Source organism: Phyllobates terribilis, unplaced genomic scaffold (assembly GCF_046119375.1).
Source record: "Phyllobates terribilis strain yellow unplaced genomic scaffold, ASM4611937v1 Scaffold_5__5_contigs__length_657084704, whole genome shotgun sequence".
NCBI lineage: Eukaryota > Metazoa > Chordata > Amphibia > Anura > Dendrobatidae > Phyllobates > Phyllobates terribilis.
Genome location: NW_027362765.1, coordinates 33,555,664 through 33,663,329, shown reverse-complemented (window position 1 = coordinate 33,663,329; position 107,666 = coordinate 33,555,664). Strand labels below are relative to the sequence as shown.

The window sequence follows — 107,666 nt, the reverse complement described above, 5'->3', positions numbered from 1 at the left end:
CAAAGAGGCCTGCAAACTGTATTTTAAACTTCGTCCCTACTCCTCCGGAAATGAGGAACAACGGGTTGGAATTGTGATGACTCTACTGCAGGGATTTCCTCAATCGTGGGTGTTTTCTTTACTGCAGGATTCAGTTTGTCTCCAATCTGTTGAGAGTTTTTTAGGGCTCTTGCCCTCATCTATGATGACCCTGACCGAGTCACCTTGGCTGAGTCTAGGCTACGTCGCCTTCAGCAGGGGAATCGGTCAGTGGAGACGTACAGTTCTGAATTCCGTAGATGGGCAACGGATTCTAAATGGAATGACTCAGCCCTTAGAAGCCAATTTTGTGAAGGTCTTTCTGAAAGGTTGAAAGATGCCTTGGCAGTATATGAAACCACTCAGTCCTTGGAGGCTGCCATGTTTTTGGCCATACGTCTTGATAGATGCCTTCGGGAAAGATGGGTTACACCTCCTTCTCCAGGGCCTTCTTGTCGGGGTTATGTACCTTTGCCGGGGGAGCGGTCTGGCGGTGAACCTTAGATGCTATGGGTTCATCTCTCAGAAGGAATTCTTCAAACAGGAAAAGGGAGACAAAGACGGAGGAATTTACGTTCAGAAGAAACCCCTAACGAGGAAAGACGAATCCTCCATAATTCTGCCATCTCCATAAAGTCCCAAAACATCATGTGGAGTGAAAATCAAAAGTAAGTTTATTACAGGTGACAACAATGGATAACAAAACAATGCCAAAAAATTATAAATACACTAAAAACAGGGGCGCATGTCCGGGAAATATGTAAAAATCATGAAGGGAACAACCAATCTCACAAAAAATAAATGCCAAGATATAAACGTCACATATGCAAAAAAATAATAAAATAAAATGAAGTATACATATGTATCGTGTGCCAAAACCATGCAAATGGAGCAAGAAAAATGAATACTAAAATTGTGTAATAGATGATATATAATACATGATAAATGCTGCTGCAATTGAATATATACAAATAAATATAAATTATATAGATATGAGTCCATCAATGTATATATAGAAGTATATAAATGTTAATAATACACACACAAATAGAGTCTCACGCAGGGTAGATGCAATAGAGAAGTATGTAAAGTGCTAGTGCATATATACTTTCCAAAATGTGCAAAAACGCAGTATGTGCAGAAAAGGCTTAGTGGAAGCCAAATGCAGCAGCAAAATTAGTCAAATAATCATTATGGTAAAGCAGACTCCAAAACAACATAGGCTCAAAGGATAATCTTTAGGTACTAGACCACATCATTGGCATGTGACATAGATAATGGTAAGGACTTACAATCAAAAGGCTCCCTATCCCGGGCTGCGTCCACCCCGAGGCGCGTTTCGGCAAGCGCCTTCATCAGAGGGTGGAAGCATCAGGCAGGCCGGAAGTATAAGCAGAAAGAAAGAGTCAATCAGAGAGTGGGGGTGTATTGTTGCGGACCAATCGCAGAGGAGGGGGCGTGGTGTGACACAAAGCAGGCTCCAGTGTGTAGAGTAAAAGTATGCATAGATTTACTTTTCTACAACCTGTATACCCATAGTAGAGGTCTGATAGGGGATGACAGATTCCTTTTAATGTTCACATCCAGTGCGTACAACAATATAAATATCTAGGGAATGAAGTCAGTAGATTCCCATTAGACTTTGAGGACTTGAACCTACAACGGTTGTTACAAAAGCTTAAGCAATAAATCATTACATGGAAGAAATTATGTTTATCTGTAGTAGGAAGGCTGAAGCTGATAAAAATGCTACTGATGCCACAGTTACTGCACATAGGACATAATGCACCTATTTGGCTCCCAGTTAATCGTCTTCACCATATAAATGTGTAATTCAGAGATCTGACTTGGAACAGAGGTCACCAGCGACAAAGTATTAGCGTTACAAAGGACTGGCACTGACAAACCTGTAACTCTATTACCTTGTTGCAAAAGCCAACCTTTAAAAGGTGCCTTCCATGGAGATAAGGGATTCTACTGGACAAAACTTCATAAACTATGAAGCTGACATCTATAGCACTGTATCTAATCCTGACAGTATCTGCTATTCACTGTGATGGTGAAGCTGCTATATTGTGTTCCCCCTCCCTTCTGGGACGTTACATCACAGATTAATGGGCGTAGCCTGCTCCTGGATTCTAGTAACTGCCAGACCCTTGATAACATCTCCTACTATTTAGTCGAGATCAGGGGGTGTGGACAGCCTCTGACCAGCTACAGTCATTCGTCTCTGCTCTGGTTGCCCTCTCATTCCTCATGGGGAGAAATTTAACCTCCCTCATAAATGTTTTTGTCCATATATTCAGGTCCGACACCTTTGATGCACAAAACAGGGTTTTATGGAGTAAAGTTATTACAACTGTATAATCATAACCTGCAGGTTTGGTCGGAGGCACCAAGGTCTCTTTTATTAGGGTATGTAGGAGAACTGACATGGGACACACACGGTAAAACTGCGGTAGTACGTTTATTGTTTATGGCACATAAATTGATAACATCTAGATGGATTCAGACGAACCCTCCTACAAAATGTGATTAACGAAGTCATTGCTACAGGACGGTATCAGAAAGTGATTTATTCTACAAGAAACATTAGAAACAAAATGAGAGAATCTGGGCATTGTGGCTTGATACTCCGCGCCTGGCCTCCAGTGTGTTAGTAAGCCCGTTTGAGAATAATAGAAACTGCTAACTATGAGGACCTTGTCTGATCTTTATGTCCTTGTATAAAGAACTGTGGAGATAGCGTTATTCTCTGTATAAAATATGTGATGTTGCTGTAGCCCTAATATTTCTGTAGAGAGGTCTCTGAATAGATAAGCTGACCCCAGCATTATGGATTAAGAAAAGGAAGATGGAAAGAGTGAGACATTTTATTTTAATTGGAATTGATCACACTAGAAGTTCCATCAAAGTCCAACATGTAAATTGTAATTTGTAATATGAACATGTTTATTATTGTGGTATAGAAAGATGAATGACGTCTGCTCACACATGGAGATTGTTGGGTATTTGTTGGGAGGGAAGGGGTTTTAATACTCTTGTCCACATAGTGAATATATAAATATAGAACTGTGAAATGTTCAGTGCACATGGAATATTGCATTTAATTTCCTTTTTAGATAACAGTAAGTAACTGCATATGTTTTAATTCAAATTAAAGTTCTAACGTTCCTTCTCATTTACTTATTTGTCATTAAGTTGACTCTCTGTTATGTGTTGTCTTGTACAATTTATAAAAAATAAAAGGTTTCTCCCTGTGTGAATTTTCCTTTGTGGTCAACAAAATGTGATTTTTGAGTAAAATATTTCCCTCCTTCTAGGTATTAGAATGACTTCTTCCTTTGTGAGTTATTTGATGTTTAGTAAGACTCCTTTTATTGGTAAAATATTTCTCACATTCTGAACATGAAAATGGCTTTTCCCCTGTGTGAGTTCTCTGATGTGTAACAAGATTTGTTTTATATGCAAAACATTTCCCACATTCTGAACATGCAAATGGCTTCTCCCCTGTGTGAGTTCTGTGATGTGTTACAAGATTTGTTTTATATGCAAAACATTTCCCACATTCTGAACATGAAAATGGCTTCTCCCCTGTGTGAAATGTCTGATGTGCAACAAAGTGTGTTTTCTTTGCAAAACATTTACCACATTCTGAACATGAAAATGGCTTCTCCCCTGTGTGAGTTCTCCGATGTGTAACAAGATGCGATTTATCTACAAAACGTTTCTCACATTCTGAACAGGAAAATGGCTTCTCCCCTGTGTGTGTTATCCGATGTCTAAAAAGGTGTGAGTTATCTATAAAACATTTCCCACATTCTGAACATGAAAATGGTTTTTCCCCTGTGTGAGTTTTGTGATGTCTAAAAAGGTTTGATTTATATATAAAACACTTCCCACATTCTGAACATGAATATGGCTTCTCCCCTGCGTAAATTCTTTTTTGTCTAACATGCTCTAATTTCTGGTTAAAATATTTCCCACACTCTGAAGAAAATCTTTTCTCCTCTATGTGAATATTTGGATGTGTAACAAAACACGTTTTGAGGGAAAAACTTTTTTCATATTCTAAACTTGAAAATGATTTGTTTGCATTCAGAGCAGTTAGATCTTTAACGTCTCTTTTGTGACTTATATTTTTCTTAATAGTCTGTGATGAATAAGAAGGTAGGACCTGTTTAAAAGGATCAGATGAAAGATCTTTGCAGTGAAAGGATGACGGCGTTTCTGGAATAGTGGCATAGATGTCAGTTGTATCTTGATTGATATCAAGGTCATCTGATTTAAAAACGGAAGTTGCCAACTGTCCCTCTGATCTCCTGGTAAAGTCATCTGCAAAGAATAAAGATCATTTTTATATAAATTATGATGAATTATATCTTTATAACATTTCTAAAATACGTAAAGAAATTTCAAGTTACATAGCAAAATTCAATTTTTTACTAAGACAAAAACAGTTAAAAATCTAACAGTAGACCTTGAAAAGCAACATGGCTTCCAAAAACCAATCCAACAAAATTTTTTGTTCCCAAACCCAAATGTTCCCCTTACTCCTGAGCCTTATAGTGTGCTCAAAAACTGTTAGCGACCACATGTTTAACATTCCCGTAATGGGAAGAACCCACTTCATCATTTACTGTGTGCATGTCTCCAGAAACACAAGCTGGCCGACACTTATTGGGTACTAAAATGGCAAATTTGCCATTTTCATTCTTCAACATCCACTGTGTGCTAATTTCCAGAGAATACCTGTGGAGTGAAAATAGTCACTACTCCTAAAGATGAATTCACTGAGGGAAATTGAGTCAATTTTACGCTATCTATTGATTTTCTACTGTTTTTTTCTGGCACCTCAGGTGATCTGCAAATGGTGCCCCCAATTATTCCAGCAAGATCTGCAATTTCAGAGCCAAATTACGCTCCTCTCCTTCTGAGCCCTTCCATGTGCACAAACAGTATGATATTGTCCAATTTAGGAGAAGGATCCCACAATATATTTTGCACCATTTTGTTCTATTTCCCCTTGTAAAATTGAAAACATTCAGGCTACATCAACATTTATTGTGATACACCTAAAGGGTTAAATTTCCTAAATGTGTTTTTTGATACTATGAGGAGTGCAACTTTCTGAAATATAGGCCCTCCCAGTGACTCCAAAAGAGATTTGGTCCCCAAAAAATAGGTAAATTGCCTTGAACATATGATAATTTTGTTGTTGAAGCCTTTTAAAGTCTTAAACAAAATAAAAAGATATTTGAAAACTGCTGTCAACATAAAGTAGAAATACACTGTGTGCCGAATTATTAGGCAAATGAGTATTTTGATCACATGATACTTTTTATACATGTTGTCCTACTCCAAGCTGCATAGGCTTGAGAGCCAACTACCAATTAAGTAAATCTGGTGATGTGCATCTCTGTAATGAGGAGGGGTGTTGACTAATGACATCAACACCCTATATAATGTGTGCTTAATTATTAGGCAACTTCCTTTCCTTTGGCAAAATGGGTCAGAAGAGAGATTTGACGGTCTCTGAAAAGTCCAAAATTCTGAGATGTCTTGCAGAGGGAGGCAGCAGTCTTGAAATTTCCAAACTTTTGAAGCGTGATCACCGAACAATCAAGCGTTTCATGGCAAATAGCCAACAGGGTTCGCAAGAAGTGTGTTGGCCAAAAAAGGCGCAAAATAACTCCATGAATTGAGGAAAATCAAGCGTGAAGCTGCCAAGATGCCATTCACCACCAGTTTTGCCATATTTCAGAGCTGCAACGTTACTGGAGTATCAAAAAGCACAAGGTGTGCGATACTCAGGGACATGGTCAAGGTAAGGTAAGGAAGGCTGAAAAACGACCACATTTGAACAAGAAACATAAGATAAAACGTCAAGAATGGGCCAAGAAATATCTTAAGACTGATTTTTCAAAGGTTTTATGGACTGATGAAATGAGAGTGACTCTTGATGGGCCAGATGGATGGACCAGAGACTGGATCAGTAAAGGGCAGAGAGCTCCACTCCGACTCAGACGCCAGCAAGATGGAGGTGGGGTACTGGTATGGGCTGGTATCATCAAAGATGAACTTGTGGGCCCTTTTCAGGTTGAGGATGGAGTTAAGCCTGCCTAATAATTCTGCACACAGTGTACAATAAGTGCTGTACTGTATTAAATACTTTGTGTGGTATTACTATTTGTTTTAATGGCATACAAAATCAATGTTTGAACTTTCTAATTATTCTAAATATTTGTCAAATTTCACATTTTTCCATAAATAAACTCAAAACAAATTAACCTAAAATTACCATTAATGAAAAGTACAATGCGTCACGGAAAAAACAACAATCTCAGAATCGTTGGAGCAGGTTAAGCATTTTAAAGTTATTACTATGTAAAGTGACCAGTCAGATGTGAAATATGGGGCCTGGTTAGGAACAAAACTGGCTGTGGCAGAAAGTTATTCAATGAGAGGAACTTGAGCAATAACTACTGTAAACATAAACTGTGACATCTCTGGATAATTTTGTGACATGGTAGCTCTCATGTCGTAGGGGACAATATTTTCTGTCAGATGAGTTTCATTAAGAAATATTAGACATTTAGAGAGAATTTTTCAACGAAGTGCACTAAACCGAAGTTACACTCATTTATGATGGACCACTGGAGCTTCTATAAGTCCTGACTAGAAAGGTAGAAAAAGTATTTCTTTCAGGAGAGATTACACAGTAACTTTCATTCCCTAGTATCGAAATCGCCATGAAATTCATGACATGGAGATATTAGAGTCATCAATCACACACAGAGATACACATGACATAGACGTAACGTTTTTTCATGTAGTTTATCATAAACTGCTTTGAAGTTAGACGGTTCTTTATTCACAGAAACTGAAAAGTCAGAATAGAGGGAAACTCTGCTGTTATTGTACAGAAATTCACATTTGGTGAAGAGTAAAAATTATTAAATTTAAAATATTCCACTAATAAGGGGGAATTTTTATTTTCTGGCCTCATGGATTCAACAATGACTTAAGTACAAGTTCTTACATAAATGATCAAAATAATGGGGACAGTTTTGAGTGGAGGAGCATGCAGTGGTCTATCTGCAAAATGGTGACCTATAATTGTGGTATGACTGGACAAGACCGCAAATAAAGCAATGTCAGCAAGTGACTGAGAAGAATCTCTGACCTCTCTGCATTTAGTGGTTACTACTCACCTGGATAGTCATATGTAGGAATCTCCTCTTTACACCACTCATCACCCCTTACATATGTCTCTGTAGTATTAATATGGGTCAGATCTTTACCCTGAAACAAATATTGTAAATGTCACAGACACATGGAGAAGTCACATCTATGATCAGCTCTAATTCTGCCATCTCCATAGTTCTCATTACACAAGTATAACACATATAATACTGGTGGATAAAACAAGACTGAACACAAGACCTTCACAGCCGTCTACACATCAAAGGGGAGATCTCATGACACCTTCTCTCCATCTACCTGATGATCCTCAGGAACATTGGGATTTTCTTGTTTACAGTCCTGTGGAAGAAGAGGACGGAGACATCTCTCTGGTGTTGTCCCGTTATTGGATAGAACTGGAGGAAACACATACAGGAACTGAATTCATTCTTTACATACAGATAATTATAGTCCATGTGTATTTATTCCTATTACCTGGTGATGTGAGGGGCTGTGAAACGTCCATCATGACGTCCTTGTACAGATCTTTGTGTACTTCTAAATACTTCCACTCCTCCATGGAGAAATAGACAGTGACATCCTGACATCTTATAGGAACCTGAAACATACAATGATAGAGTAGTGTTGAGCGAGTATGTTCTGTTCCGAGTATGCTCTAGCCGAGCACCGAGTAGTTACAGCTGCTCGGTGATATGGTTGAATCGCTCCCGTGTGCATGATTTGCAACTGTTTGACAGTTTTATTACATGTGAGGAATGTGTAAGAAATAGACATTCCTCCCATGTAATAAAACTGTCAAACAGTCGCAAATCATGCACACGGAAGCGATTCAACCATATCACCGAGCAGCTGTAAATACTCGGAGCTCGGCCCGAGCATACTCGGCGAAAGGGTTAACAGAACATACTCGCTCAACACTATGATAGAGTGATTCCTGCGATCCCTTCATAGCGTTACTGTATAAAGTCCCAGCAGTGTCACCTCTCCAGTCAGCAGCTCAATCATCTTGGAGGTGAGTTCTAGGATCTTCTGGTCATTGATATCCTCATGTATCAGGGGTTGAGGTGGAGGCCCCATGATTGGGCTCATGGTTCTTTGACATCCCTCAGTCACAGGGGCCTGACAGAGCGCCCTAGAGGTCTTCTTCACTACTGTGTAATCCTGGTTATAGAGAGACACATTAATAAATCTCACTACAGAGATTTCCAGAGTCCTCACCTCTCCAGTTCTGTCCATCTGTTATTCCCATACACAAGAATGATGTAATGTGATGTCATCAGAATCTCTTACCTCTCCAGTAAGCCGGAAGAGGATCTCTAGGGTGAGGTGTAATATCTTCTCTGCTATTTTATCCTTATCCATATCCATCTTTAATGGTTAAATCAGGAAAATTCTCTTATATAGAAGATCTCTTTTGAGGGGATCCGATATTGTAGGAACCTAAAATGGGAGAAGATGATCCAATGTAATATCATGAACAATCCTGTGTAATAATACAATTATTGGAGATAATAAGGGGAAACATATCAGGAGATAGAACGTGTAGATATTGTATTTTCTCTTGCCTCACATGGACTGGAAAATAAGTTGAATTGCTCACTAAGACATCTCCTCCATGCTCCCAATCACTGACTATGTTGGCCACGACTTCGGCAACTGATTGCCTGTAGGAATCGCAAGTTCTTTGGGACTGAGCAGCAATTAGAGACTGCCAGGGGACCCAAGCAACGGTGGTATTTTTATTATTTTAGAACATTCTGTTTAAATAAACTCATAAGGCTCCCTTTCACATTAAACTAAAGTTGTCTGGAACTGCAGATGATGTCAGGTGAGAGAAGGATCTGGAATTTGAATTTCAGAAGCTGATCTGTTTGTTCTCCCTGGAGATAAGCCTCTGCTAGATGAGTCTGCCAACAACTCTCTCAGAGGCTATGTGCCCACAATGCAGAAATGCTCAGGATTTTTTCCTGAGCGTTTCTGCATCTCCCAGGCAGAAAAAAACGCATGCGGATTGTACATGCATTTTCCTGCCAGGGACATGCGGAAATGAAGCGTTCTTCACGTGCATTTCCGCATGCGGGTGTCAATCGCTTTCCAAGGGATTTTAGCATCACTTGGAAAGTGCTTGACAACTCGGTCACACTATATAAATCCATGCAACCGACATGGATTTATATAGTGTGACCTGAGAGAATGTCAAAAAATAAAAAATAAACCTATACTTACCCTTCGATGGCCCCCGAGTCTTGCTGCGCTCCTGTGCTGGCTGCCGTCAGATCGCGGTACGCTGTACTGAAGGACCTTCCGTCACATGATTGTGACGTCACCGCAGGTCCTTCAGTCCTGCGCGATCTATCGGCAAGCACAGGGAAGGAGTCCGGGGGCCGTCGGAAGGTGAATATAATCTTTATTTTTCATTTTATTCTTTTTTTACAGCTTTTAATGGTACCTGGGTGTGGAGGAGAGTCTCCTGTCCTCCACACCCGGGTACCATCCGCACATTAGAACGCGCCAATTATGCAAGTACAGATGCAGTCTTGCGGAATTGGCGCGTTCTAATGCAAGTCAATGGCGGCGAAAACGCAGCACTTCCGCAAAATAATTGGTAGTGCTGCGTTTTTTTCCGCAATGATAACCCGCTGGGGAAATTTCCGCAGCATGTGCACAGCACATGCGGATTATCATTGGGGGACATGGCAGGTCTTCTACCATGCGTTTTTTAAGCGTTCCTGCAGCGTTTTTGCCGCTGCGGAAACACTTAAAAAACGCATCGTGGCCACACAGCCATAGAGACCAGAGGAAAGCCTGGCAGAGTATTATGTCTGTGTGTTTGGGAGAGTCGGGAGAGACAGCTGTCAGCATGATCATTTAGCCAACACTTATCTCATGTGCTGGGGCCATGAATATTACATTTGCAGGCAGGGATAATACACCGCACTACAGTAGTACAGTGCATCACCGGAGCAATCAGAGGCTTGTATGTTGTATGATCGCACTAATGCACTTAAATTAAAAAAGCTTTTAAGTGAAAAATAAAGATCACAGTTTTAGCAAGAGAGAAAGAGAAAATTCTCCATTATTGATGAAGACAAAGAGAAAACATCTTCTATAGATCTGAGGTAACTGAAAACGAGCATCCATTATTTTCTTTGAGGCATAAAGAAAGAAATAGAGAGATGGAGCCCCTCATACATCTATAGCACCTGCGAACTGTCCCAGATTCATAATTTCCAGCCTTGGGAAACTAATCTAGGAGGTCGCTGGTATGAGCCGGGGTCATCTATATCTGCATCAAGAATGGGTTTAAGGAGTAGTTATTAGCCAGTGTGGTGGGTGATAACATATTGTGGGGGGCAACTTGTAGTATCATAATGTGTATGGGGGGAAATGTTGGTACTGTGGGTACCTTATACTGTGTGTTGGAGGATGGCGGTACTGTGGGTACATTATACCCTGTGTGGGGGATGAAGTGGCGGTACTGTGGGAACAGTATACTGTGTGTGAAGAGACGGAAGTACTGTGGGTACCTTATACTGTGTGCCGGGGGATGGCGATACTGTGGGAACATTATACTGTGTGGGGGGGTGGCAGTACTGTGGGAACATTATACTGTGTGTGGGTGGATGGTGGTACTGAGGGAACATTATACTGTGTGTGGTGGGATGGCAGTACTGTAGGATCATTATACTGTGTGTGGGGGGGATGACGGTACAATGGGAACATTATACTGTGTGTGGTGGGATGGTGGTACTGTGGGAACATTATACTGTGTGTGGTGGGATGGCGGTACTGTGGGAACATTATACTGTGTGTGGGGGGGTGGTGGTACTGTGGGAACATTACTGTGTGTGGGGGATGGTGGTACTGTGGGAACATTACTGTGTGTGGGGGATGGTGGTACTGTGGGAACATTATACTGTGTGAGGGGTGATGGTGGTACTGTGGGAACATTATACTGTGTGTGGGGGGGATGGCGGTACTGTAGGAACATTATACTGTGTGTGGGAGGATGGCGGTACTGTAGGAACATTATACTGTATGTGGGGAGATGGCACTGTGTGTGGGGGGATGACAGTAGTGTGAGAACATTATACTGTGTGTGGGGGGATGGCGGTACTGTAGGAACATTATACTGTGTGTGGGGGGATGGCGGTACTGTAGCAACTAGCAAAAGAGGGAAGGAGGGACAATACAGGCACCAAGCATGCTAAATGATCAATTGTGGAAACAATATCATGAAAAAGATATAGAAATTTTATTATTATTAGGACACTGAACATCACCATTTAAAAACAGGAGGGATCTTCAGTCTATACTATATAAGAACTGGTCAATCCTTCTGTCAGAACCAAAATTACAACATCTTATATCAACAAAACCGTCACTCACCGCAAGGAGGGCGAGAAGTCTCAAGGGCAATTTGGTCAGAAGCCATTTTGAACGGCCAACATTAAAATTAAACAGAGGCACAGTATTTAAAGGATCTCATGCTTGTGGAAGCTGTACTGTATGCTCATTTATGCTATCTACTTATATTTTTGTGAACCCAATGGACAAACAGGAATTTCATTTGAGGAATTTTATTGTCGGACTAAAAATGTCATCTATGCCTTAGTCTGTCCATGTTCTCTTGTTTATATTGACCAGACATCACAAGAATTACATAAACGTATACAACGAATATTGCTTTGGCAGACATTCATCTTAAAGCACAAAAGCAAATTTCTACTGTGGCCATGCATTATTTACAACGTCATCATTGAAAAACTGCCGGGACCATGGTTTACGGCCTGGATCGACTCTCCCCCAATATTCGGGGTGGTGATTCAACACCAGCTCTACTACGTCTTGAATCCAGATGGATTTACATGATGAACTGTGTGTCCCCTAAAGGGATCAACGAGGATTTGTTGTTTACTGTTTTTTTTGTTTATAAAAGATAGGGTACTATCATTAAATCAGTACTGATTACACTTTGGTGGGGATATCATAGAATCATAGAATGGTAGAGTTGGAAGGGACCTCCTGGGTCATCTGGACCAACCCCCTGCTCAAAGCAGGATTCACTAAATCATCTCAGACAGATGTCTGTCCAGCCTCTGTTTGAAGACGTCCATTGAAGGAGAACTCACCACCTCTTGTGGCAGCCTGTTCCACTCATTGATCAACCTAACTGTCAAAAAGTTTTTTCTAAAATCTAATGTGTGACTCCTCACATTCAGTTTCATCCCATTGCTTCTAGTCTTTCCTTGTGCAAATGAGAACAAAGATGATCCTTCTACAATGTGACAGCCCTTGAGATAATTGTAGACAGCTATTAATTCTCCTCTCAGTCTTCTTTTTTGCAAGCTAAACATTCCCAAATCCTGTAACCGTTCCTCATAGGACATGGTTTGCAGACCGGTCACCATTCAGGACGCTCTTCTCTGAACTTGCTCCAGTTTGTCAATGTCTTTTCTAAAATGTGGTGCCCAAAACTGGACACAGTATTCCAGATGAGGTCTGACCAAAGAGGAGTAAAGTGCGATAATGACTTCACATGATCTAGACTGTATGCTTCTGTTAATACATCCCAGAATTGTATTTGCCTTTTTTGCTGCTGAATCACACTGTTGACTCATGTTCAGTCTATGATATATTAGTATACCTAAGTCTATTTCACATGTACTGTTGCTTAGCTCTATTCCTCCCATTCTGTATATGCTTTTTTCATTTTTATTGCCCAGATGTAGTACTTTGCATTTTTCCCTGTTAAAAACCATTCTGTTAGTTGCTGCCCACTGCTCCAGTTTATTTAGGTCTTTTTGAAGCCTCTCTCTCTCTTCTCTAGTGTTAGCTATCCCTCATAGCTTTGTGTCACAGGAAATGTAATCAGTTTACCCTCAATTCCTTCATCTAAATCATTGATAAAGATGTTGAACAATACAGGTCCCAGGACAGAGCCCTGTGGTACCCCACTTAAGACATTCACCCAACTGGATGTGAAGCCATTTACGACCACTCTTTGAGTCCAATCACTAAGCCAGTTATGAATCCACCTAACAGTTGCCTTGTCCATTCCATACTTGGTAATTTTTTCAATAAGGATGGTGTGAGATACTTTGTCAAATGCTTTGCTGAAGTCAAGATATACTATATCTACAGCATTTCCCTGATCCACCCAGTCAGTGATTCTGTCATAGAAGGAAATTAAGTTAGTCTGACATGACTTGTTAGTTACAAACCCATGCGGACTCTGGTTAATCACGTTATTCTTATCCAGGTACTTACATACATGTTGTTTAATAATTTTTTCAAAGATCTTTCCTGGTATAGAAGTCAGACTCACCGGCCTATAGTTCCCTGTATCCACCTTCTTCCCCTTTTTGAAGATACAGTAGGAACAACATTTGCTCTTCTCCAGTCTTCTGGGACTTCTCCTGTTCTCCAAGAATTTTCAAAGATTATGGAGAGTGATTCTAAAATTTCTTCTACGATCTCCTTCAGTACTCTGGGGTGTAATTCATCTGGACCTGGAGACTTGAACTCATTTATGTTAGCTAAATATTCCCTCACAATCTCTCTGTTTACAGATAACCTGGATTCTTCTATTCCTTTAATAGGACAGTGAAGATCAGTTGATGTCACATTTTCTTTCTGAGAGAAAACCGATGCAACATAGGAATTAAAAAGTTCTGCCTTCTCAACATCCTTTCTTACCATTTCACCATTTTCATCCTGTAAAAATCCTATAGCATCTTTGACTTTTTTTTTACTTTTGACATACCCCCAAAATCCATTTTTATTGCTTTTGACATCTCTTACAAGCCTTAATTCATTGTCAGCTTTAGCTAACCTGATACGTGCCCTGCAGGTTCTGCAGACTGCATTATAATCTTCTTTAGATATGCCTCCCTCTTTCCATTTGATAAACATTTTTTTCTTTCTTTCTTTTTAGCATGTGCTTAAGTTCTGTGTTCATCCATCCTGGTTTCCTTAAATGCTTCCCATTCTTCCTACTTTTCGGGATTGTTAACGATTGTGCTTTGAGAATCTCATTTTTAAAAATTTCTCATCCTTCCTGGACATTTTTGTCCTTAAGTACATCCAGCCATTGGATCCCTCCTATTCTCTTTTTGAGTCGGTTAAAATCTGCCTTTCTGAAATCTAACCTTGAAGTTTGAATCTTCACATGTCTTCCTCCTCTAGGTATCCAAAATTCTATAATAGCATGATCGCTGCCTCCTAGGGTCCCAGACACTTTTACCCCCTCAACCATTTTCTCCTTGTTTACAAGAATTTAGATCAAAAGTAGCAGATCCCCTTGTTTTTCCCAAGGAAGATAAAGTTGTCAGCAAGAGAGGATAAGAATTTGCTTGACCTGTTAGTTTTACTTGAGAGAGATTCCCAACAAATGTCTGGAGAGTTGAAATCTCCCATGACCACTACGTCATATTTTTTGGAGAACTTGGTCATTTGATACATAAAGAGTTCATCCATATCTTCAGTTTGCCCAGGTGGCCTGTAGTAAATGCCTACAATGGTGTCCTTTCCGTTGTTCTCTCCTTGTATTCTTACCCAAACAGTTTCCACAGAACTCCCAGTCTCTGAAGCTTCAATCTTTGCGTAGATATAAGCTTTTCTAACATACAAAGATACACCTCCTCCTCGTTTATCAAGTCTGTTTCTTGCAAATAAGTTGTATCCTTTTAGCCTTGTATTCCAATTATGTGTATCATCCCACCAAGTTTCAGCGATTCCAATGACATCATATTTATTTTCCTGCGTTAGTAGTTCCAATTCTCCTTGTTTGTTGCCCATGCTTTGTGCATTTGTATAAAAACATTTTAGTTTGTGATTGGTTTCTCTTCCTCCCATATTTTTAATATTTAGATTTTTTGTCTTTGTTCTTTCTTTCCACTTCCAATAGCAGAGATCCCAATAGTATTTGTCAGCGGTATAGCTTTTTCTGGCCTTTTGCTTCCCTTCCCACATTGTTCTAGTTTAAAGCTCTCCTGATGAGTGTAGCAAGGCGACTTCCAACTACATGTTTTCCAGTCTTCGTAAGGTGCACCCCATCTCTAGCAAGTAGTCCATCATATAGGTAATTCATTCCGTAATCCAGAAATCCAAATCCTTGTTGACGGCACCATCGACGTAGCCAGTTGTCCACCTGTAGAATCTTATTCCACCTCATTGTTCCATGGACATCCACTGGGAGGATGGATGAGAAGACCACCTGCGCTCCCAATTCTTTCACTTTCTTGCCTAAGTTTTCAAAGTCACTACAGATGGTTTCCAGGTCCTTTCTTGCGATGTCATTTGTCCCCACATGTATTAGCAGGAATGGGTAGTGATCTGTAGGTCTGAAGAGTCTTGATATCCTGTCAGACACATCTTTAATTTTTGCACCTGGAAGACAGCACATTTCTCTTGAAGATATGTCTGGCCTGCAGATAGCGGCCTCTGTTCCTCTCAACAGGGAAATCCCCCATGACCACCACTCTTCGTTTTTTCTTCACAACATTTTTCTTTCTCCATCCAGGAGGATTCTGAGGGCTTACAAGGTTATTCATTGTGGGCAAAGTCTTATCTTGCAGTATTTCTTCGTGGTTCTCCTGTGTGAGAGCCAGGTCCTGTTTCCTGTATATACTTTGTAGATGTCTGAGCCAAATGGTATACTAATTAACTACTTGCATGTATCATTACATTTAGTGACACTTTCTGTCCTCTATGACCTATTTGGGAGATATGAGTCATCAGTGTATATCTGTTTATCTGATAACAATAATTAAATTTCTTTGTAAGGTGCCGCCTGCTTCTGACACCCAGTGCTGTATCTGCTGTTGTCCTGTGATGCAGGCCTTTCTCCCTCTTCCTTTTTATGTCACCTCGGGTGTTTGTACCTGTGCCTCTATGATGTCATCTGGGCCCCTCCGGCAGACACCCTGATCTCCTCTCTGTGGTGTCATTCTCTGCCCTATTTTCCTGCTGCACATCGTTACAGATTGTCTAGACCCGCCCCCGTAGCTCGTCACTTCCCCAGCTATGTGTTCCACTCTGACAAGCACACTAACTGAAGGGGGAGTTCCCTCCTCCATCTATTTCTACTTCCGGTATGTGTACTTTATTCCGGCGGTGCGTTCCAATGTGGAACGCACGCCGTCTGCCTACACACAATCAGACCTTCTTTAATGTGCTGCAGCTTATTTCAAATGAGGCCATGGTGGGCAGTGTGCAATTGTGGATCCCGGAACTTGACTTGAGGACTCACATATTCCGTAGTGAGTTTATCATCAGGGGGTATTATCTTCGTTTGGACTCTGGTCCAGTACAGGTATTCATGGACTCTCTCTTTGACTAATGGGTGTATGTGCTTTCTGGAGTATATATTTCAAACGTTTGGGTTACTGACTCTATACCCCTGATGAAGCCATAATTGGAAGGCGTAACGCGTAGGTTTTGTATATCTGACATCTCCTTTATTTTTCTGTGGATGCATATTGTTGGTACTCTTAGATTCCTTCTTATCTTGGGACCTTTCTCTTTTTTATTTCTTACTATATACTTACCTATCAGGTATCCCAATTTCTTGGGGACCATACATTGGATAATAAGATATACAGTGGTCCTGGAAGGTGTAGGTAAATCATGTTATTATACAAATACCAGATATATTACATTATTTATCATATCTGCTAAATATTCCCCACATATTAATTGTTTGTTATCAAATATTATATTGGATTGATATGTCAATTTTTGTAAGGGGATCTCTCTGTCCATAGGTCTCTTTTTTTGTCTTGCATGGTTTTTAATCATGTTTTTAAATGGTGGTGTTCAGTGTCCTAATAATAATAAAATTTCTATATCTTTTTCATGATATTGTTTCCACAATTGATCATTTAGCATGCTTGATGCCTGTATTGTCCCTCCTTACCTCTTTTGCTAGCTCAATATTTACATAGGGACCTTGGCACAAGCGTGTATTTAGATAATTGTAGTGCTGGCTCAGATACTATTTATCCACTGGAACTGTCGGAACATTATACTGTGTGTGGTGGGAACACAGTACTGTGGGAACATTATACTGTGTGTGGGGGATGGCGGTACTGTAGGAACATTATACTGTGTGTGGGGAGATGGCAGTACTGTGAGAACATTATACTGTGGGAACATTATACTGTGTGTGGGGGGATGGTGGTACTGTGGGAACATTATACTGTGTGTGGGGGGATGGCGGTACTGTGGGAACATTATACTGTGTGTTTGGGGGGATGGCGGTACTATAGGAACATTATTGAGCGTGGGGGGGATGGCGGTACTGTAGGAACATTATACTGTTTGTGAGGGGATAGCAGTACTGTGGGAACATTATACTGTGTGTTTGGGGGGATGGCGGTACTATAGGAACATTATTGAGTGTGGGGGGGATGGCGGTACTGTAGGAACATTATACTGTGTGTGGGGGGGGTGGCAGTACTGTGGGAACATTATACTGTGTGTTTGGGGGGATGGCGATACTATAGGAACATTATACTGTGTGGGGGGGTGGCGGTACTGTGGGAACATTATACTGTGTGTGGGGGGATGGCAGTAGTGTGGTAACAATATTCGCTGTTTTATACAAAAATCTGCTGAGTTTAACTGTCCAAGTGGTGCAGATGTGAAGTCGCGTTTTAAATGTGTTTTCTATAGTACAGAAAAGTTTTGATTCTGCACATAAAAAAAGTAACAGCATTTTTTTACATGCTTTTTTTTAGGCTCCACATAGAAAACAAGAGAAAAAAACACCAAAACCGTAGGGTTCAGCAGTGTCCTTGGACGCACAGCGGGCGCCGTTTTTGTTAAATTAGTTTTGTTACAATACACATATAAAGAGATATATATATACACACACACACATTTAAGAGGTAGAAGGGGAAGAAAGGAAAAGCACCTGTAAAAACAGGTGGAGAGACAGGAATATAGATAATACCATCTTCTAAATAATGTAAAATACTGTTTGTTGAATTCTAACAGTTCTCATGAAATCACATCCACTTTGTTCAAACAGTTGAACACAGCAAAATTTTTGTGCACAAAAAGCAGCAGAAAATATGCAGCATTTACGCTACATGTGAACAAGGTCTAAGTGTCCAAGCAAAGTGGACATGATCCCATGAAATCTCCACCGCTGTGGTCTAAATACGCTGCTGAACTCTGCGGTTTTGGTGCATTTTTCTCTGTATAGACTTCTTCTGAAAAAAATGTAGGAAGGGGCACTTTCATGTGCATCATACTTTATGGGTGCAATGACAGGGGAATCTAGGGTTTCAGTAGTTTTTTTTTTTTTGTGGGGAGGGGATAGCACAATGAAAACTTTTGCCATGGGACCCCATTATTTCTATAAAGTGGCAACAGAAAAAAAAACCAAAATAGTCTCCGTAGTGAAGGGGTTAATGCAGCCCGCACCCAGTAATGGGGGAACTCCACATACCTGCACCTGCAGAGCCGCCACCACATATATGGCTGTTCTGTGCACACAGGACCTGTGATGAGGTCACAGGAGGGGAGGAGTCAGGGGTCACATGATCAGGGGCCTCAGTGGATGCAGGACTCTGCTGTGCTGGTTGTCATGGTGCTGGATGAGGTGAAGGTTATGTGTGGGGTCAGGAGGGGTTTACAGTGTGGATGTAGCAGAGCCGCGCGTGTACGAGGTGTACGCAGCGGAGCCGCGAGTGTACGAGGTGTACGGAGCAGAGCCGCGTGTGTACGAGGTGTACGGAGCGGAGCCGGGTGTGTACGAGGTGTACGGAGCGGAGCCGGGTGTGTATGAGGTGTACGGAGCGGAGCCGCGTGTACGAGGTGTACGGAGCAGAGCCGTGTGTGTATGAGGTGTACGGAGCGGAGCCGCGTGTACGAGGTGTACGGAGCAGAGCCGTGTGTGTATGAGGTGTACGGAGCGGAGCCGCGTGTGTACGAGGTGTACAGAGCGGAGCCGCATGTGTACGAGGTGTACGGAGCAGAGCCGCGTGTGTACGAGGTGTGCGGAGCGGAGCCACGTGTGTACGAGGCGTACGGAGCGGAGCCATGTGTGTACGAGGCGTACGGAGCGGAGCCGCGTGTACGAGGTGTACGGAGCGGAGCCGCGTGTTTACGAGGTGTACAGAGCGGAGCCGCGTGGGAACGAGGTGTACGGAGCAGAGCCGCGCGTGTACGAGGTGTACGGAGCGGAGCCGCGCGTGTACGAGGTGTACGGAGCGGAGCCGCGCGTGTACGAGGTGTACGGAGCGGAGCCGCGCGTGTACGAGGTGTACGGAGCGGAGCCGCGCGTGTACGAGGTGTACGGAGCGGAGCCGCGCGTGTACGAGGTGTACGGAGCGGAGCCGCGCGTGTACGAGGTGTACGGAGCGGAGCCGCGCGTGTAAGAGGCTTACGGAGCAGAGCCGCGCGTGTAAGAGGCTTACGGAGCAGAGCCGCGCGTGTAAGAGGCTTACGGAGCAGAGCCGCGCGTGTAAGAGGCTTACGGAGCAGAGCCGCGCGTGTAAGAGGCTTACGGAGCAGAGCCGCGCGTGTAAGAGGCTTACGGAGCGGAGCCGCGCGTGTAAGAGGCTTACGGAGCGGAGCCGCGCGTGTAAGAGGCTTACGGAGCGGAGCCGCGCGTGTAAGAGGCTTACGGAGCGGAGCCGCGCGTATAAGAGGCTTACGGAGCGGAGCCGCGCGTGTAAGAGGCTTACGGAGCGGAGCCGCGCGTGTAAGAGGCTTACGGAGCGGAGCCGCGCGTGTAAGAGGCTTACGGAGCGGAGCCGCGCGTGTAAGAGGCTTACGGAGCGGAGCCGCGCGTGTAAGAGGCTTACGGAGCGGAGCCGCGCGTGTAAGAGGCTTACGGAGCGGAGCCGCGCGTGTAAGAGGCTTACGGAGCGGAGCCGCGCGTGTAAGAGGCTTGCGGAGCCGCGCGTGTAAGAGGCTTACGGAGCGGAGCCGCGCGTGTAAGAGGCTTACGGAGCGGAGCCACGCGTGTAAGAGGCTTACGGAGCGGAGCCACGCGTGTAAGAGGCTTACGGAGCGGAGCCGCGCGTGTAAGAGGCTTACGGAGCGGAGCCGCGCGTGTAAGAGGCGTACGGAGCGGAGCCGCGCGTGTAATAGGCGTACCGTGCGGAGCGTAGCCGTGTGTGTGTGAGGCGTGCGGAGCTGCGTGTGCGAAGCGTATGGATTGGTCCCGCGCGTGTACGAGGCGTATGCAGCGGTGCCGCGCGTATACGAGGCTTACGGAGCAGAGCCACGCGTGTACGAGGCTTACGGAGCGGAGCCACGCGTGTAAGAGGCTTACGGAGCGGAGCCACGCGTGTAAGAGGCTTACGCAGCGGAGCCACGCGTGTAAGAGGCTTACGGAGCGGAGCCACGCGTGTGAAAGAGGCTTACGGAGCGGAGCAGCGCGTGTACGAGGCTTACGGAGCGGAGCCACGCGTGTAAGAGGCTTACGAAGAGGAGCCGCGCGTGTAAGAGGCGTACGGAGCGGAGCCGCGCGTGTAATAGGCGTACCGTGCGGAGCCACGTGTGTGCGAGGCGTGCGGAGCTGCGTGTGCGAAGCGTATGGATTGGTCCCGCGCGTGTACGAGGCATATGCAGCGGTGCCGCGCGTATACGAGGCTTACGGAGCAGAGCCACGCGTGTACGAGGCTTACGGAGCAGAGCCACGCGTGTAAGAGGCTTACGCAGCGGAGCCACGCGTGTAAGAGGCTTACGCAGCGGAGCCACGCGTGTAAGAGGCTTACGGAGCGGAGCCGCGCGTGTAAGAGGCTTACGGAACGGAGCCGCGCGTGTAAGAGGCTTACGGAGCGGAGCCGCGCGTGTAAGAGGCTTACGGAGCGGAGCCGCGCGTGTAAGAGGCTTACGGAGCGGAGCCGCGCGTGTAAGAGGCTTACGGAGCGGAGCCACGCGTGTAAGAGGCTTACGGAGCGGAGCCACGCGTGTAAGAGGCTTACGGAGCGGAGCCACGCGTGTAAGAGGCTTACGGAGCGGAGCCGCGCGTGTAAGAGGCTTACGAAGAGGAGCCGCGCGTGTAAGAGGCGTACGGAGCGGAGCCGCGCGTGTAATAGGCGTACCGTGCGGAGCGGAGCCGTGTGTGTGAGAGGCGTGCGGAGCTGCGTGTGCGAAGCGTATGGATTGGTCCCGCGCGTGTACGAGGCGTATGCAGCGGTGCCGCGCGTATACGAGGCTTACGGAGCAAGGCCACGCGTGTATGAGGCTTACGGAGCAGAGCCACGCGTGTAAGAGGCTTACGGAGCGGAGCCACGCGTGTAAGAGGCTTACGCAGCGGAGCCACGCGTGTAAGAGGCTTACGGAGCGGAGCCACGCGTGTAAGAGGCTTACGGAGCGGAGCCACGCGTGTGAAAGAGGCTTACGGAGCGGAGCAGCGCGTGTACGAGGCTTACGGAGCGGAGCCAGGCGTGTAAGAGGCTAACGAAGAGGAGCCGCGCGTGTAAGAGGCGTACGGAGCGGAGCCGCGCGTGTAATAGGCGTACCGTGCGGAGCCACGTGTGTGCGAGGCGTGCGGAGCGTAGCCGTGTGTGTGTGAGGCGTGCGGAGCTGCGTGTGCGAAGCGTATGGATTGGTCCCGCGCGTGTACGAGGCGTATGCAGCGGTGCCGCGCGTGTACGAGGCTTACGGAGCAGAGCCACGCATGTACGAGGCTTACGGAGCAGAGCCACGCGTGTAAGAGGCTTACGGAGCGGAGCCACGCGTGTAAGAGGCTTACGCAGCGGAGCCACGCGTGTAAGAGGCTTACGGAGCGGAGCCACGCGTGTGAAAGAGGCTTACGGAGCGGAGCAGCGCGTGTACGAGGCTTACGGAGCGGAGCCACGCGTGTAAGAGGCTTACGGAGCGGAGCCACGCGTGTAAGAGGCTTACCGAGCGGAGCCGCGCGTGTACGAGGCTTACCGAGCGGAGCCGCGCGTGTAGAATCATAGAATGGTAGAGTTGGAAGGGACCTCCTGGGTCATCTGGTCCAACCCCCTGCTCAAAGCAGGATTCACTAGATCATCTCAGACAGATGTCTGTCCAGCCTCTGTTTGAAGACGTCCATTGAAGGGGAACTCACCACCTCTCGTGGCAGCCTGTTCCACTCATTAATCACCCTAACTGTCAAAAAGTTTTTTCTAATATCTAATCTGTGTCTCCTCCCATTTAGTTTCATCCCATTGCTTCTAGTCTTTCCTTGTGCAAATGAGAATAAAGATGATCCTTCTACAATGTGACAGCCCTTGACATATTTGTAGACAGCTATTAAGTCTCCTCTCAGTCTTCTTTTTTGCAAGCTAAACATTCCCAAATCCTGCAACCGTTCCTCATAGGACATGGTTTGCAGACCAGTCACCATTCTGGTCGCTCTTCTCTGAACTTGCTCCAGTTTGTCTATGTCTTTTTTAAAATGTGGTGCCCAAAACTGTACACAGTATTCCAGATGAGGTCTGACCAAAGAGGAGTAAAGACCGATAATGACTTCACGTGATCTAGACTGTATGCTTCTGTTAATACATCCCAGAATTGTATTTGCCTTTTTTGCTGCTGCATCACACTGTTGACTCATGTTCAGTCTATGATCTATTAGTATACCTAAGTCTTTTTCACATGTACTGTTGCTTAGCTCTATTCCTCCCATTCTGTATATGCTTTTTTCATTTTTATTGCCCAGATGTAGTACTTTGCATTTTTCCCTGTTAAAAACCATTCTGTTGGTTGCTGCCCACTTCTCCAGTTTATTTAGGTCTTTTTGAATCCTCTCTCTCTCTTCTCTAGTATTAGCTATCCCTCCTAGCTTTGTGTCATCAGCAAATTTAATCAGTTTACCCTCAATTCCTTCATCTAAATCATTGATAAAGATGTTGAACAATACAGGTCCCAGGACGGAGCCCTGTGGTACCCCACTTGAGACATTCATCCAGCTGGATGTGAAGCCATTTACAACCACCCTTTGAGTCCGATCACTAAGCCAGTTATGAATCCACCTAACAGTTGCCTGGTCCATTGCATACTTGGTCATTTTTTCAATAAGGATGATGTGAGATACTTTGTCAAATGCTTTGCTGAAGTCAAGATATACTATATCTACAGCATTTCCCTGATCCACCCAGTCAGTGATTCTGTCATAGAAGGAAATTAAGTTAGTCTGACATGACTTGTTAGTTACAAACCCATGCTGACTCTGGTTAATCACTTCATTCTTATCCATGTACTTACATACATGTTGTTTAATAATTTGTTCAAAGATCTTTCCTGGTATAGAAGTCAGACTCACCGGCCTATAGTTCCCTGGGTCCACCTTCTTCCCCTTTTTGAAGATAGGAACAACATTTGCTCTTCTCCAGTCTTCTGGGACTTCTCCTGTTCTCCAAGAATTTTCAAAGATTATGGAGAGTGGTTCTAAAATTTCTTCTACAATCTCCTTCAGTACTCTGGGGTGTAATTCATCTGGACCTGGAGACTTGAACTCATTTATGTTAGCTAAATATTCCCTCACAATCTTTCTGTTTACTGATAACTTGGATTCCTCTATTCCTTTAAAAGGACAGTGAAGATCAGTTGATGTTACATTTTCTTTCTGAGAGAAAACAGATGCAAAATAGGAATTAAAAAGTTCGGCCTTCTCAACATCCTCTCTTACCATTTCTCCATTTTCATCCTGTAAAAATCCTATAGCATCTTTGACTTTTCTTTTACTTTTGACATACCCCCAAAATCCTTTTTTATTGCTTTTGACATCTCTTGCAAGCCTTAATTCATTGTCAGCTTTAGCTAACCTGATACGTGCCCTGCAGGATCTGCAGACTGCATTATAATCTTCTTTAGATATGCCTCCCTCTTTCCATTTAATAAACATTTCTTTCTTTCTTTTTAGCATGTGCTTAAGTTCTGTGTTCATCCATCCTGGTTTCCTTAAATGCTTCCCATTCTTCCTACTTTTCGGGATTGTTAACGATTGTGCTTTGAGAATCTCATTTTTAAAAATTTCCCATCCTTCCTGGACATTTTTGTCCTTAAGGACATCCAGCCATTGGATCCCTCCTATTCTCTTTCTGAGTCTCTTAAAATCTGCCTTTCTAAAATATAACCTTGAAGTTTGAGTCTTCACATGTCTTCCTCCTCTAGTTATCCAAAATTCTATAATAGCATGATCGCTGCCTCCTAGGGTCCCAGCCACCTTTACCTCCTCAACCATTTCCTCCCTGTTTATAAGGATTAGATCCAAAGTAGCAGATCCCCTTGTTTTCTCCCCTACCTTTTGGAAGATAAAGTTGTCAGCAAGAGAGGATAAGAATTTGCTTGACCTGTTAGTTTTACTTGAGAGAGATTCCCAACAAATGTCTGGATAGTTGAAATCTCCCATGACCACTACGTCATATTTTTTGGAGAACTTGGTCATTTGATACATAAAGAGTTCATCCATATCTTCAGCTTGCCCAGGTGGCCTGTAGTAAATGCCTACAATGGTGTCCTTTCCGTTGTTCTCTCCTTGTATTCTTACCCAAACAGTTTCCACAGAACTCCCAGTCTCTGAAGCTTCAATCTCTGTGCAGATATACGCTTTTCTAACATACAATGCAACACCTCCTCCTCGTTTATCAAGTCTGTTTCTTGCAAATAAGTTGTATCCTTTTAGCCTTTTATTCCAATCATGTGTATCGTCCCACCAAGTTTCAGTGATTCCAATGACATCATATTCCTTTTCCTGCATTAGTAGTTCCAATTCTCCTTGTTTGTTGCCCATGCTTTGTGCATTTGTATAAAAACATTTTAGTTTGTGATTGGTTTCTCTTCCTCCCATATTTTTATTATTTAGATTTTTTTGTCTTTGTTCTTCTTTTCCACTTCCAGTAGCAGAGATCTCAATAGTATTTGTCAGCTGTATGGCTTTTTCTGGCCTTTTGCTTCCCTTCCCACATTGTTCTAGTTTAAAGCTCTTCTGATGAGTGTAGCAAGGCGACTTCCAAATACATGTTTTCCAGTCTTCGTAAGGTGCACCCCATCTCTAGCAAGTAGTCCATCGTATAGGTAATTCATTCCGTGATCCAGAAATCCAAATCCTTGTTGACGGCACCATCGACGTAGCCAGTTGTTCACCTGTAGAATCTTATTCCACCTCATTGTTCCATGGCCATCCACTGGGAGGATGGATGAGAAGACCACCTGCGCTCCCAATTCTTTCACTTTCTTGCCTAAGTCTTCAAAGTCACTGCAGATGGTTTCCAGGTCCTTTCTTGCGGTGTCATTTGTCCCCACATGTATTAGCAGGAATGGGTAGTGATCTGTAGGTCTGAAGAGTCTTGATATCCTGTCAGACACATCTTTAATTTTTGCTCCTGGAAGACAGCACATTTCTCTTGAGGTTATGTCTGGTCTGCAGATAGCGGCCTCTGTTCCTCTTAACAGGGAATCCCCCATGACCACCACTCTCCGTTTTTTCTTCACAACATTCTTCTTTCTCCATCCAGGAGGATTCTGAGGGCTTACAAGGTTATTAATTGCTGGCAAAGTCTTATCTTGCTGTATTTCTTCATGGTTCTCCTGTGTGAGAGCCTGGTACTGGTTCCTGAGCAGTATGGGTGCTGACTGCCTCTCGATCCTCGTGCTTCTGTGGGTCACATGCTTCCATTCCTGTTTCGTCAGGTGCAGTTCGAATTTCTTCTCTTTCTGAATCATGAAGAGATAATTCTGCTCTGTCTAAGAACTCTTCACCTTCCTTAATGATTTTCAAGGTAGTTAAGTGTACGAGGCTTACGGAGCGGAGCCACGCGTGTAAGAGGCTTACGGAGCAGAGCCACGCGGGTAAGAGGCTTACGGAGCAGAGCCACGCGGGTAAGAGGCTTACGGAGCGGAGCCACGCGTGTAAGAGGCTTACAGAGCGGAGCCACGCGTGTAAGAGGCTTACGGAGCGGAGCCACGCGTGTAAGAGGCTTACGGAGCGGAGCCACGCGTGTAAGAGGCTTACGGAGCGGAGTCACGCGTGTAAGAGGCTTACGGAGCGGAGCCACGCGTGCAAGAGGCATACAGAGCGGAGCCACGCGCGCAAGAGGCTTACGGAGCGGAGCCACGCGTGCAAGAGGCTTACGGAGCGGAGCCACGCGTGTAAGAGGCGAGCGGAGCCGCGCGTGTAAGAGGCTTACGGAGCGGAGCCACGCGTGTAAGAAGCTTACGGAGCAGAGCCGCACGTGTAAGAGGCTTACGGAGCGGAGCCGCGCGTGTAAGAGGCTTACGGAGCGGAGCCGCGCGTGTAAGAGGCTTACGGAGCGGAGCCGCGCGTGTAAGAAGCGTACGGAGCGGAGCCGCATGTGTAATAGGCGTACCGTGTGGAGCCACGTGTGTGCGAGGCGTGCGGAGCCGCGTGTGTACGAAGCATGTGCGAAGCGTATGGATTGGTGCCGCGCGTGTACGAGGCGTATGCTGCGGTGCCGCGCGTGTACGAGGCTTACGGAGCAGAGCCACACGTGTAAGAGGCGAGCGGAGCCACGCGTGTAAGAGGCGAGCGGAGCGGAGCCACGCGTGTAAGAGGCTTACGGAGCGGAGCCACGCGTGTAAGAGGCTTACGGAGCGGAGCCGCGCGTGTAAGAGGCGAACGGAGCGGAGCTGCGCGTGTAAGAGGCGAACGGAGCGGAGCCGCGCGTGTAAGAGGCGAGCGGAGTCACGCGTGTAAGAGGCTTATGTAGCGGAGCCACGCGTGTAAGAGGCTTACGGAGCGGGGCCACGCATGTAAGAGGCTTACGGAGCGGAGCCACGCGTGTAAGAGGCTTACGGAGCGGAGCCACGCGTGTAAGAGGCTTACGGAGCGGAGCCACGCGTGTAAGAGGCTTACGGAGCGGAGCCGCGCGTGTAAGAGGCGAGCGGAGCCGCGCGTGTACGAGGCGTACGGAGTGGAGCCGCGCGTGTAAGAGGCGTACGGAGCGGAGCCACGCTTGTACGAGGCTTACGGAGCAGAGCCACGCGTGTACGAGGCTTACGGAGCAGAGCCACGCGTGTACGAGGCTTACGGAGCAGAGCCACGCGTGTACGAGGCTTACGGAGCAGAGCCACGCGTGTACGAGGCTTACGGAGCAGAGCCACGCGTGTACGAGGCTTACGGAGCAGAGCCACGCGTGTACGAGGCTTACGGAGCAGAGCCACGCGTGTACGAGGCTTACGGAGCAGAGCCACGCGTGTAAGAGGCGTGCGGAGCCGCGCGTGTAATAGGCGTACCGTGCGGAGCCACGTGTGTGCGAGGCATGCGGAGCGTAGCGGTGTGTGTCTGAGGCGTGCGGAGCCGCGTGTGTACGAACCGTGTGCGAAGCGTATGGATTGGTGCCGCGCGTGTACGAGGCTTACGGAGCGGAGCCGAGCCACGTGTGTAAGAGGCTTACGGAGCGGAGCCACGCGTGTAAGAGGCTTACGGAGCGGAGCCACGCGTGTAAGAGGCTTACGGAGCGGAGCCGCGCGTGTAAGAGGCTTACGGAGCGGAGCCACGCGTGTAAGAGGCTTACGGAGCGGAGCCACGCGTGTAAGAGGCTTACGGAGCGGAGGCGCGCGTGTAAGAGGCTTACGGAGCGGAGCCGCGCGTGTAAGAGGCTTACGGAGCGGAGCCGCGCGTGTAAGAGGCTTACGGAGCGGAGCCGCGCGTGTAAGAGGCTTACGGAGCGGAGCCGCGCGTGTAAGAGGCTTACGGAGCGGAGCCGCGCGTGTAAGAGGCTTACGGAGCGGCGCCACGCGTGTAAGAGGCTTACGTAGCGGAGCCACCCGTGTAAGAGGCTTACGGAGCGGAGCCGCGTGTGTAAGAGGCTTACGGAGCGGAGCCGCGCGTGTAAGAGGCTTACGGAGCGGAGCCGCGCGTGTAAGAGGCTTACGGAGCGGAGCCGCGCGTGTAAGAGGCTTACGGAGCGGAGCCGCGCGTGTAAGAGGCTTACGGAGCGGAGCCGCGCGTGTAAGAGGCGTACCGTGCGGAGTCACGTGTGTGCGAGGCATGCGAAGCGTAGCCGTGTGTGTGTGAGGCGTGCGGAGCCGCGTGTGTACGAAGCGTGTGCGAAGCGTATGGATTGGTGCCGCGCGTGTACGAGGCGTATGCAGCGGTGCCGCGCATGTACAAGGCTTACGGAGCAGAGCCACGCGTGTAAGAGGCTTACGGAGCAGAGCCACGCGTGTAAGAGGCTTACGGAGCGGAGCCACGCGTGTAAGAGGCTTACGGAGCGGAGCCACGCGTGTAAGAGGCTTACGGAGCGGAGCCACGCGTGTAAGAGGCTTACGGAGCGGAGCCACGCGTGTAAGAGGCTTACGGAGCGGAGCCGCGCGTGTAAGAGGCTTACGGAGCGGAGCCACGCGTGTAAGAGGCTTACGGAGCGGAGCCACGCGTGTAAGAGGCTTACGGAGCGGAGCCGCGCGTGTAAGAGGCTTACGGAGCGGAGCCGCGCGTGTAAGAGGCTTACGGAGCGGAGCCGCGCGTGTAATAGGCGTACCGTGCGGAGCCACGTATGTGCGAGGCGTGCGGAGCATAGCCGTGTGTGTGTGAGGCGTGCGGAGCCGCGCGTGTAAGAGGCTTACGGAGCGGAGCCGCGCGTGTAAGAGGCTTACGGAGCGGAGCCGCGCGTGTAAGAGGCTTACGGAGCGGAGCCGCGCGTGTAAGAGGCGTACCGTGCGGAGTCACGTGTGTGCGAGGCATGCGAAGCGTAGCCGTGTGTGTGTGAGGCGTGCGGAGCCGCGTGTGTACGAAGCGTGTGCGAAGCGTATGGATTGGTGCCGCGCGTGGACGAGGCGTACGGAGCGGAGCAGCGTGTGTACGAGGCGTACGGAGCGGAGCCGTGCGTGTATGAGGCGTGCGGAGCCGCGCTTGTACGAGGCGTAAGGAGCGGAGCCGCGCGTGTACGAGGCGTAAGGAGCGGAGCCGCGCGTGTACGAGGCGTAAGGAGCGGAGCCGCGCGTGTACGAGGCGTAAGGAGCCGCGCGTGTAAGAGGCTTACGGAGCCGCGCGTGTAAGAGGCTTACGGAGCAGAGCGTGTAAGAGGCTTACGGAGCAGAGCGTGTAAGAGTCTTACGGAGCAGAGCCACGCGTGTAAGAGGCTTACGGAGCAGAGCCACGCGTGTAAGAGGCTTACGGAGAAGAGCCACGCGTATAAGAGGCTTACGGAGAAGAGCCACGCGTGTAAGAGGCTTACGGAGAAGAGCCACGCGTGTAAGAGGCTTACGGAGAAGAGCCACGCGTGTAAGAGGCTTACGGAGAAGAGCCGCGCGTGTACGAGGCTTACGGAGAAGAGCCGCGCGTGTACGAGGCTTACGGAGAAGAGCCGCGCGTGTACGAGGCTTACGGAGCGGAGCCGCGCGTGTAAGAGGCTTACGGAGCGGAGCCGCGCGTGTAAGAGGCTTACGGAGCGGAGCCGCGCGTGTAAGAGGCTTACGGAGAGGAGCCGCGCGTGTAAGAGGCTTACGGAGAGGAGCCGCGCGTGTAAGAGGCTTACGGAGAGGAGCCGCGCGTGTAAGAGGCTTACGGAGAGGAGCCGCGCGTGTAAGAGGCTTACGGAGAGGAGCCGCGCGTGTAAGAGGCTTACGGAGAGGAGCCGCGCGTGTAAGAGGCTTACGGAGAGGAGCCGCGCGTGTAAGAGGCTTACGGAGAGGAGCCGCGCGTGTAAGAGGCTTACGGAGAGGAGCCGCGCGTGTAAGAGGCTTACGGAGCGGAGCCGCGCGTGTAAGAGGCTTACGGAGCGGAGCCGCGCGTGTACGAGGCGTAAGGAGCGGAGCCGCGCGTGTACGAGGCGTACGGAGGCGCGCGTGTAAGAGGCTTACGGAGCCACGCGTGTAAGAGGCTTACGGAGCCACGCGTGTAAGAGGCTTACGGAGCCACGCGTGTAAGAGGCTTACGGAGCCACGCGTGTAAGAGGCTTACGGAGCCACGCGTGTAAGAGGCTTACGGAGCGGAGCCGCGCGTGTAAGAGGCGTACGGAGCGGAGCCGCGCGTGCAAGAGGCGTACGGAGCGGAGCCGCGCGTGTAAGAGGCGTACGGAGCGGAGCCGCGCGTGTACGAGGCTTACGGAGCGGAGCCGCGCGTGTACGAGGCGAGCGGAGCCGCGCGTTTACGAGGCGTACGGAGCGGAGCAGCATGTGTATGAGGCGTACGGAGCAAAGCCGTGCGTGTACGAGGCGTACGGAGCGGAGCCGCGCTTATACGAGGCGTAAGGAGTGGAGCCACGTGTGTACGAGGCGTACGGAGCCACGCGTGTAAGAGGCTTACGGAGCAGAGCCACGCGTGTAAGAGGCTTACGGAGCAGAGCCACGCGTGTAAGAGGCTTACGGAGCAGAGCCACGCGTGTAAGAGGCTTACGGAGCAGAGCCACGCGTGTAAGAGGCTTACGGAGCAGAGCCACGCGTGTAAGAGGCTTACGGAGCAGAGCCACGCGTGTAAGAGGCGTACGGAGCAGAGCCACGCGTGTACGAGGCGTACGGAGCAGAGCCACGCGTGTACGAGGCGTACGGAGCGGAGCAGCGCGTGTACGAGGCGTACGGAGCGGAGCCGCGCGTGTATGAGGCGTACCGTGCGGAGCCACGTTTGTGCGAGGCGTGCGGAGCATAGCCGTGTGTGTGTGAGGCGTGCGGAGCCGCGTGTGTACGAAGCGTGTGCGAAGCGTATGGATTGGTGCCGCGCGTGTACGAGGCGTATGCAGCGGTGCCGCGCGTGTACGAAGCTTACGGAGCGGAGCCATGCGTGTAAGAGGCTTACGGAGCGGAGCCGCGCGTTTAAGAGGCTTACGGAGCGGAGCCGCGCGTGTAAGAGGCTTACGGAGCGGAGCCGCGCGTGTAAGAGGCTTACGGAGCGGAGCCGCGCGTGTAAGAGGCTTACGGAGCGGAGCCGCGCGTGTAAGAGGCTTACGGAGCGGAGCCGCGCGTGTAAGAGGCTTACGGAGCGGAGCCGCGCGTGTAAGAGGCTTACGGAGCGGAGCCGCGCGTGTAAGAGGCTTACGGAGCGGAGCCGCACGTGTAAGAGGCTTACGGAGCGGAGCCGCGCGTGTAAGAGGCTTACGGAGCGGAGCCACGCGTGTAAGAGGCTTACGGAGCGGAGCCGCGCGTGTAAGAGGATTACGGAGCGGAGCCGCGCGTGTAAGAGGCTTACGGAGCGGAGCCGCGCGTGTAAGAGGCTTACGGAGCGGAGCCGCGCGTGTAAAAGGCTTACGGAGCGGAGCCGCGCGTGTAAGAGGCTTACGGAGCGGAGCCGCGCGTGTAAGAGGCTTACGGAGCGGAGCCGCGCGTGTAAGAGGCTTACGGAGCGGAGCCGCGCGTGTAAGAGGCTTACGGAGCGGAGCCGCGCGTGTAAGAGGCTTACGGAGCGGAGCCGCGTGTGTAAGAGGCTTACGGAGCGGAGCCGCGCGTGTAATAGGCGTACCGTGCGGAGCCACGTGTGCGCGAGGCGTGCGGAGCATAGCCGTGTGTGTGTGAGGCGTGCGGAGCCGCGTGTGTACGAAGCGTGTGCGAAGCGTATGGATTGGTGCCGCGCGTGTACGAGGCGTATGCAGCGGTGTCGCGCGTGTACGAAGCTTACGGAGCGGAGCCATGCGTGTAAGAGGCTTACGGAGCGGAGCCATGCGTGTAAGAGGCTTACGGAGCGGAGCCACGCGTGGAAGAGGCTTACGGAGCGGAGCCGCGCGTGGAAGAGGCTTACGGAGCGGAGCCGCGCGTGGAAGAGGCTTACGGAGCGGAGCCGCGCGTGGAAGAGGCTTACGGAGCGGAGCCGCGCGTGTAAGAGGCTTACGGAGCGGAGCCGCGCGTGTAAGAGGATTACGGAGCGGAGCCGCGCGTGTAAGAGGCATACCGTGTGGAGCCACGTGTGTGCGAGGCGTGCGGAGCGTAGCCGTGTGTGAGGCGTGCGGAGCCGCGCGTGTAAGAGGCTTACGGAGCGGTGCCGCGCGTGTACGAGGCTTATGGAGCGGTGCCGCGCTTGTACGAGGCGTATGGAGCGGAGCCGCGCGTGTACGAGGTTTATGGAGCGGAGCCGGCCGTGTGCGAGACATATGGAGCGGAGCCATGCGTGTACGAGGCTTATTGAGCTGAACCGTGTGTGTACGACTTGTACAGAGCCGTGTGTACATTATTGTGTCACCTCCTTGTCACACCCAGTTTCCCCCTTACAGCCCCATTCCTCTGCCTTGAGCTCAGTCCCGGGGGTCCGGCGCTCTCTCTCTTATAGATTTGGGGCATCTGATAGACTCCATACTAAATAAGGAAGGAGTCACTGACTGTCGTGGCCCCTCCCCGGGCCGTGGCGATTGGTGACCTCCCCTTCGCTGCCCCTTACTGACCAGTGATCCTGAAGTTCCCGGAAGGGTCCAATAGAGCGGAAGGGACGGCTGCTACAAGCCGTCCCATGGATACATAAACACTGGGACATCCCACCTTCCCCCCTTTCTTTGTTGGTCCCGAAGCCGAACGTCGATATGGACAATCCTGGATCGGGTCAGATTGTTGAGGCCCTCCAGGCTGGGTTTGCACAGGGGGTCGAGCGCTGGTTACAGGCCCTAATGTATGGGCTCAGCGCTCATCCCCCTGGCCCCAGCTTTAAATCCCCGGATCACCCTGCCCCAGGCCCTCAACCTCTCATGGGACTATCTTGCTCTCCAGACCCAGTCCACTCTCCCCTTGGGCCCACTCACCCACTCCAGCAGGAGGAATTACCCACAGTTCGCCGATTCCCACACCTGGGACTTGGGGCTTCATTGCTGCCGCGGCCTGGCCCTGTCCCCCGTTCTTGCCCGGCCAATGTAGCCACACAGCAGCAGAGGTCTCAGGTGGCTGCGCGCCCTGGCGCTGGGGAGCTGGCGGCTGTTTTAAAGCGTCGTGCGCGTGCTGGCGTGGGGAGTGTGCGGCCGCGTCGGTCCGGCGGGCGCATGCCGGCAGGGGTGCTCAGCTGAGGCGGTGCGACGGGTGCTGGCCGGCGAGGTGCTGGGGGGTTTTGCGCAGCGGTCACGCGCAGGAACTGGGGAGCCGGCGCGCGACTCCTCTGGCTCGGATATGCTTCCTGGGGGAGGCGTGGCTAGAGAGCCGGAAGCACATCACATGACCCGGCAGGCCGCGCCCCCCAGTTCAGGATGCTGCGGGGCAGAGGAGGATGCTGCGGGGCAGAGGAGGAACCTGCTCCTCATGCGGCGGCGGGCCCTGTGCCTCACTCACAGCGGGCGCAGGGCTCCGCTGCACTAATACCTGAAGATGTGCTGTCTGCAGGGTCGGCGGCGGGCGCAGAGCAGATTCAGGGCTCCTGCCCGCCGCCGGCTCTGGGGACAGCACAGAGCCCATTGTTACCCACCCCCAAGACCACTCCTGTCCCACATCCCGCCGAGGAGCGTCCTGGAGAGCGGAGGTACAGCCGGCACTCCCGCCCTCCAGAGCGCTTTAGGCACAGCACCCCGCAGCCTCACAGAAGAAGCTGCCGTCCATATATTACTCAGTCCCCGCCCCCTCAACACACAGCAGGGGCTGTGGCAGAGCAGAGTTCCAGACAGGAATCCTCTGCTGGGGGCTGTGCTCTGCCTCCCCCCCAAACACCTCTAATAAAAATAACAGAAAAAGTTCCCAAAACAGAACACATGACATTACACAACCAGGGGACATAGCGGCCCCTGTTATCACCGCAGCCCATCTATCGCCCATTCCCGGTATCAATAATAATAATCTTTATTTTTATATAGCGCTAACATATTCCGCAGTGCTTTACATACATTATCGTTGCTGTCCCCATTGAGGCTCACAATCTAGATTCCTTATCAGTATGTCTTTGGAGTGTGGAAGGAAACCGGAGAACCTGGAGGAAACCCACGCAAACACAGGGAGAACATACAAACTCCTTGCAGATGTTGTCCTTGGTGGCATTTGAACCCAGGACCCCAGCGCTGCAAGGCTGCAGTGCTAACCACTGCGCCACCGTGCCGCCCCAGTGATACCCCCAATACCCCCCTGATGGACACTACACGCAGCTTAAATGCTTCAGCGCCCATCCTCGTCTCCTCCATGTATCCCTATAATAGCGCAGTGACGCACACGCTTGACACCGCTATAGCATCGCAGCGCCCATTTGATCATTTATCAGTTAATGTTCCCCGGACGCCCTCCAGCTGGCCACAAATAGCACCGACATGTCCCGGCGGGACGCTTGTAAATGGCGCAGAACCCCCCATACACCCTCAGGCACAGAGAGACTCCAGGCGTACTCGCTCCAGGCGAACTCGCTGTAGTTCGTCCTCCGACAGATCTACACCATCGAACACAAGTCACCGGCAAAGGAAGCGGTCTTATCAAACAAAGCAGAGATTGGCATCCCACAGGAGGGGTCGCAGGTCAAGGTCCTCAAGGTGGCGCTCACCATCCTCCATTTCAGAGATGTCGAGCGCATCGTCGAGCCCCAATAGCCGCCTGCACCGATCCCGTCCTCCGGGGGACAGAAATAGTACAATGGCACCCTCCAGAGCAGCTTACAGCCTGCACGATGCATCGATTTCACGCAGGTCTACGAGCAGAGGCATGCCGCTCACCCCGCTCGAGTCTGGTGCCGGAGTTCCTCCACACATCGGAGACCCTCCTCCAGCCGAAGGAATTGGTGAGTGCAATATGATGATAACTGAAATGGGAAATAGTAACACCAACTTAATAGCGGCCCTTAAGGCCCTGGTCGAACAACTCTCCATGCCACCAGTTGCAATACATAATTCTACGAAAACAACTCCACCATTAGCCAGCATACACAAGGACGCATTCTTTTGCGGGATAAGCCCACTAGGTTCACACATAGACGAGGAAACAAGAATTAAAATTTGGAATAATGACTACATTGACATTTGGTCACTAGTATCCATGGACCAACATACTACAGACAAAGAGAGAATGATAGCCGACAGTCCATTCGACAGAAACAGGCAAAAGGTCACAAAGACAATGAGTAACTGGTTACAGGCGTTTTCTGTGCTAGGTTGTATAATGGGCCAAAAGCATCCAGAACGCTGCTCGGAACTATTCATATACCAGGATACGGTGTATAACTTGTACAAAGCACACGGCGGTTCAGCATGGTGGCGCTACGACGAAGAGTTCCGGAGGCGGTTGGCTCTGCAACCACAGCTGGGCTGGGGGGTAAAAGCTACAGACGTATGGTTGCGACTAATGCTGTCACAGAAACACCATCCCTTTCCAACAATGGCTACTGGACAACCGGCAACAGCAGGCCAAAATTCAGTGGTCGTACGTAGACCAGGGGCCTGCTGGCAGTACAACGAGGGACATTGTCGCTTTTACGCCTTATGCAGATACAAGCATGAATGCTCAGCCTGTGGAGCAGCCCACCCTGCAGCGAGATGTTCTCGCCCCGCAAGCAAATTATCAATTAAACTCCCACAGTCAGAATCCAAGGACCCCAGTGAGCGTAAACGCGATGGGCCCCTGGCTAGACCAATATCCTAAGAAAGACGCAGCGGGGCAGTTACGTTTTGGTTTCACATACGTTTTTTTCATTCCCTTCAAACTTAATAAATCGTCCACCTTTGCAAATAACCTTAAATCTGCAAGAGAGCACCCCGAAATACTTAAGAAAAAAATACTAAAAGAAGTAGCCCTAGGCAGAGTAGCGGGCCCCTTCCCAACACAACCATTCAGTAACCTAAGAGTTTCCCCTCTGGGAATAATCCCCAAAAAAGAGCCAGGCTCATTCCGTCTAATCCATCATTTATCTTACCCGAAAGGAGAGTCTGTGAATGACGGTATTTCATCTGAAGACGCCTCAGTCTCCTACGTGTCATTCGACAGAGCAGTAATGTTAGTACGCGACGCGGGGCCCGGAGCGCTGCTCGCTAAATCAGATATAGAATCCGCCTTTCGCCTACTTCTGGTACACCCAGACTGCTACCACCTGTTGGGATGCCAAGTGGACAATGAATACTTCTACAACACTTGCCTCCCAATGGGTTGTTCTATATCCTGTTACTACTTTGAGCTATTCAGTGCTTTCCTAGAATGGGTGCTGAGGTACGAAACCGGCAGTAGGTCCGTCACACATTACCTAGATGACTTCCTATTCGTCGGACCCAAAAATTCAAATCAATGCCAATCATTACTCAACGAATTCACAAACATCTCGCGACGGTTTGGAGTCCCATTATGCCCAACAAAAACCATAGGCCCCACAACAAAGCTGTCGTTCTTAGGCATCGAAATCGACACCGCAGCAAGGTTGTTCCGCCTCCCAACGGAAAAAAATACAAAAAAGCACTACACCTCATTGAGGGATTTTGCGCAGCACGAAAAGTAACACTACAACAGATGCAAGTGTTACATGGTCTCCTCGTGTTTGCAAGCTGGGTGATGCCAGTCGGAAGGGTGTTTTCTCGTCACTTATCCCTCGCAACAAAACGTGCATTAAAACCAAGTCATAGAATCATTATCACCAGGCAGCTTCAGGCGGACTTAGAGGTGTGGAAAACCTTCTTACAATCATTCAACGGGCACACGCTATTTATGTCAGAGGAGCAGTCCAACATTGAATTAAGATTATTCACTGCGGCGGCAGAATCAGGCGGATATGCAGCGATACTAGATAACCAATGGTGCACAGGCTTATGGCCTCCGTATTGGTCTGAACAAGGGTTGACAAATAACCACACACTACTCGAACTCTTCTCAATAATGGTAGCAATAGAAATACGGAGCACCCACCTGGCGAACAAAAATATACGCTTCATAACAAGAAACACTAGCCTAGCGCACTGCATTAATAAGATGGCATCATCGTCTCTCCCAGTGCTAAGCCTACTACGCCGGCTAGCATTCCTGTGCCTAACACACAATATATGGGTCCGCGCGAGGCACGATGCTGAGGGGTCTAATGCTGCTGCTAACGCTTTATCACAATTCAATTGGCAGGTTTTCAGAGAGCTCCTCCCCAACGCACATCCGTCGGGCACCACTTGCCCCCAATCCCTCTGGGATATAGTGGCGAACAGCTGATGCCATTAATAAGAGCGTCAGTCGCCCCGTCGACGTGGCAAGCTTACGGTAAGGCATGGGAAGAGTGGACATGACTAGTAGCAGGCAGACGGGTTGACCAATGTGAACAAGCCAGGTTACAAGTCACCATAGAATTTCTTCACCAGCTAAGGATGAGGGGCATATCAGGGGCGTCAGCGCAGAGGTGGCTGACTGGAGTGGCATTTCACTTCCAACTACTGAATTGGGGAGATGTGACAAAGAGATTCATTATTACGCAAGCCTTAAAAGGATGGAAAAGGGCTCAGCCAAGTCAGGAGTGCAGACGTCCCGTGTCACTAAAACTGCTGTCACAAATCATATCCCTAACACCAGTAACATGCCACTCACAATTTGAAGCAACACTACTGTCTACTGCATTTGCTATCGCCTTCTTTGGGGTGCTACGCATAAGCAAATTAGTCCCTCAATCCAAAATCATCACCAGTGGAGGCTTATTACACCAGTACGTAGTCATAGCCAATAATGCAATACGCCTACGCATACGCAAATCCAAAACGGACCCAGCCGGCAGAGGCACTTGGGTGCTTTTACAACCCACTAACAGTACACTGTGTCCGGTAACAATAGTAAAAACATATACAGCCATCAGGCCACAAAGTAATTTCTTCCTATCACACATTGACGGAACTCCATTATCTAGATACCAGTTCCAATCTATATTTAATAAATGCCTAACATCAGCAGGGTACCACCCCAAAGATTACGGGACACACTCATTCCGCATAGGCGCAGCCACGGAAGCAGCCAGAGCAGGACTGTCAGAGACTGAAGTGCAGAGGATAGGGAGATGGCGATCCGCGTGTTTCACCAGATACATAAGACCGGACTTGTTATCCTAACGTTGTTTGTTTCTTTTACAGGTGACACAAAGCCAACAGTGTGGGTAATAGGCCACTCGTACATATACTGGGCAGAAAAAAGGGCGAAAGTCCGCCCGAGCGGGAGGAATATGGGGTTTCATAACACATATTTCAACTGGAGAGGTATTAGAGGTCTACGATGGCCACAGGTGCTAATGGAGGTGATCGAGATAGGGAGAGAAGCGACAGGTCCGGTCATATTAGTGATACACGCCGGGGGAAACGACCTCGGTTATTACAAGAGCGCAGAACTAATGGCAATAACGAAGCTAGACACTGAGCGCTTCAAATCATTTTTTAGAAAACTAACGATAGTATGGTCGGAGATGGTGCCGAGAGCGGTATGGCGAGGTGCGCGAGACATAACGGACAAGGCGGCTAATAAATATTCGGATGGCAAAATTTGTAAAAGAAATAGGTGGTGTAGTGATACGACATCGAGAGCTGGAAGGAGATAGAGCAGGCCTCATATGGCCCGATGGGGGTCACCTAACCGATATTGGACTGGACATATTCCTGTCAGGACTCCAGGACGGAGTGAAACAAGCGTTAATGATGATGGGTGGGGGTCTGAGTCCTGCCTACGAGTACGCAGGATCCTCCGTGGCCTGGAAATAGAAAGGACATGTTGAACAGTTACACTTGTTGGCCAACTTGCCGGTGTGGAGACACGGCATGCTGCAACAAGCGGAATTATTGTGGAATAAAATGCCTTTCTAATGGAATGAGTGTAAAGAGTTAATAAAGCTGTGACCGAGCCTCACCCATCCAGTTGTAAGAGTTACATTATTGTATTGTTAAAGGGGGGAGAGCGGTAGGGGGGCTGAGCGTTGGGGTTTGGTTTGGGGTCCTCACAGTCTTGGTAGAAGTCTCTCTTTCTTACTTTATTATAGTCTCTGCTGTGCTGGTTGTCATGGTGCTGGATGAGGTGAAGTTTATGTGTGGGGTCAGGAGGGGTTTACAGTGTGGATGTAGCAGAGCCGCGTGTGTACGAGGTGTACGGAGCGGAGCCGCGTGTGTGTACGAGGCGTACGGAGCGGAGCCGCGCGTGTACGAGGCGTACGGAGCGGAGCCACGCGTGTAGGGAGCAGAGCCGCGCGTGTACAAGGCGTAGGGAGCGGAGCCGTGCATGTACGAGGTGTACTGAGCGGAGCCGCACGTTTACGAGGCGTATGGAGCGGAGCCGCGCGTGTGCGAGGCGTACGGAGCTGAACCGTGTGTGTACGACTTGTACGGAGCCGTGTGTACATTATTGTGTCACCTCCTTGTCACACCCAGTTTCCCCCTTACAGCCCCATACCTCTGCCTTGAGCTCAGTCCCGGGGGTCCGGCACTCTCTCTCTTACAGATTTGGGGCATCTTGGTAGAAGTCTCTTTCTTACTTACACAGACTCTTGGTCACGGTTACAGCATTATTTGCTCTGCACTACGGGCACAATTACCCCGCGCCGCCTTTTCTACACAGTGTGGAATGTAACCTTTGATTTCTCTGCTTGGAGACAAATAGACCCCACACAGGAGGTGATTATGACCAGTCACCGGACGTCTACTATATGGGGCATTAGATTTTTGAATGTCCTCTTATTTTTTTAGGATGTTAGAAGGATTATAAGTTTTGAATGAAATTACCAAAGAGTTAATAAAGCTGTGACCGAGCCTCACCCATCCAGTTGTAAGAGTTACATTATTGTATTGTTAAAGGGGGGAGAGCGGTAGGGGGGCTGAGCCCCTCTGAAATTTCCAAAATGGATCTGTCTTTTTGTGACCAGTTCATCTTTGATGTGGCAATGTTTTAATTTTTTTTTTTAAATATTAACTTTTTTTTTTTAATAATTAATGATCTGAAAAATAATTTGAAAAGGGTTGATTTTTTTCCACTTTTAAACACTAGGAGGAGCAGCTGCTGAAGTTTTCCTAGTGTACGCCTAGATTTCTACAACTGAGTTCATAGCTCAGTGGTTAATGCACTGGCTTGTAAACAGAGTTTTGGGTTCTAGTCCCATCAGCAAACAGTGACTTTTTATTATTATTATTTCAGTTGTCAAAGTCACTTGTAAAAATCAGTTCTCAGACAGGGTAATTAGCCTCAAACTGACATCATTCTGATGTATGATTTTGATATCTGATCATATCCTAAAATGGACACTGTAGTGCAGAGACATTTTGTTGGTGACTGCAAAGTGACGCTGACATGTGGAAAATGTCACCGAGGGCGACTGTTAGTTGGTGCTGCTCGCTGTATCACATGCTAGGATTAGATATATGATCTTTATCATGCATTGGGATTAGATACAGGGCTCAGTGTAGTGTATCACACATGAAAGGATTCGGTACACTGCTCTGCTTGCTGTATCACACATGATTGGCATTAGATACGTGGCACTGTGGGCTGTATCACACATGATGGGATTAGATACATGACTCTGCTATGTCAGTGTAAGCCTCTTTCAGATGTCTGTAACGCAGAAACGTTTAAATGAAGCTTACACTGACATAGCAGAGCTCAGTCAGTGCTCAGAGCACAGCAGTGTGATGATTACACTGATGTTTTCGGACCACTGCGGTGGCAGTGATCTGCAGCCTGACATTGTACTACTAATCCCAGGCTACCGAGGTGTTCTCACTGCTGGAAGAAGTCACTTGTGCAGTCCTGGTCTCACTGATCAGAGCAGCGCTGACTTCTCCAGCGGTGAGAACAGCACGGCAGCTTGGCAGTAGCACAATGTAAGTGTCACATGAGGACAGAGAGATGCCTGTGTGCAATGCAAAGGGAGAGGTGGGAAAACAGGAAAAGGGGAGCTCTGATGACAGGAAGAGGGAGAAGATGGTGACCCCTAAACACTCACCTATTGCTGTATCCTGCACTCCCTATTACCTTAGACGAGTTCTCCCCCCATGCGCCGTCACGTGCCTAAGTCCTGGCTGACCCTGTGCTCAGCCCTGTATAGTGTAAAGAACTGTAAGGTGCTAGTCTTACTACTACAATAAGACAACACCGGGGAAGAGACAAACGGGAAAACCACAATAACAAATGGAACTCCACAGGTATCACAAGGCACACAGCAGTTTCTCCAGAGCAGTAAGGCACAGGATAGAAACTCTATAGCTGGCATAGGAGGAAGCTATGACAGGTTTAAATAAGGAAAGGGGAGTATTCCCAATAAGCTGCAGCTGACACAGGAGCCAATGGAAAACTCAGCTGAATATAAACAAGGAATTCTTAACCCCTTTCATACAACAAGAAACCAAAAACCTGTTTAAATCATGAATGGCCACGCAGATACCAAAGAGGACCTGTGATCAGCTAACCTCTTTGATCTTCTAATCCCAGACCCACCACAGGGTCCAGCAGGGTGTAGCACATTCATGACAGTCAGGCTGCTGATCCCCACCCTGATTCTCACCACATCTGCTGTCACGCTGAGCACTGTGACTGGTAATGGAGAAATTGTAGCTCGCAGCTGTGAACTACAAATAAATGGCTTCTGGCTCCGCCCAAGATGGCATGCCCAGGTCACAGCTGGAGGCAGCCACAGTGTCGGAGATGCGGTCAGACACGAACCACAGTCTCCTGTGCCCAGAGGCTGCAGTATTTGCGGTGCATAGGTGTCGTGCTCAGACACTTACACACCAGAAAATAAAAAACGGCCGCCTCCATTATCTGCAGAAAAAATTACATAAAAAATGTGAAAACAGTACATTTAATTTTGTATTAAAAATAATTGATTATATAATCAATAATTATTAATATAAAAATCACAGGATATTCCCTTTTAAGAGGTTGTCAGGTGCCTCTCCCACTGTAGAGGTGAGCAGCTCCAATAACGTTACAACCCCACACACATGCACGATGGTCAGGTAGTTATTTGGTATTGATGGCACATAGGTTTATGTATGAGCAGTGTGTAGGGGGGTCCGATGTTGAGTGGTAAATTTTAGTGGAAACGATAAAGGCTAGCACTTAACAAAATGGAAAGGCACGGTGCTAGTGAAGGGAGCCAGTGGTTCCGTCAGTAATAAAACATAAAAATCACTGCACACGTAGAGAGGTATGGTATGCTTTAAGTGAAACTTTATTTGAAGGGTGATGCTTGAGGCGACTAGTGGTAGTCACCTCAAGCATCACGCTTCAAATAAAGTTTCACCTAAAGTTTACCATACCTCTCTACGTGTGCAGTGATTTTTATGTTTTATTTATGAGTGGTAAATTTTGACAGTGTTAATAGAAGATTGAGGTCAGAGAGCGGGAGGGAAGAATTAGTAAAATCATTATCTGATCAGAGCTGGTAGAAGTACAGGACCAGTGTATTCCCGTCTTCATGAGCTGTAGAGTTAGTAGCTGTGAAAGGCCGAGAGAGGAGGTTAGAGATAAGATGAGTAGCAGATGGGGAGTGCAGATTAACAGTGGGGATGGTAAAGTCTTCGTGGTCTGCTATATAAGGTCCCATGAGCTCAGTAATAGGTATTTGTGATTTCCATTGTGTGCACAGCTGTTCTTTATTGTGATTGATGGTATGGTATAGACTTGGGTTGTCCCTGACCACTTTCTTCACTCTTCTCTCTGCCCTAACTCTCTGCCTATTTGACCATGTTTTCCATCTCCTGATTTGTTACTCTGACCTGCTGTTTTCTGACTGACTCGGCAGCGGTTGCTCACAGACACTGCACTGTAGCTCTGTACTCCATCCGTGGCATCCCAGAGGTTCCGCTATCCAAGTAGGCCTCGTATTAGAACATTTCCTTTCCTCAATTCTACAAACAACTTAAATGATTAATCTTGTTCCTCCATCCACCCCTCATGTTCAGCCTACTACAAAGCAGCGCAACAAAAGAAATAGTCAGAACTGATGCCCAAAAATGTATTAACTCCTCAGTTACATCTGCCACTCAGCATGTTGGGTGCTGGCTGATAAATAATAAAAAAGTGGAAAACATCTTTAACTAGTTTGATGCAGCAATCAGTAGAAACCATGTTGGAGTAACTACAAGTGATGAGCGAGCGTGTATTGCTAACCCTTTCGGCGAGCATGCTCGGGTGCTCTCTGAGTAACAAACAGGCAATCCCTGCATGTATCAGAGCTGTCTAACAGATGTGACACATTCACCCGCGGCGACACTAACATAGATGCCGGCACGCTGCAAATATTCGGCGAGCACCCGAACGTGCTCGCCAAAAGGGTTAACAATACACGCTCGCTCATCACTGGTAACTACAGTTTATTTTTCTTCTTTTCATAAATGAATAATACAAGCAAAGAAACTTTGTATTAGATCTTATCACAGAAAACTGAATTTTTTATCAGTCCTCGTGACACTGTCCACATGTCAGTATTACCTTGCAGTCAGCAACAAACTGAAGCTGTATTGTGATCCTAAACTTTATCCTCCAGGACAGTCCTCCCACACAGCATGAGGTCCCTCACATTCATCCACACAATAGGATGGCCCCCACACAGTGTGATGGCCCTACATAGAGTATAATGGCCCCTCACATTGCCCCCTAAACAGTATAATGGCCCTGACATAGGCGTCAAAATAGTATAATTGATCCCCACAAAGCCCTTCAAACAGTATAATTGACTGCCACCAGGCACCCCGTCATGGGTCCCATAGCAGCTTTGTGGTTTGCCACTATTACTGTTACTCCACAGACTGCAGTTAGACATGATGCTGAACACAAGAGTGAATTCATGGGGATGGTCTATAAGATTTCTGGAATTTATAAAATGCCGCTAGCTGAATATGGGGAAAATTATACTCTGTTAGTATGGGCAACTGGGAAAGGGATATTGGGCCCATTAGTGACAACCAATGGACAAGCATACTTGAGGCAATCAAATCTATATCCCTACTGGAACATTGCAGCCGGTCATAACTATAAATCATCCATAGGGGATATATGAACCCTGTGTTTCTCCACAAGGTCGGCATACGTACAGAGGCCAAAGGTCTGAAGAGCTTAGCGGAACCTGATGATCTTATACACATGCTGCGGGATTATAAATAGTTTTTGGAGTAAAGTTATTACAATTGTATAATCATAATAAGAAGGTTTAGTCAGAGACACCAAGGTATTTTATTACGGTTTTTAGAACTGACACTGGACACACAGTAAAACTGCGGTAGGACATTTATTGTTTCTTGCATATAAATTGAGAACATTTAGATGGATTCAGATGAACCCTCCTACAAAACGTGATAACAAATTCATTACTACAGGACTGTATGAGAAAATGATTTATTCTAAAAGAGCCAAAAATGAGAGAGTCTGGGCACCATGTCTGGATACTCCGGGCCTGGCCTCCAGAGTGTTAGTACTAGACGGGGTCTTTGTCCCTGGAGCTTCCAGACTCGGTATAATGAGACTCACTGATCTTGTTCATATAGAGAGTGTTTGAGTAAAATAGAAACTGCCTAAATATGAGGACCTTATCTGATCTATATGTCCTTGTACAAAGAACAATGGAGATAGCCCTATTCTTCTGTATAAAATATGTGCTGTTGCTGTAGCCCGAATATTTCTATACAGGAGTCTTTGTATAGATAATCTTATCCCAGTATTACAAATTGAGATAATTGAGATGGAGAGCAGGAGACATTTTAATTTACTTCAAATGGATCACACCAGACGTTCCAACAAAGAAGGAATGGATCATATTTGTTCCCTTGTCAAAGCCACCAGCAAAACGTGCGTCTGGAATCAGCTCCTGGTGTGAAGTCTGTACATACATGATGTATACTTATCTATGTTTACTTTTCATCTATTCATTTATTTGATTATGCATTGTTTCTTCTGGCAGTTTAGCACCGTTTGCTTATTATATTAATATCAATCAGGAATAGCACTATGCTTTTTATATCCATATTTATTTCCTGTGACCCCCTGGTGCAATAGTACTGAGCCACTATTAACATGCACTTTATAATTGTACATATATGAAATTGACATTTTGGATTTAGTATATAACATAATACCTCCACCAATGATGTTTATCATGTTTTAACAAATGGTTGTACATTATCCCCCTTTGTTGTTGTTGTATTTGGTTTTAAATATATTGATTCAATAAAGGCTTCTATTTTTTGGAATTTTATGGTTATGTATCTTATAGGTTTATATATGATAAATATTCAGTGCAGATGAAATATTGCATTTAATTTGCTTTTTAGATAACAGATGTATATAAGTAACTGCATATGTTTTAATTCAAAATGTAAGTTGGTTTTTTTTCTGTAAATATATTTATTAAAATTTTGTCAAAGATAAGATACAACAATCAGGAAAAATAATCAAGAAAAATAGTATACATATGAATACATATGAATTAACATTCAGGTATAATGCAACTTTATGAAGAAACAATCAAACTTGTAATCCAAGATATCTCAGATTGGACTCATCTTGCCCAAACACCACTTAGTAAATTTTAAACTAAACATTCTTAAATGGTGTAGGAAAAGGACAGTGAAGAGGAGATAAAGTCAGGTAAAGAGAAAGGAAAGGAAATAGAGACAAAAAGATTGGAAGTGGGGAAAAGGGGGGAGGGACTAAACCATCCTCGGTCCCAATTACCTTATATGGAGGTTATGAGGACTCACTTAACCAGTCCCGAAACTCTAAGCTCACCTTGAATGTCTTCCAAAGGAACCATGTTTGGCCCTGAACAGTCACAGAGTCGCTGTCTTGAGCCATCATCGACTCCATGCGGCCCAATCTATCCATTTCGGACACCCACTCAGCCGCAGATGGAACCCTCACCGCTCTCCAGTATTGGGGGATAATTGTTCTGGCCGCCACTAAGCAGAACCTCAGAATTCCTTTCTTTATGGTTGTTATAGACCCAGGAATCAATGAAAGGAGGGCAATTTGAGGGGATGGTTCACAGTGGACACCAGTCATCAAGCGAAAGGCATTAAAAACCGCACCCCAAAATGGACGCAGAAGCCTACAAGACCACCATATATGAACCATAGACCCTTCCTCATTGTTGCATCTCCAGCATGTATTCGGGATTGCAGGATTGAATTTATGGAGAAGCACAGGACACCTATACCAACGTGTTAAAATTTTATAATTTTTCTCTTGTGATCTGCAAGAGACAGAGATCTTGTGTGTAAGGGTAAAGATCTTCAAGCAATCAGCTTCAGAGAGGGTAGTCTGCAAGTCTCTCTCCCATGCTGTAATAAAGCTAGGGGTGTCAATAGATACTGTTTCCAGGATCAAATTATAAAGCAAGGAGACTGTGGGTAGGGCCCTCAGTAGACAGCATCATGTCCCCTAACTCCCCCACATCGGAGAGCCCAGAGAGCCTGTCCTCCACCTGTCCCAATCTCACCCGGTCATCAGACCTCCAACATAAAAACGTAGCCCTATCCACCGCTGGGGGGAAATCAATGTTGTCGAAGAGGGGGCTCAGTCTGCACGGTGTATTACTGAGTTTCAGTTTCCCCCGATTTCTATCCCAAAATCTCAGCACTATCTGCGTAAGTGGTGGAAAGTCTGAGATCGAGGGCCTAGAATTGGCACCACACCATGGTGCCCAATATAGAGAGCCAGGGGAGAGGAGTATTTCTATAGTCACCCACTGTTTGTGCAAGTCATTGTATCTCCAATCAACCAATCTAGACAAGAGAATAGCTTGATAGTATCGTTTGAAATTAGGGAGACCTGTGCCCCCCTGTGTCTTGGATCTAGTCAAAACCGAGAGCCTAATTCGGGGTCTACGAGCGCCCCAAACAAAACTACTGATAGCAGATTGTAAACGATTAAAGAAATAATCAGGTATTGCTATTGGGGCAGTTTGAAAAAGATAAAGGAAACGAGGGAGAATATCCATTTTAATAACGTTTATACGGCCGAACCATGAAAGCTAAGGTCTACTGTATTTTTTAAGATCCAAAAACGTTTTGTGTAAAAGTGGGACATAGTTCAATAAAAACAGGTCTATCCCATCTCTGGGGATCCAAACTCCCAGGTACTTTATTGCTTTATCCTCCCATTTAAATGGGAAGGAAGTTTGAAGTCTCCGAAATAAATCGTCAGGGAGAGATATATTTAGGGCCTCTGTCTTGGAATAGTTAACTTTAAAATTAGATAGTTCTCCAAACCGTTGGAACTCTCTCATCAGCACTGGGAAGGCAATGGTCGGATTAGTGATGTACATCAAAAGGTCATCTGCATAGATTTGACAATTTGAAATGATTCTGACCAACATTGACGCCTTTGATATCTGATGCGTTCCTCAGTGCTACCGCCAGATGCTCCATTGCAATGATGTAGAGTAAGGGAGAAAGAGGGCACCCCTGTCTTGTGCCATTAGCTATATGAAAAGGGGATGAGAAAATAGCATTAACTTTAAGTCTGGCTGTGGGACCCCGATATAGTGCCATAATCCTACCCAGCATGTCCGGACCCAACCCAAGTTGTGTCAAGGCAGACCTCAGAAAGCTCCACCCCAAGCGATCAAATGCCTTTTCTGCGTCAATAGATAATAGACATGCTGGGATCTTATGTTTATGCATATGGGAGGTAAGGAGCAATGTTTTTATAGTATTATCTCTAGCCTCTCTGCGGTATACAAAACCTGCCTGATCTCCATGAATAGAGCTAGGAAGTAGTGAGCTTAGTCTGTTTGCAATTGCTTTGGCATATACTTTTACATCTACATTAATTAGGGAGATAGGTCAATAATTTGCGCATACCAAGGGGTCCTTTCCTGGTTTGGGAATAACGACAATCGTGGCAGCTAAGGTTTGAGGGGCAAAATGGCAATTCTCAGAGATGGAATTGAAGAGCTTCGTCATAAATGATATTAAATTTGGTGCAAATAATTTATAAAAATTAGCCGGGAATCCATCCGGGCCGGGGCTTTTGCCATTTGCCAAAGACTTGACCGTATCCAGTACCTCCTGTTCCGAGAACGGGGTCTCAAGGGCCACCACTTCCTCAGATGGCAGAGGCGGAATCGGAGTGAAATTTACATAATCATCGACTCTTTCCTGGAAGTCGGACACGGCCATGTCTGCCAAAGGTCCCCTAAGGTTGTAAAGGGAGTTGTAATAATCCCTAAATGAGTCTGCAATCTCCAGAGGGGAATGAAGAGATTTACCTGATTTAGATTTAATGATGGGTATATATGTAGTAGGAATTCGAGGATGTAAAAATCGTGCTAAAGCTCTACCAGGTTTGTCTGAGTATTCATATAGATATCTACGGAAGCGGTCTCTCTGTCTCGCTGCTGCTGTATCTAACAATGAGCTCAAGTCAGTTCTAGCTTTCAACAGATTAATCATGACCTGTGGATTTTGTGATCCAACTCTAAAGACTGAATATGCGTCAGCAGATTAGTAATGGCAGAAGCCCTATCCTTCTTCAATCATGCCCCTTGTTGGATGAGTACTCCCCGTATGACTCCCTTTAGGGCCTCCCACTGAAATGGCAAAGCTGTGGGGTCATCTTTATGATTATTGGAGAAATCTGAGATGGCTGTCCTGATTGCCTCTTGGCAAGTGGGATCTTTAAGAAGCCCCGGGTGCAAGGACCAAGTCCACTCGCTCAATGAGAGTTCTAGTAATGTCAAGGAGAGTAAAACCGAGGCATGGTCTGACCAAATCATTGGGTCAATTTTTTGTCAACAGGTGAAACGAGAACAGTCTGTGACTAATTAAAAAATAATCTGTTCTGCAATATGAATCATGTACCGTGGAGAAAAAAGTATAGTCACGTGTGGAGGGGTGGGTCAGTCTCCAAACATCGACCAATCTAGATTCCGTTAGTTTAGCTCTCAGGCTCTCCAACTGGGAAGCGGGGATGGCCGACCTACCCGTAGATGAGTCCAGGACCCGATCCAGCGTGAAATTGAGGTCTCCTCCGACTATTACTGCACCCTCGGCGAATGCAGCAAGGTCGCTTAAGTATGCTTTACAAGTTCTAATCTGAACCTGGTTAGGGAGATAAAAGTTAGCGATGGTAAATACATCTCTGATAATTTTAATCTTTAGGAACAAATACCTTCCTTGCGTATCAGGTTTAGAGGCAAGTACTTGAGCCTGTAGCGACTTGTGTAGGGCAATACTGACCCCTTTAGATTTTGAGTCTGGGTTGCTGCTATGGAACCAATGTGAATAATATTTATGGTTGAGCGATGGTATCCGATCTCACCTAAAGTGTGTCTCCTGAAGAAGTAATATATGAACCCGTTTCTTATGCATATGGTAAAGTACCTGTGAGGTTTTTTCTGGGGTATTAAATCCTCTAATGTTCAGAGAAGAAAGTTTCAAAGTGGACATTGTGAATTAATACAAGAATCAGTGATGGGACCGAGTGGTGGTATGAGGGAAAGAGGTATTGGGTGTAGAAGAGTAAGCCCTTAAGAAAGAAGAAATGGAAGAAAAATCAGTAGGAAGATTAGAAAGGGCAGAATATGAATAAAAGGTTCAGACGGAGAAAGAAATTCCGTCTTATTAGACCACAGGTAGCTACCCCTATGGACTAAGATTAAACAGAGAAATCTCTGTAAGTAGTGTCAAAGACACACCCTAATTTGGGAGGTGACTGTACCCTAAAACACGAGCAATCAGCCAGGCCCCCACAGCAAATTAATTATACATTGTTAATTAATTTATGCAACTAAACAAATCCAGTGCCCCTGAATTATCCAAATTCCCTTTAACACTACATAAAACCAGAGGCAACTCAAAATGTAAGTTCTAACTTGCTTTCTCGTTTACTTATTTGTCATTACTTTGACTCTCGTGTGTTTTCTTGTACATTTTGTAAAAAAATACAAGTTTTTTTCCTGTGTGAGTTTTCCTTTGTGGTCAACAAAATATGATTTCCAAGTAAAGCATTTCCCATATTCTAGGTAGGAGAATGGTTTCGCCCTTTGTGAGATATTTGATGTTTAGTAAGACTTATTTTGTTGGTAAAATATTTCCCACATTCTGAACATGAAAATGGTTTCTCTCCTGTGTGGCTTCTCTGATGTGTAACCAAATTTGATTTCTTTGCAAAACATTTCCCACATTCTGAACATGAAAATGGTTTCTCCCCTGTGTGAGTTATCTGATGAGTAGCAAGACGTGATTTATATGCAAAATATTTACCACATTCTGAACATGAATATGGCTTATTCTCCAAGTGACTTCTCTGATGTGAAACAAGATACGATTTGTCTGCAAACCATTTTCCACATTCTGAACATGAAAATGGCTTCTCCCCTGTGTGAGTTATCTGATGTGTAACAAGATTTGATTTATCTGCAAAACATTTTTCGCATTGTGAACATGCAAATGGCTTCTCCCCTGTGTGAGTTATCTGATGTCTAACAAGATTTGATTTATCTGCAAAACATTTCTCACATTCTGAACATGAAAATGGCTTCTCCCCTGTGTGAGTTCTCTGATGTCTAACAAGATTTGAGTTATATGCAAAACATTTCCCACATTCTGAACATGAATATGGCTTCTCCCCTGCGTGAACTCTTTTTTGTCTAACATTCTCTAATTTCTGGTTAAAATATTTTCCACACTCTGAAGGAGAAAATCTTTTCTCCTCCATGTGAATTTTTGGATGTGTAACAAAAGATGTTTTAATGGAAAAACTTTTTTCATATTTTAAACTTGAAAACGGCTTGCTTGCTGTCAGAGCACTTTGATATTTAACACCTCTTTTGTGACTTTTATTTTTCTTAATAGTCTGTGATGAATCAGAAGATAGGACCTGTTTAAAAGGATCAAATGATAGATCTTTGCTGTGAACGGATGATGGTATATCTGGAATGGTGGCATAGATGTCAGTTGTATCTTGATTGATATTAAGGTTATCCGATTTAAAAACTGAAGATGCCAATTGTCCCTCTGATCTCATCGTACAGTCATCTGCCAGGAATAAAGATTATTTTTAAATATATTATGAATATATTATGATGAATTATATTTTTATAACATTTCTAAAAAAAAAAGTGCAAGTTATGTAGCAAAATTAAATTGTTTACTAAGACAAAAACAGTTAAAAATCTAACAGTAGACTTTGAAAAGCAACATGGCTTCCATAAACCAATCCAGCAAAATCTGTATTCCCAAAGCCAAATGTCCCCCTCGTTCATGAGCCTTATAGTGGGCCCAAAAACCGTTACTGTCCACATGGTTAGCATTTCAGTCGGGAAGAACCCACTTAAACATTTACAGTGTGCATTTAGACCTACAGATGACTGCCCATTCCTGCTAATACATGAGTGGCCAAATGACAAAAAAGTGAAAGAACTGGGAGCGCAGGTGGTCTTCTCATCCATCCTCCCGGTGGATGGCCATGGAACAAAGAGGTGGAACAAAATTCTACAGGTAAACAACTGTCTTCATCGATGGTGTTGTCAGCAAGGATTTGGATTTCTGGATAACGGAGTGAATTACCTATACGATAGACTACTTCCTAGAGATGGGCTGAACCTTACCAAGACTGGAAAACACATATTTAGAAGCCACCTTGCTACACTCATCAGGAGAGCTTTAAACTAGAACATTGTGGGAAGGGAAGCAATAAGCCAGAGAAAGCCATACAGTGAACAAATACCATTGAGAGCTCTGCTATTAGAAGTTGAAAGGAAGAACAAAGACAAAAAAATCAGAATAATAAAAATATTGGAGATCACAAACTAAGATGTTTCTATACAAATGCACATAGCATGGGCAAAAAACAAGGATAATTGGAGCTGCTAATGCAGGAAAAGAAATATGATGTCATTGGCATCACTGAAACTTGGTGGGACGATACACATGATTGGAATACAAGGCTAGAAGGATGCAACTTATTTGCAAGAAACAGACTAAATAAACAGGGAGGAAGTGTTGCATTGTATGTTAGAAAAGCGTATATCTCCACAGAGATTGAAGATTCAGGCTATGTGCCCACGTAGCGTTTATGCGCCGTTTTTACGGCCGCGAAAACGCTTGTAAAACAGTCTGCCATGCAAAGCAATGTGAATTCGGATGTGCTGTGCACATGATGCGCTAATTTGCACGCCGAATTCGCATTGCGTTGCAAAACGCAGCATGACCATTTCTACTGCGATTACGCTGCAAATTCGCGGCCATTGAGGAACATTGAAACGCAGCAAACCCGCAGGTGTATGTGGATTTGCTGCGTTTCAATTAAATTCAATGGCCGCGAATTTGCAGTGTAATCGCGGTGCGTATGGTACCCGGGATGAAGAGGAGACTACAACTCTTCATCCCGGCTACCACGTGGTTAAAAAAAGAAATAAAAAAGTTAAAAATAAACAAAACTTGTATATTTACCTCTCCGGCGGTCCCCGGTCTGCTCCCGGCCACATCCTCTCTCTTCGTCATCCCGCAGTGTACTGTCAGGACCTGCGGTTACGTCATTTAGTCACCTGATGGTCATGCGACCGCTGACGTAGGCGGTCAGGTGATGGTCGCGTGACCATCAGCTGACTAAATGACGTCACCGCAGGTCCTGACAGTACAATGCGGGACGCTGAAGAGAGAAGACGCGGCCGGGAGCAGACTGGAGGAGACCAGAGAGCAGACCGGGGGCCGCTGGAGAGGTGAATATACAGTTTTTTGTTTTTTTTTTAAAGTTTTAATTCTTTTTTTTTTACTATAGATGCTGCATTTAAAACATCTAAGTTGTTCACACATTATACAGTTATATGAAAAAGTTTGGGCACCCCTATTAATCTTAAGCTTAATGTTTTATAAAAATTGGTGTTTTTGCAACAGCTATTTCAGTTTTATATATGTAATAACTGTTGGACACAGTAATGTTTCTGCCTTGAAATGAGGTTTATTGTACTAACAGAAAATGTGCAATCTGCATTCAAACAAAATTTGACACGTGCATAAGTATGGGCACCTCACCAGAAAAGTGACATTAATATTTAGTAGATCCTCCTTTTGCAAAAATAACAGCCTCTAGTCGCTTCCTGTAGCTTTTAATGAGTTCCTGGATCCTGGATGAAGGTATTTTTGACCATTCCTCTTTACAAAACAATTCCAGTTCAGTTAAGTTTGATGGTCGCCGAGCATGGACAGCCCTCTTCAAATGATCCCACAGATGTTCAATGATATTCAGGTCTGGGGACTGAGATGGCCATTCCAGAACTTTGTAATTGTTCCTCTGCATGAATGCCTGAGTAGATTTGGAGCGGTGTTTTGGATCATTGTCTTGCTGAAAGATCCATCCCCTGCGTAACTTCAACTTTGTCACTGATTCTTGAACATTATTGTCAAGAATCTGCTGATACTGAGTGGAATCCATGCGTCCCTCAACTTTAACAAGATTCCCGGTGCCGGCATTGGCCACACAGCCCCAAAGCATGATGGAACCTCCACCAAATTTTACTGTGGGTAGCAAGTGTTTTTCTTGGAATGCTGTGTTTTTTTTCCGCCATGCATAATGCCTTTTTGTATGACCAAACAACTCAATCTTGGTTTCATCAGTCCACAGGACCTTCTTCCAAAAAGAAATTGGCTTCTCCAAATGTGCTTTTGCATACCTCAGCCGACTCTGTTTGTGGCGTGCTTGCAGAAACGGCTTCTTTCGCATCACTCTCCCATACAGCTTCTCCTTGTGCAAAGTGCATTGTATAGTTGACCGATGCACAGGGACACCATCTGCAGCAAGTTGATGCTGCAGCTCTCTGGAGGTGGTCTGAGGATTGTCCTTGACTGATCTCACCATTCTTCTTCTCTGCCTTTCTGATGTTTTTCTTGGCCTGCCAAGAACTGTCCCTGTGTTCTTCCATTTCCTTACTATGTTCCTCACAGTGGAAATTGACAGGTTAAATCTCTGAGACAGCTTTTTGTATCCTTCCCCTGAACAGCTATGTTGAATAATCTTTGTTTTCAGATCATTTGACAGTTGTTTTGAGGAGCCCATGATGCCACTCTTCAGAGGAGATTCAAACAGGAGAACAACTTGCAAGTGGCCACTTTAAGTAGCTTTTCTCATGATTGCATACACCTGGCTATGAAGTTCAAAGCTCAATGAGGTTACAAAACCAAAAAAAGTGCTTTAATAAGTCAGTAAAAAGTAGGTAGGAGTATTTAAAACAAGAAAATGATAAGGGTGCCCATACTTATGCACCTGTCAAATTTTGTTTGAATGCAGATTGCACATTTTCTGTTAGTACAATAAACCTCATTTCAAGGCAGAAACATTACTGTGTCCAACAGTTATTACATATATCAAACTGAAATAGCTGTTGCAAAAACACCAATTTTTATAAAACATTAAGCTTAAGATTAATAGGGGTGCCCAAACTTTTTCATATAACTGTAAATCCATGCCGGTTGCATGGATTTATATTGTGTGATCAACTTGTCAAGCACTTTTCCAAGTGATGCTCAAAATCGCTTGGAAAAGTGCTTGAAAAAACGCATGAGAAAACGCATAAAAAAACGCTTCTCTCTGGCAGAAAAAACGCATGTAAATCTGCATGCGTTTTTTTCTGCCAGAGAGAGGCAAAAACGCTCTGCATCAAATCTGCTACGTGGGCACATAGCTTCAGAGACTGTGAGTTCTGTGGAAACTGGGTAAGAATACAAGGAGAAAACAACGGAAAGAACACCATTGTAAGTGTTTACTATAGGCTACCTGGGCAAGCTGATTATATGGATGAACTCTTTATGCAGCAGATGGCAGAAGTTGTCGAAAAAATATGACGTAGTGATCATGGGAGATTTAAACTATCCAGACATTTGTTGGGAATCTCAAGCAAAAGTAACAGGTCCAGCAAATTCTTATCCTCTTTTGCTGACAACTTTATCTTCCAAAAGGTAGGGGAGAAAACAAGGGGATCTGCTACCTCGGATCTAATCCTCATAAACAGGGAGGAAATGGTTGAGGAGGTAAGGGTGGCTGGGACCTTAGGAGGCAGCGTTCATGCTATCATAGAATTTTGGATAACTAGAGGAGGAAGACCTGTGAAGAGTCAGACTTCAAGGTTAGATTTCAGAAAGGCATTTTAAAGGGGTTGTCCAGTACTATTCATAATAGCCCAATATATTTTTATGTTGAAAAGAAGTTTATTTGTAATTACCTTGCATTTCTGTTACTGCCTATGAGCGGCGCTATCGCTGGGCGCTCACAGGCATCACGTGTCCCCCCGCTGATGTCAAGTGAGGTGTGACATCAGTGACGGGGTCCCTGCAGTGGATGGTGGGCTGTGGTCGGGGTTACCCCGCGCGTCACGTGATGCCTGTGAGCGGCTCTATCACTGGCCGCAGTGAAAGCAATGCAAGGTAATTACAAATAAACTTCTTTTCAACATAAAAATACATTGGGCCATTATGAATAGTACTGGACATCCCCTTTAAGGGACTCAGAAAGAGGATAGGAGGGATTCAATGGCTGGATATCCTTAAGGACAAAAATGTCCAGGAAGTGGGAAAAAATTATGCTGAGAAGACCGAACTTTTAAATTCCTATTTTGCATCAGTTTTCTCTCAGAAAGTAAATGTAACATCAACTGATCTTCACTGCTTTATTGAAGGAATAGAAGAATCCACACTATCTTTAAACAGAGAGATATTGAGGGAATACTTAGCTAACATAAATTAATTCAAGTCTTCAGGTCCAGATTAATTACATCCTAGGGTACTGAAGGAGATCGTAGAAGAAATTTTAGAACCACTCTCCATAATCTTTGAAAATTCTTGGAAAACAGGAGAAGTCCCAGAAGACTTGAGAAGAGCAAATGTTGTCCCTATCTTCAAAAAGGGGAAGAAGGTGGACCCAGGGAACTATGGGCCTGTGAGCATTACTTCTATACGAGGAAAGATCTTTGAACAAATTATTAAACAACTGGGCCCTGTGTTGTTCAACATCTTTATCAATGATTTAGATGAAGGTATTGAGGGTAAAGTGATTAAATTTGACGATGACACACTAGGAGGGATAGTTAATACTAGAAGAGAGAGAGAGGATTCAAAAAGATCTAAACAAACTGCAACAGTGGGCAGCAACTGACTAAATGGTTTTTAACAGGGAGAAATGCAAAGTCCTACATCTGAACAATGAAAAAAGCATATACAGAATGGGAGGAATAGAGCTAAACAACAGCACATGTGAAAAAGACTTGGGTATACTAATAGATCACAGACTGAAAATGAGTCAACAGTGTGATGTAGTAGCAAAAAAAGGCAAACACAGTTCTGGGTTAACAGAAGCATACAGTCTAGATCACGTGAAGTAATTATCGCCCTCTGCTCCTCTTTGGTCAGACCTCACCTGGAATACTGTGTCCAGTTCTGGGCACCACATTTTAAAAAAGACATGAAGAAACTGGAGCAAGTTCAGATAAGAGCGACCAGAATGTTTGCAGATCGGTCACCAATGTTCTATGAGGAACGAGTAGAGGATTTGGGAATGTTTAACTTGCAAAAGAGAAGACTGGGAGGAGACTTAATAGCTGTGTATTTAAATCATATAAAGACCTTAATCTAAAAAATAACCTTTATTAACAAATCCTAAAAAGGTCATAATACTTCACTCAAGTATCTTTATCAATGATTTAGATGAAGGTATTGAGGGTAAAGTGATTAAATTTGACGATGACACACTAGGAGGGATAGTTAATACTAGAAGAGAGAGAGAGGATTCAAAAAGATCTAAACAAACTGCAACAGTGGGCAGCAACTGACTAAATGGTTTTTAACAGGGAGAAATGCAAAGTCCTACATCTGAACAATGAAAAAAGCATATACAGAATGGGAGGAATAGAGCTAAACAACAGCACATGTGAAAAAGACTTGGGTATACTAATAGATCACAGACTGAAAATTTTAGGATTTGTTAATGAAGGTTATTTTTTAGATTAAGGTCTTTATATGATTTAAATAATTTTTGTGACCTTATAGATACTGTATTTACTTCAAAATTCTTAATAGCTGCCTACAAATATCTCAAGGGCTGTCACATTGTAGAGGGATCAGCTTTATTCTCATTTGCACAAAGAAAGACTAGAAGCAATGGGATGGAAATGAATAGAAAAAGATACAGATTAGATATAAATTGACACTGAGAATGATTAATAAGTGGAACAGGCTGCCAGGAGAGGTGGTGAGTTCTACTTCAATGGAAGTCTTCAGAGACTGGACAGACATCTGTAGGAGATGATATAGTGAATCCTGCTTTGAGCAGGGGGTTGGACCAGATGACCCTGGAGGTCCCTTCCAACTCTACCTTTCTATGTTTCTATGTCTCCAGAAGCACAAGCTGGGCACCACTTATTGGGTACTAAAAATGCATATTTGCAACTGTCATTCTCCAGCATCCACTGAGTGCTAGTTTCCTGAGAATATCTGTGGAGTCAAAATAGTCACTACTCCTAAAGATGAATTCATTTTATGCGGTTTTCTACTGTTCTGGCACCTTGGTGATGTGTAGATGGTGCTCGCAACTATTCCCGCAAAATCTGCATTCCCATTTCCTTCTAAGCCCTGCCATGTGCCCAAACAGTATGATATTGTCCAATTTAGGAGAAGTTGCAAAATACATTGTGGGGTCCATTTTTTTTCTATTTCCCCTTGTAAAATTGAAAACCTACATTTATTGTGATACAACTAAAGGGTTACATTTCCTGAATGTGGTTTTTGATACTATGAGGAATTACATTTTCTAAAATATATGCCCTTCAATTAACTTCAAAAGTGATTTGGCTCTCAAAAAAATTGGTTTTATAAAAAAAAATTTTTATCATATGATGATTGGTTGTTTAAGCCTTTTAAAGTCCTAAAAATATAAAACGATGTTTGAAAAATGCTGTCTACATAAAGTAGAAATACAATAAGTGCTATTTATTAAATATTTTGTGTGGTATTACTATTTGGTTTAATGGAATACAAAATCAATGTTTGAGCTTTCTTTTTCTTCTAAATATTTGGCAAATTTCATATTTTTCCATAAATAAACTAAAAAAAAATAACCTAAAATTACCACTAATGAAAAGTACAATGTGTCACAGAAAAAAACAACAATCTCACAATCACTTGGATCAGGTTAAGGTTATAATTATTACTACTATTACATTACTACTACTTTATTACTACATAAAGTGAAACGCGTCGCATGTGAAATATGGGGCCTGGTTAGGAACAAAACTGGCTGTGGCAGAAAACGATTAAATGAGAGGATCTTCTGCAGTAACTACTGTAGACAAAAAGGAGAGATCGTGAAGTAATTTTCATTCTTTAGGATCGAAAACATCATGAAATGGAGTCATTAAATTCATCAACCACACACAGAGACATATCATGACCTAGGTGTAATGTTTTTTCATGTAGTTTATCGTGAACTTCTTTGAAGTTATACGGATCTTTTCTCACAGAAACTGAAAAGTCAGAATAGAGGGAAACTCTGCTGTTACTGTACAGAAATTCACATTTGGCGAAGAGTAAAAATTATTAAATTTAAACTACTCCACTAATAAGGGGGGATATTTATTTTCTGGCCTCATAGATTCAACAATGGATGACTCAAGTACAAGTTCTTATATAAATGTTCAAACCAATGGGGACAGTTTTGGGTGGAGGAGCATGCAGTGGTCTAGCGGCAGAATGGTGACCTTTAATTGTGATATGACCAGACAACACCACCGAAAAAGCAGTGTCAGCCAGTGACTGAGAAGAATCTGTGACCTCTGTACATTTAGTGGTTACTTCTCACCTGGGTAGTCATATGTAGGAATCTCCTCTTTATACCGCTCATCACCCCTCACATATGTCTCTGTAGTATTAATATGGGTCAGATCTTTACCCTGAAACAAACATTGTAAAAGTTACAGACAGACAGAGAAGTCACATCTATGATCAACTCTAATTCTGCCATCTCCACCGCTCTCATTAAACAAGTATAAAACATATAATACTGGTGGAGTAAACAAGACTGAACACAAGACCTTCACAGCCGTCTACACATCATAGCGGAGATCTCATAACACCTTCTCTCCATCTACCTGATGATCCTGAGGAACATTGGGATTTTCTTGTTTACATTCCTGTGGAAGAAGAGGTTGGGGACATCTCTCTGGTGTTGTCCTCTTGCTGGATAGAACTGAAGGAAACACATACAGGGTCTGAATTCATTCTTTACATAAGATAATTATAGGCCGTGTGAATTTAGTCCTGTCTATTACCTGGTGATGTGAGGGGCTGGGGAACCTCCATCATGATGTCCTTGTACAGATCTTTGTGTCCTTCTAAATACTCCCACTCCTCCATGGAGAAATAGATGGTGAGATCCTGACACCTTATAGGAACCTGACAGATACAATGATACCATCATCCCCCCGATCCCTTGATAGTAACACCATTACTGTATAATGTCCCAGTATTCCCAGCAGTGTCACCTCTCCAGTCAAGAACTCAATCATCTTGTAAGTTAGTTCTAGGATCTTCTGGTCATTGATGTCCTCATGTAGCTGGGGGTGAGGTGGAGGCCCAGTGATTGGGCTCAGCGGTCTTCCCCTTGCCTCAGACATAGGAGCCTGACAGCACTCACTAGCGGTCTTCTTCACTGCTGTGTAACCCTGGTTATGGAGAGACACAATAAATCTCACTACAGACATTTCCAGAGTCCTCACCTCTCCAGTTCTGTCCGTCTGTTATTCCCATAGATAAGAATGATGTAATGTGATGTCATCAGAATCTCTCACCTCTCCAGTAATGTGAAAGAGGATCTCTAGGGTGAGGTCTAATATCTTCTCCGCCATTTTGTCCCTATCCATATCCATCTTTGATGGTTAAATCAGGAAAATTCTCTTATATAGAAGAGCTCCTTTGAAAGGATCCGATATTGTTGGAACCTAAATGGTTAGAAGATGATCTGAGGCAACATCATCAAGAATCCTGTGTAATAATACAATTATTGGAGATAATAAGGGGTAACATATCAGGAAATAGAACATGTAGCTGTTGTATTCTCTCTTGTCTCACATGGACTGGAAAATAAGTTGAATTGCTGACTAAAACCTGACTAAAACATGTCCTCTTGCTCCCAATCACTGGCTATGTTGGCCATGACCTTGGCAACTAATTGGCTGTAGGAATCGTGAGTTCTTTGGGACTTAGCAGGAGTTAGAGACTGACAGGAACCTAAGCAGCGGTGGTATTTTTATTACTTTACAATATTCTGTTTAAGTAAACTCTTAAGGCTCCCATACACATTAGACTAAAGTCAGCAGGAACTGCAGATGAATCAGGTGAGAGAAGGATCTGGCATTTGAATTTCAGAAGCTGATCACTTTGTTCTGAATGGAGTGCCAACAAGTCTCTCATAGAGACCACAAGAAAGTCCGGCCGACTAGAACGGTTGTGTGTATGGGGGAGTCAGGAGAGACAGCTGTCAGTATGATCGTTTGGCCAACAGTTATCTCATGTGGGGCTATTAGTATTACACTGACAGAAGGGATAATACACCGCACTACAGTAATGCATCGGAGCAATCAGAGGCTTGTATGTTGTATGATCGCACTAATGAGAAATGTTTAATAAAGTCTAAAAAAGGTTTTAATTGAAAAACAAAAGATCACAGTTTTAGCAAGAAAGAGAACATTCTCCATTATTGATGAAGACATAGAGAAGACATCTTCAATATATTTCAGATAACTGAAAAAGCAGAATTTAATATTTTATTTGAGGCAGAAAGAAAGCCAGAGATAGAGCCCCTCATACATCTATAGCTCCTGCCAACTGTCCCAGATCCATCATTTCCAGCCTTGGGAAACTGATCCAGAAGGTCGCTGGTATGTGCCAGGTTCATCAGTATCTGCATCAAGAATGGGGATTTATTTATTAGCCGATGTTGTGGGTGGTACCATATTGTGGGGGGCAACTTGTATTTTAAAGGGGGTAAGGTCGGTACTGTGGAAACATAATACTATGTGTGGGGAGAAATGTTGGTGCGGAGGTTATAAAGGGGCACTGTACTGTGTGAAAAATAAGAAAAGGCTGCAGCAATGGCCTAAGGCAGTGGGGAGGAAGCTGGCATGACGGGGGTGTGGCATAGGTGGGAACAGGTCTTGGGGGTGGGGTCAGGTGGGGGCCGCTTATAAGGCTGGTACAACACAAATTCTTACCTGTACCATGATGTCGGCAGAACAGCTGCTGGAGGCCCTAAGGACGGCGGCCATGGAGCATCCACCTGGCTGGCTAGAGGATCAAGTGGCCCAAATCGCCGGCTGCGGACCTGGATCACCGTCCCCGCAAGTGAGGTGCCCCCATCGCACGAGGCCGCCGGTAAGGCTGTCCCCCAACTGGGCCCCGAAACCCAGACGTCGGCGGAGGAGCCCCTCCAGAGAGCCCGTGGGATCCTCTGCTAGCTCCTGTGCCCGATCTCAGCCAGACCCCCCCATCTCCCGCCAGCCCCCGTACACCCAGAGACCCTCTAACACCACCCCCTCCCACCAAATCCAAGTCCCAAAGTAGCGCCGGGAGAAATCTGTCGGCGCGGCCTGTTTTCCAGGCCTCTGTCTACGCCCACCGATAGTATGGAGGACCAGCGCAGTTCAACAGTATCGGGCCGCGGCGGCGAGGTGCTGGATGGGCGACCGGGAATGCCTGGACAAGAGGAGAGGTATTCCCCATTGAGCGGCGACTCCGCAGTGGCAGTGAGATGCCAGCGACGCCGCGATCAGGAGGACCTGCGGTCACGTGGCCAAGAGGACCTGCGGTCACGTGACAGCGGAGAGGAGCAGATACTGTTGCGGCCCGGTAAGGCAACCAGGGCCAGGGAGGAAGACCTGCTTTCGCATGACCAGGAGGACCTGCGGTCACGTGAACGCTGGGATGCCCACAACTTTCAGAGGCTTGAGGACTGGGATGCAGTCAGCTGTGTGCAAGGGAGCAGACCCCTCCATCCACCCCCCGCAGTTTTCTACAGCCCCCTCCCACACTCCTTTACCCTCGGGTGTCAAGCACAGTCGGGTGACCCCCTCCCCGTCACCCCTACCTGCTAGTCTCACCTAATTTTTCGTAGCTTCCCCCCCCTGCCTGCCGGTCTCACGCAGGCCCTCGTAGCCCCATCCCCTTTGCCTGCCAATCTCATGCAGGTTCTGGTAGCCCGCTCCTCGTCATCCCCCCTGCCCACCACCGCTCCCCTAGAGTTTCCCTGCGACCACGGTGGAATATGCCTTCTCATGAGGAGCACCAGGATGGCCTACAGCGGGCGAACGGGACGGACGGCTGGATGCGGGATTTCCGGTGAGTATTACACTATGTCATGTCCGTTTCCCCACATATTGACGTCACAGAGCGTAGTTCACAGTCAGAGGTCGGGCGAGTTAGAGCGAGTGGCAAGGGGAGGGAATCCAGCGGGGACCACCTCAGAAATAGTATCCCCACAAGAAGAGTCGGGTATCCAGAACATGCTTACAGTTCTAAAAAATTGCGTAGCCACGCTGGAGGCCCAAAAACAACCGCCGGCTCCAGTGTCAGCCTGGGTCCCATTGGGGGGCGTGGTGGTGAGGAGAGAAGGAGTAGGGCAGGGGGACCCACAGACACAAGTGGCAAGTCCCGGGCCTGTGTCAGAGCAGACCACAAAGGAAAAAGGGGATAAGATTCACCTGGATTATAGGGCGCAGGGCGAGGTATAAATCTGCTACGAGGGTCCCCTGGGGGCCCACTTAAAGGAGGTAAAAGAACAAATTTGGAAGGATGAGTATGTCTAAATATTTTCACTCCTGCCGTAAGAGAAGTTTAACCCAGACAAGAATAAGAATGACGATAATAAAAAAGAGGACGAGAAAAAGCGGAGGTGGCGATTAATCCCACAAACCTTCACCAGTTGGTTGCAGGCATTCTCTATCTTAGAAAGCGTCATAGGGGAGAAAGCACCTGAGAACTGTTTGGCGAGATTTACAAGCATGCTCGGGCGAACACCTAGTATCTTCAGCATGCTCGGTTTTATGTTTGAATTATGTTTGAATCACTCCCATGAGCATGATTTGCGACTGTTTGACAGCTTTAATACATGGAATGTCTGTTTCTTAGGTATTCCTCACATGTATTAAAGCTGTCAAACAGTCACAAATCATGCACATGGAGTGAGTGAAACATAACACTCGAGCACACTGAAGATACTCGGTGTTCGTCGGAGCATGTCTGCTGAAAGGGTTAACAGAACATACTCGCTCATCACTAATGACGAACAATTTCGTCAAAGAAAGGCAGTTAGACCATCAATCAGATGGGACCAAAAAGATATAGGGCTGTGGTTGAGGTCGAGGTTCGGGCACCCCTTTCCAGGCGGGGCCGGCTCATTCAGCCATGGAAGCAGGGGAAGAGAAAAGGGACAGGCGGGACAAGCAAGCGGGCAGAGGTCAGGTTTATGCTGGCAGTTCAATGAGAGCCAGTGCAAATTCGGTGCGGACTGTAAATACAAGCACGCCTGCTCTTTCTGTAATGGGTCCTCACATGGTGCGGATAGATGTTTTAAGAAAGGAAGAGGTGGGGCCACTCACGGCAATTCCCAAAGGAGTGACGCCGGTGAAACTAGCAAAAATGCTTCTCTTTCTAAATAGATTCCCAGATAGGGAAATAGAGGAGCTGCTGGTGGCAGGCTTTGAGGTGGGTTTCAAGATCCCTTCCGCCTTTGTCGAGGTTCCCCATTACCAATAAAAACTTGAAATCGGCCTGCCAGTATCTGGCAGTAGTCACGGAAAAGTTAAGAAAGGAGGTGGCATTGGGCAGAATGGCGGGACCATGCAGGGAGTTACCATTAGAAAACCTAGTGGTGTCTCCACTGGGGGTCGTACCCAAAAAAGAACCAATAAATTTAGATTAATCCACCATCTGTCGTATCCAAGGGGTAATTCAGTGAACGACGGCATCGCGGCAGAGTTAAGCTCTGTGGTTTATACCTCCTTGGACTAAGAGGTCAGGTGGGTCAGAAAATTGGGAAAAGGTAAGTTGATGGCCAACGCGGACTTTTAAGGTGTGCTCAGGTTACTGTCGGTGCACCCTGATAGCGTCCGACTGTGGGGTTGCTTTTGGAGGGAGCATACTTCATAGATCGATGCCTGCCCATGGGCTGTTCCATTTCTTGCTCCTTGTTCGAGGCGTTCAGTAGCTTCCTGGAATGGGTCATACGAGACGTGTCTGGGGGGGTGCGCCAATCATTCATTACCTAGATGATATTTTTGTGCTTCGGCCCAAAGAACTCACCACAATGTGAGTCTACATTGTACACCATGAAATGGGTAGCGGAGCTATTCAGAGTCCCCCTGGCACCGGGGAAAACCAAGGGCCTGGCCGTGCAAATTTGTTTCCTGTGGACCGTTATCGACTCAGAGAAGTGGGAACTCCGGTTACCAGAGGAGTAGGTGGTGGCATTAAGGGTCGAAGTGGCAAGGGCTAGGCGACTTAAAAAGATGACGCTGAGGGAGACACAATCGTTGCTAGGCAAGCTGAATTTTGCATGCAGGGTGATGCGCAAGGTATAGGTAATGCTTTGTCCGAAGATGATCAGGTAGGCTTGCTGCTCCTATGGTTAAGCGAAGGAGCTAGGGAGGGTTGGTCAGTTTCCAAAGTAAATCGATTAATCGTGGGTCTGGGATTCGGCTTTAGGACAAGGGGGGTTAGAGATTAGACAAAGAACCCTCTAGTAAAGCAGGCAGTTAAAGGGTTTCGTTGAGGGTGGGCATAGAGGGATGGGAGGTGCCCGGTGTCGATTAAGCTTCTGGAACATTTGGGGAAGGAACTGGTAGGAATCTGCAGCTCGGAATATGAGATAAAGCTCTTCCGGTTAGCTTTTTCCTGAGCTTTTTTCGGGGCACTAAGGGTTAGTGAGCGGATAGCCCCATCCAAGAAAAAAGGTGGGGGAGGGCTAACAATGGACGTGTGGGCAGCAAAGAAAGGTATGGAATTTTGGTTAAGGTACTCGAAAAGACCAGCTGGGAAGAGAGAGGAAGGTACGGTTGGGAGCAGTGTGGGGGTCAAAGATGTGTCTTTTAAAAACCTTTGAGAATTTCAGAGGGTATGTGGGGAATTTGTGTGGGCCACTGTTGCGTCACGAAGATGGAACATTTTTATCGCAATACCAATTCACGATCATTTTTATAAAATGTCTGATCAAAGTGGGGTTGGATCCGCTCAGTTTTGCCCCTCACTCCTTCAGGAGAGGAGCCACTACAGAAGCTGCGGCTTGTGGTCTGAAAGCGAAAACGCATAGGGAGGTGGGAATCAAAATGTTTTTTATCATACGTGATGCGGTAGTTAACCTGTGAGAAATGTGTGTGTTCTATCCATATATGGTCTTCTGCTTAGGTTCCCCTCTACTGGTTTGGATAATGGGCCACTCCTACATCCACTGGGGCGTGTCACGGGCAGACGTGAGATGAGATGGAAGGCAATTCGGCACCTCAAGGGACAAAGCCACCATACGCTGGCTAGGTTTTAGAGGGATGGGGTGGAACAAGGTACTGCAGGAGGTGAACAAATTTGTTCGTCTAGATCTCTTCCCAGACATACTGCTGTTACAAGTAGGGGGCAACGACTTAGGAGTTCGGCCATGTAGGGAACTAATTAAAGACGTTAGGCACGATTTCTCATGGCTTTTGCCATCTTTTCCGGGGATGGTGACAGTCTGGTCAGAGATTGTTCCCCGCAAGAGGTGGTGAAACACCAGGTCAGTAGAGAGCCTGAATAGAGCATGGAGGAAGGTGAACAGGGCAGTTTCGAAATTTGTTTCCACAAACAGCAGAGTATCAATTAGACATTTTGGCTTGGAAAATGGCTTGGATGATTTTTGATTGAGTGACGGAGTTCATTTAAACAATGACGGAATTAACGTATGGTCATCAGCCCTGTGTAGGACCATCAACCCGGTGATTTTTATGAGAGGAAGGGGGGTCTCGAGTACTTAAGGTGTCAAGTACTCTCGTGGTGGCGTGCTTAGGGTCCTTGAAGTTGGTTATAAATTGGTATGGGAGTGTCCACGGGACATGGATCCCTCGGTTATATGTGTGGTATTTGGGTCTGGTGATTTGTGGGACTCACGGGAAAGGAATGTCAAGTCCCTGGTGTGGCGGTTTGAAACCGCTTTTGAACCCCCCTGTTTCGAGGGGTTCGTGGTGCTCCCGAACTTGAGGTGCGCGGCTAGGAGTAAGTGGAGTTGTGTCATTGGGATCACCAGACCCTTCTTAGCTTCAAGGACCTCAACGCGTCTTTATGTATATATAAACATACAACACGTTTTTATTATTGCGGTAATAAAAGGCCACTGTGACCAATTACATCCAAGCCATGGTGTCTGTCGTTTTTGGGGGATAGAGTTAAGATGGGGCGGGGGCCAATCCACCTTGAATTGACAATACCAACTGTGAAGACACCGGGTCTTCCGTGGGCGTAATGCTACTCAGACAACAGAGGGTGTGGGTAAAACAGCATGTCAATACTTTATTGAACCACAAAGCAGACAATAAACACACAAAACAGTCCCCAAGATGGTACAACATTACACAGTCTCACGCTTCCTTCTCCGCCCGCCTGGGATAGAACAGCTGTGACTTTGGAGACTTCCAGGACCAACTACCTCAACCAGTGGCCCCCCGCTTCTGGTGGGCCCCCCAAAGAGAGGAGGTAGCGGCAAGCTTAGGAAGCTAGCAGTCCATCGAGGTACAAGGCCAGGAGACCCAAGGGTCCCACCCTGGCCTCTCTGAGAGTTTCCATAGGGCCAGGTGACTTCTTCATCCTCTCCTGGTTTCCCCAAAAGTATGCATGGTCTCTCTGATGGTTAATGGAGCAGATCCAAATCTTTCCAGTCAGGGCCGGTACCCTTAGACTAGAATCATGTAGAATACAAATCTGTGTCTTTTTAGATGCCATGCAATCCATCTACTTTCCTGAAGGATGTTTCCCATTGTCCTTCTGAACCTCTGTCCCAAGACTGACTCTAACAGAAGCATATCTCCTTTTTAAATAAACATACACAGGTCATGGGGTTTTTGGAGGGCACCCTCAAATGGCTCAGTTATCATTGTTTTAGATAATCCATTTGCATAGTTGGTATCACAGGGGCTATTGAAAATAAACTGTCATTAGCATAGTAAACACGATTGTTTCCAAACGAATAGAATTCAGCATTCAGGATTATACAACTATACAAATAATTGTCTGTCCACAGCCAAAGAGATACACATATGTTTACAAGTCAATTTAAACACAATAGTGTACTTCTCTTGGCTTAACAAATCTAATCGTCTGGCTTATTATGATTTAACTCTGTATTGTCACACCAACGTCATGTGTTCTCTTACTCCCTGTCTTTTATAGTTGGGTGGTATGTATCTATCAGAGGAAAAGGCACTAAATGTTATGATTCTTAGAAAGTGGCAACAAAAAAACACCAAAACAGTCTCAGAGCAGAAGGGGTTAATGCCTGCCCAGTAATGGGGGATCTTCACATACCTCCACCTGCAGAGCCGCCACCACATATATGGCTGTTCTGTGCGCACAGGACCTGTGATGATGTCACAGGAGGGGAGGAGTCAGGGGTCACATGATCAGGGGCCTCAGTGGATGCAGGACTCTGCTGTGCTGGTTGTCATGGTGCTGGATGAGGTGAAGTTTATGTGTGGGGTCAGGAGGGGTTTACAGTGTGGATGTAGCAGAGCCGCGCGTGTACGAGGCGTACGGAGCAGAGCCGCGTGTGTACGAGGTGTACGGAGCGGGGCCGCGCGTGTACGAGGTGTACGGAGCGGAGCCGCGTGTGTACGAGGCGTACGAAGCGGAGCCGCGCGTGTACGAGGCGTACGGAGCGGAGCCGCGCATGTACGAGGCGTACGGAGCGGAGCCGCGCGTGTACGAGGCGTACGGAGCGGAGCCGCGCGTGTACGAGGCGTACGGAGCGGAGCCGCGCGTGTACGAGGTGTACGGAGCAGAGCCGCGCGTGTACGAGGTGTACGGAGCGGAGCCGCGCACGTACGGAGCGTAGCCGCGCCTGTACGAGGCGTACGGAGCGTAGCCGCGCGTGTACGAGGCGTACGGAGCGTAGCCGCGCGTGTACGAGGCGTACGGAGCGTAGCCGCGCGTGTACGAGGCGTACGGAGCGTAGCCGCGCGTGTACGAGGCGTACGGAGCGTAGCCGCGCGTGTACGAGGCGTACGGAGCGTAGCCGCGCGTGTACGAGGCGTACGGAGCGGAGCCGTGTGTGTACGAGGTGTACAGAGTGGAGCCGTGCGCGTGTACGAGGTGTACAGAGTGGAGCCGTGCGCGTGAACGAGGTGTACGGAGCGGAGCCGCGTGTGTACGAGGTGTACGGAGTGGAGCTGCATGCGCATGAGGTGTACAGAGCGGAGCCGCGTGTGTACAATGTGTACGGAGTGGAGCCGCGTGTTTACGAGGTGTACGGAGCGGAGCTGCGTATCTACGAGGTGTGCGGAGCGGAGCTGCGTGTCTACGAGGTGTACGGAGCGGAGCCGTATGTGTACAATGTGTACGGAGCGGAGCCGCATGTCTACGAGGTGTACGGAGTGGAGCCGCGTGTGTACAAGGTGTACGGAGCGGAGCCGCATTAGTATGAGATGTACGGAGCAGAGCCGCGTGTGTACAAGGTGTACGGAGCAGAGCTGCATTAGTACGAGATGTACGGAGCGGAGCCGCGTGTGTACAAAGTGTACGGAGCGGAGCCACGTGTCTACGAGATGTACGGAGCGGAGCCGCGTGTCTACGAGGTGTACGGAGCGGAGCCGCATGTCTACGAGGTGTACGGAGCGGAGTCGCGTGTGTACAATGTGTACGGAGCGGAGCCGCATGTCTACGAGGTGTACGGAGCGGAGCCGCGTGTCTACGAGGTGTACGGAGCGGAGCTGCATGTCTACGAGGTGTACGGAGCGGAGCCGTGTGTGTACAAGGTGTACGGAGTGGAGCCGCTTGTCTACGAGGTGTACGGAGTGAAGCCGCGTGTGTACAAGGTGTGCGGAGCGGAGCCACATTAGTATGAGATGTACGGAGCAGAGCCGCGTGTGTACAAGGTGTACGGAGCGGAGCTGCATTAGTACGAGATGTACGGAGCGGAGCCGCGTGTGTACGAAGTGTAAGGAGCGGAGCCGCGTGTCTACGAGGTGTACGGAGCGGAGCCGCGTGTCTGCGAGGTGTACGGAGCGGAGCCGTGTGTGTACAATGTGTACGGAGCGGAGCCGCATGTCTACGAGGTGTACGGAGCGGAGCCGCATGTCTACGAGGTGTACGGAGCGGAGCCGTGTGTGTACAATGTGTACGGAGCGGAGCCGCATTAGTACGAGATGTACGGAGCAGAGCCGCGTGTGTACAAGGTGTACGGAGCGGAGCTGCCTTAGTACGAGATGTACGGAGCGGAGCCGTGTGTGTACGGAGCAGAGCCGCTTGTCTACGAGGTGTACGGAGCGGAGCCGCATGTCTACGAGGTGTACGGAGCGGAGCCGCGTGTCTACGAGGTGTACGGAGCGGAGCCGCGTGTCTACGAGGTGTACGGAGCGGAGCCGCGTGTCTACGAGGTGTACGGAGCGGAGTCGCATTAGTACGAGGTGTACGGAGCGGAGCCGCTTGTCTACAAGGTGTACGGAGCGGAGCTGCATTAGTACGAGATGTACGGAGCGGAGCCTCGTGTGTACGAGGTGTACGGAGCGGAGCCGCGTGTGTACAAGGTGTACAGAGCGGAGCCGCGTGTGTACAAGGTGTACGGAGCGGAGCCGTTTGTGTACAACGTGTACCGGGCGGAGTTATGTGTGTACAGGGCGGAGCTATGTGTGTTAGACCTGTATCGGGTGAAGCCGTGTGTGTTAGAAGTGTGCGGAGCGGAGCCGTGTATGTGTACGACGTGTACGGAGCGGAGCCACATTAGTATGAGATGTACGGAGCGGAGCCGCGTGTGTACAGGGTGTACGGAGCGGAGCTGCATTAGTACGAGCTGTACGGAGCGGAGCCGCGTGTGTGCGAAGTGTACGGAGCGGAGCCGCGTGTCTACGAGGTGTACGGAGCGGAGCCGCGTGTCTGCAAGGTGTACGGAGCGGAGCCGCGTGTCTACGACGTGTACGGAGCGGAGCCGCGTGTCTGCGAGGTGTACGGAGCGGAGCCGTGTGTGTACAATGTGTACGGAGCGGAGCCGCGTGTCTACGAGGTGTACGGAGCGGAGCCGCGTGTCTACGAGGTGTACGGAGCGGAGCTGCGTGTGTACGAGGTGTACGGAGCGGAGTCGCATTAGTACGAGGTGTACGGAGTGGAGCCGCTTGTGTACAAGGTGTACGGAGCGGAGCTGCATTAGTACGAGACGTACGGAGCGGAGCCTCGTGTGTACGAGGTGTACGGAGCGGAGCCGCGTGTGTACAAGGTGTACAGAGCGGAGCCGCGTGTGTACAAGGTGTACGGAGCGGAGCCGTTTGTGTACAACGTGTACCGGGCGAAGTTATGTGTGTACAGGGCGGAGCCATGTGTGTTAGACCTGTACCGGGTGGAGCCGTGTGTGTTAGAAGTGTGCAGAGCGGAGCCGTGTATGTGTAGGACGTGTACCGGACGGAGCCGTGTGTTTTAGAAGTGTGTGGAGCCATGCCTGTTTGTGATGTTGTACGAGGTATAAGGAGCGGAGCCGTGTGTGTACTAGGTGTACGGAGCGGAGCCATGTGAGTACAACTTGTACGGAGCGGAGCCGTGTGTGTACGACTTTTACGGAGTGGAGCCGTGTGTGTACGACGTGTAAGGAGATGAGCCATGTGTGTACGGGATGGAGGCATGTGTGTACACCGTGTACTGGGCGGAGCCGTGTGTGTGTTAGAAGTGTGCGGAGCTGTGCCTTTTTGTGATGTTTACAGAGCGGAAATGTGTCCAATGTGTAGAGAGCAGAGATGTGTTCTGCTCCCAACTTTTGAAGAACAGAAAGAGGGACAAATTATATGGCGCTAAGCGGCAAATTGTGGTCATGCTAATAGCCACACCCCAATACATGCCTATTTAGTATTTCTTTCTAACCTGGCAGAGGAGAGGTCAGAGAGCTGGTTGCAGTGAGGGACATACAGCAAATGCCCGAGACTGCATGGCGCGCTGTAGACCCAAATCCGGGACTGTTCGTTGTATCAGTTAGGACTAGAGATGAGGGGATCGATTCACGAGACTCTGGTCCTGCGTCCAGGTCAGTGGTACATGCGGCTGGACGGAAGGCCGCAAATCTCTTACCTTCCAGTGTCCCCGACGCGGCTTTTGATTAGCCAAAGCTGGGGCAGCATCAATTGTGCATCCTGCTCATCTCTAATCGGGGTTTATGGATTTGTATTTTTGTTCATTCACAGTCGGAGCAGCCAGAACTTTCTCATCTTTATGTAGCCTCACTGTGACTAAACAGCTTCTAATCTTAATCAGCCAGACATCTAGATTTGTTAAGCCAAGAGAAATACACTATTGTGTTTGTATTGACTTGTGAATGTATGTGTTTTTCTGTGGCTGGTCAAGAAGGACATACTACACTCCTGTGAAAAATTAAAGCATCAATATTTCCAAATTAATTTTGAACTGGAAACAATGGTCGGATTGAAATTAAATTTTGTATGGCTATAGGCTAGACCTTGAATTTCATGATACGGAAATTGTTATGATGCTTTCAATTCAATTATAGGGGCTGCAACCCTCTAAACACCCCAAATTGGAAAGCGGTTTGAACAATTCCAAAGAAGTTGACTCTTTTCTGAAACTGTCAAATGGATTGGTTTGAAAATCTCATCAGTGATTGTCGATTGCCTATCATTTGTGATCATGTCAAGTTCAACCGCCTACGATAAAAACTACCCCTGCAGGGGCATGGCCAGCTATGGATCTGTGAAGACACACACACCAGAGCTCCTCCACATCAGTTGTGAAAAGATCTGATTAACCGACTCTACAAGGCATCGAAAAAGCCAAAAAGGGCAGGAGTACTGTCTCTGCATCACCAACAGCCATTGTGCAGGGAAATATCCAAGCTTATCTCCTGCCCAGCAGCTTATCAGCACCTGTAATAGCTACCACAACAACAGAGACCTGGACACAAGGTAATATGCAATCAATTCCTGCCTCCCCCTCCCAAATGCTTGCTTTGGAGACTCACTCCAGCCTCAGTATGAACTCTGCTGAAGATCCTGGCTTCTGCAGGGTAATCACTACTGCAGTTACATCTCCTACAAGTACACGTTATGTCCAAGATGGAGCTGGCCTCCTGTGTGGAGTCAGAGACAGACAGGCACAGAGGGGGCAGGGCACAGGAGGGAGTGAATGCAGACCAGCCACTACACAGAGATACAGTGGAAAGTGAAAGTGGAGTTTGTGCATCTGAAACAGAACAGGATCTGGCAGCTCCTTGCAGAAGATTAATTAACCCTATCCCTCCTGATAACATACCTCCACAGAGGGCCCTTTTGAGTCAACTATCCACACAGGGAAATACAGCTGGCTTACAAAAAGCATTTAATCACAGCTCCCTGTGTGCTCAGGATCATATATTAACCCCTTTGGAGCCTGCTCAGAATCTCATGGATCTTTCTTCAACTTCTAAGAACACAAACCGAACAATCCATGGTTGATGACACTAAATATCCTACCTCCACTGAACCCTCAATTGCACCACAACCAGCACCATCATGGGCCGCGAGCTCACGACCAGTGACTTTGGCTGACATTCAAACACTTTTGCAATCTTTCCCAACTAAAGAGGATATGACCTCATTTGCAAAATACATCGTAGAGGAGTGCAAACAGGAATTCGCAAAACTGCAATCTGATGTGGTTACCCTGACAACCAGAGTGGACACCATAGCACAGAACATGACTATTACCTCTGCCACTATCACAGCGCTCCAGGATACAATACACGTCCAATCTACCCATATCATCAACCTCCAATCTCACCTGGACGACTTGGAGAACCGCGGAAGACGAAACAATCTACGCATCAGGGGCTTGCCGGAATCGGTGGTTACTGCGGACTTACCCTCCACTCTTAATCACATATTCAATAAAATACTGGGGGCCCCCCCTTCCTCCGTGATAGAGCTAGACAGAGCTCACAAGGCATTACGCCCTATGGACTTAGACCCCAATAAACCAAGAGATGTCATCTGTCGAGTCCACTACTACAAAGCTAAGGAGGAGATCCTGCTCAAATCCAGGGACATCTCTGCAACAATGTACAAAGGCAAGCGGTTGATGATCCTCCCTGACTTGTCTAGGCGGACATTATCAATGAGAACAGCTTTGAAACCACTCACAGACGCACTCAGGGAACGGGATATTCCCTACCATTGGGGTTTCCCGTTCTCCCTTCAAGTTAGACACAATGGACGCTCGGCCAGACTACTCACCCCGGGAGACCTGCCGGAGTTTTTAAAACAACTCAATCTCCCACAAATATCAATCCCACAGTGGTTCCAGTTTTTCACACTGTCTTCGGCTTTAGAGGACGTGGGCGGGACAGAGAGGCTTCATCTTCTATTAATCTCCCCCAGAGAGTCACCAAGCTCTCCCAGCGACCACCGCAGACGCCCAGAAAAAGACCCTGAACCTGGAGGCCCATGTTTAGTGGCATACTCCATTTGAACTGCCTGTTAGTCTTAAGATAGCCTAACGTCTTCTCCTAAAAGGAGTCAGGAGGGAAAAATGGGTAGCTCCACTGGGGAGCACATACAAATATCTGACCAAATGCATAGGTCTTAATGCCTTAACCTTGCTAGCACCTATCAACATAATATTCACCTAGATTTGTTGACCCCACTGTAACCTCGTGGGAGTTTAATGGTTTTGCCTTTCAGTAAGTTTCAGTAATGTTTTTCATAGTCGGTTGGTGGTTAATCTTTTTTCCTGCAACGCAATTCACAAAAGGAGTGTTAGTGTTCACGATGCTTAGCTGTCACTTTCCCCCTGAAGGGACACCGCCAGGCGATCGGGTACCCCCATACGCTTGGTTCTACTTAAAATGGTTACTTATACCCCGAACAGTAGTTCTTTACTTACTGTTTCTTTTGTTATGTTTGTTTCACCCTATTGTCTTTTTCCCACAGTTGCTTCAAATGTCCATCGATGCTTGCAATCATCTCACTCTGAGGGGAGCGGACCGCCGAGAGATTCAACCCAATGGCGACACTTAAGTATGCCTCCTTCAATGTGAAGGGGTTTAACATCCAGGAAAAAAGGGCCCAAATTCTTAGATTACTTCACAAAAAAAGGTACAGATCGCGTGCTTACAGGAAACACACTTTAAAGAACATCATACCCCTACCCCTAAAAACAAATATTATACCCACTGGCACCTGTGTAATAACACCCAATCTAAGAGTAAGGGAGTTGCTATCCTCATTCACAAAAGCCTGACACACGAGTTTGTCGAATGCATTAAAGATCCAAATGCAAGGTATATGCTCCTAATTTTAAAAATTGAAGGCAGACTTTTCACAATCATCAATGCTTATACCCCTAACCAGGGTCAAACTCAGTTCATTCTCTACCTAATAGACAAAGCCATTCCCATTGTCCAGGGTACAGTCATTCTGTGTGGAGACCTCAATTTAACACTAGATCCTACATTAGATAATTCAACAGGAAAAGCATCTCTATCTTATTCAGCTATAAAAAAAGTAAAGAGGACATTTCTCCAACTACAGCTCTGTGACGTTTTGCGCCTCACACAACCGACTGTCAAAGATTATACCTTTTATTCCAACCCCCATGATTCTTACAGCAGAATTGACTATATCCTGGTGCAACACCGAGCCCTATCTTGGCAGCCGGAGACGGAGATAGGGACTATGCTTTGGTCTGACCATGCTCCCATATTCTGTTCTCTCGTTATTCCCAATCTACCCAAGCTTTCAAGGTCATGGAAACTAAACAAATCCTTGTTACTGGACCCTTTGTGCACCCAGGATGTAACCAACACAATATCAAACTTTGAGGAAGACCACAAATTTGACGTATCTTCCCCCACAATCAAATGGGAGGCACTGAAATGCGTTCTTAGGGGTCTATTTATTAAACATGGCTCCCGATTGAAGCGAGAGAGGGCACATAACCTCAATATCGCTCTGCGTAAAGTAGAAACCCTTGAGGTAGCCCACAAACATGCCCTCTCCACAGCAACACTCCGAGACCTATTAGCAGCCAGACAGGAAGCCAAAAAACTATTAGACTTGGGATATAGACGCTATCTCCAGGTCTGTAGCAGTAAGTTCTATGAACATAGCAATAAATGTGGACGCATGCTAGCGACAGCTCTAAAATCCCAACAAGCCCAAAATCACATCTCAAAAATAAAAGACAACTCGGGTCAAATGCTAAACAAAACGGAAGATATTACAACTGAATTCCATAAATATTATACTCAACTATACAATCTCGATGGTATACCAAACAACACATCCCCTGTTAATACTTCCTTGATTGGGACAGACACGCCTGAGACACAAGCACAGAACCCTTTAAAAATGTCTCCCGCCACATCTCTAGGTGAACCCTTAACAGAGTCCGAATTGCAGTTAGCTACCCAGTCGTTAGCGAGTGGAAAAAGTCCAGGCCCAGATGGATATACAGTCAAATTCTATAAAACATTCCTTCCCCTCCTTTCACCTCTCCTGCTGGGAGGATCTAATCACGCATCCTGCACAAACCCCTTCCCTCCCCAAACTACAGAGGCACATATCCCTGTTCTCCCAAAAAAGGGTGGGGACCCACACTTATGTTCTAGCTATAGACCAATCTCTCTGCTGAACGTGGATCTGAAGATCTACTCGAAAATATTGGCGAACAGGCTGCAACCTTTCTTAACTGCACACATACACTTGGATCAGGTGGGATTCCTCCCTGGGCGGGAAGCTCGGGACAACACTTTAAAGACAATTGACATTATTCATCATGCCCAATCAAGAGGTATCCCTCTACTGATACTCTCGTTGGATGCTGAGAAAGCAGTCGATAGAGTCTCCTGGCATGCCATATATTACTCTCTTAAAAAGCTTGGGGTAGGGGACCCTTTTATAGCCAAAATCGTGGCCCTGTATCGCAATCCGTCAGCTAGGCTGAAGATAAATGGAACATTATCATCACTTTTCATAATAACCAATGGGACAAGACAGGGATGTCCTCTGTCCCCTCTCTTATACATCCTAGTGATGGAGCACCTGCTCTCATCAATCCGCGATAACCCCAATATTAGGGGGATTGAGGTGGGAGGCACCAAGTACAAGTGCTCTGCATTTGCTGATGATGTCCTGCTATATATCACTCAACCACATATATCCACCCCTGCTGTTATGGCTGAAATAGATCACTTTGGTACATGGTCAAATTTTAAAATCAATGCAGCGAAATCTGAGGCCCTCGGTGTTTCCCTCCCCAAATCCATACAGGATTCCATGCAGTCCAACTTTCCCTTTGCCTGGCCCTCACAGGGTATCAAATACTTAGGAATTCGTACTCAAAGACCTCTCCCATCTATTTTATCTTAATTTTGGGCCCTTTATTGAACAACTCCATAGAGATCTTACTTCTTGGACGGTGAAGGATTTTTCCTGGTTCGGCAGAATAAATATACTAAAAATGAACGTCATACCTAAACTCTTATACCTCTTCCAAACCATTCCCGTGGTAATTCCCTCAAATTTTTGGAAAAGACTGCGCAGTAGCTTTTGCAGATTTATCTGGGCAAGTGGGCGTCCACGCATTCGGGGAGACATTCTGATCAGACACAAACAAAAGGGGGGCCTTAGCTTTCCGGATTGTAGAAGGCATTACATGGCAGCAGTACACGCTAGAAACCTGGACTTCTTCCATCATTCGGAGGGGAAATTATGGGTCAAAATAGCTCAATCCATTTGTCCTAAAGCTGTTAACACTCTCCCATGGTGCGCCCATTTAACTGTCCCCTCTCTTAGCCTCATGTCATATAGTACTTATGCCACTGCTTTGGCTTTGAGATCCCATAAAAAAAGCTTATCCTTAATCGACCCCCAGGGCCCCTTGCTCCCGATTTCAGATAATCCGGATTTCCCACCAGGACTATCTGCAAATAGATTTCTCGATTCAAACAAATCCCATCCGATATTCTTTTCTCATGTCATCTCCAATACTTCGCTGCTCCCCCTCAATGACTTGTTACAGGGAAGAGCCACTTCCCCGAAGGCTAATTTTGAATATAGTCAGTTACAACACTTCTATTCAACTGTGAAGAAGCGCATACATCTTCATAGAGATCTCACAAACTTTGAAAAATTGTGCCTATCATTGTCACCCCCTACACACTCCATCTCCCTACTGTATAATCTCCTCATTGCCCAGGTAACTGACAATAGGCCAGGATTCTGCGGTGCATGGGAAGGGTAACTAGGGAAGTCCTTCTCTGACTCACAATGGGATAAATGTTTTTTCCTAACACATAAAACCTCAATAGGGTCCAAAGCTCAGGAAACCTCCTTCAAAATTATCTCTAGATGGTACCGGGTACCAGCAGTCCTTCATAGATGGTACCCAGTGGTCTCAGACAGATGTTGGAGATGTGGGGAGGGGGAAGGGACAATGTCACACATATGGTGGGGGTGCCCTATAATAAGTGCATTTTGGGCAAAGGTGGTTCCCATGATTGAGAAAATAACTGGTTTGACTATCCCTAATACGCCAGAAGCCCTCCTTTTATCAATGTTACCACTAAGTAAACGTAGCTATAAAAGGTCATCAATAGGCTACCTAATACAGGCGGCTAAGAATGTCATTCCACGACATTGAAAAAGCAGAGACCCACCCACTGTGGAGGAATGGTTTGCGGAGATTTCTCTCCTTAATAGGATGGAGCATCTGATTGCCATCTCACCGGCTGATGTTGATAGATACTGTGTGATTTGGAGGGATTGGATGGATTTCCAAAACTCTGATGCCTACCATCTAGCCCCCAACTAAAGTTATCCGGGATGTCGTCACAACAGTGATCATAATCACACTCTATTGATTGGTGGTCTGCCGTGGTCCGCTCCCTCTCTCTCTATCTTTCATATGGAAAAATACATGCTTGATCTGGATATTGATGGAAAACCCTCCCTGTACCCCCCAATGTACTGTAGTTATGCATAGATTTATAGTTACGCTACCCCTTTTACTATGTATATTGTATTTTCTTGTACTTTTTCAACACAAAAATAAAAAACTTGAATTTGAAAAACAAAAAATACCCCTCCGATGCACCCCTAAACTCAAACCCTCCCCAAAGGGTTGAAAATGGGGCGATAATGATAACCTTGGTTGAATCAATATGCTTTCAAAGGCTCCCAAAATTGTCAGGAAGCTTGTCAAGAAATCGTAATGTTTATCCCCCTTTTCAGGGGTTTTGCATATGTATTTCTTAGAATTTACGCCATAGAACATCATGTTATGCAAAGAGGCAAACATTATGTTCATCTCCTCACATCTACTGATCATTCTAACCAATCTGCATCATCAGATTACCTGTCAAAAGCCACCAAGGGGAAAAAACACCCTTAACAACCCCCCTCATAAAAGTGGGGGGTTGGGGTATTTTAGACACAGTCAGCATGGATTGTGGTGTGTAATGCTGTAGTAAGGCATGTTCCACATTTTTGTGGCACTACTGGCACCCCCAACCCTCATTTTGGGGGGGGAAACACAAAAAGGACGCCAAATTTCAACCCCATTAAATGACTTTGGATTGGAGGGAAAATTTTGAAACTTGAGTCAAAAGGTGGTGTAAGCCTCCTCTCCCTCCTCCCAAAACTCCATTACTGTGCGAAAGAAGAAACCACGCCTTTCAACTCTTTTTCATGTCGGCACTTGTGTTTCTGATGAACTTGTGATTTTAACCATTGTTTCAGGTGTCTGTTGGGTTTTTGTTTTTCCTTACAGCTACACCTTAAGGCTATGTGCACACTGTGTGTTTTTGATGTGTTTTTTCCTCACGGAAATGCACCAAAAACGCTAGGTAATATCTGACTGCTTTCCATATTGTATCTATCTGTCTCTCCTGGTAGGAACCTATCTGAAATCCCGCCCTGCATATCTGACTGCTTTCCATATTGTATCTATCTGTCTCCCCTGGTATGAACTTATCTGAAAACCCGCCCTACATATCTGACTGCTTTCCATATTGTATCTATCTGTCTCTCCTAGTATCTCTTCTGAACCCATCTCCAAATTTTCACACCTCAATCCTTTGATCCCAATACATACTGATCCCTATCTGTCTATTTCCTGAAAGCATTTAGCCTCTGGCTCCTAAATACTTCCTCCCCACCACCTCCACACTGTGTTTTGTGTCCAGTCTCTCTGCGCCTCCTCCCTCCTGCCTTCTGCTCACACCTGGTTTAATCCATGTTCTGTTAAGAGCTTCATATATCCAGAGACTCAGGTCTGGCTAAGACCGGTCTGGCTCTGAAGGGTTGCTCTTAAGGCTATGTGCCCACGATGCAGAAATGCTCAGGATTTTTCCTGAGCGTTTCTGCATCTCCCTGGCAGAAAAAAACGCATGCAGATTGTACATGCATTTTCCTGCCAGGGACATGCGGAAATGAAGCGTTCTTCACTGGCATTTCCGCATGCGGGTTGACAAGCGCTTTCCAAGCGATTTTAGCATCACTTGGAAAGTGCTTGTGACAACTAGGTCACACTATATAAATCCATGCAAACGGCATGGATTTATATAGTGTGACCTGAGAGAATGGTTAAAAATAAACCTGTACTTACCTTCCGATGGCCCCCGAGACTTGATGCGCTCCTGTGCTGGCTGCCGGCAGATCGCGGTACGCTGTACTGAAAGACCTGCCATCACATGACTGTGACGTCAGCGCAGGTCCTTCAGTCCTGCGCAATCTGTCGGCAAGCACAGGGAAGGAGTCCGGGGGCCATCGGAAGGTGAATATAATCTTTATTTTTTATTTTATTCTTTTTTTTATGGTACCTGGGTGTGGAGGAGAGTCTCCTGTCCTCCACACCCGGGTACCATCCGCAGATTAGAACGCGCCAATTACGCAAGTACAGATGCAGTCTTGCGGAATTGGCGCGTTCTATTGCAAGTCAATGGCGGCAAAAACGCAGCACTTCCGCAAAATTAATGGACATGCTGCAGATTTTTTAGCGCAGCATAAACGCTGCTGAAAAATCCGCAGCATGGGCTTTGAAAGTGCGGAATTGCATTGGAGACCATGGGGGAAGGTTTACCAAGCGTTTCCCAAGCGTTTACGCTTCAGAAATTCCGCAGCGTAAACGCTTGAAAAACGCATCGTGGGCACCCAGCCTAAGGGTCTAATCAGAAATATGTCAGATATGGGCCAGAAGGTACGAAAAGCTATTTACTAATTGTACTTTGTTTCTCTTTCTCATTCACACTTAAACCTTCACTATGCTTACATATGCCCTTACTGTGTTTGCACCACTAATCCTCACTCTCCTTAGAATCAGAGAATGGTAGAGTTGGAAGGGACCTCCTGGGTCATCTGGTCCAACCCCCTGCTCAAAGCAGGATTCACTAAATCATCTCAGACAGATGTCTGTCCAGCCTCTGTTTGAAGGCGTCCATTAAAGGGGAACTCACCAACTCTCGTGGCAGCCTGTTCCACTCATTGATCACCCCAAGGCTATATGCCCACGATGCAGAAATGCTCAGGACTTTTTCCTGAGCGTTTCTGCATCTCCCTGGCAGAAAAAAACGCATGCGGATTGTACATGCGTTTTCCTGCCAGGGACATGCGGAAGTGAAGCGTTCTTCACATGCATTTCTGCATGCGGGTTCTCAAGCGTTTTCCAAGCGATTTTAGCATCACTTGGAAAGTGCTTGTCAACTTGGTCACACTATATAAATCCATGCAAACGGCATGGATTTATATACTGTGACCGAAAGAATGGTAAAAAATAAATATATACTTACCCTCTGATGGCCCCCGCAGTCTTGCTTCCCTCCGTTCTCCCTTGCCGGCAGCGGTACACTGAAGGACCTGCCGACGTCAGCGTCGTGTGACCAGTCACATGACTATGATGTCAGCGCAGGTCCTTCAGTCCATCGCAAACTGCCGGCATGCGAGGAGGAGCGCACCGCGGGCCGCCAGAAGGTAAGTATATATTTATTTTTTATTTTATTCTTTTTTTTTCACAGGTTCTATGGTACCCGGGTCTGGAGGAGAGTCTCCTCTCCTCTAGACCTGGGTAACATCTGCACATTAGAACGCATGGACTGCGCATCTACATATACAGTGATGCGTAATCCAAGCGTTCTAATTCAAGTCAATGGCGGCGAAAACGCAGCACTTCCGCAAAATAATTGGTAGTGCTGCGTTTTTTTCCGCAATGATAATCCGCAGCGGAAATTTCCGCAGCATGTGCACAGCACATGCGAATTATCATTGGGGAACATGGCAGGCCTTCTACCATGCGTTTTTTAAGTGTTTCTGCAGCGTTTTTGCCGCTGCGGAAACGCTTAAAAAACGCATCGTGGGCACACAGCCTAACTGTCAAAAAGTTTTTTCTAATATCTAATTTGTGTCTCCTCCCATTCAGTTTCATCCCATTGCTTCTAGTCTTTCCTTGTGCAAATGAGAATAAAGATGATCCTTCTACAATTTGGCAGCCCTTGAGATATTTGTAGACAGCTATTAATTCTCCTCTCAGTCTTCTTTTTTGCAAGCTAAACATTCCCAAATCCTGTAACCGTTCCTCATAGGACATGGTTTGCAGACCGATCACCATTCTGGTCACTCTTCTCTGAACTTGCTCCAGTTTGTCTATGTCTTTTTTAAAATGTGGTGCCCAAAACTGGACACAGTATTCCAGATGAGGTCTGACCAAAGACAAGTAAAGTGCGATAATGACTTCACGTGATCTAGACTGTATGCTTCTGTTAACACATCCCAGAATTGCCTTTTTTTGCTGCTGCATCACACTTTTGACTCATGTTCAGTCTGTGATCTATTAGAATACCTAAGTCTTTTTCACATGTACTGTTGCTTAGCTCTATTCCTCCCATTCTGTATATGCTTTTTTCATTTTTATTGCCCAGATGTAGTACTTTGCATTTTTCCCTGTTAAAAACCATTCTGTTGGTTGCTGCCCACTGCTCCAGTTTATTTAGGTCTTTTTGAATCCTCTCTCTCTCTTCTCTAGTATTAGCTATCCCTCCTAGCTTTGTGTCATCAGCAAATTTAATCAGTTTACCCTCAATTCCTTCATCTAAATCATTGATAAAGATGTTGAACAATACAGGTCCCAGCACAGAGCCCTGTGGTACCCCACTTGAGACATTCATCCAATGGATGTGAAGCCATTTACGACCACTCTTTGAGTCCGATCACTAAGCCAGTTATGAATCCACCTAACAGTTGCCTTGTCCATTCCATACTTGGTCATTTTTTCAATAAGGATGGTGTGAGATACTTTGTCAAATGCTTTGCTGAAGTCAAGATATACTATATCTACAGCATTTCCCTGATCCACCCAGTCAGTGATTCTGTCATAGAAGGAAATTAAGTTAGTCTCACGTGACTTGTTAGTTACAAACCCATGCTGACTCTGGTTAATCACTTCATTCTAATCCAGGTACTTACATACATGTTTAATAATTTGTTCAAAGATCTTTCCTGGTATAGAAGTCAGACTCACCGGCCTTTGGTCCCCCTGGTCCACCTTCTTCCCCTTTTTGAAGATAGGAACAACATTTGCTCTTTTCCAGTCTTCTGGGACTTCTCCTGTTCTCCAAGAATTTTCAAAGATTATGGAGAGTGGTTCTAAAATTTCTTCTACGATCTCCTTCAGTACTCTGGGGTGTAATTCATCTGGACCTGGAGACTTGAACTCATTTATGTTAGCTAAATATTGCCTCACAATCTCTCTGTTTACAGATAACTTGGATTTTTCTATTCCTTTAATAGGACAGTGAAGATCAGTTGATGTTACATTTTCTTTCTGAGAGAAAACAGATGCAAAATAGGAATTAAAAATTCGGCCTTCTCAACATCCTTTCTTACCATTTCACCATTTTCATCCTGTAAAAATCCTATAGCATCTTTGACTTTTCTTTTACTTTTGACATACCCCCAAAATCCTTATTTATTGCTTTTGACATCTCTTTCAAGCCTTAATTCATTGTCAGCTTTAGCTAATCTGATATGTGCCCTGCAGGTTCTGCAGACTGCATTATAATCTTCTTTAGATATGCCTCCCTCTTTCCATTTGATAAACATTTCTTTCTTTCTTTTTAGCATGTGTTTAAGTTCTGTGTTTATCCATCCTGGTTTCCTTAAATCGCATTCTTCCTACTTTTTAGGATTGTTAACGATTGTGCTTTGAGAATCTCATTTTTAAAAATTTCCCATCCTTCCTGGACATTTTTCTCCTTAAGGACATCCAGCCATTGGATCCCTCCTATTCTCTTTCTAAGTCGCTTAAAATCTGCCTTTCTGAAATCTAACCTTGAAGTTTGAGTCTTCACATGTCTTCCTCCTCTAGTTATCCAAAATTCTATAATAGCATGATCGCTGCCTCCTAGGGTTCCAGCCACTTTTACCTCCTCAACCACTTCCTCCCTGTTTATAAGGATTAGATCCAAAATAGCAGATCCCCTTGTTTTCTCCCCTACCTTTTGGAAGATAAAGTTGTCAGCAAGAGAGGATAAGAATTTGCTTGACCTGTTAGCATTACTTGAGAGAGATTCCCAATAAATGTCTGGATAGTTGATAGATGTGTCTGCTGCTAGAACTCTGTGTGGCATTGACCTGGTCTCTAATCTGAGCTGCTGTTAACCTGCGATTTCTGAGGCTGGTGACTCGGATAAACTTATCCTCAGAAGCAGAAGTGACTCTTGGTCTTCCTTTCCTGGGGCGGTCCTCATGTGAGCCACTTTCTTTGTAGCGCTTGATGGTTTTTGCAACTGCACTTGGGGACACATTCAAAGTTTGCCCAATTTTTCAGACTGACTGACTGACCTTCATTTCTTAAAGTAATGATGGCCACTCGTTTTTCTTTACTTAGCTGCTTTTTTCTTGCCATAATACAAATTCTAACAGTCTATTCAGTAGGACTATCAGCTGTGTATCCACCTGACTTCTGCACAACACAACTGATGGTCCCAACCCCATTTATAAGGCAAGAAATCCCACTTATTAAACCTGACAGGGCACACCTGTGAAGTGAAAACCATTTCCGGTGACTACCTTTTGAATCTCATCAAGAGAATGCCAAGAGTGTGCAAAGCAGTCATCAAAGCAAAATGTGGCTACGTTGAAGAACCTAGAATATAAGACATATTTTCAGTTGTTTCACACTTTTTTGTTAATTCCACGTGTGTTAATTAATAGTTTTGACGCCTTTAGTGTGAATGTACAATTTTCATAGTCATGAAAATACAGAAAAATCTTTAAATGAGGTGTGTCCAAACTTTTGGTCTGTACTGTGCATGTGTAATATATATATATATATATATATATATATATATATATATATATATATATACACACATATGTATGTATATATATACTGCTCAAAAAAATAAAGGGAACACTTAAACAGAATATAACTCCAAGTAAATCAAACTTCTGTGAAATCAAACTGTCCACTTAGGAAGCAACACTGATTGACAATTAATTTCACATGCTGTTGTGCAAATGGAATAGACAATAGATGGAAATTATTGGCAATTATTAAGACACACTCAATAAAGGAGTGGTTCTGCAGGTGAGGACCACAGACCATATCTCAGTACCAATGCTTTCTGGCTGATGTTTTGGTCACTTTTGAATGTTGGTTGTGCTTTCACACTCATGGTAGCATGAGACGGACTCTACAACCCACAGAAGTTGTATATATATATGTGTGTATATATATATATATATATATATATATATATATACACATATATACACACGTGGTCAAAATTGTTGGTACTCCTCGTTTAATGAAAGAAAAAACGACAGTGGTCACAGAAATAACTTGAATCTGACAAAAGTAATAATAAATTAAAAATCTATGAAAATGAACAAAAGAAAGTCAGATAATACTTTTCAACCCTGCTTCCACAGAATTTAAAAAAAAAAAATTAACTCATGAAATAGGCCTGGACAGAAATGATGGTACCCCTGAAAATAATGTGACAAAAGAGACATGTTAAATCAAGTTGTGTCCACTAATTAGCATCACAGGTGTCAACAATCTTGTAATCAGTCAGTGGGTCTGTGTAATGCACACGCCCGGGCTGAGCGGCATGTGCGTGTGATTCCACTGGACCGTGCCGGAGAGTGAATGCCTGGAGGGGCGTAACTAGGTATTCACCCGATCCGACCAGGGTCGCACGACGGCATACAACGCCAGTGCACCAAGGAGGAACCGAGCAGAGGGACCAGGTGCTACTCCAGGACAGACCCCGGACACGGCTGTTGACCCACACAGGGGAATACAGGAACAGACTGGTTAGGCTGGCACACAGACTGGTGGGAATAGGCAGGCACGACTGGTATGCAGGCAGGCGGGTATGCAGGCAGGGGGGTACAGGCAAGCACGGCTAGAGTGCAGACAGGGAGGCACTAGCAGGTAGGAACACAGGCAGGATAGGACCCAGTACACTCTGGGACTCAGGAACAGAACCACAGATGTGGCGGACAAACACAGCAGAGTGAGGTCGCCCAGAGAGGTGAGCGAGAGCAGGGCAGGACGAGGCCGCCCGGAGCGGTGAGCAAGAGTAGAGCAGGAAGAGGCCACCTGGAGCAGTGAGCAAGAGTAGAGCAGGACAAGGCCGCCTGGTGCGGTGAGCAAGAGTAGAGCAGGACAAGGCCGCCTGGAGCAGTGAGCAAAGGCAGAGCAGGCTAGAACCGCCGGAGCGGTGAGCAAAGGCAGAGCAGGCTAGAACCGCCAGAGCGGTGAGCAAAGGCAGAGCAGGCTAGAACCGCCGGAGCGGTGAGCAAAGGCAGAGCAGGCTAGAACCGCCGGAGCGGTGAGCAAAGGCAGAGCAGGCTAGAACCGCCGGAGCGGTGAGCAAAGGCAGAGCAGGCTAGAACCGCCGGAGCGGTGAGCAAAGGCAGAGCAGGCTAGAACCGCCGGAGCGGTGAGCAAAGGCAGAGCAGGCTAGAACCGCCGGAGCGGTGAGCAAAGGCCGAGCAGGCTAGAACCGCCGGAGCGGTGAGCAAAGGCAGAGCAGGAGGGACAGGGCTCTGTTCACACGGAACAGACAGGAAGGGAAAGGCAGAACCAGATACCCACAGGGTACTTGCAGTGAAGTAGCGAGTGGACCACAAACTCACAAACGGGAGTACAGTGACAACGAGCAGGAGTTAGGTACGAGTTCAGACTCTGCAGAAAAAGGAAAGGTACGGGCATAGAGAAACACGGGAAACAGGCTAGAAGCGTATACAGACAAGAACAGACACAGTAGCAAGATACAGGAGCGGGTCTAGGTAGCAGCCCCTAGAAGGCGGGAGGAACAGGCTAGGAGCGTGTTCAGACAGGACAAACAAGATACAGGAGCGGGTCTAGGTAATCGGCCCCTAGAAGGCAGGAGGAACAGGCTAGGAGCGTGTTCAGACAGGACAGACTAGATACAGGAGCGGGTCTAGGAATGCCGCCCCTAGAGGGCGGGAGGAACAGGCTAGGAGCGTGTTCAGACAGGCCTGGAAAAGCAGCCTCCAGGATAGGCAGACAAGAGAACACAGAAGGGACCTGGCACATTCAGAGTGCAAGAGCACACTAAATGAAACACAATGCTCAGGCAGGGATTGATTGGAGCAGCTGGGTTAAATACCAGGTGACAGACAGCAATAGGCTGAGGACGCACAAGGGGTGTGCCTGCAGCAGGTACAAAAAGCAGGAAGTGATCGGGCGCCGCCCTTAAGCAGCAGAAACAGACACAAACAGACAGCATTGAGGGAAGCCAGAGAGACATTCTGGACTGGAGATCAAGTGCGCGCTCTTGCACAGTGGGAGATGGACCACTATGCAAGGACGCCACCAGGTATGTTACAGTACCCCCCCTTACGCCCCCTCTTCTTCAGGCCTGCCAGAATGTTCCGCAGGGAATTTGAGGGCCAATCCTTCACTTCAAGGAGATCACTTCCACTGTCCACTGGAAAAACTGGTCTCCTCTGGGTAGCTAGGATGCTACCTCCTATCCAGCCATCCTCAGCAACAGACGAAATGGGTGGAGTACCAGGAACAGCACACAAGGAAGTCTCTCTCCATATATTTTCAGGTGGCACCCCAGAGGGTACAGGAGACAACTGGAAGTCCTCCACCGGGTTGGAGGGGAGCAGAGACTTGGGGGTAATCTCTGCTTCGAGGTACATCTTGTCAAACTCACAGGAAGAAATAGACGGGTTATCAGGTACAGGGTGAGGAAAAGTCACTGTCTCTTTATCTGGTGGTACCCCGGAGGATTCAGGAAACAACTGGAGGTCCTCCGCCGGGTCAGAAGAGTGAAGAGGCTCGGGGAAAACATCTGCTTCAGAGTACACTAGGTCGGACTCACTGGACGAAGCAGGCGAGGTATCGGGTGCCGAGTATAGGAAAGTCTCTGTCCATTCACCACCAGGTGGCACCCCGAAGGGTTCTGGAGACAACTGGAGGTCCTCCGCCTGGTCGGAGGGGTGTAGAGACTCGGGAATAACCTCTGCTTCGGAGTACACTAGGTTAGACTCCCTAGGCGAAGCGAGCAAGGTATCAGATCCAGGATATAGTAAAGTCTCTGTCCATTCATCACCAGGTGGCACCCCAAAGGGTTCTGGAGACAACTGGAGGTCCTCCGCCTGGTCGGAGGGGTGTAGGGACTCATGGGTAACCTCTGCTTCGGAGTACACTAGGTCGGACTCACTGGATGAAGCAGCCGAGGTATCAGGTACCGAGTATAGGAAAGTCTCTGTCCATTCGCTACCAGGTAGCACCCCGAAGGGTTCAGGAGACAACTGGAGATCCTCCGCCTGATCGGAGGGGTGTAGAGACTCGGGGGTAACCTCTGCTTCGGGGAACACTAGGTCGGACTCACTGGACGAAGCGGGCGAGGTATCAGGTACAGAGTATAGGGAAGTCTCTCTCCAATTGTCATCAAGTGGTATCCCGGGGGATTCAGGAGGCAACAGGGGGTCCTCCGGTGTGGATTCTGGGTGGGCAGCAGTCTCTTCGGGCAGGAGAACTGGTGCACTACCCACGTACACTACCCGTTGGGGCTTCTCCGGGATACAGGGAGATGAAGCTTCAGTAGGGACTTCAAGGTTGGGGTCAGGAGGTCTCAGGAAGGACAGACCCTGGCGTGAAGGCTTGCCTCTACGTCTAGCACGTCTGGACTGCCTCTTGAGGTTGGGAGAAGTATTCCGGAGAGCGTAGTCACCCTGTGAGGATTCTGGGTGGGCAGTAGTCTCATTGGGCTGGAGGACTATTGCGCTACCCACACACATTACCCATCGGGGCTGCTCCGGGATATTGGGAAGTGAAGCTTCAGCAGGAGCCTCCGGGTTAGGATCATCGAAGACCATTAGAAAGGCCACCAGGAAGGCCATTATGTCCAGGACGATAGGATCCTGTGCATCCCATAGGGGGGTGATCCAATTCAAGGCATCACCTGCTAGGTAAGACATCATGAATCCCACCTTAGCCCGATCTGTGGGAAAACATAGAGGGTAGAACTTGAAGTGTAGCATGCATTGCTCCACAAATGCACGACTCTGTCTTGGATCCCCATAGTAACGTGGCGGATCCGCAGGAACGAGAGCTGATAGATCCATCTGGACGGGTGCGTAATTCGCCTGGAACTCAGCTAAGGAAAAAAAAAAATTATTTATTTATTTTTAATGCATGTATTCGCTGGAAAAAGTCTCAGAGAGCGAAGGCCGTGGGGCTCAACGGGAACCATGGCCTGAGCATGCTGTAATGCACACGCCCGGGCTGAGCGGCGTGGGCGTGTGAGTCCACTGGACCGTGCCGGAGAGTGAATGCCTGGAGGGGCGTAACTAGGTATTCACTCGATCCGACCAGGGTCGCACGACGGCATACGACGCCAGTGCACCAAGGAGGAACCGAGCAGAGGGACCAGGTGCTACTCCAGGACAGACCCCGGACATGGCTGTTGACCCACACAGGGGAATACAGGAACAGACTGGTTAGGCTGGCACACAGACTGGTGGGAATAGGCAGGCACGACTGGTATGCAGGCAGGCGGGTATGCAGGCAGGGGGGTACAGGCAAGCACAGCTAGAGTGCAGACAGGGAGGCACTAGCAGGTAGGAACACAGGCAGGATAGGACCCAGTACACACTGGGACTCAGGAACAGAACCACAGATGTGGCGGACAAACACAGCAGAGTGAGGCCGCCCAGAGAGGTGAGTGAGAGCAGGGCAGGACGAGGCCGCCTGGAATGGTGAGCAAGAGTAGAGCAGGACGAGGCCGCCTGGAGCAGTGAGCAAGAGTAGAGCAGGACAAGGCCGCCTGGTGCGGTGAGCAAGAGTAGAGCAGGACAAGGCCGCCTGGAGCAGTGAGCAAAGGCAGAGCAGGCTAGAACCGCTGGAGCGGTGAGCAAAGGCAGAGCAGGCTAGAACCGCCGGAGCGGTGAGCAAAGGCAGAGCAGGCTAGAACCGCCGGAGCGGTGAGCAAAGGCAGAGCAGGCTAGAACCGCCGGAGCGGTGAGCAAAGGCAGAGCAGGCTAGAACCGCCGGAGCGGTGAGCAAAGGCAGAGCAGGCTAGAACCGCCAGAGCGGTGAGCAAAGGCAGAGCAGGCTAGAACCGCCGGAGCGGTGAGCAAAGGCAGAGCAGGCTAGAACCGCCGGAGCGGTGAGCAAAGGCAGAGCAGGCTAGAACCGCCGGAGTGGTGAGCAAAGGCAGAGCAGGGGGGACAGGGCTCTGTTCACACGGAACAGACAGGAAGGGAAAGGCAGAACCAGATACCCACAGGGTACTTGCAGTGAAGTAGCGAGTGGACCACAAACTCACAAACGGGAGTACAGTGACAACGAGCAGGAGTTAGGTACGAGTTCAGACTCTGCAGAAAAAGGAAAGGTACGGACATAGAGAAACACGGGAAACAGGCTAGAAGCGTATACAGACAAGAACAGACACAGTAGCAAGATACAGGAGCGGGTCTAGGTAGCAGCCCCTAGAAGGCGGGAGGAACAGGCTAGGAGCGTGTTCAGACAGGACAGACAAGATACAGGAGCGGGTCTAGGTAATCGGCCCCTAGAAGGCGGGAGGAACAGGCTAGGAACGTGTTCAGACAGGACAGACTAGATACAGGAGCGGGTCTAGGAATGCAGCCCCTAGAGGGCAGGAGGAACAGGCTAGGAGCGTGTTCAGACAGGCCTGGAAAAACAGCCTCCAGGAAAGGCAGACAAGAGAACACAGAAGGGACCTGGCACATTCAGAGTGCAAGAGCACACTAAATGAAACACAATGCTCAGGCAGGGATTGATTGGAGCAGCTGGGTTAAATACCAGGTGACAGACAGCAATAGGCTGAGGACGCACAAGGGGTGTGCCTGCAGCAGGTACAAAAAGCAGGAAGTGATCGGGCGCCGCCCTTAAGCAGCAGAAACAGACACAAACAGACAGCATGAAGGGAAGCCAGAGAGACATTCTGGACTGGAGATCAAGTGCGCGCTTTTGCACAGTGGGAGATGGACCACTATGCAAGGACGCCGCCAGGTATGTTACAGTCTGTATATAGGGCTACAGATACTCACTGTGCTGTTTGGTGACATGGTGTGTACCACACTCAACATGGACCAGAGGAAGCAAAGGAAAGAGTTGTCTCAGGAGATTAGAAAGAAAAATATAGACAAGCATGTTAAAGGCAAAGGTTATATGACCATCTCCAAGCAGCTTGATGTTCCTGTGACTACAGTTGTACATATTATTCAGAAATTTAAGATCCATGGGACTGTAGCCAACCTCCCTGGATGTGGCTGCAGGAGGAAAATTGATGATAAATCAAAGAGACGGATAATACGAATGGTAACAAAAAAGACCAGGATAACTTCTAAAGAAATTAAAGGTGAACTTCAAGCTCAAGGAACACCAGTGTCAGATCACACCATCTGTCGTTGTTTGATTCAAAGTGGACTTCATGGGAGACGACCAAGGAGAACACCATTGTTGAAAAAAATCATAAAAAAACCAGACTGGAATTTGCCATACTACATGTTGACAAGCCACAAATCTTCTGGGAGAATGTCCTATGGACTGATAAGACAAAAATGGAAGTTTTTGGGAAGGCACATCACCTTTATGTTCACAGACGGAAAAATTAAGCATATCAAGAAAAGAACACTGTCCCTACTGTGAAACATGGAGGAGGCTCTGTTATGTTCTGGGGCTGCTTTGCTGCATCTGGCACAGGGTGTCTTGAATCTGTGCAGGGTACCACGAAATCTCAAGACTATCAAGGAATTCTAGAGAGAAATGTGCTGCCCAGTGTCAGAAAGCTTGGTCTCAGGTCATGGGTCTTGCAACAGGATAATGACCCAAAACACACAGCTAAAAACACCCAAGAATGGGTAAGAGGAAAATATTGGACTATGCTGAAGTGGCCTTCTATGAGCCCTGACCTAAATCCTATTGAGCATCTTTGGAAAGAGCTGAAACATGCCGTCTGGAAGAGGCAACCTTCAAACACGAGACAACTGGAGCAGTTTGGTCATAAGGAGTGGGCCAAAATACCTGTCGAGAGGTGCAGAAGTCTCATTGACAGTTACAGGAATCGTTTGATTGCACATTCTACCTATTGTGTCCCCCCATTTCTTTATAGATTGTAGCTTGTGAGCAGGAACCTCACTCCTCCTGTAATTGTTGAACAATGTATTACTTTGTGACAAGGACCACAGCCTCTGTCCCCTGATGATGCTTCGTTTTAGGGATGGATAGGGGCTTTGACAATGACTATAGTCTCTGCCTGCTGCTCTGATTACACTTTGGTGAGTATCCTGGCATGCTCTGGGGATACTCAAGTGAATCATCATCAGACAGGAAGTATAGAAAATAAATACAAAAGTAGTTAGATAGTGTAGTTAGGTAATGGTAGGGAATTTTTAAAGCAAGTACATTAGAAAATTGCTTTGATTATGGGACTAAATAGGGAAAAATACTTTGCCTTTGGACCACCACTTTAAGAACATGTTTGTAACTTATTAATGTTTGTCGTTGGTGATGTTCCTTTTTCTGCAGTAATTAATCCTTGTGACTGTCCATCATAAAATTGCAAGTAGTAAGATTTGTCTTGTTCTTAATGATCAGTGTGCTAAGTGTGAATGTGTATGAAGAAGTAAGGGAGTCACTGAAGGCTCCTGTAAGAGTGCCAGCTCCCGAGCCAAACCTTAGAGGGGTAGTCTGGGTAGTGAGTGTGAGATGTACATTGGGGGATGTAATCACTTTAGACAGACTGAGTGGTATTATAGTGGTTTTCCCCCGGTAAAATCCACACTAGTGATGAGAGAGCACTAAAATGCTCAAGTGCTCTGAACTCGAATAGAGTGCTCGGACAGGTTCGATTCGAGTAACGAATATAATGAAAGTCAATAGGAAACTCAAGCATTTTTTCAGCAGACCCTAACAGGAGGGCAGGAAAATTACTGAAATGGATGAAAACAGTGCTCAAATGGAATGGGAACAGCATGAGGAAAACGCCTGGATGCATCTCTGACTCCAAGGTTGCTGCTGGGAACAATGTTGTCAGAATATTACTCCCCTTTAAAGGACTGACAAGAAAACATACAAAACCAATCAGGTCACCTCGCCACTTACCTCAATGTACTTTGTCAGCTTCCTAAGCTTGCAGCTACCGCCTCTCTGTGGGTGCCCAGCAAAAGCGGGTGCCACTGATTAGGTTAGTTGGCCCTGGAAGCCCCAAAATCGCAGATGTTCTAATTCCCGGCGAGCCAGCAGAAAGGTGAGACTCTGTCATTTGCACCATCCTTTTTACTTTCTAGAACTGTACTATATATTATTGACTGTTGGTGGTTCAATAAAGTATTGCCACACTGTGTTACCCTCGCCCTGTATTATCTGAGTAGTGTTATGCCCAATGCGAAGGAGAGTGGGCATTCAGTGGGATGAGCTCTGGTCCATGTGGTCTTTATAAAGACACGCAGGCTAGTGGTCGAGATCACCCACTGACCCTCGTGTCTCCACAACTACCTTATCTGAGCATGTGGTGTGTGTGACATAGTCAGACACATCCTGTTTAATTTATGAAGGAGGGACTCAAATTCACAAAGCCTATGCGGACAGTGCAAGAACTGCCAAAATTAGAAGGAAGAGAGACTCTGAAACATCTGGTTTTAGACATAAAGGAGGGCCTCATACACATTCTGTAAAAAATGTTAGCTAGTGGGACTCCTAAAGCCTATGCACAAAGTGCAAGGACTGTCAAAAAATAGAAGGAAGAGGGACTCTGATACACCTTGTATTAGACAGATAGGAGGGCCTCATACACATTCTGTGACAAAATGTTAGATAGTGGGACTCCTAGACTCATAAAACCTATGCACTAAGTGCAAGAGATTTCAAAAATTAGAAGGAAGATAACTCTGTTGATGTGGAGGAGGACAAGAAAAAGAAGAAATCATGAACCGTACACCCTTTTTTGGGTGGGAAGGGGTGAATGGGAATACACCAGAAAAAAAGGAACATTTGAATAGGCTTTATGTTCCGCTGCGGTCATCCATTGGGGTTGAGAAGTCTGGCCTAGTGATGAGCGAGTATGTTCGGTTAACCCTTTCGGCGAGTATGCTCAAGCGAGTACCGAGTATCTTCAGCGTACTCGGTGATATGTTTGAATCACTCCTGTGTGTATGATTTGCGACTGTTTGACAGCTTTAATACATGTGAGGAATGCTTGTTTCTTAAGCACTCATCATATGTATTAAAGCTGTCAAACAGTCGCAAATCATGCATACGGGAGGATTCTCTGAGGATTTTGTAAACTTCATGGTGGGCCAAACTAATTTGTACGCTCATCAATTTTTGGAACAAAACCCTCTTCATCATTTTTTAACTGGTCTCCTGTAGACGCAGTAGAAATGATGAAGTTTTGGGCCCTGGCCCTTCATATGGGGATCCTGAAGAAGCCAGGAATTCGGCAATACTGGAGTATTGACATCATGTATAACACTCCAGTGTTCCGAATAGTCATGACCCGGACACATTTTGAGACCATCCACAAGTTCTTGCATTACAACAATAATGCAAGGTGTCCTGCATGCGATGACCCGAACTTTGATCGTCTTTTCAAAGTTCGGTCGGTCATCGAGCACTTCAAGAACAAGTTTGCTGAAGTGTACGTGACCCAAAGGGACATCTGCATGGATGAGTCTTTAATCCATTTTAACCCCTTAATAACATCTGACGTACTAATACGCGTCTGTGCCCTGGGACTTAAGAGCCAGACCCGTATTAGTACGTCATCGCGATCGCGCCCGCACACAGGCTGTGCGGGCGCGATCGCCGCCGGGTGTCAGCTGATTGTCACAGCTGACACCCGGTACTATGTGCAGGGAGCGGTCACGCACCGCTCCCAGCACATTAACCCCCGCGATGCTGCGATCGAAGTCGATCGAAGTCGATCGCGGCATTGCGGGGGCAAGGGGAGGTGATCGGCGATACTCACCTCCTCTTCCGGCTTCCAGCGCAGTCTGCAAAGGCTTCCCGGGTGTTGCCATGACGACCCGATGTCGTCATGACAACATCCGGGTCACCAGAGAGCAGGAAGATTGCTTGGACATGCGCAGTGCATCTCCAAGCAATCTTCACACTGTGCACTTCTGACAGCCTTCATGGCATAGGGATGGTGCTCCATTCCTGTGCCATGCAGGCGATCAGAAAAAAAAAAGTGAAAGTCCCAGAGTGGGACAAAGTAATAAAGTGTATAAACTGTGTGAAAGTGGGAAAAAAAAAAAAAAAAAAATGTGCAAAAATATTATAAAAAAATAAAAAAAATAATACACCAAAAATAAAAATATAATGTACCCATCAATAAATATTATTATAAAAAAAATAAAAAAAAAACAATAAAAGTACACATATTTGGTATCGCCGCGTCCGGAACAACCTGACCTATAAAACTGTCCCACTAGTTAACCCCTTCAGTGAACACGGTAAAAAAAAACAAAAAAAAAACAGTGCTTTATCACCATACCGCCAAACAAAAAGTGGAATAACACGCGATCAAAAAGACGCATATAAATAAAAATGATACCGCTGAAAACGTCATCTCGTCCCGCAAAAAACAAGCCACCATATAGCTCCATCAGTCGAAAAATAAAAAAGTTATAGCTCTCAGAATAAAGCGATACTAAAAAATATTTTTTTCTATAAAATAGCTTTTATTGTGTATAAGCGCCAAAACATAGAAAAATGATACAAATGTGGTACCGCTGTAAACGTACTGACCCGAAGAGTAAAGCTGCCTCATCAATTTTACCACACGCGGAACAGAATAAAAAAAAAAACAATTCCTGAATTGTTGGTTTTTGTTTATTCTGCCTCCCAAAAATCGGAATAGAAAGCGATCAAAAAATGTCACGTGCCTGAAAATGGCACCAATAACAACGTCAAGTCATCCCGCAAAAAACAAGCCATCACATGACTGTCTGCCAAAATCTGGAAAAATTATAGCTCTCAAAATATGGCGATGCAAAAACTAGATTTTACAAAAAATGCGTCTTTTAGTGTGTGACAGCTGTCAGTCATAAAAACCCCATATGATTCTGGCATTGCTGTAATCACACCGACCCGAAGAATAAAGTCGTCTAATCACTTATACCGCACAAGGAACGGCGTCAAAAATAAACTCTTGAGTTAGGATTGGGCTAGGGTTAGGGCTGGGTTTGGGGCTAGGGTTGTGCTGGGGCTAGGGTTGTGCTGGGGCTAGGGTTGTGCTGGGGCTAGGGTTGTGCTGGGGCTAGGGTTGTGCTAGGGTTAGGGCTGGGGTTGGGATTTTTTTCAAAAGTAAGAAAAAAAGATGACGATATGGCGACTAGTGTTGAGAGCAAGTGCTCGCTACTTGAGTTTGCATCGGGTGCTCTGGTATGCATTTAGTATCGTGGGTATTTGAGTGACATGCTCGAGTCTCTGCCCCATATGCTTCGCGGCCAAAAAACTTTACGGGGATTGCCTGCCATGCACGAGCGATCCCCGCATGTTTTTTTTTGGGTGTCTAATAACCGTGAAACATGCGGAGCAGGGACTCGAGCATGTCACTCGAGCACACGCTGTACATGGTGCATACCTGAGTACCCGATGCAAACTCAAGTAGCGAGCACTTGCGCTCAAGAATAATGAAAACTTATTCAATATGATGACCTAATGTAAACAAATAATGTGCCGTACCTCTGGGTTCAAAATGTTCACTATACACCTTAATAAAATCTTTGAGGGGTATAGTTTCCAAAATGGGGACACTTGTGGGGGAGCTCCACTGTTTAGGCACATCACGGGCTCTCCAAACGCGACATGGTGTCCGCTAACAAATTGAATGGAAAATCGGCTCAAATTGTTAGCGGACGCCATGTTGCGTTTGGAGAGCCCCTGTGTGTCCAAACATTGGAGCTCCCCCACAAGTGACCCCATTTTGGAAACTAGACCCCCCAAGGCACCTATCTAGATGCATAGTGAGCACTTAGAACCCCCAGGTGCTTCACAAATTGATTCGTAAAAATGAAAAAGTGAAAATAAAACACTTTTTCATTTTTATGAATCAATTTGTGAAGCACCTGGGGTTCCAAGTGCTCACTATGAATCTAGATAGGTGCCTTGGGGGGTCTAGTTTCCAAAATGGGGTCACTTGTGGGGGAGCTCCAATGTTTGGGCACACAGGGACTCTCTAAATGCAACATGGTATCCGCTAACAAATTGAATGGAAAATCGGCTCAAATTGTTAGCGGACACCACATTGCGTTTGGAGAGCCCCTCTGTGCCCAAACTTTGGAGCTCCTCCACAAGTGACCCCATTTTGGAAACTAGACCCCCCAAGGCACCTATCTAGATGCATAGTGAGCACTTGGAACCCCTAGGTGCTTCACAAATTAATTCGTAAAAATGAAAAAGTGGGTTTTTTTTCACTTTTTCATTATTACGAATCAATTTGTGAAGCACCTGGGGGTTCCAAGTGCTCACTATGCATCTAGAAAGGTGCCTTGGGGGGTCTAGTTTCCAAAATGGGGTCACTTGTGGGGGAGCTCCAAAGTTTGGGCACAGAGGGGCTCTCCAAACGCAATGTGGCGTCCGCTAACAATTTGAGCCGATTTTCCATTCAATTTGTTAGCGGATACCATGTTGCATTTAGAGAGTCCCTGTGTGCCCAAACACTGGAGCTCCCCCACAAGTGACCCCATTTTGGAAACTAGACCCCCCAAGGCACCTATCTAGATGCATAGTGAGCACTTGGAACCCCTAGGTGCTTCACAAATTGATTCGTAAAAATGAAAAAGTGTTTTTTTTTTCACTTTTTCATTATTACGAATCAATTTGTGAAGCACCTGGGGGTTCCAAGTGCTCACTATGCATCTAGAAAGGTGCCTTGGGGGGTCTAGTTTCCAAAATGGGGTCACTTGTGGGGGAGCTCCAAAGTTTGGGCACAGAGAAGCTCTCCAAACGCAATGTGGTGTCCGCTAACAATTTGAGCCGATTTTCCATTCAATTTGTTAGCGGATACCATGTTGCATTTAGAGAGTCCCTGTGTGCCCAAACATTGGAGCTCTCCCACAAGTGACCCCATTTTGGAAACTAGACCCCCCAAGGCACCTATCTAGATGCATAGTGAGCAGTTGGAACCCCCAGGTGCTTCACAAATTGATTCATAAAAATGAAAAAGTGTTGTTTTTTTTCACTTTTTCATTGTTACGAATCAATTTGTGAAGCACCTGGGGGTTCCAAGTGCTCACTATGCATCTAGATAGGTGCCTTGGGGGGTCTAGTTTCCAAAATGGGGTCACTTGTGGGGGAGCTCCAATGTTTGGGCACACAGCAGCTCTCCAAACGCAACATGGTGTCGCTAACAATTTGAGCCAATTTTGCGTTAAATTTGTTAGCGGACACCATGTTGCATTTAGAGAGCCGCTGTGTGCCCAAATATTGGAGCTCCCCCACAAGTGACCCCATTTTGGAAACTAGACCACCCAAGGCACCTATCTAGATGCATAGTGAGCACTTGGAACCCTCAGGTGCTTCACAAATTGATTCATACAAATGAAAAAGTGGTTTTTTTTTCACTTTTTCATTGTTACGAATCAATTTGTGAAGCACCTGGGGGTTCCAAGTGCTCACTATGCATCTAGATAGGTGCCTTGGGGGGTCTAGTTTCCAAAATGGGGTCACTTGTGGGGGAGCTCCAATGTTTGGGCACACAGGGACTCTCTAAATGCAACATGGTGTCCTCTAACAAATTTAACGGAAAATCGGCTCAAATTGTTAGCGACACCATGTTGCGTTTGGAGAGCCGCTGTGTGCCCAAACATTGGAGCTCCCCCACAAGTGACCCCATTTTGGAAACTAGACCCCCCAAGGCACCTATCTAGATGCATTGTGAGCACTTGGAACACTCAGGTGCTTCACAAATTGATTCATAAAAATGAAAAAGTGTTTTTTTTTTTCACTTTTTCATTGTTACGAATCAATTTGTGAAGCACCTGGGGGTTCCAAGTGCTCACTATGCATCTAGAAAGGTGCCTTGGGGGGTCTAGTTTCCAAAATGGGGTCACTTGTGGGGGAGCTCCAAAGTTTGGGCACACATGGGCTCTCCAAACACAACATGGCGTCCGCTAATTATTCAAGCAAATTTTACAATCAAAAAGTCAAATAGCGCTCCTTCCCTTCCGAGCCCTGCCGTGCGCCCAAACAGTATTTTTTCCCCAAATATTGGGTATCTGCGTGCCCAGGGGAAATTGCACAACAAATTTTGGGGTCCATTTTTTCTTGTTACCCCTGTGAAAATAAAAAAAATTGGGTCTAAATTAACATTTTTGTGAAAAAAGTTAAATGTTCATTTTTTTCTTCCACATTCAAAAAATTCCTGTGAAGCACCTGAAGGGTTAATAAAGTTCCTGAATGTGGTTTTGAGCACCTTGAGGGGTGCAGTTTTTAGAATGGTGTCACTTTTGGGTATTTTCTGTCATAAAGACCCCTCAAAGTGACTTCAAATGTGATGTGGTCCCTAAAAAAATGGTTTTGTAAATTTTGTTGGAAAAATGAGAAATCGCTGGTCAACTTTTAACCCTTATAGCTCCCTAACAAAAAAAAATTTTGGTTCCAAAATTGTGCTGATGTAAAGTAGACATGTGGGAAATGTTATTTATTAACTCTTTTGTGTGACATATCGCTCTGATTTCAGGGCTTAAAAATTCAAATTTTGAAAATTGCAAAATTTTCAAAATTTTCACCAAATTTTTGTTTTTTTCACAAATAAACGCAAGTGATATCGAAGAAATTTTTCCACAATCATGAAGTACAATATGTCACGAAAAAACAATCTCAGAATCAGGGGGATCCGTTGAAGCGTTCGAGAGTAATTACCTCATAAAGTGACAGTGGTCAGAATTGTAAAAATTGGCCTGGTCATTAACGTGCAAACCACCCGCGGGGCTTAAGGGGTTAAGGGGAGGCTTGGATTCCAGCAGTACCAGCCGGTCGCGCTGTCCTATTGTGCGCAGTGCTGGGCCTTTCAGTGCCAAAGGAGCCTGTGACACCACAATCGCAGCTCCTGCTGCTGCTACAGAAGACATCTGACATAAGACATCTGACAGTAGGATTTTTTGATTCCTCCTCATCCACCCCAATCCCTATCTCCCCCATTCCCATCTGCCTTTCTGTCACCAAGGGCTAATCAGTACTTGATCGCTCAACTTTTGTCAGGTTTTTTTTTTTTGTGCTTTCTGCAGAGGCCAAACAGTGCATACTTTCATGCACTACTAAACTAATTTCTGATGTATGACAACCTGACGAATACTACACAACTGACGTAGTGTTCATCAGGTTGTCCTATGTCAGTTGTGTAGTGTTCGTGTAGTGTTGTCCAACACAACTGACGTATGACACTGCATTATAAAATTCACAAATCAGGTATCAGTTCCAAAAAGGAGGCACTTGGTGGGCATTTCCATTGACAACGTGACATGACGCCCACAGACCATTCCATCAAAGTCTGCATTCCAAAGCGTCACTCTTTCGCTTCCGAGCCCTGACATGCGCCCAAAGAGTAGTTTCTTCCAACACATGGGGTATCAGCGTACTCAGGAGAAATTGGACAACAGATTTTGAGGTCCACTTTCTCCTGTTACCCTTGTGAAAATATTTTTTTTAACATTTTTGTGGAAAAAATGTTTTTTTTTATTTTCACAAGTCAACGTTATAATTTTCTGTGAAGAACCTGGGGATTCAAGGTGCTCACAACACAGCTACTAGATAAATTCAATGGTGGGGTCTAGTTTCCAAAAATAGGGCACTTGTTGGGCATTTCCACTGTTTAGGCAAATCAGGGGCTCTGAACACGTGACATGACGTCCACACGTCCACAGACCAATCCATCAAAGTCTGCATTCCAAAGCATCACTCCTTCGCTTCCGAAAATAAAAACATTGCAGCTAAAAGATCGTTTTTGTGGAAAAAAAAAGATTTTTTTTTCACGGCTCTACGTTATAAACTTTTGAGAAACACTTGGGGGTTCAAAGTGCTCACCACACATCTAAATAAGTTCCTTAAGGGGTCTAGTTTCTAAAATGGGGTCACTTGTGAGGGGTTTCCACTGTTTAGGCACATCAGGTGCTCTCCAAAAGCAACATGGTGTCCGCTGTCAAATCCAGCGAGTTTTGCGTTGAAAACGTCAAAGGGTGCTCCTTCCCTTCCGAGCCCTGCCGCGCGCCCAAACAATGGCTTTCCCCCACATATGGGGTATCAGCGTACTCAGGAAAAATTGCATAACAACTTTTGGGGTCCAATTTCTCCTGTTACCCTTGAAAATAAAAAAATTGGGGTCTAATGTAAAATTTTTGTGAAAAAAAGTTAAATGTTCATTTTTACCTTTCACGTTCAATTAATTGCTGTGAAGCACGTGAATGGTTAATAAACTTCTTGAATGTGGTTTTGAGCACCTTGAGAGGTGCAGTTTTTAGAATGGTGTCACTTTTGGGTATTTTCTGTCATAAATGCCCCTCAAAGTCACTTGAAATATGATGTGAACCCTAAAAAAATGGTTTTGTAAATTCTGTTGTAAAAATGAGAAATCGCTGGTCAACTTTTAACCCTTAGGCTATGTGCCCACGCTGCGGAAATGAGGCAGAAATTTTCTGCTTCATTTCTGCATGTCCTCTCCCAGATAAACGCATGCGGAATTCCGCACACGTTTATCGTGCGTTTATCGCGCGATTTCCACATGCGGAATTGCCTTTCGTTTTTTATTGCACTGCAAAGGCAATTCCGCTTGCGGAAACGCAAAATTAATGAACATGCTGCGGATTTTTCCCCGCAGCAAAAACGCTGCGGAAAAATCCGCAGCATGGGCATTGAACTTGCGTAATCACATTGGGGACCATGGGGGGCGGATAACATAGCGTTTCACAAGCGTTTACGCTGCGGAAATTCCGCAGCATATCCGCTTGAAAAACGCTACGTGGGTACATACCCTTATAACTTCCTAACAAAAAAAAATTTGGTTCCAAAATTGTGCTGATGTATAGTAAACATGTGGGAAATGTTATTTATTAGCTATTATGTGTGACGTATCTCTCTAATTTAAGGGCATGAAAATTCAAAATTTGAAAATTGTGAAATTTTCAAAATTTTTGCCAAATTTCCGTTTTTTTCACAAATAAATGCAAATCATATCGAACAAATTTTACCACTATCATGAAGTACAGTATGTCACGGGAAAAAGTCTCAGAATCAGTGGGATCCGTTTAAGCATTCCAGAATTATTACCTCATAAAGTGAAAGTGGTCAGAATTGTAAAAATTGGCCTGGTCATTAATGTGCAAACCACACTCGGGGGTAAAGAGGTTAAGGAGTGACTGCCGAAACATGTTGGTCCTGTTCACATCCATGACCTGTCTTATTTATGCACCTTTTTAACTTAAGAATAAATGTGAAGTTTTAACTGTTATGATCTGCAACAAGTACTAAGGAAAGATAGGGGAAAGCTGTCCCTACAGTAAGACTAAGCTGAATCCCTACAATCTAGTGGCCTGACTGTTCCTAGCGAACAGACCCGCCTTAGTCCTTGACTAGTTTGAACGAAAACCTATAGCATAAGGGGAGGGGTCCCTAAAAGAATTAAGGACTGGGACAAAAATGGGACACCTCCTAAACAGAGAAGTTGTTGCAGAACACTAAAAGACAAACTGATAAAAAGGGACTAGAGGTCCCAGAAGGACCAAGCGAACTGACAGAGAAAGCCAAAAGGGCGGAGCTGGAATATAAAGGCAGATGGTCACATGACCACAAAACACAAGCTGGAAAAAACAAACAGGAAGGTTCTAACAGTACCCCCTCTTTTATGAGGATCCTCTGGATCCTCCAGGCCCAGGCCTATCCGGAAACCTCTTGTGGAAAGCTTTATCAAGCCTAGGAGCAGAGACATCATCCACCCTTATAAAGGAGTTGTCTTCGAGACCAAAACCCTTCCAGAAGACAAGATACTGTAATCTCCCTTTATGCCATCTAGAATTCAAGATACAAGAAATTTCACATTCGTTGTCTTCCACCACAGGAGGAACTGTGACAGTGGCGTCCCTATCTGATACATCAGCCTTTTTCAACAAGGAAACATGAAACACAGGATTAATCTTCCAGGAAATAGGGACATCCAACCTAACAGCAGACGGGTTAACAACCTGAAGCACTTTAAATGCACCCACAAACTTAGGACCCAGTTTTTTAGAGAGAATCCTCAACCACAGGTTCTTTGAGGACAACCAAACCATGTCACACACAGTAAACAAAACCTCCTTACGTTTCCTGTCATAATACTTCTTGGACTTCTTGCTAGCCTCTTGAAGGTTGCAACATACATTAGTCCAAACTCTCTCCAAATCACCGGAAAAATTCTCCTCTTCCGGCACCGCTGACCCAAATTTGAAGAACGAACCAAAAGACGGATGTCTCCCAGTACAATAAAAAAAGGAGAACACCCAGCAGAGGAAGATGTATGATTGTTAAGTGCAAATTCTGCGAGAGGCAGAAACTCAGACCACACCTCTTGATTGTCCGCCAAAAAACAACGCAAAAACTGTTCAACATCCTGGTTCTTTCTTTCAGTCTGTCCATTAGACTCAGGATGATAACCAGACGAAAATGACAAATGGACTCCCAACCTGTCACAAAAAGCACGCCAAAAGCGAGCCACAAACTGAGGTCCTCTATCAGAAACAATATCCGTGGGAACGCCATGGAGCTTGACAATCTCCTTAACAAACGCCTTAGCGAGTGTCTTGGCGGAGGGCTACTTAATGAATGGAACCAAATGACACATCTTACTAAAACGGTGCAAGTCCACCCAGATGACAGTAAAACCCTTGGACACAGGAAGATCAGTAATAAAATCCATTGTGAGATGCGTCCAAGGCGCACTAGGAACCTCCAGAGGGCAAAGCAACCCCGCAGCAGGAGTATGTGAAGCCTTAGATTAGATCAGGGGGAACCAGTGGATGTCGTGTATCTTGACTTCTCAAAAGCGTTCGATAGCGCGCCACATAATAGGTTGGTATACAAAATGAGAATGATGGGGCTGGGGGAAAATGTCTGCAAGTGGGTAGCTAACTGGCTAAAGGATAGAAGGCAGAGGGTGGTTATAAATGGAATATTCTCAGATTGGGTAAGCGTCACTAGTGGGGTACCACAGGGGTCTGTACTAGGCCCAATGTTATTTAATATCTTTATTAACGACATAGTCAACGGGATAAATAGTAAAATATCAATATTTGCAGATGACATAAAGTTATGTAAAACAATTAATACAAAAGAGGACAGTGCAGACCTACAGAGGGATTTGGATAAGCTGGGTAGGTGGAGCATTAAATGGCAAATGAGGTTTAACGAGGAGAAATGTAAGGTCATACATATGGGAAGGAAAAATGGAAGTCACCAGTACTCACTGAATGGGAAATCATTGGGGAATTCAGAGATGGAGAAGGACTTGGGCATCTTGATTGATAGCAAATTAAATTGGAGTGCCCAAAGTCAGGCCGCTGCTGTAAGGGCAAACAGGGTAATGGGATGTATCAGAAGAGGTATAGCTGCAAAGGATGAGAACATTGTTCTTCCACTGTACAAAGCACTGGTCAGACCACACTTGGAATACTGTGCTCAGTTATGGGCCCCAATATATAGAAAGGATATAAATGAGCTTGAAAAGGTACAAAGGAGGGCAACAAAATTAATAAAGGGAATGGAGGGACTGCAATACCCAGAGAGGTTGGCAAAACTAGGACTATTCAGCCTGGAAAAGAGAAGGTTGAGGGGGGACATAATAAATGTGTACAAATATGTTAGGGGACAGTATAGAGATCTTGCACGGGATTTGTTCAAAAGGAGGGATATTACGGTAACAAGAGGGCATTCACTAAGACTGGAAGAGAAAAGGTTTCAGCACCAGCATAGGAAGGGGTTCTTTACGGTAAGAGCAGTGAGAATATGGAATTCACTGAGTGAGGAGACGGTAATGTCAGATTCACTACACCAGTTCAAGCGGGGACTGGATGCATTTCTAGATACCAGGCAGATTTCAGCATATACTTAAAAATAAAATAAAATAGTAGGTTGATACAGGGATTTATTCTGACTGCTGGTTTCAGAGTCGGGAGGGAATTTTTCCTCAGGTGAAGATTGGCTAAATCATTTGGGGTTTTTGCCCTCCTCTGGATCAACTTTAGCAATTACAGAACTAACAGGTCGAACTTGATGGACGCAAGTCTTTATTCGGCTTTACAAACTATGTTACTATGTTACTATGTTACTTTGACCTAGCACACACAGTACATTGACACACCCACTTGATGACTTCCTTCTGCCATCCAGGCCACCAAAAACTGTGACTGATAAGTCTCTTAGTCTCCGAAATTCCTGGATGACCTGCCAACCGAGACTCATGACACTCCACAAACAAATCTCTCCTAAAGGCTCTAGGCACGAACAACCTCCCATGGGGAGTGTTAGATGGAGCATCATCTTGAGCTTTCAGAACCCCATCCTCCAAAACGGAGTCCAATGCCACCACCACAACTCCTTTCTGTAAAATGCTCTCCTCCTCCTCGGCACCGACCGTAGGAGAGAAGCTGCGAGAGAAAGCATCGGCTTTAACATTCTTAGTACCAGGGATATAGGTAACAGAAAAATGAAACCGAGAAAAAAAAAGTGCCCACCTAGCTTGACGGGCATTCAAACGCTTGGCAGCATCCAGATAGATCAAATTCTTATGATCTGTGAAAACCTGAATAGGAAATCTAGCGCCTTCCAAAAAATGACGCCAATGTTCAAACTCAAGTTTAATAGCCAGCAACTCCCGATTTCCAACATCATAATTCAGTTCGGTTTCCGAAAAAATTTTTGAAAAGAAGGCACAAGGATGTACTCCATCCTTGTTCTCCTGAGACAAAACTGCTCCGACCCCCACCGATGAAGCATCGACCTTGACCAAAAAAGGCTTGGTCTCATCAGGCTGCATAAGGATAGGGGCAGAACTGAACCTCTCTTTGAGATACTCAAACGCTTCAATGGCCTCAGTAGTCCACTGGGCCGTATTCGCACCTTTCCTGGTGAGATTGGTCAGAGGCTTAACAATTATAGAAAAATTCTTAATGAATTTCCTGTAATAATTGGCAAAACCCAAAAGTCTCTGTATAGATTTCTAACCAATAGGCCTAGGCCATTCCTGCACAGCCTGAACCTACACCGGGTCCATCTCAAATCCCTCGCTGGAGACAATGTAGCCCAAAAAACTAATTTTCTGCACAGCGAACTCACATTTCTTCAGCTTAGCAAAGAGAGAATTATCACTCAATAACTGCAAAACGTCACGTACACTCTGCCAATGGGACTCTAAATCTGGTGAAGAAATCAAAATGTCATCCAAATACACAACCACATTCTTACCAATCAAAGGTCTCAGGATGTCATTAATAAGGTTCTGAAAATATGCAGGTGCATTGGTAAGACCAAAAGGCATCACCAGATTCTCAAAATGACTTACCGGAGTGTTAAAAGCAGTTTTCCATTCATCACCCTCCTTCACTCGTAACAAATTGTATGCCCCCCGGAGATCAATTTTAGAGAACCACTTGGCCCCAACCAACTGGTTAAACAAGTCAGGAATTAACGGCAATGGGTAAGAATTGCGTACGGTAATCTTATTAATTTCACGAAAATCCAGACATGGACGTAAACCCCCGTCCTTTTTTTTTAACAAAGAAAAATCCAATTGCCACAGGCGACTTAGAAGGTCTAATGTGACCAGCAGCCTGGCTCGTCTGTATGTATTCCTCCAAGGCCTTTCTTTCTGGAATAGTCAGATTAAACAAGCGACTCTTGGGAAGAGTAGCTCCAGGAACAAACTCAATGGCGCAATCATAATCCCTATGAGGAGGTAAAACTTGCGACTCCTCCTCTGAAAAAAACCTCCAAAAATCTTGAATAGGTACAGGTAATTCCCTGTTTTCCATAGCCGCAATGCGACCATTACAACATTTATCATAGCACTTCGGACTCCAAGACTTAATCACATTAGTAGACCAGTCCACCAGTCCAGCAAAGGATTGTGCAGTTTTAACCAAGGCAAACCTAGAATGACCGGAGAGGATAAATTATCTAATACAACCAAGTCCAAAATTTCTTGGTGAACTCCATTGATAGTGAGGGGAAATGCAGCAACCTTGTGAGTAATACATTTCAAGGGAGTGTTATTAATTGCTATCACAGAAATAAGTGATGACAAAGGTTTGGATTTCAATTTAAGGGTTTCCAAAAATGCTTTATCAATCACATTAAGTGTTGAACCACAATCCACAAATACCTGAAATTCAATCAAATTTTCCTGCAAAGTAGTACTCCCAGAAAGAAATACTCCTGCAGAGCGTAAACAAGCTATACGGGCGTAACTGACTTTTTTTTTTCTTTACTTAAACGAAGCTCACAATACTTAATCAAATGGTCAGCTTTACCACAATAAAGACACAATCCCTCGGCGAACCTCCGGTCTCTTTCCTGAGAGCAGATTTTCTGGGGACTAGGACCTGACATTACAAGAGTTTTTACCTCATTCACCCTGAACCTCAGTCTCCTGTCCACACAAACAGCTAACTGCATGGCATCCTGCAGAGTCTCGGGTGCGGGGAATGAAATTAGCAGATCCTTAACCCTTTCACTCAGACCAGCAAGAAATAAACATTTCAGCGCAGGATCATTCCAATTGACTTCTGAAGCCCATCTCCTGAAGTGTGTGCAATAATTTTCAACATCACCTGACCCCTGATTCAAACGCCTGAGTTCTGCCTCAGCAGATGAGGTTCTATCAGGATCATCATATAATAGCCCCATAGCAGAAAAATATTCTTCTACAAACCTTAACCCCTTTGCAACCCATGACGTCTTAGTAAGCACCCCGTCACATGATCGCAGGTCACCGATGGGTGGGCATGACAACCCAGGGTCTGCAACAGACGCCTG

At 46.3% G+C, this 107,666-nt stretch overlaps 1 protein-coding gene across 1 annotated transcript; it reads right to left on the bottom strand.

Moving 5' to 3' along the window:
* Positions 1–762: 762 nt before the first annotated feature.
* On the bottom strand, positions 763–67,571 carry LOC141271860 (uncharacterized). The gene is made up of 10 exons (XM_073682054.1): positions 67,497–67,571; positions 59,747–59,896; positions 59,441–59,620; positions 59,228–59,351; positions 59,048–59,145; positions 58,759–58,849; positions 49,955–50,951; positions 41,542–41,561; positions 36,074–36,076; positions 763–4,089 (listed from the first exon to the last, which is right to left on the bottom strand). The coding sequence occupies exons 2-10, from the start codon at positions 59,822–59,824 to the stop codon at positions 3,338–3,340; spliced, it is 2,343 nt and encodes a 780-aa protein (XP_073538155.1). The 5' UTR covers positions 59,825–59,896; positions 67,497–67,571; the 3' UTR covers positions 763–3,337.
* Positions 67,572–107,666: the final 40,095 nt, after the last annotated feature.

Bases quoted from the DNA above. Each gene is read 5' to 3' on its own strand.
- LOC141271860 (XM_073682054.1), bottom strand. From the start codon at position 59,824: ATGGATATGGATAGGGACAAAATGGCGGAGAAGATATTAGACCTCACC. The intron at 50,952-58,758 runs GTGAGAAGTAAC...TATTCCTGGCAG, and splicing joins TCCTACATATGACTACCCAG to ATGACTGTACGATGAGATCA. The intron at 41,562-49,954 runs GCGAAACCATTC...TCTTGGGCGGAG, and splicing joins CATCAAATATCTCACAAAGG to CCAGAAGCCATTTATTTGTA.